At 42.7% G+C, this 144179-nt stretch overlaps 4 protein-coding genes across 11 annotated transcripts in view; 2 read left to right on the top strand and 2 right to left on the bottom strand.

The window, feature by feature from the left end:
• Positions 1-19200: 19200 nt before the first annotated feature.
• Positions 19201-21768, top strand: LOC120055563 (frizzled-8-like). The gene has a single exon (XM_039003437.1). The coding sequence runs from the start codon at positions 19499-19501 to the stop codon at positions 21251-21253; it is 1755 nt and encodes a 584-aa protein (XP_038859365.1). The 5' UTR covers positions 19201-19498; the 3' UTR covers positions 21254-21768.
• A 10108-nt stretch (positions 21769-31876) lies between these two features.
• On the bottom strand, positions 31877-77160 carry LOC120055929 (cyclin-Y-like). Of its 5 annotated transcripts, XM_039003986.1 has the most exons (12): positions 76930-77160; positions 76551-76766; positions 48297-48371; positions 47527-47547; positions 47017-47051; positions 46420-46514; positions 46273-46308; positions 46106-46163; positions 45855-45974; positions 36999-37165; positions 33882-34044; positions 31877-33607 (listed from the first exon to the last, which is right to left on the bottom strand). In XM_039003986.1, exons 2-12 carry the CDS (start codon positions 76702-76704, stop codon positions 33491-33493), a joined length of 1041 nt encoding a protein of 346 aa, XP_038859914.1. In that variant the 5' UTR covers positions 76705-76766; positions 76930-77160; the 3' UTR covers positions 31877-33490. The 5 variants fall into 5 exon arrangements, with proteins under 5 accessions (XP_038859914.1, XP_038859915.1, XP_038859918.1 ...); XM_039003987.1 differs by lacking the exon at positions 47527-47547 and having other exon boundaries at positions 76551-77160; XM_039003990.1 differs by lacking the exons at positions 76551-76766; positions 76930-77160 and having other exon boundaries at positions 47017-47115.
• Positions 77161-84069: 6909 nt separating this feature from the next.
• On the bottom strand, positions 84070-108942 carry LOC120055930 (cAMP-responsive element modulator-like). 4 transcript variants are annotated; one of them, XM_039003991.1, is made up of 8 exons: positions 108814-108942; positions 104785-104905; positions 104382-104513; positions 103461-103552; positions 102876-103018; positions 102187-102363; positions 87281-87443; positions 84070-86901 (listed from the first exon to the last, which is right to left on the bottom strand). In XM_039003991.1, exons 2-8 carry the CDS (start codon positions 104899-104901, stop codon positions 86757-86759), a joined length of 969 nt encoding a protein of 322 aa, XP_038859919.1. In that variant the 5' UTR covers positions 104902-104905; positions 108814-108942; the 3' UTR covers positions 84070-86756. The 4 variants fall into 4 exon arrangements, with proteins under 4 accessions (XP_038859919.1, XP_038859920.1, XP_038859921.1 ...); XM_039003992.1 differs by lacking the exon at positions 104785-104905 and having other exon boundaries at positions 108814-108926; XM_039003993.1 differs by lacking the exons at positions 103461-103552; positions 104785-104905; positions 108814-108942 and having other exon boundaries at positions 104382-104490.
• Positions 108943-128194: 19252 nt separating this feature from the next.
• The window catches only part of LOC120055302 (ras GTPase-activating protein nGAP-like), a 77085-nt gene continuing 61100 nt past the window's right edge, over positions 128195-144179 (top strand). The window contains exons 1-3 of the mRNA XM_039003177.1: positions 128195-128226; positions 141034-141121; positions 141365-141490. Coding sequence (XP_038859105.1) covers positions 128195-128226; positions 141034-141121; positions 141365-141490 — 246 coding nt within the window. The remainder of the gene's footprint in view (positions 128227-141033; positions 141122-141364; positions 141491-144179) is intronic.

Below are 144179 nucleotides of genomic sequence, written 5' to 3'. Positions count from 1 at the left end.
GTGTGGCCACAGACAGTCATGTGCACAACTTTTATGGGTGTACCTTCCAGACACAGACCCAAAAGTATGGACATGGGTCAGCATGGGGGATACAACGAGTGCAAAGTTGAGTTCTTACTACTGCCTGGCTCAAAGGTCCTATCAATGTCATCAACAAATATTACGTCCACTTCAAGACAACATGGTGGTGTTAATAAGCCCTCCAATTAAAATGCACACAAGGACAAAGACATTTTGGGAATGGTTGAATATTTGGGTGTTACAAAAATGGGTGTCAGGCCAAAATCAGTGTGAGTGACACTAAAAATAACTAAGATGACATCTCATAAAATATCACATGTAGGTAGTAATTGTATAGTTACCATACTGTGCAGTAGGTTTCAACCACAGGCAGTCCAAGTCATTAGGTGTTTCTGTCAGAGGCCTGAAAAGGTATACCCTAAATACATATCTCTCTCTCTCATTCTCCTCTCTCTCGCTCTCTCTCTCTGCTGGAGCTAAATCGCTTGCGTGAGATAACATCACAGAAGGAAATTCCGTCTGTGTTGCCAAACTGCTCAGTTTTCTCCCTGGGGCTGACAACAATGTGTGTCGTTCATAAGCACCTCTACTTCGGCAGCGCTTCTGCTCTCCACTCCCTGTGGGCATCGCAAATGGCACCCTACATCCAGGGGAGGCTGCTGAGGGGAGGACGGCTCATAATAACGGCTGGAACGGAGCACATGAAAACCTTGTGTATAATGTATTTGATACCAATCCACCTACTGTAGGGCTGTGGTCAGAAGTAATGCACTGTATAGGGAATAGGGTACCATCTCAGACCCAGCCACGGACTCTAAAGGAAACTCATCTGCTTTTAGTCCAGTTACTTTTATGAAAACAACCCAAAGAGTCAGAGGTCTGTGCATTTAATACCCATTACAATTGAATATACATTGTACATTTATCTAAACATATGATTTATATATAAGATAAATGGATTTCCTCCATTTTCACCGTAGTGCATTATCCTGTGTACGTCCTTTATGTCCTTCATTGTTCTCTGTTCTGGGATCAGGTCTTATCTGGTCTGTGGTTTGTTGTTTAGATGGGTTCTGTGTTGTTTTTTTATCCATATATGATGTCCATTTGGTCCAGGTCTTTACAAAGGGTTCCAGTTTCAAGCAGATTGTAGCTGATATTCTTGGATGTTGTTGGTTGTGTTGGTCCAGTCCAGGATGGTTGGTATTTGAGGTGATAGCCAGTGTCTTGTTACTGCTTTCTTACTTGTGGCTAATGTAATGTTGTATAGCATTTTTTTCTGTATTGTTTCATTTCATTTTCAAACTATTCGTTGATATACAGTAGTTTCATGGACATCGCATATGCTACTGAACATATGCTATGTGGAACCACAGCCATAACATCAACATCAACAGATGGCTTCTCTCTCATTCACAAAGGGCAACAAGCCTCTATATCACTTTAAGAGTGCCTGTCAAACATATATCCCTGAACAGTAAACACCACTTTGCTTCCTTATGTCAAGGCTAAATATAGCACCCACTAAAGAGTAACAGAAACAAAATATCCATGGTAACTAAACACAGCATACAGACAGGGCTTCTCGGATTAGTAGGTAGCAGTCTGGACTCAGACTGGAATGTGTATCTTTGCTATATAATAGTTGCTTGAACTTTATATAGAATTGTCTCTAAAATGAGAGTGAACACGGACTCTGACCTTTGGAACCTTGCGTTGGGAGCAGCCTCATACCTTATCTCAATGCCTGTATTGTCTAAAGAAGTCTAAAGCCATCTCCCTCTCTCTTGGTTATCCTTTGGCAACACTATCTCACAAATGCAGGGTCTGGAAACTGCACCCCTTATTGACACTTTAACATTAACAACGTGATAGTAAAGCATATTCTGGGGTGAGCAGTGGTGGAAAAAGTAATCAAAAGTCATACTTGAGTAAAGGTAAAGAAACCTTAATATAAAATGACTCAAGTAAAAGTGAAAGTCACCCAGTAAAGTACTACTTGAGTAAGTCTAAAAGTATTTGGTTTTAAATATACTTAGGTATCAAAAGTAAATGGAATACCTAAAATGTACTTAAGTATCAAAAGTAAAAATAAAAGTATTAATAATTTCAAATTACTAATATTATGCAAATCAGACAGCGCCATTTAAAACATTTTTTTTTTTTATGTACGGATAGCCAGGGGCACACTACAACACTCTGACATTAATTTACAAACAAAGCCAGATCAGAGGCAGTGTAAGTCGCTCTGGATAAGAGCGTCTGCTAAATGACTTAAATGTAAATGTAAATGTAGGGATGAACAGGGATATTCTCTTGATAAGTGTGTGAATTGGACCATTTTCCTGTCAAAACGTAACAAGTACTTTTGGGTGTCAGGGCAAATGTTTGGAGTAAAAAAGTACGTTATTTTTCTTTATGAATGTAGTAAAGTAAAAGTAGAAGTTGTCAAAAAATATAAATAGTAAAGTAAAGTACAGATACCCCAAAAAACTACTTAAGTACTTACACCACTGGGGATGAGATAGCCTTAATGACTGAGCTAATGAGCGCTCTCTCTCTCTCTCAGCTATAGCCTCAGCCATGCTATCTCAGGCTGGCTAAGCAGGTGTGCATAACAATACATTTTCCAGTTTATAATCAGACTATTTCATGATAGGCAGTGATAACCCCCTCTCCCTCTCTTTCTCTCTCTCCCCCAGACCTGTCTATCTCCTCCATAACTCATTCTCGTCTGGGGAGGTGGTTCTGGAGCTCTCAGTTTAATGTGAAGCCATCAGTGAAGCAGTCAGTAGTTGCGTCCTAAATAACGCCCTATTCCCATATTGTGCACTACTTTTGATCAGAGCCCCATAAGGCTCTGTCACAGTAATGCACTATATAGGGAATAGGGTGCCATTTGGGACTTAACCAGTGTGTCAGGATTATTTATCCTGTGGACCAAGGGGCTTAGCCCACAGCCGGGGCTGTCCGGTGCCGTCTGGCCTGGATGGCTTGTCACGGCCGTGTGAAATGTGTCGAGCGGGTGCACCCCATAGGTCCCTGCACCGTGTACATGCTGAAGTAGGGCTGCTGTTAGGCTGCTGTTGGAGACACTGACATGGGCAAACATAGCAGGGCATTGCTGAAGGTTAAGCTGGTCGGTCAACGCAATGGTGATTGTTTGTGTGTGAACATGTGTGATTGTGTCTGTGTGTGAGCGTGTGTGTGAGCGTGTGTGCGTGTGTGTGTGTTCATGTGTGTTCCAAGATGGGTGAAATGAGGAAACATTACTATTTAAAAGTACAAGAAAATAATATTGCCCATAGATTTACATGCTTCTTATTCTAAAGGGTCAGACACACCGAGAAATCTGACTGCCGATACTTAGCACCTCTTCCTAGAGTGTTGGCAGTTAACTTCTAATTGTTCACACAGAACCGATTTACCTCCGATTTGCTTCAGTTAAATTCTCCAGGCCACAAGGTGGCAGTAGCTTGTGATTGTTTGTGTGTGAACATGTGTGATTGTGTCTGTGTGTGTGAGCGTGTGTGTGAGCGTGTGTGTGAGCGTGTGTGTGTGTTCATGTGTGTTCCAAGATGGGTGAAATGAGGAAACATTACTATTTAAAAGTACAAGAAAATAATATTGCCCATAGATTTACATGGCAGTAGCTTGTTTGACCTGTGCCTGCTGCAGCTAATGTAAGCTAACTAGCAAGCTGCGCAAATGTTGTTTCTAGCTAGATAGAATTTGAAGTAAGCCCTTGTTGATACTAACCAGATGGCCACGACTAGATCACTAACTTAACTAGTAGCATTATAAATAAATGACAATGAATAGTGTAGCTAGCAACATTATAATTAAATATAATTATAATAACGTTATAATTCAATCATAATATTTTTTAACGAAGTAGCTGCCTGTTAGCTTCCAAGAATCGGTGGAGCAGCTAGCTAGATGTCTTTTGCAGCTTTATTGTTTAAGTTAGAAAAATTCTGATGAAAAGGGGGTTACACTGGGAAAAGTGCCCTCTTTTTCCCTTTTTGTTGTCATGTCCGTCGGTTCCCCCACATGGAGGCCTGTGCTCTCTGACTGTCGCAAAGTCAAAATTCCCGGCCACTGACGAGCATTGTGATTCTACAAGTAGAAACAGCAGGTTTTCTAGGTATCAGGTCGGTGCGCTGTACCATTAGTGTGTGTTACATGTGATCTGATAACCATCTGCATTCGTTTTCCAGCCCTGCTGCATGGAAACCAGGGTTGCATCCCAAATGACACCCTATTCCAAATATATTGCACTACTTTAGGCTCTGGTCAAAGTAGTACACTACACTACGTGGCCAAAAGTATGTGGACACCCCGTCAAATTAGTGGATTCGACTATTTCACCCTATTCCCAATATATTGCACAACTTTAGGCTCTGGTCAAAAATAGTACACTACACTACATGGACATAAGTATATGGACACCCCATCAAATTAGTGGATTCGGCTATTTCAGCCACACCCGTTGCTGACAGGTGTGGTGGAAGCACACAGCCATTCAATCTCCATAGACTGAAGAGCTCAGTGACTTTCAACATGGCACCATCATAGGATGCCACCTTTCCAACAAGTCAGTTTGTCAAATTTCTGCTCTGCTAGAGCTGCTCCGGTCAACTGTAAGTGCTGTTATTGTGAAGTGGAAACGTCTAGGAGCAACAACGGCTCAGCCGCAAAGTGGTAGGCCACACAAGCTCACAGAACGGGACCACTGAGTGCTGAAGCTGTTTTTCAAGGTTCGGGCTAGGCCCCTTAGTTCCAGTGAAGGGAAATCTTAACACTACAATATACAGTGACATTCTAGATGATTCTGGGCTTACTTTGTGGCAACAGTTTGGGGAAGGCCCTTTCCTGTTTCAGCATGACAATGCCCCAGTGCACAAAGCGAGATCCATACAGAAATGGTTAGTTGAGATCGGTGTGGAAGAACTTGACTGGCCTGCACAGAGCCCTGACCTCAACCCCATCGAACACCTTTGGGATTAATATGGAACGCCGACTGCGAGCCAGGCCTAATCGCCCAATATCAGTGCCCGACCTCAATACAACAATGTTCCAACATCTAGTAGAACGCCTTCCCAGAAGAGTGGAGGCTGTTATAGCAGCAAAGGGGGGACCAACTCCATATTAATGCCCATAATTTTGCAATGAGATGTTTGACAAGCAGATGTTCACATACTTTTGTCCATGTAGCATGTATAAGGAATAGGGTTTCATTTGGGATGCAGACCAGAGGTAGAAGGGGCAACAGGTTCACTAGTGGTAAACCAACGTCTGGCGTGTACACAGACGGCACAATGCCAACTCCACACTCCCCTAAGAGGATGAGGACAAGGCTCTTTGAGTACTAAAGTGATGGGATGCTACAGATCTCTGAAAGTTTGTGTGACCACTGCGCTCAGAACAGGTGCGTCGACCAAAATGCAATAGAATTCCAAAATTGTGTAGCTGGTCCGCACTCAAAGGAGATTCAAGATTTATTTTTAGTATTTGTTTTATTCAGGTGTAGGTAGATAGACAAACATTTCAATTAATTAAATACTAAAAAGAAACCTTGAATCTCATTTTTGATTTTGGACCAGCAACCTGGGGCGGCAGGTAGCCTAGTGGTTAGAGCATTGGACTAGTAACCAGAAGGTTGCAAGATTGAATCCCCGAGCTGAAAATGTAAAAATCTGTCGTTCTGCCCCTGAACAAGGCGGTTAACCCACTGTTCCTAGGCTGTCTTTGAAAATAAGAATTTGTTATTAACTGACTTGTCTAGTTAAATAAAAATAAATATACACAATATTGGGATGCTACAGATCTGCTCTTCAAACATAAAACAAAATGGCTTCTGGAGTATAAAGGTGTAAGTATTTTTCAATTGCAGTATTTACTAGTAACTAGATTTGTCAGACATCCACTTTAATACTTTAAATAAATCTGATGGGGAACATTATCTCCGAGGTCACTACTGTTAAATCAGGACAAGATATAGCGGAGGACAGAAGCCCTCTACTACGCAACTGCTAGTCCCGCTTGGCCATCCTTCCAAATCTCGTCTCGTTGACCGGAATATTGGACAATTTCAAACAGAACGTGAGAAGTCTGGACTCTCCGAGGCTTTTTTATTTTTATTTAATATTTATGTAACTAGGCAAGTCAGTTAAGAACAAATTATTATTTACAATGACAGCCTACCAAAAGGCCTCCTGCGGGAACAGGGGCCTGGAATTAAATAAAATAATAAAATACAATATAAACATAGGACAAAACACACATCACAACAAGAGAGACCTAAGACAACAACATAGCAAGGCAGCAACACATGACAACTCAGCATGGTAGCAACACAACATAACAACAACATGGTAGCAAAACAACATGGTAGCAGCACAACATAACAACAACATGGTAGCAAAACAACATGGTAGCAACACAACATAACAACAACATGGTAGCAAAACAACATGGTAGCAGCACAACATAACAACAACATGGTAGCAAAACAACATGGTAGCAAAACAACATGGTAGCAGCACAAAACATGGTACAAACATTATTGGGCACAGACAACAGCACAAAGGTCAAGAAGGTAGAGACAACAATACATCACACAAAGCAGCCACAACTGTCAGTAAGAGTGTCCATGATTGAGTCTTTGAATGAAGAGATTGAGATAAAACTGTCCCGTTTGAGTGTTTGTTGCAGCTCGTTCCAGTCGGGAGCTGCAGCGAACTGAAAAGAGGAGCGACCCAGGGATGTGTGTGCTTTGTGGACTACTGAAATCCAAACATGTATAGACATTGTGTGACATAACTTTATTATATTCCGAACATGTTTAATTCCATTCCAAGGTGGTTAAAGTGTGGTATTTCTGCCATGCAGGTAAAGGGGAAAAACATCTTCACGGTACATTACAACATTTCCTCCTTTTCCACAGGGGCTATGCCTAATTACTCAGAGAAATGATCTCTGTGAGCAGTCTGACAGCCTCCCAAATGTCACCCTGTTCCCTATATAGTACACTACCTTTGACCAGGGTCTGGTCAAAAGCAGTGCACTATATAGTGAAATAGGGTGCCATTTCGGACTCAACCACTGATTAGCCTAGCCCCGGCGTTCCCTCAGATGAGAGGTTAGTAAGTGCGCTAGCTAGTTTCCAGCTTGTGATTACGGTTCTAATGAATCCCTGTTTGTGTGAAGCCGATACGGCCCTGTTTCCCTTACTGAGGACGTAATAGCAGCAGAAGAAAGAACATAATTATAAAAATGCCATGAATGTTTCTAGTTGTTCCCTTTAAAATAGCCCCATCCTTCAGGGACTGATGACGTGAAGAGAACAAGTTGCAAGTTAGAAGGGAAAACATAGCACCCTAGATGTGGGGCTCACATGCTACTAAATTAACTATGAATATAGAAACGTATAAAAGACGTATTTTGCAGAATCGTGAATGTATGAAGATGATTTTAACAGCTTCAACTCTATTCTAAAAAAACACAACCTCTTGAGTTACCTTAGCTTTCTTGGGAACAGGAACAATGGTGCCCCTCTTGAAGCATGTTGGAACAGCAGACTGGGATAGGGATTGATTGAATATGTCCGTAAACATACCAGCCAGCTGGTCTGCGCATGCTCTGAGGACGCGGCTAGGGATGCCGTCTGGGCCGGCAGCCTTGCGAGGGTTAACACGTTTAAATGTTTTACTCACGCTGGCTGCGGTGAAGAAGAGCCCGCAGGTTTTGGTAGCGGTGGCACTGTATTGTCCTCAAAGCGACCAAAGAAGTTGTTTAGTTTGTCTGGGAGCAAGACGTCGGTGTCCGCGACGTGGTTGGTTTTATTTTTGTAATCCGTGATTGACTGTAGACCCTGCCACATACCCAACACAGCCTGGAGGTGTGTTGGGTCATTGTCCTGTTGAAAAAACAAATGATAGTCCCACTAAGCACAAACCAGATGGGATGGCATATCGCTGCAGAATGCTGTGGTAGCCATGCTGGTTAAGTGTGCCTTGAATTCTAAATAAAATCACCAACAGTGTCACTATCAAAGCACCCCCACACCACCACACCTCCTCCTCCATGCTTCACGGTGGGAAACAGACATAAGGAGATCATCCGTTCACTTTCTCCGCGTCTCACAAAGACACTCCCGTTTGGAACCAAAAATCTCACATTTGTACTCATCAGACCAAAGGACAGATTTACACCGGTCTAATGTCCATTGCTTGGGGTTCTTGGCCCAAGCAAGTCTCTTCTTCTTATTGGTGTCCTTTAGTAATGTTTTCTTTGCAGCAATTCGACCATGAAGCCCTGATTCACGCAATCTCCTCTGAACAGTTGATGTTGAGATGTGTCTGTTACTTGAACTCTGTGAAGCATTACTTTGGGCTGCAATTTCTGAGGCTGGTAACTCTAATGAACTTATCCTCTGCAACAAAGGTTAATCTGGGTCTTCCTTTCCTGTGGCGGTCCTCATGAGAGCCAGTTTCATCATAGCGCTTGATGATTTTTGCAACTGCGCTTGAAGAAACTTTCAAAGTTCTTGAAACTATCCGGATTGACTGACCTTCACGTCTTAAAGTAATTATGGACTGTTGTTTCTCTTTGCTTATTTGAGCTGTTCTTATTTTCTTCATTGTCGTACTTATCACCAATATGTTTGTGTGTGGTGAGAGGTGTGGGGATTGTGGGGAGGGGTTGGGCAGACACACCTGAAACTGTTTAGCAGCAAATCTCTGGGTAAACAAAACAGACAGGGGAGTCTGCTACAACTACAGACTGGGGAGTGAATCACACTTGGAGAGTGTGTAAGGTGAAGTTAACCCTAGACGCTGATCTTGGGTCAGTTTTCCATTTCCCCCACTAATGGTTAGGTTTTGGGGGAAGGAAAGCTGATCCTAGATCTGTACCTAGGGAGAATTCACCCTGAAGCGTGGTGGGCAGTACTGACAGATATAGCTAGGCTATATTTATATATTGGATATTCATTGGATGCTTAGCTTCTAGTTCCTCCCAAACCCGGATCCGGGAGCACCCCCATCAGTAAAAAAGCTGACTAGCATAGCCTAGCATAGCGTCACAAGTAAATACTAGCATCTAAATATCATTAAATCACAAGTCCAAGACACCAGATGAAAGATACAGATCTTGTGAATCCAGCCATCATTTCTGATTTTTAAAATGTTTTACAGGGAAGACACAATATGTAAATCTATTAGCTAACCACGTTAGCAAAAGACACCACTTTTTTTACTCCACCATTTTTTTCCTGCATAGGTAGCTATCACAAATTCGACCAAATAAAGATATAAATAGCCACTAACCAAGAAACACTTTCATCAGATGACAGTCTGATAACATATGCTATACAATAAATATGTTTTGTTAGAAAAATGTGCATATTTCAGGTATAAATCATAGTTTACCATTGCAGCCACCATCACAACTCTCACCAAAGCAACTAGAATAACTACAGAGACCATCGTGTATTACATAATTACTCATCATAAAACATTTCTTAAAAATACACAGCGTACAGCAAATGAAAGACACAGATCTTGTGAATCCAGCCAATATTTCAGATTTTCTAAGTGTTTTACAGCGAAAACACAATATAGCATTATATTAGCTTACCACAATAGCCAGAAACACAACACCATTTACCAGCAGCAAAGGTTAGCGATCGTAACAAACAGGCAAAAGATATATAATTTTTGACTAACCTTGATATTCTTCATCAGATGACAGTCCTGTAACATCATATTACACAATGCATATAGGGTTTGTTCGAAAATGTGCATATTTAGCGGCACAAATCGTGGTTATACAATGTGAGTAGTGGCCAAAACTTCAAGCAATCTGTCCGGCGCCATCTTGGAGAGGCACCTATTCTAATCGATAAGTAATCATAAACTTGACTAAAAAAATACAGGTTGGACAGCAAATGAAAGATACATTAGTTCTTAATGCAACCGCTGTGTTAGATTTTTAAAATTAACGTTACTACGCATACAGCGTGCGCTAAAGCGAGACCGCACCGAAATTCATGGCGGAATTATTATTTGACATTTGTCAACATAAATACGAATTAACAGCATAAAGACTGCTTACTATTTGCTGAGCTTCCATCAGAATCTTGGGCAAGGTGTCCTTTCTCCAGAACAATCGTCTTTTGGTTGAAAGATGTCCTCTTCTCCTGTAGAAATAGCAGCTAACGCTAGCCATCCACTGGAGAGGTGTCCAACTCGTGATAGCGCGTCACAAAGAAATCCCAGAAAATCGCAATAAACTGATATAAACTGTTATAAGTCGGTTTAAATTAACTACCTTATGAAGTTTTTAAGACAAAAATCAAATTAAATCAGAGCCGGAGATATAGAACTGCTAAAACGAAAGCTTTTCAGGACGCCATTGTGATGTCCCTCTTGCGCCAGGCGCCCCGTTGAAAAGAACGGTACTTCCGTTCCATGAGCTTTTATAGTGCCCCAGATGGTGCAATCCACTCCATTCAAATTCTCACCGCTTACTGACATCTAGAGGAAGGCGTATGCAGTGCATGTAGCCCCATAGCTTACATGGGGACTTATAAACGGACCCTAGAACAGGGACCTCGATTTCAGAAATCTCACTTCCTGACAGGAAATGTGCTGCAGAATGAGTTCTGTTTCACTCAGAGAAATAATTCAAACGGTTTTAGAAACTAGAGAGTGTTTTCTATCCAATAGTAATAATAATATGCATATTGTACGAGCAAGAATTGAGTAAGAGGCAGTTTAATTTGGGAACGAATTTTTACCAAGTCGAAATGGCGCCCCCCTATTGACAAAAATTAAAACTCAGCAACAGGACCATATTCCTTCAGAGACTAAAGGTGGCATCCTTAAGACTGTCTTCAAACTCTAAAGTAAACATCATTTGGAGAGAGAGGGGCCCAATCTCTTTTCTGGAGTCATAAATGAGACCTAATTACCCTCAGCCCTATCTCCTAATACACATATACGGTTTCAAATCAAATAAATTATTCCTTCTTACCTTGGGACTAAAATGACATGTTTATTTACTTTTCAGACATTCTGAAACCTGATTTAGTTAGACAAATAGGCCAGTATGCCCAGTTGGAATATCCAGAGAAAAGGCCAGACTGCTAAAGAAATCAATCATAAGTTGCTAATGATGGCGCCAGAGGGTTGGGCTGCCGTCTTATCGGCTCTCAACCAATCATGCTATTTTGATTGTTTTTTCGCATTGTTTGTAACTTGTTTTGTACATAATGTTGCTGCTACCGTCTCTTATGACCGAAAAGAGCTTCTGGACATCAGAACTGGGATTATTCACCTCAAATTGGACGAGGAGTTCTTCTTCAATGAGAGATGCGAGGAATATACTGCAGACACCCGACCATGCCCCAATCCCCGTGATTCGCTGGAGAAGGAAACTGAGATTTCAAGGCAAAAGATCAGGATGCCTTGCGAGGATCAGGCGACGAGTGGCTAATCTTCCCTTGCCTTCCATTCTGCTAGCTAACGTTGAATCGCTGGAAAATAAATGGGACGAACTGAAAGCACGTATGTCCTACCAACGGGACATTAAAAACTGTAATATCTTATGCTTCACCGAGTCGTGGCTGGATGACGACATTAATAACATACAGCTGGCGGTTTATACACTCTATCGGCAAGACAGAACAGGAACCTCTGGTAAGACACGGGGCGGGGGCCTATGCATTTACGTAAACAACAGCTGGTGCATGATATCTAAGGAAGTCTCAAAGGTTTGCTCGCCTGAGGTAGGGTATCTCATGATAAGCTGTAGACCACACTATCTACCTAGAGTGGTTTCATCTGTATTTTTCGTAGCTGTCTACATACCACCACAGAGCGAGGTTGGCACTCAAACCACACTCAATTCCACCATAAGCAAACAGGGAAACACTCATTCAGAGGCAACGCTCCTAGTGGCCGGTGACTTTAATGCAGGGAAACTTAAATCAGTTTTACTGAATTTCTATCAGCATGTTAAATGTGCAACCAGAATGAAAAAAATTCTAGACCACCTTTACTCCACACACAGAGACACGTATAAAGCTCTCCCTCGCCCTCTATTTGGCAAATCTGACCATAGCTCTATCCTCCTGATTCCTACTTGCAAGCATGAATGCAAAAGTGTAAGCAGGAAGCATCAGTGACTAGGTATATTAAAAGGTGGTCAGATCAAGCAGATGCTAAACTACAGGACTGTTTTGCTAGCACAAACTGGAATATCTTTCGGGATTCTTCCAATGGCATTGAGGAGTACACCACATCAGTCACTGGCTTCATCAATAAGTGCATCGAGGACGTCGTCCCCACAGTGACTGTACATACATACCCCAACCAGAAGCCATGGATTGCAGGTAACATTCTCACTAAGCTAAAGGGTAGATCTGCCCGCTTTCAAGGAACGGGACTCTAACCCGGAAGCTTAAAAGAAATCCCGCTATGCCCTCCGACGAACCATCAAACAGGCAAAACGTCAATACAGGACTAAGATCGAATCATACTACACAGGCTCCGACGCTCGTCGGATGTGGCAGGGCTTGAAAGCTATTACAGACTACAAAGGAAAGCACAGCCGAGAGCTGCCCAGTGACACGAGCCTACCAGATGAGGTAAATAACTTCTATGCTCGCTTCGAGGCAAGTAACACTGAAACATGCATCAGCTGTTCCGGATGACTGTGTGATCACGCTCTCCTCAGCTGATGTGAGAAAGACCTTAAAACAGGTCAATATTCACAAGTTCGCTGGGCCAGACGGATTACCAGGACGTGTACTCCGAGCATGCGCTGACCAACTGGCAAGTGTCTTCACTGACATTTTCAACCTCTCCCTGTCTGAGTCTGTAATACCAACATGTTTCAAGCAGACCACCATAGTCCCTGTGCCCAAGAACAATAAGGTTACCTGCCTAAATAACTACTGACCCGTAGCACTCACATCTGTAGCCATGAAACGATTTGAAAGGCTGGTCATGGCTCACATCAACACCATTATCCCAGAAACCCTAGACCCACTCCAATTTGCAAACCGCACCAACAGATCCACAGTTACCTCAACTACATCGACCGGTGCCGTCGCACATTGACACATTGATTCTGAACTGGTACCCCTGTATATAGCCCCCATATTGTTATTTAGTGCTGCTCTTTAATTATTTGTTTTTCTTATCTCTTACTTTTTAAAACATTTTTGGGGGGGTATTTTCTTTAAACTGCATTGTTGGTTATTGGCTTGTAAGTAAGCATTTCACTGTAAGGTCATATACAATTGAATTTGTTTTGATTTGTATTTATAAATCATTCGTAACATAACAATCGTAAACAAGTATCATTCTTTTAAGTTGTTGAAATGGTTCATACAAATATGCAATATGTTTCAAATAACTGTGTTGTTGATTTTAATGATAAACTCAATAAGTGTCACGCCCTGACCTTAGAGATCCTTTTTATGTCTCTATTTTGGTTGGTCAGGGCGTGAGTTGGGGTGGGCATTCTATGTTTTGTTCTGTATGTTGTATTTCTATGTGTTTGGCCTGGTATGGTTCCCAATCAGAGGCAGCTGTCAATCGTTGTCTCTGATTGAGAACCATACTTAGGTAGCCTGTTCCCACCTGTGTTTGTGGGTAGTTGTTTTCTGTTTTGTGTATTGCACCTTGCAGAACTGTTCGTTTGTCGTTTTGTTGTTTTTTGTTCAAGTATTCGTATTTATTAAAAGTATGATGAATACTTACCACGCTGCACCTTGGTCTTCTCCTTCTCCCGACGACGTTCGTTACAATAAGCTCAGAAAGAAACTCAAAATCGACCATCACTCAGGCGAAGCAGAACCACTCAATTCTGCTGTTATTACCTATCATTTGACTGATTCAATTGGGGTCAACTTGCCCACAAGGGAATGACATGGCTGCCATGTTTCATGTGGTGGGAGCATAGAGAAAAGACATGAGAGTTGGTCCTCAGCAATGAGTCTTTACAAATCTACACGTGTGTCTCAAATGAGTCTCTCCCTCCCTCCCTCTTTCTCCTTCCCCTCTCTCTCTTTCTCTCTAGTTCCTTCTTTCTGTGTCTCTCCCTCTCTCTCTCCCTCTCTCCCCCTGGCATCATGAACTGTGAGAGCCCTGGGAGCATAACGAGAGAGAAGGGGGGGGGGGTCCCACTCTGGCCAGAGAATGTAGGCCTAGAAATGTAGTTTTAAACAGATGCAGTAATTCCATTTCCACCCTTTTAAATTTGGAAAGCAGGGGGCCCATATGTAATCCAACACCTGCTATCACAGTTACACACAGGGGGCGTTTCAACAGTTGGTTGCTGGACTGCTGCTCTATCTGTCTTTTAATCAATACGGGTCCCTATAGATTCTGATAGACACAGGCTGTGTCCCAAACGGCACCCTATTTCCAGTGCCCACAGTGCACTGTTATAGGGAATAAGGTGCTATTCGAGACGCACACACAATCAGGGTAACTGATGCGGATCCTCATCTGCTGGTCTCCATTATATTGGCCTATGACCCTGAGAATGGACACCTGTTCTTTTCTGCAACTTTCACCTGCGGTTCAAAGCTTGTGTACATCCTAAATGGCACCCTCTTTCCTGTATAGTGCACAACTTTTGAATAAGGGACATAAGGCTCTGGTTAAAATTAGTGCACTATGTAGGGAATAGAGTACCACTTGGGCAGGGACCCCTCTGATGGGGGCAGGGAGATGAGAGGGGAGGGGAAGCACTCACGGAAATCTATTTAAAATGTCAATGCAGTAGACACAGGCTGGCTTTGGAAGCACGGCTCTGCCAGATTTGCTCAAAACAAAATGCAAGACTGACCACATAAGCAGCATACCTCAATATTTGTAATTATGTGCATGTCACACTGAAAAAAAAACATCCACAGATCTAGTTGTTTCAATTAATTGATATTCAATAACTGGTTCCAAGCCTTTTTTTTGTTTACTCAACTTTTCAGTCTAAGTATTACCTGAACTTGACATTTTTAGTTGGCTCAAACTGAGCTCCAACATGAGAAAACTTAGGCAAAATTCAGTCAACTTATAATTTGTCTCATATGTTCATTCAACTAGAAATTATTATTTTGGCATCTTACCTAAAAAGAAGTCACTGAAACTATTTGAGACTTCGTTTATTGAGTTTTTGCCTGAAATTGCAGTAACAGCCTGAAACTGCCGCAGTCGCTGCATGGCTGCACTGAGCCACGTACAACTATGGAAGCTCATCCCCACCACCAAAAACATGTCAACTGTAGATCATACAAATGGGATATGTTTCTAAATTTGTAACATTGTGTGGGGATTTGAGTTGTGGGGGGAAATAGTTTTCCTGGGGACCAGAGTTTTCCCTGATCTCGTAGTAGGCTAACCTAACTAACTCAGGACCCTAGTTGTAGCATATGACATAGTAAAAAATCAGCTGTAGAAGGTGGTTTTATATGGGCTGTGATGGGACCAGATTATTTTTCTAATCATGTCATAATTATGGCCCTAGGGAGGATGAAAACATTAAAGCCCTTTACACAGACATAGAGACAACAACTGCGATTGGACAAAAATGAACAGGGCTGAGCTCGCTGTTTGCTGGGTTGCATTGTGTAGGCCCTTCAAACTCAACTCTGGACCTCGAAGCCAGTTCCACTGCATTTTCTTCATTGTTACCCTCTAAGCAGGGACTGATTTAGATCTGGGACACCAGGTGTGTGCAATTAATTATCAGGTAGAACAGAAAGCCAGCAGGCTCTGGACCTCGTAGGGTAAGAGTTGAATACCTCTGGTGTAGGCCTTTGCATCTGTCATTAAAAATATACTAGTAGTATGTCAATACTATTGTGTGTCAATCATTTTGGATTAAAAAGGCCTAGGTAGCCGAGCCACCCGAAGTGTAAATATAAATCAAATTTGCTCACATTCCCATTTTCTCAGAACACAAATAAATGGGCCTATTTTAGGCTATAAATACGTAGCTTAGGATATAAAAACCTGACATTACGTTTTCCCTGGCCAGGCCCAGATGGGACAGAGCGCATAGGCTTCTCTAGACTACCTGCAGCTGTGGTTGTTATCAGTAGGCTACATTTGATTAGACTGAAGCACTGACTAATTCTGCACCTTATCAAAACATGAGGCATTTTATTGAATTTTTGGGGTGGTGGGTATGGGCTTCTATATACAGTGCCTTCAGAAAGTCTCATACCTCTTGACTTATTCCACATTTTGTTGTTTTGTTACAGCCTGAATTCAAAGTGGATTAAATAAAACAAATTGTCTGCCCCATCTACACACAATACCCCATAATGACCAAATGAAAACATGTTTTTAGAAATGCTTGCTAATTTATTTCAAATGAAATACATAAATATCTAATTTACATAAGTATTCACACCACTGAGTCAATACTTTGTAGAAGCATCTTTGGCGACGATTACAGCTTTGAGTCGTCTTGGGTATGTCTGTATCAGCTTTTCTCATCTGGATTTGGGGATTTTCTCCCATTTTTCCTTGCAGATTTTCTCAAGCTCTGTTAAGTTAGATGGGGAGTGGTGGTGAACAGCAATCTTCAAGTCTTTCCACAGATTGTCAGTGGGATTCAAGTCTGGGGTTTGGCTGGGCCACTCAAGGGCTTTCACATTCTTGTTCTGAAGCCATTCCAGCATTGCTTTGGCTGTATGCTTCGGGTCCTTTTGGAACGTAAATCTTCACCCCCAGTCTAAGGTCATTTGCACTCTGAAGAGGGTTCTCATTAAGGATTAGCCTTTATTTGGCTTCATTCATTGTTCTCTCTATCCTTTACCAGTCTCCTAGTCCCTGCCTCTGAAAAGCATCCCCATAGCATGATGCTGCCACCACCATGCTTCACGGTAGGGATGGTGTTAAATAGGTAATGAGCTGTGCCTGGTTTTCTCCAGACATAGAGCTTTGCATTCAGGCCAAAGGGTAACATATTTGTCTCATCAGACCACAGAATATTTTGCCTTATGCTCGCATAGTCTTTCACGTGGCTTTTTGCAAACACCAGGCTGTCATGTGCCTTTTTCTCAGGTGTGGCTTCCCTTAGGCCACACTCCCACTAAGTCCAGATTGGTGAAGTGCTGTAGAGACTGTTGTCCTTCTGGCAGGTTCTCCCATCTCAGCCAAGGAACTCTGTAGTTCTGTCAGAGTGGTCATTGGGTTCTTGGTCTCCTGCCTGATCAAGGTCAAGGTCCTTCTTGCCCGGTTGCTCAGTTTGGTCGAATAGCCAGCTCTAGACAGAGTCTGGGTAGTTCCATATTTTTTAAATTTCCCAATGATGGAGACCACTGTGCTTTTGGAAACTTTCATCACTCTAGAAATTGTTTTATACCCTTCCCTCGATATATGGCTTATCGCAATTTAATCTCAGAGATCTATGGACAGTTCCTTGGACTTCATGGTATAGTTTCTGCTCTGACATGCACTGTCAACTGTTATATAAACAGGTGTGTTTCTTTCTAAATCATTTCCAAACAATTGAATTGGCCACAGGTGGACTCCAATCAAGTTGTAGTGAAATCTCAAGGATGTTCAAAGGAAACTCAGAGCACCTGAACTCGATTTGGAGTGTCATAGCAAAGGGGTGTGAATACTTATGTAAATGAGATATTTCTGCATTTTATTTTCAATAAATGTGCAAAAATGTCTAAAAACATGTTTTCACTTTGTCATTATGGGATATTGTGTGTAGATGGGTGAGAAAATATATTTAATCTGTTTTGAATTCAGGCTATAACACAAGAAAATGTGGAATAAGTCAAAGGTTATGAATGCTTTCTGAAGGCACTGTAAAACTGCACTTATTGGTGAATTCCCTTATACCCACGTTTTCAGTCACAATTTGCTTTTACCACATGTAATGATTTGCATGATATTGATCAAAATTAAGCCTGGTTTGTTGTAATGTAATTTAGGCCTACTGTATTTTGTATTCTATTCTATGAGAGGGTTAATCATTCATTACCTGATGATGTCATGCTGCTATAGCAACTCTGTGCTTTAGTCTTGAAGCTAAAATGTAATGAGTGTAGCCTACAGATGAGAAAATAAACCCTTTAATTGTCTGCACATACTGTACATGCTTGTGAATTGTTGTATTATTCAAGAGTGTTATTTGGTTTGGTTGCATTATTCAATAGTGTAATAATGTTTTAGAAGAAAAGTTTGTCATTGTTGAATAGTTTGTGCTTACTGGCTCCTGGCTACTGTGATATTTACGGTCAATTGGGCTGCGGACCAAGAATGTCGCGTTGCCAACCTCAACGAAAGGTAAGGCAAGGATGTAGTGTGAATTGAAAAGTAGAATTCTCTTTTGCCACCCCACTCAGCAGAATCTCCTTCATATCTCGTAGTGGGAATAGGGCCTTAGACTATTGACACACATCCTCAGCATGTTTGTTAGCCATTGGCAGACATTTCACTCATCACCTCCACAGCATGGGGCTTATACAAGCACTAAATGAAACAATGGCACCTCAATTAAGACAAACACCTTTTTCTTTAGTTTAGGACAACCCCCTGTGGTTTCCTAACTATCTCACATTAACCCCCAGGGTCTCAACCCTGCCCTAAAGTTTGAATATTTATCTTGGGTCTATGCCTACTACAGTGTTAAAGGTTTACAATGAATGTGTTCCTTTAAATCACAGATAAACCTTCCAATCACAGATAAACCGGTCTTTCTCAAATAATTGTATCCATGATTGACTGAAATGTAAATATCATGTTGAATGTGAAAATGCATACACTGTAGTCTAATAAGGCCTGTCGTTACCCAAGGAGTGCAATGCAACGAATCAAATGGCAACAATGTTCTCGGAAGCGTATGCTAGTTAATTTACTCAATAAACTCCTCCCCCTCATTTAATAACTCGTTATGCATCGCTTTGTACGGGGTAGGAAGAATAAACAAAGACCAAGCAATTAAAAATATTCTATAGAGGGGAAAATGTAAACAAACACTTTTGAAAAACACTTGATTGACTTTCCTAGTTCCCCGCCCCTGTCGCTCTGTGATTAGACGCTCCGATAGGGGGAGTGACTTCGCTGCGCCTCCCTCCAGATATATTCCATTAAATGCATTCGCCAACAACTGTTAACATGCAGAGCGAGCGAAATAACGGTGGTGCCAAATGGAGATATCGGTGCGTAAATTATATTCTGTCAGTCAACAGTCCACAGCAGACGGAGAAGAGTGGTAGTTTTTTACAAAATAACGTAAACATAGAATAAGCGGTGTGATGTGTGGATTCCCTAACATTTTTACCAGCCAGAAGACACCCGACGGCTTGCTTATCCCCCAAAACACCGTCAGCGCCAAGGATGAGTTTACCCGCATCTCTGGAATAATCGGACTCTACAGCCTACTTGCAAGCGCAAGTTCGCTGGCACTTTGAAGCAGACGAATTCAACAGTGAATGAGGATGGAGTGCCAGTTGCTGGGGTGGTGCATGCTTTTTGCACTCGTTCTACACAGGTCGAGCTGCGCCGCGGCGAAGGAGCTACAATGCCAGGAGATATCCGTGCCTCTATGCAAAGGAATTGGCTACAACTACACCTACATGCCCAACCAGTTCAATCACGACACACAGGACGAGGCAGGGCTGGAGGTGCACCAGTTTTGGCCCCTGGTGGAAATCAAGTGTTCTCCGGACCTGAAGTTCTTTCTCTGTAGCATGTACACTCCTATTTGCCTGGAGGACTACAAGAAGCCCCTGCCGCCGTGTCGGAGTGTCTGCGAGAGAGCCAAGGCAGGCTGCGCGCCTTTGATGAGGCAGTACGGGTTCCCGTGGCCAGACAGAATGAGATGCGATGTTTTACCAGTGCAGGGTAACCAAGATACATTGTGTATGGACTATAACAGAAGCGAGACAACGACTGTTTCTCCAGTTGTTGCAAAGCCCACAAACCGCCCCGTTAAACCAATAAACCCACGAAAGAAGAATGGACACGGGCGTTCGAATGTTCCTAGTAAACACAAACCTCCGAGTTCTCCCTGCGAACCCCGGTGTCACTGCCGCGCGCCCATGGTTCAAGTCAACAGTGACAGTCATCCTCTATATAACAGAGTTAAAACGGGACAGACTCTGAACTGTGCCATGCCCTGCCACAATCCTTACTTCTCCCAAGACGAAAGGACATTTACTGCATTCTGGATAGGACTATGGTCCGTGTTATGTTTTATCTCCACTTTTGCAACAGTGGCAACTTTTTTAATCGACATGGAGCGGTTCAAATATCCGGAGCGACCCATTATTTTCCTCTCTGCTTGTTACATGTTTGTCTCCGTCGGCTACATTGTCAGACTAATTGCTGGACATGAACAAGTGGCTTGTAACATGGAGCATGATACCGAACACATCCACTACGAGACCACCGGCCCTGCGCTTTGTACCATTGTATTTCTACTCATCTACTTCTTCGGCATGGCAAGTTCTATTTGGTGGGTTATTCTGTCCCTTACTTGGTTTCTGGCTGCGGGGATGAAGTGGGGGAATGAGGCCATAGCCAGTTACTCACAGTATTTTCATTTAGCTGCCTGGCTGATACCCAGCATGAAATCAATAGCTGTGTTAGCGTTGAGTTCAGTGGACGGGGACCCTGTGGCTGGAATATGCTACGTTGGTAATCAGAACTTGGATAACCTCCGGGGCTTTGTTTTGGCGCCGTTGGTTATCTATCTGTTCATTGGGACTATGTTTCTCCTGGCTGGGTTTGTGTCACTGTTCCGGATCCGGAGTGTTATAAAGCAAGGAGGGACGAAAACAGACAAGTTGGAGAGACTGATGATCAGGATAGGTATTTTTACAGTGCTTTACACTGTCCCAGCCACGATTATAGTAGCCTGTTACTTCTATGAGCAGCACAACAGACAGACTTGGGAAATAACCAATAACTGTTCCTGCTTGTCGGAGCATGAAATGCAAAAGCCAGACTACGCTGTGTTCATGCTCAAATATTTCATGTGCCTTTTGGTTGGCATCACGTCCGGCGCGTGGGTCTGGTCGGGGAAAACTCTAGAATCCTGGAGGAAATTTTGCACCCGCTGCTGTTGGGCCAGCAAGACCACGAGCGGGTCAATGTACAGTGACGTTAGCACGGGACTGACGTGGAGGTCTGGCACTGCGAGCTCTGCCTCTTGTCCCAAACAGATGCCATTGTCTCGGGTTTGAAAAGGAAGAATGGACATCTAATTATGTTGGGATTGTCCATCAGCGTGTTCAAATGAACACATTAACGAGCACCTAATGATTTCTCTTCTTACTCAATGAGACCCGCAGCCAGTTTAGAACCATATAATGAGATGTGATTCTATGCTTACTGTTGAGGACCAGTTCAATGACATACACAATACAGTGAGATTTTTTCGATAGGCGGAAATTCAAGGTTATATCTACTGTTCTATTCCTTATTACAAATAACCATATTGTCTTAAACACACCATTTATTAATTCGAAAGAATGACTTGGCTTTGTCTCATTTTAACCTATAAAATTAGCTTAGCAAAGATGGTTTGAAGTATGCTGTCTCATACGGGTTTTGTTGGTGCTTAATGTATTTATATAATTATTCATGTTAAAACATTGTACATTTGTATATAAAATGTAGGCCTATACGAGATTGTAAATGTGTATAATTAACTTTGATAGAAGATCTTTATTTTGAGAATAAAATAATTTGTATAAAATTCTAACCTGTGCGTCTTGGTAGTCATTCTGTGCCAAAGCTGTAGGCTACATTTAGCAAATTTACTTTTAGCTTTTGTTGTCTTCCTGCCATGAGAATAGATTTTTGGATAAGTTAGAAAGCCTATTCATAAATTGTCAAACAGTTATAATTCATAGAAACGTATGCCTACTTGTGTATGGATATTGGGTTCCTTTTGGGTAGCATTGGTGAAAACAGTACACTTTTACGTATTGTAGATGCGACCACGGGAAGGATTCGGAATAACATTGAAATGGCAATGAAAGCCTTACAGGTGGTCTGTTTGAGTAATCCTCTCTCGAGGGAACCCCTCTGTGCGACAATTATGTTACAAGCCTTGCGTCTTCTGCCCCCAATTAATACTGACGACCCAGTGAAACGTCAAATACTGCCTAGGCCTCGCTTGAATAAAGTGTAGGCAGGCCATCAGACTCTGCATGGACGTGGCACTGACCTCATATGAATATGAAATGATAAAGATTCTACTACTATTCTTATTGAAGTTTGTGTGGGGCAGAGTTCAGGATACCCACTGGTGTGCATAATTGGTTGGGTGCCCCATCTTACTGTCAAGATGCCCTAGGCCTGATAATTAAGATGTCAGACAGTGAGGGAGTGGGACAGTAGAACTGGTTCCCAAAGGGCAACCTATTCTCTATAGTGCACTACTTTTGACCAGAGCCATATGTGTCCTGGTCAAAGTAGTGCACTATATGGGGAATAGGGTGCCATTTGGGACGCATTAACAAACAAGATAGGCCCACTAGACCGACCCTCTGCCTTCCCCGTTAGAAGGTAATTACGTCCCAGTGTGTGGTCGGTTTACTCTGAAAGCGCTTAAACAGCTTGCTTATCTTCTTAACAAGCATAGAGACACTGTTGCATGTGAAAACTGCAAATAGGACCCCAGCTTGTGGCGAAAACACTCATTTTTAGAGCGAGACCTTGGTGTAAAGAATCTCAAGCCTTAAAAAATGAAGCCCGTGTTAACTTTTACGCAGAGGGGCATGTTTGTGTTGATCCAATATCCATATATATAATAATACAAAATAAAAATATATTTGCAAATACATAGAACTGTTTTTGTTAATTTGGACATTCAGGAGATGTAGTGTTCATCACAAATAATTGACTTATCTATTTTTAAAAACTGTCCACCCAAACATGGATTTTACAGCATGATGTTATTGGGACCCAGTGGTCATGTCTCTCATTCTACTTGATAAACTGCATCCTGACTTAAGTTAAAGTTGTATCTGCAACTTCATTAAGCCAAGGCAGCTTCATGGGAGCAGGAGCAACGCTTCAGGTAGGCTACTGCAGCTCAATAACATCATACCGCCACCTTGTGGAAAAATTATTTAAATAAAATTGTTTTTGTCTCATGCGCCAAATACAACAGGTGTAGTATGCTTACTTACAACCCCTAACCAACAATGTAGGTCAGAAAATAGAGTTATGAAAATATTTACAAAATAAACTAAAGTAAAAAATTTAATAAAAAGTAACACAATAAAATAACTATAACGAGGGGGGTACCGGTACTGAGTCAATGTGCGGGGGTACAGGTTAGTCGAGGTCATTTGTATATGTAGGTAGGGGTAAAATGACTATGCGGGGGTCAATGTAAATAGTCCGGGTAGCTATTTGATTAATTGTTCAGCAGTCTTATGGCTTGGGGGTAAAAGCTGTTAAGGAGCCTTTTGGACCTAAAATTGGCTCTCCGGTCCCGCTTGCGGTGTGGTAGCAGAGAGAACAGTCAATGACTTGGGTGACTGGAGTCTTTGAAAAGATTTAGGCCCTTCCTGTGCTACAAGCTTTTTGGGGGACCTTCCTCTGTGTTACAAGCTTTCAACAAGCCTGTAATGAGCACTCAATAAATGTAAAAGTTAATAAATAACACATTTTTTCCCAATGCCAATTATAAGTAATTGATATTCCAATAAAATGTCAAACAGTTGGTAGGCCTATAGCCTATTCAGAACAATATAATGTATGGTGGACAAACAAGTGGTCACAACTAGTATTCAGCTCAGAGACAAAGTTAGAGGTTGGTAGGGTGCCATCGTCCCAAATGGCACCCTATTATACTGCAGCCCCCAGTAAAAATCAACAGAGGAAATGAGGTCATGGAGGTCACACCGGATCCACCTCCTGCCAAGATAAACAGGAGGCCGTCCATAGAAGGCGTCCCAAATGGCACTCTATTCCCTATAGTTCACTACTTTTGACCAGAGCCAAATGGCCTTGGTCAAAAGTAAAGCAATACGTAGGGAATAAGGTGCCATTTAGGACGAAAACATGGTATCCCATTTAACCCCCCATCCCCCTGAACTGGTAAAGCACATTGAATGGTGTCTTTGTCTACTGATTCAATTGGTTTTCTGTCATTGATTGAGATACATCTGTTTTAAATTGAATACAGAAGTAAGATGACGCTCACAGTTAAACACCCAGTGGCGGAAAATCCAAACCTATACAGAGCATTGTATATACAGTACATTTGCCAATATCGATACAATTCCATAATGATGCTGCAACAAAAACATTAAAGCAAGTGTTTTATTCAGTTCTCACTTATTCATTGGCCAGCTGATCTTCCTCTGTTGTTTTGTAAGCAACCAGCAGAAAAGCAGGCTCTCTCTATATTTTCAAACAGAGTCGTACATCATTCATGCTGCCTCTACTCCGATAAAGTGTTACTCGCTCAATGTACAATTCCTCAATACAGTCTCCACTTATTTCCCTTACACAACAGTCATATTCACTAGGCACTAAACTGAAGAAAACGTACTGAAACATGGAGGGACCACCTGACTATATGAATCGATCGTTTTTGTTTTCTTTTGTAAAATGGTTAGCTATGTTTTGATATGGTGTGCACTAATGACTACTACCCAGTAGGCTTGCTGGGAACGGTCCATTGTATCTAGTGATATTTTTTCATGTACATTTAGTCTGACAACATCAAAGGAATGGATTTTTTCTGTCACCAAGGACAACAAGCATATAATCCTCCTGATCTGTCTAAAGGTGAAAAGTAAGCTCGGCATTGGCAGTCAATATTTTTTAGAGATTTTTGATGTTCTATTATGTTAATGTCTATCACCAGCTTCATTCACCCATGAGATCGGAGTACTCTAGGTACAGCATGTAGGGCCAATGATGGGTGTAGCATTTTTACATGAGGAATTCTTCCAAAATGGCACCCTGTTCCATTTATAGTGCACTTTTGACCAAGGCCCATAGGGACTATATGGAATAGGGTTCCATTTGGGAGGCAAATGAACAGTGGATCAATCAGGGGAATAGGAGCCAATGACCGGAAGGAGCTAATTTCTTATTTTCACTGTTTTCCCTTTCCCCTGGACACTGAACATTATGTTTGCTAAACGAATTCATAGAAAATTTTATGATTTAACGCATTGTAAGAAAAATGTTATAATTTACTATTTTACTATTCAACTAAGGAAAAGTATGTACATGTACACATAGAGAAATGTCCATAGATTTCGCCTTTCATCTCTGGCAAGGTGGTTCTTCTTTTCATCTGCACTTTCATACATCTACCAGAGGAGGTCAGTATGGCTTACACTTACTTATTCAGACATTATTAGACCCTCAGTTGTTTAAATGGATTTCAAACATGGCTGGAACTATTACGTGTGAGGACACCGAGGTCCGGCGGTCATTCTTTGTAAAAACAATAATATATATTGTACACTCAGCAAATTGGATGCAGTCTATCACAATGCCATCCGTTTTGTCACCAAAGTCCCATATACTACCAACCACTGCAACCTGTATGCTCTTGTTAGCTGGCCCTCGCTTCATATTCATCACCAAACCCACTGGCTCCAGGTCATCTATAAGTTTTTGCTAGGTAAAGCCCTGCCTTATCTCAGCTCCCTGGTCACCATAGCAGCACCCACCCGTAGCACGCGCTCCAGCAGGTATATTTCACTGGTCACCCCCAAAGCCAATTCCTACTTCGGCCGCCTTTCCTTCCAGTTCTCTGCTGCCAATGACTGGAACGAACTGTAAAAATCACTGAAGCTGGAGACTCATATCTCCCTCACTAGCTTTAAGCACCAGCTGTCAGAGCAGCTCACAGATCACTGCACCTGTACATAGCTCATCTGTAAATAGCCCATCCAACTACCTCATCCCCATCCCCATCCCCATACATCCCCAATTATTTTGCTCCTTTGCACCCCAGTATCTCTACTTGCACACTCATCTTCTGCACATCTATCACTCCAGTGTTTAATTGCTATGTTTGTAATTATTTTGCCACTGTGGCCTATTTATTGCCTTACCTCCCTTATCCTACCTCATTTGCACACATTGTATATAGACTTTTTCTATTGTATTATTGACTGTATGTTTGTTTATTCCATGTGTAACTCTGTGTTGTTGTTTGTGTCGCACTGCTTTGCTTTATCTTGGCCAGGTCGCAGTTGTAAATGAGAACTTGTTCTCAACTAGCCTACCTGGTTAAATAAAGGTGAAATAAAATAAATAAAAACAATAAAATCTATTACGGGTCAACATCTAAATATTGCTCCCAGCGTTGATAACTCAGAATGCTTATATTCTTGATCTGACTGATTTATAATGGCGCCTGCCTCTTTGTGAAGGAGTGGAATCACAAACAGTGATTTGTTCGTTATGTTCGCCTTCTCCACCGGATTTGCCTTATTTTGCAACAAATTCGCCACTCTCTCAAACGGCAGTAAGTCCGCCCTCTCGAGGCACAGGGCGAGGCCCTGAGACGTGAAACGACCTACCCCAGTTCACAGTCAGATCAATAGGTAACTACTGCTGACAGTGTATTTGGGAGATGCCGGACAAAAAGCTATTTAAAAAATATCCCGCGACTCCAATGTCTACAGACATCTCCTAAAGAAACAAACAAACAAAACCCGACTCTTGGAGAATGAGTGCACAACTGGTAAATAGTCGCTTATAGATACACTATACAGTATATACAAAAGTATATGGACACCCCTTCAAATGAGTGAATTTGGCTATTTCAGCAACACCAGTTGCATAAAATAGAGCACACAGCCATGGCCTTACTAAAAAGCTCAGTGACTTTCAAAGTGGCACCGCCACCTTTCCAACAAGTCAGGTTGTCAGATTCAAATTTTTGCCCTGTTAGAGCTGCCCTCATCAACTGTAAAAGCTAATATTGTGAAGTGGGAACTTCTAGGCGCAACAACGGCTCAGCCACGAAGTGGTAGGTCCACACATAAGTGGTAGACCACACAAAAGTGGTAGGCCACACAAGCTCACAGAACGGGACTGCCGAGTGGCCGAGCAGCCGCACACAAGCCTAAGATCACCATGCGCAATGTCACTCGGCTGCAGTGGTTCAAAGTTCGCCGCCATTGGACTCTGAAGCAATGGAAATGCATATTTCTAGAGTGATGAATCACGCTTCGCCATCTGGCAGTCCCACGACGAATTCCAGGAGAACGCTTCCTGCCCCAATGCATAATGCCAACTGTAATTTTTGGTGGAGGAAGAATAACGGTCTGGGGCTGTTGTTCATGGTTCGGGCTAGGCCCCTTAGTTTCAGTAAAGGGAAATCTTAACGCAACAGCATACAATGACATTCTAGACGATTTTGTACTTCAAACTTTGTGGCAGCAGTTTGGGGAAGGCCCTTTCCTGTTCCAGCATGACAATGCCCAAGTGCACAAAGCGAGGTCCATACAGAAATGGTTTGTCGAGATTGGTGTGGAAGAACTTGATTGGCGTGCACAGAGCCCTGACCTCAACTACATTGAGCACCTTTGGGATGAATTTGAACGCCAACTGCGAGCCAGGCCTAATCGCCCAACATCAGTGCCACGACCTCACTTATGCTCGTGGCTGAATGGAAGCAAGTCCACACAGCAATGTTCTAACATCTAGTGGAAAGCTTTCCCAGAAGAGTAGAGGCTGTTATATCAGCAAAGGGGGGGAACCAACTCCATATTAATGCCCATGATTTTGAATGACATTTTCGACTAGCAGGTGTCCACATACTTTTGGGCATGTAGTGCATGTCAGTCAGTCAAGTGGCCAGCTGCTGGCAGAGACTTATATTGCATTGATGTTGAAGGGCTTTGGTAGGTCTATTACTTAGCCAGCTAGAAGGATGAAGTAAGAAGCTAACGCTAAACAGAGTACCTCAGCAGGAGCAAAAAACAGCTCATAATAACTTTGCTTTACAGAGAGTTGGCTAATGAGACAGACAGTGACGTGGCGCTCAATGGTGAGACTGACGCAGGCTGCAATGCATGCAGGCAGAAGCAGAGACAGAGAGTGGTTCGTATAATAGTTCCCAAACATGTGTGGTCCCCTGAGAAAATGTGGACTAATCTTATCAAAGTTAGTACCTTAAAAAAAACAAGATATGTTTCAATATGAACATCTCCATATGGCCCATCCTCCCAATATGCCGACATTAAAATGCAAACGCCGTTCTACAAATGTAATACGTTTTTGCTTTGTCGCTGATGCTACGTGTCAGTGTGAATCATTTCCTCATATTTCCTCCCTTTCAGGGGTATAACATTACAATTGTATAGCTAATAGGCTATGTGTCTGTAGATCGACTGACGTGAATGAACCTACGTCTGCCCAAGTGATAATGGCTGGGATAATTTTTACTTGTTTTTGCTGTTCTCCAAATAGCATTAAAAAAAATATATATACTGTATATTCCGAACCTCACTAAAACTCAAACCCTGGTTACGGCCCTGATTTCAAAGAAGGTAATAATTATGGCAGTCCCATGTGTACTAAAATGTTTAATATAGTCTGTACATTCACTTAAAAAAACAGAACACATAAATCCCTATGGTAGTTGAAATTATTTATTTAAAAGATAAAACAAAGTAGAATAAAAAAAAATCAAGATCGTTTGAAATCCTACACACTACTGCTATACTGTATGAAGGCTGTGGCAAGGATTCAATCCAAAGCGCATTGTAAAGAAGCGCATTGTGCTTGACTTTTAATTTAAGGTAATGTACACTTGAGCAGTCATCCACGGTATTTACTGTGAACTTGATCTCCGCAAACGTCGGGAACATTGATGACAGTACAGTGCACTTCCCTGCAACGCACCTTGGATTGAATCTCTGCCCTTGTGTATTTGTCTAGGAGTCAGGTGCTCTTCCATTCACCTCAACCCTAAGTCTTCCATCACTGGCCTCCTTTAAGGCCATTGACCTCTCCCAAGGTCTCTTTTGGGTCTATGGTTTCCTTGGATGCCACAGCAGAGTAATGTTCCTTTGTTACCCTCAGTTCTCCAAGTGACTTTGGCTTCGGTTGGGTCGGAGCATGTCAGTCTTAACTGTTGTTGGTGAAGCCAATGAAAAAACATTTGAGCTGAACAACAGCTGTGTGCTGCCACCATTGTTCTTGAAGGTCAACTGGCATTGTTTGAATCACTCATTCTAATTCTGTAAGCCAACACAAACAGCTCTATAGACAGAATGTGTTCACTAAGTATAAAGTCACAACAGCTAAATGCAATGTATAGCCCATTATTACATTCAGGGGGGAAATTAATTCAAGTGTAAGTAATGAGTAAATCATCAATGATGTTTAACTAAAAAAAAGACAGTCACTGTTGTGTTTCGCCCTTGCATAGAATTAAGTACATTTAAACAATTAAAATACAAACTTTATTGCGCATCTGACGAGGAAGAAGAACCACTGGAGGAGCTTGAGGTGCCCCTTACCCCCACTTCCTGCAGGATGACTTCCTCCTGGAGCCTATCACGGGACTCTGCACTATCATAATGCTGCTCCAGGAGTGTTGTGTCTACCACGTTGTAGCAGCCGTGCCTCCGGCTACTGTTCATTGGCGAGGGGGTAGACTGGCGCGAGACTACCATTTGGTTTCTCTCTAACCGCCGGGAGAGGGGGACTGGAGATGAATGGGAGATGTGGTTTGGATGAACAAAGCGACCGTTCGATGGAGCACCCATAGGGATGGGCTGAAATGGCGGCGGAGGCTCCATCCTTGCAGCTCTCCGTGGCGGCCTTCTCCCCTGCAGGGGTGGGGCAGCCACCCTTACCTGGGTCTCATTGTTTATTCTCACTCGTCCGTGTGAAAGGTCACTGTTTGGGATACACCTCGAGGTCGGTTTGTCAATGTGACTTCTCTTTAGGACAGTTTTGAGAGCGTTCTGGGCGTACAGGACTTCAATATCCTCCCCAACTCCTCCATTCATGAACAGTCCGCCCTCCTTCAGCTTCTCCTCTCTCCTCCCCTGTGTCACCATGCGCTGCACTGAGCACATCAAGTCTGCCAGACTCAGTAGCAGAGACAGGGAGGCAGCCCCCAGCATGAAGTTGAGCATGATGGTCTTCTCTGTGGGGCTGGATATGTAGCACTCCACCATGGACGTACAGGGGGACTCATAGCACTGGAAGCGCCTGGGGACAGAGAAGCCATAGAGGTAGTACTGTCCGGCACTGAACGCTGCCTCCAGTAAGATACGTAGTAGCAGGTCCAGGAGGTAGGCACTTAGAAAGTTAGGCGTCCCTTTTGGTAGGGAATGTTGATGGGTACACAGAGCCCCTACCGGACTTCTGCTGCCGGGGGAATAGTTCCCTCCGATACGAAGAGCTGACGATACTTTGTGGACTATATACGAAATGAACATCATGTGAGGGAGACAGAGCATGATCAGTTGGAACAGCCAGAAGCGGAAGAGGGAGAGGGGAGCAAAGCCGTCGAAGCAGACGTTGGTGCAGCCCGGCTGGATGGTGTTGCACACAAAGCGCTCCTGCTCGTCCCGGAAGAGGGGATAGCCAGAGAACAGGAGGATAAGTAGTCTCAGGACCACCATTAAGATCAACCACATCTTCCCTGCATAAAGAGCCAATCAATTAAATATTCACTTACACACACTATTTTAACGTTAGACACCAATATTGAAAACAAAGCTATTTGCTAGTAACATTAACTATCAAAAGACCATCGCACTCTCCCCTAAACATTTTGTTGGTGCGGAAAACCTGTGAATCTAGATAAGCAATTTAATGGTCTGACTGCACTCAAAAATATGTTGCATAAAGGCCCGAGAAACATCAACTATCCCATACATATACCATGCACATTATGTCTACCTACCCAGGAAAGTGACGTTGTGATTGAAAGTAATAAATAGCATTTCCATTAGGCGCGTCTTCTCCATGGTGTAAACAAGCAGCTCATCCCACGGTCTGTATACCTTCCTCCAATCCAGGTTACTCAGCGAGGGTCTATTTCAGTCTGATCAATCCAGTTCAATTCAACCAATTCACTTCGATTCAATTCAGTCCAATTCAAATCCAACGGTCTCATTGAGTTGTAGACAAGTGGCTCCAGCATAAGTTCCCTAGCTGTTCCCCAGTGTGTGTGTGTGTGTCCACTAAACTATAGATCTCTCTCAAGTGTTATAAACAGCTTAGTGACAAGACGCCAGGGACCTCTCTGCGCTATTATTATCATCACGCCAAAATCATGTTACCATCAAAGCATTGCTAGGATATTTCAACAAAATACACTGAGCTCAGACAACTGGTTGGGTCTACATGAACTCAGAGTAGCATAGTGACTATAATGTTATTCAAATTGAAGGTTACCAGGTTAAAGATTATTGGACAATTATGAGAATGTAGCTCTGTGCCCAAATGGTGGTGGTCTTAGCCATGAGCCTCAATATCCATGAACCTCCTGACCATGAACGTCAAGTTTCATGCGTAAATAGCTGAGTGATTAATGACAGTTGGTGTGCGTCCCAAATGGCACCCCATTCCCTGTATAGTGCACTACTTTTGACCAGAGCCTATGGTCCCTGGTCAAAAGTAGTGTACTATATAGGGATTAGGGTGCCATTTGGGACACAACTCTGCTACTCCATGCTGGCTATGTAACAGTATAGCTTCTGTCCCTCTACTAGCGCACAGTTAACTAGCTAGCATTTCCATTGGCTACAGATACACTGGTAATAGGGTGATTTAGTGATTAGCATACACAGTCTTTAACAAGTTCTCCACATATAAAAATAAATGAATACAAGTGTCAGACAACCAGATTGGAAATAAATGCACTAATGTGTTATCCTCAGATTTATTTGTAGCCTGTTTAACTGTACAAAAAAAATAACAAAATAAGAATACAAGGGAATTTTCTTTTAGTATAAACATGGATCACCACCTCCATATAAATATTTAACAATTAAGTTAATGATCTCATCATCACTTTAATACTTGTTTACACGCTGTACAAAGTTGATTAGCAAAATAATTCAATTCTAGTGCTTCAGTTGTCAGTAGGGTCTTCTTGACAAATGATAAAACACAAATAAAAGTTGATCATCATGAATGTAACAATATTAATATTTGAATCAAAAATAATTGTTTAAAAGACAAAATCAAATTGTATAAAGTTTGAAGGAGCTACATTATATATAAGTTGGCTCAGGGTTCAGGTTGTTCTTTAAAAAAAACATTGTAGCTTAAAACATCCAGAGTTCTGAGACAAAAAACACAAGTCATGCTCTACAGTGTATCAAGTATGACAACCCATTTCTATCCTTTCATTGGTTGCTTTCTTGTCAACATAACCTACTTTGAATCCTGTGGATGACACATTCACAGTAGCTAAAAATCACTCCCATATCTCCAAAAGCTTTCAATTAGGATTTTAGCTGCAGATTTGAATAAAACATTCTAGGTATTGGGAGGTACAGTAACTGTACACTAGTGGAAAGGTATTAAATATGGGCAACTTGGTTGAACATTAACAAAATAATTGTGTTCATTAAGAACTAAATGATTCTGGAATGTGTATGTAGATCTCAAGTAGAAACGCCTGCACAGCTAGAAGGCTATTTTATCTGATCAAATATTGTACCTGGGTTTGGTTGGCTGTAGCACTTAGTAGTAAAAACAACTATGAATACAAAATAAATAAAAACCTGTTCACCAAAAGCCACAGAACCGTCTTTAAAGGCAACCATCTGTCCTGTCATGCCAGGTTGGATAGTCCAGGCCCATCCATGGTCGTATTCATTAGTGGACACTGTAGCAAAACCTTTTGCAACGGCAACGAAAACACACGTTTCTTATTGGACAATTTCAGGTCGTCCCTCATTTCAGTCCGTTTTCGTTTGGCATGATCCAGGATAAGAGGTCAAATGACATTGACATTTTGTTTTCTGACCACTTCTCTCTTGGTTTGCTGCTACAACGCATAAAGCTCATGTTGCCACGGTGATCATCTGGCTACTTCTGTCCACAGGAAGCTGTGATGTCATGAGCTCTCTGAACAGTCAACTCTTTATGTTATATCACAAAGAAGCTTACTTTTTCTTAACAGTCAGTGAAGTAGCAGTCCTGTAGAGAGTTCTTCCTTCTGTGTTACAGGAGCAGCAGCACTGAAAAGGCATCTATCTGTGATGAGGACAAAGTCTGTCTGTCTAGGTTAGGGTTGCAGAATTTCTATAACTTTCACCAAATTCTCAGGTTTTCCAGAAATCCAGATCGGAAGATTCTAGATTTCCTGCTGATTCCGGGAATCTTCCAAGCAGGATTTCTAGAAAATCTGGGAATTTTCGGAAAGTTACTAGAATTTTGCTAGGTAAAAGACTGGATGTCCCCATGCTGGCCTGAGGCCCAGTCTCAGGTCTGGTCTATGTTCCTGGTTGTTAGGAGAGGATGGCAGGGACCCATCGCACTCCGACCAGGTTGTCTACGCTCGCAGAGCGCTTCTTGCCAGCTCTCCTGGCATCCTTGTACTTGTCGTCACACAACCTCGAGATCGCCTGCAGGAACAAAAAAAAAAAAACATGAATCACTAAACAAACTCAGATGTCTCACTTGAACTGAATTGTTATTGACCTTCTGGCATGGACTACATCTTCAGGCCCAAATGTCAAACCATTGCTATTAAGAGGAGCATCTGCCATCAATCTATCAAATGTTTTTTCTAAAGCCATTTTTTCAGATCAGCAGTAGTCAGAAAGTGCTCTACTATAAAATCACTTTGTGACAGCTGCTGATGTAAAAAGAGCTTTAGAAATAAATGTGGTGGCTCACCTCTAGTCGCTGGGCTTTGTCCTGGCTCAGGGGCTCCAGAGGGAAGCTCAGGTTGTTGGTCTCTGACAGCGAGCGCAGGTCAAAGTAATACTTGGCATAAACACTAGACGGAACGTTGATGTTGAACTGAAGAAGCTCCAAAAACTGACGCTCCAGCTCGTTCCTGTTCAGAAAAAAAGGTGAGAAAAAACGTTTATTTTCACAACAATTGGTAGCACTGTTACATAGACAGCTCACTGTCCTAGAGATCAAAACCAACATATTAGGGGCATGTATCCAAAACGTTGGTGTAAAACCATGAATGTACAGTACCGGTCAAAAGTTTTAGAACACCTATTCATTGTATTATGTGTTAACCAAAAAAAAGTGTTAAACAAATTAAAATATATTTTATTTGAGATTCTTCAAATAGCCACCCTTTGCCTTGATGACAGCTTTGCACACTCTTGGCATTCTCTCAACCAGCTTCACCTGGAATGCTTTTCCAACAGTCTAGAAGGAGTTCCCACATATGCTGAGCACTTGTTGGCTGTTTTTCCTTCAATCTGCAGTTCAACTCATCCCAAACTATCTCAATTTGGTTGTGGTCAGGGGATTGTGGATGCCAGGTCATCTGATGCAGCACTCCATCACTCTCCTTGGTCAAATAGCCCTAACACAGCCTGGAGGTTTGTTGGGTCATTGTCTTGTTGAAAAACAAATGGTAGTGGGACTAAGCGCAAACCAGATGGGATGGTGTATCGCTGCAGAATGCTGTGGTAGCCATGCTGGTTAAGTGTGCATTGAATTCAAAATAAATCACAGACAGTGTCACCAGCAAAGCACCCCCACTACATAACACCACTTCCTCCATGCTTTACAGTGGGAAACACACATGCAGAGATCCTCCGTTCACCCACACCGCGTCTCACAAAGACACAGCGGTTGGAACCAAAAAGCTCCAATTTGGACTACAGAACAAAGGACACATTTCCACTGGTATAATGTCCATCGCTCGTGTTTCTTGGCCCAAGCAAGTCTCTTGTTCTTATTGGCGTCCTTTAGTAGTGATTTCTTTGCAGCAATTCCACAATGAAGGCCTGATTCACACAGTCTCCTCTGAACAGTTGATGTTGAGATGTGTCTTTTACTTGAACTCTATGAAGCATTTCTTTGGGCTGCAATTTCTGAGGCTGGTAACTCTAATGAACTTATCCTCTGTAGCAGAGGTAACTCTGAGTCTTCCATTCCTGTGGTGGTCCTCATGAGAGCCAGTTTCATCATAGCGCTTGATGGTTTTTGCAACTGCACTTGAAGAAACTTTCAAAATGTTCCTTATTGACTGATCTTCATGTCTTAAAGTAATGGACTGTCATTTCTCTTTGGTTATTTGAGCCGTTCTTGCCATAATATAGACTTAGTCTTTTACCAAATATGGCTATCTTCTGTATACCACCCCTACCTTGTACCAACTCATTAAGGAGGAAAGAAATGTCACATTAACTTTTAAGAAGCCACACCTGTTAATTTAAATGCATTCCAGGGGACTACCTCATGAAGCTGGTTGAGAGAAAGCCGAAGAGTGTGCAAAGCTGTCATAAAGGCAAAAGGCTGTCTACATTGAAGAATCTCAAATATATTTTGATTTGTTTAACAGTACTTTGGTTACTACAGTCTTGGTCAAAAGTTTTGAGAATGAGACAAATATTAATTTTCACAAAGTCTGCTGCCTCAGTTTGTTTGATGCCAATTTGCATATACTCCAGAATGTTATGAGGAGTGATCAGATGAATTGCAATTAATTGCAGTCCCTCTTTGCCATGCAAATGAACTGAATCCCCAAAAACATTTCCACTGCATTTCAGCCCTGCCACAAAAGGACCAGCTGACATGTCAGTGATTCTCTCGTTAACACAGGTGTGAGTGTTGACGAGGACAAGGCTGGAGATCACTCTGTCATGCTGATTGAGTTCGAATAACAGACTGGAAGCTTCAAAAGGGTGGTGCTTGGAATCATTGTTCTTCCTCTGTCAACCAGTTACCTGCAAGGAAACACATGCCGTCATCATTGCTTTGCACAAAAAGGGCTTCACAGGCAAGGATATTGCTGCCAGTAAGATTGCACCTAAATCAACCATTTATCGGATCATCAAGAACTTCAAGGAGAGCGGTTCAATTGTTGTGAAGAAGGCTTCAGGGCGCCCAAGAAAGTCCAGCAAGCGCCAGGACCATCTCCTAAAGTTGATTCAGCTGCGGGATCGGGGCACCACCAGTACAGAGCTTGCTCAGGAATGGCAGCTGGCAGGTGTGCATCTGCACGCACAGTGAGGCAAAGACTTTTGGAGGAAGGCCTGGTGTCAAGAAGGGCAGCAAAGAAGCCACTTCTCTCCAGGAAAAACATCAGGCACAGACTGATATTCTGCAAAAGGTACAGGGATTGGACTGCTGAGGACTGGGTAAAGTCATTTTCTCTGATGAATCCCCTTTCCGATTGTTTGGGGCATCCGGAAAAAAGCTTGTGCTTTGCATCAACTTCATGTAATTGTCAATAAAAGCCTTTGACACTTATGAAATGCTTATAATTATACTTCAGTATTCCATAGTAACATCTGACAAAAATGTCTAAAGACCCTGAAGCAGCAAACTTTGTGGAAATTAATATTTGTGTCATTCTCAAAACCTTTGGCCACGACTGTACATGACTCTGTGTTATTTCATAGTTTTGATGTCTTCACTATTATTCTACAATGTAGAAAATAGTAAAAATAATGAAAAACCCTTGAATGAGTAAGTGTTCTAAAACTTTTGACCGGCAGTGTATATGCTTTTGATTTCAAAATGTGGTCCAATGTCAGCCATAAATCAGTAAAGCTTTAAGTTTAAGCATTTATTCAGAAAAAGTGTACTTTAAAATGCAAGCAGCAAAACAGGTCAGCTACAATTAGCCGGCAGAAGAGAAGAGTCCCTGTTGAAAATAACATCCTGAAAATAAAATGTATCATGTTCCCATTCCAGTCATGGACATACACTCTAGACATGTGACACAAACATGTGAGACACTGAAGTATATAATCACACACACAAATGTCTGAGGATCTGACAGTCGTCTATGTTCCATATATTGATTGATTAACTCACATGTCCTCCACGGTGATGTCTTTGAGGATCTGGCAGTAGTCTACGTTCCACACAGCCTGATCGTCCCAGACTTTAGATGCCAGCAGGATGGCTCCCAGCAACATACGCTTCCAGTTCCCTGGGCCAATGTCTATGTCTGCATACGTCAGCAGCCTCTCAACGTACACCTAAAAAACACAAAGGGAAAATGAATACTAAAGTCATGAGGTAATTGAGGCCACTACCTTTGTGATATTGGTTACATCCCAAATGGAACCCTATTCCCTAAATAGTATGTTAATCTCCTGATAATGCACACACAGAGCCATGTTCAAAATCTGACCCGTATCTCAAGCTTGAATCATACAGTGACCTCCCCCTCAACCCCACTGATCCTCACCCGAGGCACACAACACACCCCCATCCCTACTCCCTCTCTCACAGCTCCCTTCAGCCCCCAGGGCGCTCTCAGGATGATCTCAGGAGACAAGCCAAGGATGTGTGTAAATTGAAGACAAGGTCACAACATTGGTGCATCGAAATGTCACGTGGTGTGTGGAAAATGCGTTTCTCCGATTCTGACATTAGCCCTTCTCTGCTCTGGCTGCAGACCGACTGTGTATTCCACAGGCAGTAGAGTAGTTTCTCTGCTCTGGCTGCAGACCGACTGTGTATTCCACAGGCAGTAGAGTAGTTTCTCTGCTCTGGCTGCAGACCGACTGTGTATTCCACAGGCAGTAGAGTAGTTTCTCTGCTCTGGCTGCAGACCGACTGTGTATTCCACAGGCAGTAGAGTAGTTTCTCTGCTCTGGCTGCAGACCGACTGTGTATTCCACAGGCAGTAGAGTAGTTTCTCTGCTCTGGCTGCAGACCGACTGTGTATTCCACAGGCAGTAGAGTAGTTTCTCTGCTCTGGCTGCAGACCGACTGTGTATTCCACAGGCAGTAGAGTAGTTTCTCTGCTCTGGCTGCAGACCGACTGTGTATTCCAGAGGCAGTAGAGTAGTTTCTCTGCTCTGGCTGCAGACCGACTGTGTATTCCACAGGCAGTAGAGTAGTTTCTCTGCTCTGGCTGCAGACCGACTGTGTATTCCACAGGCAGTAGAGTAGTTTCTCTGCTCTGGCTGCAGACCGACTGTGTATTCCACAGGCAGTAGAGTAGTTTCTCTGCTCTGGCTGCAGACCGACTGTGTATTCCACAGGCAGTAGAGTAGTTTCTCTGCTCTGGCTGCAGACCGACTGTGTATTCCACAGGCAGTAGAGTAGTTTCTCTGCTCTGGCTGCAGACCGACTGTGTATTCCACAGGCAGTAGAGTAGTTTCTCTGGTCTGGCTGCAGACCGACTGTGTATTCCACAGGCAGTAGAGTAGTTTCTCTGGTCTGGCTGCAGACAGACTGTGTATTCCAGAGGCAGTAGAGTAGTTTCTCTGCTCTGGCTGCAGACCGACTGTGTATTCCAGAGGCAGTAGAGTAGTTTCTCTGCTCTGGCTGCAGACCGACTGTGTATTCCAGAGGCAGTAGAGTAGTTTCTCTGCTCTGGCTGCAGACCGACTGTGTATTCCAGAGGCAGTAGAGTAGTTTCTCTGCTCTGGCTGCAGACCGACTGTGTATTCCACAGGCAGTAGAGTAGTTTCTCTGCTCTGGCTGCAGACCGACTGTGTATTCCACAGGCAGTAGAGTAGTTTCTCTGCTCTGGCTGCAGACCGACTGTGTATTCCACAGGCAGTAGAGTAGTTTCTCTGCTCTGGCTGCAGACCGACTGTGTATTCCACAGGCAGTAGAGTAGTTTCTCTGTTCTGGCTGCAGACCGACTGTGTATTCCACAGGCAGTAGAGTAGTTTCTCTGCTCTGGCTGCAGACCGACTGTGTATTCCAGAGGCAGTAGAGTAGTTTCTCTGCTCTGGTTGCAGACCGACTGTGTATTCCACAGGCAGTAGAGTAGTTTCTCTGCTCTGGTTGCAGACCGACTGTGTATTCCACAGGCAGTAGAGTAGTTTCTCTGCTCTGGTTGCAGACCGACTGTGTATTCCAGAGGCAGTAGAGTAGTTTCTCTGCTCTGGTTGCAGACCGACTGTGTATTCCACAGGCAGTAGAGTAGTTTCTCTGCTCTGGCTGCAGACCGACTGTGTATTCCACAGGCAGTAGAGTAGTTTCTCTGCTCTGGCTGCAGACCGACTGTGTATTCCACAGGCAGTAGAGTAGTTTCTCTGCTCTGGCTGCAGACCGACTGTGTATTCCACAGGCAGTAGAGTAGTTTCTCTGCTCTGGCTGCAGACCGACTGTGTATTCCACAGGCAGTAGAGTAGTTTCTCTGCTCTGGGTGCAGACCGACTGTGTATTCCACAGGCAGTAGAGTAGTTTCTCTGCTCTGGCTGCAGACCGACTGTGTATTCCACAGGCAGTAGAGTAGTTTCTCTGCTCTGGTTGCAGACCGACTGTGTATTCCACAGGCAGTAGAGTAGTTTCTCTGCTCTGGTTGCAGACCGACTGTGTATTCCACAGGCAGTAGAGTAGTTTCTCTGCTCTGGTTGCAGACCGACTGTGTATTCCAGAGGCAGTAGAGTAGTTTCTCTGCTCTGGTTGCAGACCGACTGTGTATTCCACAGGCAGTAGAGTAGTTTCTCTGCTCTGGCTGCAGACCGACTGTGTATTCCACAGGCAGTAGAGTAGTTTCTCTGCTCTGGCTGCAGACCGACTGTGTATTCCACAGGCAGTAGAGTAGTTTCTCTGCTCTGGCTGCAGACCGACTGTGTATTCCACAGGCAGTAGAGTAGTTTCTCTGCTCTGGCTGCAGACCGACTGTGTATTCCACAGGCAGTAGAGTAGTTTCTCTGCTCTGGCTGCAGACCGACTGTGTATTCCACAGGCAGTAGAGTAGTTTCTCTGCTCTGGCTGCAGACCGACTGTGTATTCCACAGGCAGTAGAGTAGTTTCTCTGCTCTGGCTGCAGACCGACTGTGTATTCCACAGGCAGTAGAGTAGTTTCTCTGCTCTGGCTGCAGACCGACTGTGTATTCCACAGGCAGTAGAGTAGTTTCTCTGGTCTGGCTGCAGACCGACTGTGTATTCCACAGGCAGTAGAGTAGTTTCTCTGGTCTGGCTGCAGACAGACTGTGTATTCCAGAGGCAGTAGAGTAGTTTCTCTGCTCTGGCTGCAGACCGACTGTGTATTCCAGAGGCAGTAGAGTAGTTTCTCTGCTCTGGCTGCAGACCGACTGTGTATTCCAGAGGCAGTAGAGTAGTTTCTCTGCTCTGGCTGCAGACCGACTGTGTATTCCAGAGGCAGTAGAGTAGTTTCTCTGCTCTGGCTGCAGACCGACTGTGTATTCCACAGGCAGTAGAGTAGTTTCTCTGCTCTGGCTGCAGACCGACTGTGTATTCCACAGGCAGTAGAGTAGTTTCTCTGTTCTGGCTGCAGACCGACTGTGTATTCCACAGGCAGTAGAGTAGTTTCTCTGCTCTGGCTGCAGACCGACTGTGTATTCCAGAGGCAGTAGAGTAGTTTCTCTGCTCTGGTTGCAGACCGACTGTGTATTCCACAGGCAGTAGAGTAGTTTCTCTGCTCTGGTTGCAGACCGACTGTGTATTCCACAGGCAGTAGAGTAGTTTCTCTGCTCTGGTTGCAGACCGACTGTGTATTCCAGAGGCAGTAGAGTAGTTTCTCTGCTCTGGTTGCAGACCGACTGTGTATTCCACAGGCAGTAGAGTAGTTTCTCTGCTCTGGCTGCAGACCGACTGTGTATTCCACAGGCAGTAGAGTAGTTTCTCTGCTCTGGCTGCAGACCGACTGTGTATTCCACAGGCAGTAGAGTAGTTTCTCTGCTCTGGCTGCAGACCGACTGTGTATTCCACAGGCAGTAGAGTAGTTTCTCTGCTCTGGGTGCAGACCGACTGTGTATTCCACAGGCAGTAGAGTAGTTTCTCTGCTCTGGCTGCAGACCGACTGTGTATTCCACAGGCAGTAGAGTAGTTTCTCTGCTCTGGTTGCAGACCGACTGTGTATTCCACAGGCAGTAGAGTAGTTTCTCTGCTCTGGTTGCAGACCGACTGTGTATTCCACAGGCAGTAGAGTAGTTTCTCTGCTCTGGTTGCAGACCGACTGTGTATTCCAGAGGCAGTAGAGTAGTTTCTCTGCTCTGGTTGCAGACCGACTGTGTATTCCACAGGCAGTAGAGTAGTTTCTCTGCTCTGGCTGCAGACCGACTGTGTATTCCACAGGCAGTAGAGTAGTTTCTCTGCTCTGGCTGCAGACCGACTGTGTATTCCACAGGCAGTAGAGTAGTTTCTCTGCTCTGGCTGCAGACCGACTGTGTATTCCACAGGCAGTAGAGTAGTTTCTCTGCTCTGGCTGCAGACCGACTGTGTATTCCACAGGCAGTAGAGTAGTTTCTCTGCTCTGGCTGCAGACCGACTGTGTATTCCACAGGCAGTAGAGTAGTTTCTCTGCTCTGGCTGCAGACCGACTGTGTATTCCACAGGCAGTAGAGTAGTTTCTCTGCTCTGGCTGCAGACCGACTGTGTATTCCACAGGCAGTAGAGTAGTTTCTCTGCTCTGGCTGCAGACCGACTGTGTATTCCAGAGGCAGTAGAGTAGTTTCTCTGCTCTGGCTGCAGACCGACTGTGTATTCCACAGGCAGTAGAGTAGTTTCTCTGCTCTGGCTGCAGACCGACTGTGTATTCCACAGGCAGTAGAGTAGTTTCTCTGCTCTGGCTGCAGACCGACTGTGTATTCCACAGGCAGTAGAGTAGTTTCTCTGCTCTGGCTGCAGACCGACTGTGTATTCCACAGGCAGTAGAGTAGTTTCTCTGCTCTGGCTGCAGACCGACTGTGTATTCCACAGGCAGTAGAGTAGTTTCTCTGCTCTGGCTGCAGACCGACTGTGTATTCCACAGGCAGTAGAGTAGTTTCTCTGCTCTGGCTGCAGACCGACTGTGTATTCCACAGGCAGTAGAGTAGTTTCTCTGCTCTGGCTGCAGACCGACTGTGTATTCCACAGGCAGTAGAGTAGTTTCTCTGCTCTGGCTGCAGACCGACTGTGTATTCCACAGGCAGTAGAGTAGTTTCTCTGCTCTGGCTGCAGACCGACTGTGTATTCCAGAGGCAGTAGAGTAGTTTCTCTGCTCTGGCTGCAGACCGACTGTGTATTCCAGAGGCAGTAGAGTAGTTTCTCTTCTCTGGCTGCAGACCGACTGTGTATTCCAGAGGCAGTAGAGTAGTTTCTCTGCTCTGGTTGCAGACCGACTGTGCATTCCACAGGCAGTAGAGTATTAGCCGCAGGCCTTGTACTGTACATTGATGACTCAGTGGCTTACTGGCTTTGGCCGCTGGCGGTTGGCCTAGTTTTCCTCCACTGCTGCTCTTGACAGTCTCTGAATCTGCCTGCCAGCAGCCTACAGACACAGGTTAGTTAGGAGGCTTCTTCTGGCAACCTATTCCCTATATAGACGTATGGGCCCTGGTCAAAAGTAGTCCACTAAATAGGGAATAGGTTGCAATTTGGGATGCAAACACTGTGCCTCTGGCAGACTGACTCACATGGTGATCAGCCTGAGACAGGAACACTCCAAGCCTGTGTCTGACCGGGGATAAACATACTGAGACAGTGACTAACAGGACACCAGATGATCAAACATGTCGCTAAAGGGGATAAAATAACTTGGTGGAGAGGACTTCTGTCGGCCCAGTCTGAGAAGGTATCTGATGAGCAGTGGTGTAAAGTACTTAAGTAAAAAATACTTAAGTCGTTTTTTGGGGGGTATCTGTACTTTACTTTTTACTCCATACATTTTCCCTGACAAGCAAAAGTGCTCATTACATTTTGAATGCTTAGCAGGACAGAAAAATAGTCAAATTCATGCACTTATCAAGAGAACACGGTCACCCCTACTGCCTCTGTTCTGGCTGACTCATTAAACAAATGCATATTTTGTAAATTATGTCTGAGTGCTGGAGTGTGCCCCTGGCCATCTGAAAATAAAGAAAACAATAAAATTGTGCCATATGCTTTGCTAAATAATTGGAATTTTACATGTTTTATACTTATTTTTATCTCCAATTTCATGGTATCCAATTGGTACAATGCCCACTTAACCCGGAAGCCAGCCGCACCAATGTGTCGGAGGAAACACCGTACACCTGGCGACCGTGTCAGCGTGCAGTGCGCCCCGGCCCGCCACAGGAGTCGCTAGTGCGCGACGGGACAAGGACATCCCTGCCGGCCAAACCCTCGCCTAACCTTGACGACGCTGGGCAATTCTGCACCGCCCCACGGGTCTCCCGGTCACGGCCGGCTGCAACAGAGCCTGGACTCGAACCCAGAATCTCTAATGGCACAGCTAGCACTGTGATGCAGTGCCTTAGACCACTGCGCCACTCAGGAGGCCCTATGATTTAAACTTTTAATAATAAAGTATTCTTTAGTAATTACATTTACTTTTGATACTTAACCCATTTAATCCCGAATTTTTCCCAGACATGAAAATATCCAAATCAAGTGTCATTAGTAACCCTTTGAAGTAATCAATCATTCTTTTTTGAAATTTTAATGGAAAAGTAGGTGAAAAAGTGTGTTTTATGGTCGGTCACAATTGTGACCGGTGGGATGTTACGTATACTAAATTAACATATTTCTCCTATGCAGTTATCAAAGTTCTTATAAGTCCCAACCCAGTTATTAACACATTTAAAACTCTGTCACTGGCTGTCCCCAGCCTTGCCTCTAGAATGCCCCGTCACGTTCTAGTGTGACTATTTTACACATCAAAAACCCTTATACAACACGATATGAATACTGAGAGCAAAGACAAAAAAACAACCATCAATGTATTTCAACATTTTTACTTTATTGTAACATTGTTACTTTAGTGCAACATGTATTGAAACATTAATATTCTAACTTTATTGTAACATTTGAACTTGTACTTTAGTGCAATATTCATTGTAACATTGTCATTGTGACATTTTAGTGCAACATTCACTAACAACTGTGTAGCAGTCGTGTGATTCATTCCCACTGAACATAAAGGTAACATTTAGGATAGAGGTAGCCTGTAGAATATGCATTCAAGTAGAGGCCTACACTGAACAAAATACAATTATATATATATATATTTAAAAAGCACCACTGCACAATGAGTGCTTATATATACATACAGTATATCATAGAGTTAGGCTTCAGAACCAAGTGCAAAATTAGTTTGTGCATCACTATTTTTGAACTGTGATCAGTCAGTCCTACTGTCATACAGTGTCTTGAATCAATTGACCTTCTTTTCCAAAAACATTTCAGTCATTTTGATTGTCTTTTTCGTCGAATTTTCTTTTCTTCCTAGAGTCCGTTGTATTGCTTCTCCTCACCCTTTATCGACTTTTCTATTTTGTCTTTTATTGTCTTTTTCAGCCCTTTTTCATTCGATCTTATCTCCTTTTCTACTGTCCATGGTATATCTTGAAGCACTCAATGTGCAGTGGCGCTTTGCATTTCTCACATGCATAGGTAGTACGTTTGTCACAATGACGACTTCTCTGGAACCGGTGCATCGTGTTGATTGGCCAGTGAGAAGTTTTGTCATATCTTGCCTGAGCTTCAACAGTAGCAGCCAGTAAAGATCTCCTTCCGTGGCTCAGTGGTTTCGTGCCAAACTTTTGCATATTTGGGCTGTATACTATGTGTTTTGGAATCACAGCGGTGGCAGGCCTCTTCGATCGTTTGAACACTCAATCTTTATTTTTGACCACCTGCAGCTTTTCCCTTGGCTCTTCTGACTGGACCCTCTGGCAGGTAGAGGCCCTTGGCTCTTCATTATCAACAATGGAGGGGGGTGGTGGAGGTTGTGGATGGGGGGGGGATGAGGGGTAGGTCATCATCTCTGATAACGTTGTTCCTGTCATGATCTGTTTGCATATGTTCAGGATATGCATTCAACAGCCTGACTGGCAAATGGCCTGTCCATAGTCCATATCTGACCCATCGCTATCACAATCACTCAGGACAGCATCTTTCTCATTTTGAGGGATAACTGCAATGTTGCATGCCTTGTCTGGGCAGTCACCTAGATCAACATATCCAGAACTTGACTCAAAGTGAAACTACAAGAAAGAACAGAGTAGAAAGTTAGTTAGAACAAGAACTATGTATGTGTATCAGTATGTGTATACCTAGACGCACTGTGTTATCCTGCCGGTCACTATTGTTGCCGTCAACATGTTTACACATTCTATGACCACACTGAACAAAGTTGAGTAATTGCAAATGAATGTATCAATACTAGACACCTTAAAGATGATGTGTACCAAAACTTTTTGTCCTAACTTTATGTTAACATACTTTACTAACCTTTTGTTTGGGAGCTTTGATGCAGTCATCCTCTTCTCATGGTGCAACCAGGAAGTAAACAGCTCTGGTCATGTGACAATTCACACTAAACATGTGACACTGCACACCTTTCATTGAGACCCTTTATTATTTCAATATTTGCTGGAAATACATTGATAGATCATTCAGTAACATTTTTAGAGCCTTATAACTGAAAACGTTTTTTACGGTCACTATTGTGACCGATGGGATTAAATAGGTTAAGTATATTTAAAACCAAATACTTTTAGACTTTTACTCAAGTAGTATTTTACTGGCTGACTTTCACTTGAGTAAATTTCTATTAAGGTATCTATACTTTTACTCAAGTATGACAATTGGGTTATTTTTCCACCACTGCTGATGAGTTGAAAATTAACTTTTCGAAAAAGATACAGGCCACCTCTGATGAAACATTGAGTATCCCATTGGTAAGCTTCCTGGTAAAAAGTAGTGCACTATATAGGTTATAGGGTGCCATTTGGGACACAAACAAGGGAGTCAACCATCCTCCTCCTTTACCAGTGTAACAATGGCACATTCTGCAGTGAGCTGAGCAGCGCTGAACAGCATCCGGACGAAGCGGTAGATCTGTTTCTGCTCTGGGTTGTGTTTGTCATAGTCAGACGGCACTTCTGATTTCTGTGAGAGTAGAAGAACGTGAAGGCTTTATGAACAGAGTATAAAAACTACATTTATAGAGTCATACATGCATGCACGCATAAACACAGTGGGTCAATATGAACACATGCACGGATTGCTTCGGCTATTACCGAGAGAGGGTGAAGCTTCTCGTCAAAAATGTCTTGCTGCATTCCTCCATCTGTGTCCCTGAAACAGGCCATTCAGGAAAGGTCAACTGTTTTACTGAACTGTTACACTAGCTAGCCAAACTCTCCATTCAAGGCATTGCTTACTCAAAGTGATAGGGTATTCTTACCTGTTCTTTATATGGTAATATATTGCAAGGGATACACTGTAGAGAAGGAAAAACAGGTCGTGGTTGAGGCATTTGTCATAACTTTCTGGACTTTCTGTACTGTTCCATACGTCAACTCGTGAAAATGTAACTGGGACATATACTCACCATTTGATGGTGAATTTAAGGTTGGGCTGACTGACAGTGTTGTCATCTAGGAAGATGGTGGAACAGGAGCTGTGTTTTCGTCTCCTTGATCCATGCTACGATAATGAAATAGAATTACAAATACACATATATGGCTACAAATACAAGAGCTGACTGTTAGAGGGCATGCTGTTATTAGAGGGCATATTGATACATGAAATAAGGTTTCTACAGTAGGCAACTTGGTCAAACGGAGCACGCGATGGACATGCATGACAAATGAAGACATGAAATGCAATAATGTATCGGCTATCTAAGGACTGTTAATCATTTACAATAATGCAGAGATTTCTTCACTCCTAACACGTTACCATGAATGATGCAAGCCGGCACTAACTATATTCATTTAACAGGATGTCACATGAGTTGCAACTGAATGGATCCATGGAGGACATAATGTTGTACATTACCTTTGACTCGTCAATGTGTGCTAACTTGTAAAACAACACAAGGAATTATCATGGGCAATTCATACATTATGAATCAGCTACAAAGACTAAATTTCCAACATCATGAAATAATATAGATGCCTATATTTAATAAGCATTTAATACTCACATGATTGATGAAGAGGCTCTTTCTTTTTTCACGCACTTAACAGAGAGATAAAAAGAGAAAGAGCGAGAAAGGCTTTGATCCTTGGTTATCAGCATTAACCTAGAAATTACATAAAGCAATAGAAAAAAAAAGCATCATGGTAGATTTGCCAGCATGATCAGCAAGACATTCTGCACTGAAACAGAAAGGCTTCTATGGATCCTACCTGGAATATTTGCGACAAACTTGTACAGAGAGAAGCATTTCAAAGTGTGCACAAAGAGGACAACGCAGTTAATATCACATTATCAGAGCTGGTTAGTCACAAAGGCAAGTCCTAACTTCCACATACGCATTAATGTCAAGTAACATTTTGACCTAACTATTAAAGTAAAGCATTCACTTAAGTGGAAGCTAGGATTCCCCCCTAATGCTGGTTAGACACTGAGAACATTATAGACAGACTCCACTCTGCAGCTAGGGGGAAGCAGAAGCACTCCGTGACATACAGTAGCCTGAGCTTATACTCACCATTTTTGATAGGCAACTCCACTGAAAGAGAACCAAAATCCATCTACTTCATTTACCTGTCCAACTCAAAAACACACAACTATCATTGGCTCTCACTTTAACACATGGGTGTGTATCAAATGTCACCTTTTCTTTGATGCAGCTTTGATTCTGGACAATGGTGTCACTTAACCTGCTCTGCTGCCAGTACTGTCTTGTTACAGTATAACACAACTAAGCATGACCCAAAAGTTCTTCAAATCAGTCATAAGCAGGCATTGTTCCTAGTAAAATACCCATATTTATCAGAGAAAAACACAGTAATAGTGTGATAGTATGAGAATCCACAGAGGCTGCTGGTACTGCTAGTGAAACACCCCAGGGCAAGGCATATATTACCACAGAGATCAAAGCTGACTGTGTTCAATGGAAGCTGTATGATCTGGGATTGTAATAGCATATTTTGTATTGTATTGTGTTAGAGGTTATACTGTACTGCCGTTTGTATCAAGCGTCTCAGAGTCGGTGTGCTGATCTAGGATCAGGTCCCCCGTCCATGTAATCGTATTCATTATGATCTAAAAGGCAATACGGATCCCTACACTGAGATGCTTTATGAATACGTGGCCAGGAGTTTTCACTAATAAACCTGTGTTTTTTTCTTGATCAGGTCACATGATCAGGAAAACCCTTGGTCTTCCCTAAAGGCCTTAGATAAAGTCCATGTTAAATGCACCTGTTGAGGGATTCCAAAGAGTCTAAGATTCATTGATTTATTAAGACCAACTCACCACCCGGCTGAGATTTACTGAGGAATATTGTGCTGGCCCGAGGATGGTCAGAGGGGTTGTACTCCATGTTCAACTCTGTGAAAACAAAATCACTGTCAGTTACTGGATGTCATTGTAAGCAATATCAACTATGGTATAAGTCCCAAATGGCACCCAATTTCCTTTATAGTGCACTGCACTTTAGGTTCCTGGTCAAAAGTAGTGGAATAAATAAATCTAATCAAAATGTATTTGTCACACGCTTCGTAAACAACAGGCGTAGACTAACAATGAAATGCTTACTTACGGGTAATTTTCCAACAATGCAGAGTTAAAATAAAAAAAGTGACATGAGGGAGCAACTACACAGTGAATAACAAGCGAGCTAGCTAGCTAGGTAGCTTTTTATTACATTTTTTATGACCAGCACTGTAGGTGCGTGAGACAACTTTACCAGCATCATAGCATACGTATCAATGAATCGTTGTGACATATGAAATACGTGACATATGAAATACGAGTGTAATCAATGTGTAATAATTAGGTAAAAAATTAAGGAACGTGTTAAATTATTATGTGACGTGCAGTCATATTCAGGTCCTGATTGGTCAACAAGCTTATTTGACGTGTATCTTTTTTGACACGCAAAGACCCAAACAGCGTTCCATAGAAATCCTGGTTGAGAATGAAACGACTGAACAAATGAAACAGCACAGCAAGTAAGTGAAAGAAATAGGTTTGATTATGATAATGGAGACATACGTAAATGGCAACAAAATAACTTTTTGGTCAGTGTGGTGTGTGTGTGTAACCTTTATTTAACTAGGCAAGTCAGTTAGGCCGTCACCTACCCCGGCCAAACCCGGACGACGATGGGCCAAATTGTGCGCCGCCCTATGGGACTCCCAATCACGGCCGGATGTAATACAGCCTGGATTCGAACCAGGGACTGTAGTGACACCTCTTGCACTGAGATGCAGTGCCTTAGACCGCTGCGTCCATGTGTGTGTGTTAACTATTTAACTGTACTAGAATGCTTAAAAGGCAGCAAAAAAATTAAATAAATATCGGTATTGTTTTTTTTGTCAAGGAAAATATCAGAATTGGCCCAACATTTTATTTCGGTGCATCACTAGTTACAACCTTATTCTAAAACGTCTCAATCTACACACAATACCCCATAATGACAAAGCAAAAAAATGGTTTAGACATTTTTGAAATGTTGATAAAAACTTAACTTATTTACATAAGTATTCTGACCCTTTGCAATGAGACACAAAATTGAGCTCAGGTGCATCCTGTTATCATTGGTCATCCTTGAGATGTTTCTACAACTTGGAGTCCACCTGTGGTCAATTAAATTGATTGGACATGATTTGGAAAAGGCACACACTTGTCTATATAAGGTCCCACAGTTGACAGTGCATGTCAGAGCAAAAACCAAGCCATGAGGTCAAAGGAATTGCCCGTAGAGCTCAGAGACAGGATTGTGTTGAGGCACAGACCTGGGGAAGGGTACCAAAACATTTCTGCAGCATTGAAGGTCCCTAAGAACACAGTGACCTCCATCATTCTTAAACGGAAGTAGTTTGGAACCACCAAGACTCTTCCTAGAGCTGGCTGCCCGGCCAAACTGAGCAATCGGGGGAGAAGGGCCTTGGTCAGGGAGATGACCAAAAACCCAACGGTCACTGACAGAGCACCAGAGTTCCTCTGTGGAGATGGGAGAATCTTCCAGAAGGACAACCATCTCTGCAACACTCCACCAATCAGGCATTTATGGTAGTGGCCAGACAAAGGCACAACAGACCGCTTGGAATTTGCCAAAAGGCCCCTAAAGGACTCTGAAAATGAGAAACAAGATTCTCCAGTCTGATGGAACCAAGATTGATCTCTTTGGCCTGAATGCAAAGCGTCACGTCTGGAGGAAACCAGGCACCACTCATCACCTGACCAATACCATCCCTACGGTGAAGCATGGTGGTGGCAGCATCATGCTGTGGGTTCAGCGGTAGGGACTGGGAGAGTAGTCAGGATTAAGGGAAAGGCAAAGTACAGAGAGATTCTTGATGAAAACCTGCTCCAGAGCACTCAGGACCTAAGACTGGGGCAAAGGTTCACATTCCAACAGGACAATGACCCTAAACACACAGCCAAGACAACACAGGAGTGACTTCGGGAAAAGTCTCTGAATGTCCTTGAGTGGCCCAGCCAGAGCCTGGACTTGAATCCAATCGAACATCTATGGAAAGACCTGAAAATAGCTGTGCAACGATGCTCCCCATCCAACCTGACAGAGCTTGAGAGGATACAGGTGTGCCAAATACAGGTGTGCCAAGCTTGTAGCGTCATACCCAAATGTGTTTCAAAGTACTGAGTAAAGGGTCTGAATACTTATGTAAATGTAATATTTGTATTTATTTTTTATACATTTGTAAAAATGTCTAAAACCTATTTTTGCATTCTCATTATGGGGTATTGTGTGTAGATTGAGGATTATTATTTAATTTAATCCATTTTAGATTAAGGCTGTAACGTAAAAAAAATTGGAAAATGTCAAGGGGTCTGAATACTTTCCGAATGCACTGTAACAGACTGATCTGTAGCAGCAGCGCATGTAGAGCAGTAGCAGCAGCGCATGTGGTGAGTGTGAAAGTGTGTGTGTGGCATTAGTATGCATGTGTAATGTGCAAGGGTGTGTGTGTGTCAGTATGTGTGATTGTGTGCAGAGTCAGTGTAAGAAAGTTAGTTTAAAAAAAGGGTCAACGCAGGTAGTCTGGATAGCCATTTGATTAACCATTTTGCAGCCTTGTTTAGCAGTCTTATGGCTTGGGGGTAGAAGCTGTTCAGGGTCCTGTTGGTTCCAGATTTGGTCCACTGGTACCGCTTGCAGAGCGGTAGCAGATAAAACAGTCTATGGCTTGGGTGGCTGGAGTGAAAAATGTTTCCTCTGACACTACCTGGTACAGAGGTCCTGGATGACAGGGAGCTCGGCCCCAGTGATGTAATTGGCCGTACTCACCACCCTCTGTAGCGCCTTTGCGGTCGGGTGCCTTGCAGTTGCCGTACAAAGCAGTGATGCAGCCAGTCAACATGCCCTCAGCCAGTCAACACGCTCTCTGTATCATTTTTGGAGAATCTGAGGGCCCGTGCCAAATCTTTTCATTCTCCTGAGGGGGATGAGACATTGTTGTGCCTTCATCACAACTGTGGGGGGGTGTGTGGACCATGTTAATTCCTGAGTGATGTGGACACCGAGGAACTTGAAGCTCTCGACCCGCTCCACTAAAGTCCCATCGATGTGAATAAGGGTGTGCTCGCCCCTCCGTTTACTGTAGTCCACGATCAGCTCATTTGTCTTGCTGACATTGAGGGTGAGGTTGTTGTCCTGGCACGACACTGCCAGGTCTCTGACCTCCTCCCTACAGGCTGCCTCATAGGGAATAGCGTGTCATTTTAAATGCAAACTAAAATATAATCTGTCAAGTAGAGCTCAGAAGTGGCATGTTCCTCAAGTTACAACATAATGTCTTGCGAGAAAGAAAACAACCTCTTGCTGAATATGAAAACATTTAATTGTAGACTATTTTTTATTTGACCTTTATTTAACTAGGTAAGTCAGCTAAGAACAAATTCTTATTTACAACGACGGCCTACACCGGCCAAACCCGGACGATGCTGGGCCAATTGTGCACCGCCCTACGGGACCTCAATCACAGCCGGATGTGACACAGCCTGGATTCGAACCAGGTACTGCAGTAATGCCTCTAACACTGAGATGCAGTGTCTTAGACCACTGCGCCACTCGGGAGCCCAGACAAACACATGCAACTGAGAACTGACCGACAAAATGTAGGGGTGAGATGACATAATTTCAAAAAGATGACATTTATACCCTACGTTTTTCTCTCATCCGTGAATTGGCCTCATTCAGCCACAAGGACAGACCATAAACATGTCCGATACAATATTAGGGTCAAACCAAGCCGAGCTGTACTGGCCTGGCCTGATTATACGTCCACGATAGTTCCTGAAAGCATGCTGGAAAGGACAATGTGAAAAGAAAATATCCAAGCCAGCACAGTACGGGTCGGCTCTATAGACAGGAGGCCATATGTGTTGTACACACAGTGTAAAGGCAGAGGGCAGCACATGCTAGTGCTGAGAAGGATTACCCGCTGGCAGTGATTAAAATGCTAATTCATAGATTTCCTAGAAAACACAGGGGACAGTCACACAAGCAGCCAGTGAAGGACCACAGGTTGCAGCCTGTCCTACATAGTGCTCTGGTCAAGGTAATGCACTGTGTTTTGTTGCATGCTGTTCTCCCTAGTCCTCTTTCATCCTTAAGTGTTTTTTTCCCTCTTCACTCTCAGAGACATTGGAGCATGATTCATGCTTTGTGATTCAGAGCAAATCTACATCACAGCCTAGGGATATGAGCTACGGATTGGCGTGCACATGTGTACATGTACATCAAATAGATTGTTACGCTCATATGCTATACATGTGCTATGGTATCAAATCAAAAGTTTATTGGTCACGTACACAGATTTGTAGAGGTTATTGCAGGTGCATCAAAATACTTAGCAAAATACTGCAAAGTTGTTTAGGAGATAGAAACAGGGCGACCGCTTGTCGGCGCCATCTTTTCGTACATTACCCCGATTGAGAAAAAAGGTACTGATGGATAGTAATTTAAAAGATATTAGTAGCTACCATTCACTTGGACTCCGCATCTTAAAGAAGTCTTCAGGATAAAGTGTGCAAAACAATATGCATTTTATACCATTTAACATGGACTCAGGCCCTCACGAAGTCACCATTCCAGAGGCAAAAACACCTCAGCACACCTGCTGAACCAGGAAAAGGGGACTTTGTGCTCAAACAACTGGACTAAAGATGCTACCTTAAAGAATAGAATCCAATCAAACCACACAGCTAGGCCAACTTCATACTCAAGAGTGGGAAAAGTCCCTCGAAGATGCTTACGGTTCTTTTTGGTCGAGAATTTTTTTTGTGGAAGGTACTACACTGCGTAAAGACCCCCCCCCTCCACGCAATCAACATCGTGAAAATACAGAGTTTCCTTGTAGGCCTATTTGGCGGGGAAACGGAAGCGAGCTGCAGCACTTTGCCTTTTTCTGTTAATTAGTCTTATTAAAGGTTGTCTGTTTGCTGCTTTTCATTAACTCATATAGCGGTTCCTTAGGCTACGGCCTAAAATAATGTGTGTTAATACGGGCAGAATATTATATTTTGTAGCATAGGCTACCGAATTTCTGAAACAGCGCACACACACACACACACGGTAAAAGGCCAACATGAAAACTATGTTCACATCGTGGCATAAAATATCAATATAAACATTTGATAAAGCAGTGCTGCCGTTAATAGTGCACCATCTCATAGACTCAGAAAGACTTTTGTCCTGCTGATAGTCTATAAGGGGTCGATGGGTTTCTTATTGTATTCATGATTAAGCTTTCAGAACATTCAGACCTAGCCTACTGATCAATAAGCTCACAATCGTCTGGACACTTTCCTACCTGTGTAGTGCAGATCAGTCACATTTCAGTCTTCTTTTCATATCGAAAAATGCAACTGGGAGCCTATTGATAGGCTATTGGTGCCGCTCACTAAATCAGGTCTTTCCACCTCAAAAAAGCACAAGAAAGAGGATTTCGACACCCACCTTCTCAGATTGTTCTGAAATCCTTTTGGTTGTTAGAAAGAGATACGATTAGCATTCCGGCAACATTATTAATAATGAAATATAATTTGATCTCTGAGAAATGAAGCTAATTGCTTGCAGCCAAATTGTCCATTATAAATTAAATGATCAGATGAATATAATATTTAATAAATATAGTGGCTAACATCCGATTGGACCAAACTTGTTTCTATCAATGAATAAGACATGGGGAATCCAAAGGAATGGCCAAAAGACACCAAGCCATTTCCACACAACCAATGAGAATACAGTATCAGTTCTCTATGTCAGACAGTATGGAGCATTGTATCTTCATCCAATGTCATCTATTCCTTGTGAATTTTACCCTGTTCAGAGACATTAACCATTGAAGTTGTTAGGTTTATGTAACATCCTACATCCTGAAAGTGTTAGGTTCTGACCACTAGATAGTGCTGTTCCTGCTATTAGGTGAAAAAAAGTATTTAGACACCCCCACCACCCAAATGTTAACCTTTTCACATGTGAGTTCCAAATATCTCTAACGGTCACCCTAGTGGAAGGTTTTTATTTTTTACACGGGACAGTTACCCCGTGCTGCCCTCAAACCAAGGCACACAGCCTATAGATAATTAGCAGGCAATGTTTCAACTTAAAGTAATGATGGACTGTCATTTCTCTTTGCTTATTTGAGCTGTTCTTGCCATAATATGGACTTGGTCTTTTACCAAATAGTGACATATTCTGTATACCACCACTACCTTGTCACAACACAACAGATTGGCTCAAACAAATTAAGAATAAGGAATGAAATCCCACTAATTAAGAAGGCACACCTGTTAAATAAAATGCATTCCAGGTGACTACCTCATGAAGCTGGTTGAGAATGCCAAGAGTGTGCAAAGCTGTCATCAAGGCAAAGGGTGGCTACTTTGAAGAATCTCAAATATAAAATAGATGTGAAGTGTTTTACTCAATTATTTTGATTGATGGTGAGCTCACCCGTGATGTGATGAATTGTAAGTAGTAACTGCTAATAGCTAATTAATATTATGGTTTCTGTCAGCCGAGAGTTAGCTAAATATGACCGCTTGTGTTACGTCAATCTTTTCTCAGTTAGCGCTAGGACTAACGTAGCCTACATTTTCCTTTTTTGTCATAACATTTTAACAGAATCGCCATAATTAATACACCCCTGATCATACGCAATCCCAGTTCACTTTCATAGCAGCCACATACAAACAAATGATCAGTCTGATTGTTGTAAAATGTATTCTCGCATCTAAGTGCTCTCCTCCTCTCCCTTTGCTTGTGGACTTTAGTGCCCAACACATCAGCTGTCTGTGACCAGGCAAAAAAACAAACATATTACTTGCCAAGCCTTCATGTCATAACCGCTAACTGCTACACACAGCCTACATTGTTGTTCACAAATTAAACATATTGGTCAACGCGTTAGTAAACCCACTACAATCATGCAGTGTACAGTCAGGTAGCAATAAATTAAACACAACCAAAAGTTTACCTTGATTTGGAAGAGTTCCAGTGTTGGATAGCCAGCAAGCTAACATAGCACCCCTCTCTGTTTCAGCTGGGTTTGAATAGGCTAAAAACTAGCTAGCTGCATTCGCTAGCTAAGTGAAAGTGGGGGAAAAGGCCCTCCACAAGGAGGGCCCTCCACAACAAATACACTGCAGTTCTGAAGCATGGACAAGGTACCAACAGAGGTCTATTTTCTGTACAGCAAAGCTGTTAATACACATAATACAGAATCAATTTGCCTAGATACTGTAAGATTCTATACGTAATCAATGAACGTCAATAAAAGATCATTCACACCTAATTTCCCCCTATCAAACATGAACTCACTTTGCAGTACAGTGGGTTCCATCCCAAATGGCACCCTATTCCCTATATAGTGCACTACTTTTAACCAGAGCCCTAGGTGCCATTTGGGACACATAGCAATGTAGATTAATTGGCATCATCCCTGACAGCATGCAGACAGGAAGGATATGAGAGAGCAGCCTTTTAATCCATGCTTGCAGAGATGCCCTGCCCACTCATCCTGCAGGAGGAACTACCACAGAGCACACTACCAGAGGGAGGGGGGAATTCCACAGGAACAGAATGATGCGGAGACTCAGATTTGTGTATGTCAAACAAAAACCAATGATTAAAGTTAAAACAAACCATACAACTATGCTCAAGGACAACATTTAACAACTTCCACATTTAATAATTGAATTTTTCTAATTAACTTTTAAGAAGGCACACCTGTTAATTTAAATGCATTCCTGGTTACTACCTCATGAAGCTGGTTGAGAGAATGCCAAGAGTGTGCAAAGCTGTCATCAAGTAGAAGGAAAAAAGCAGGTACAACTATTTTGCTAAAATAATTACATCTTATGGTTGTGGAAGGCATATATTCAGGTTAGGTATAGTTTACCAAGCTCAGAATTCATTAGTTAATTGCTGACTGTTTTAAATGCAGTGGATTTGACCTTTAACTGTACAACAAAGCTTATTTAGAGAAAACATTTAATAACAAGAATCGCCCATAAGTTAGACATTTTATTGGATTATTATTTTAACATTTTTTTTAGATATGAATTTTAGGCCCATATCACCCAGCCCTACCACTAACAAAGACACGACACGACACATAACCAGAGTACAGAAACCTCCATAGCAATATCCTTGTAAGGCTGTCATACTGCTATCTGCCAAGACTACTTTCAATCCAGTCCACATCGATCTGCCACTTCAGATCCATTTGCAAATGACCGGTTGTTAAATAATGGTCTGGCAACAGACCAGAAACACAGCCCTGAATATGAAACATCCCATTGATGGATGAGGCAGTCAGTGAATCACACCCACACCAAATCCCCTTATAGTGCATTTAATATGTCCAGTATGTTCTCACTCCAGACATTTTCTGCACACACACACACACACACACACACCTATTCCCTATATGGTATACTGCTTTTAACCAGGGCCCATTTGGCTTATGCCCATATGATTCTGGTCAAGAGTAGTGCTCTTTATAGGGAATAGAGTGACATTTGGGACACACTAGCAGGCTATAGACAGGACTGGACTTTTCTGGTGCCAGGTAGAACATGATATTTGGAATCCTGCATGCATGCCTGTGAGTGAGTGTTCAATGTAAGGACCAAATGAGAAAGATGTACACACACACACACACACGATGACTGACCGGGTGGCGAGGTTTTGAAGCCACCACACCTCCAGCTTGGAAGCTGTAGAAATGCATTTATTAACATCCACATTTTTTTTGCCACGTTTATACTATTACAGACCCAATGCAGGGATGGGCATCTGGCGGCCCCCTCTTTTATAGGCCAGCGGATTTATTTTTCAGTCGGGGTCCCTCAACTTACTGTTAAAAAGTTTGAATTAGTAGAATACACAAAAGGTGCAATTTCGAAATTTGGTTGTGCATCAGATGTTTCTCTTGTTATGTCAGTCAATGAGTCACTCCATTAGCCCATGTCAATTTATTTTTATTTTTAGATTGTTAAATTAGCCTAGCCAGCTTTCTAAACTTGTAGTAACCATGGTCAAATTAACAACCAGGGGGGTCCCCATTGATTTATACTGAACAAAAATATCAAAACGCAACAATTAACGATTTTACTGAGTTACAGTTCAAATAAAGGAAAATCGCTCAATTGAAATAAATTCATTAGAACCTAATTTATGGATTTCACATGACTGGGCAGGGGCGCAGCCATGAGTGGACCTAGGAGGGCATAGGCCCACTTGGGAGACTGGCCCACCCACTGGGGAGCAAGGCACAGCCAATCAGAATGAGTTTTTCCCCACAAAAAGGGCTTTATTAGAGAGAAATACTCCCCAGTTTCATCAGCTGTCTGGGTGGATGATCTCAGATGATCCCGCAGGTGAAGAAGCTGGATGTGGAGGTCCTGGGCTGGCGTGGTTACACATGGTCTGTGGTTGTGAGGCCGGTTGGACGTACTGCCAAATTCTCTAAAATAAAAATGTTCTGATTTTTGTTGGCCCCTACCCCATCAAAGCTGCCCATTCCAGTATTAAATCATACTTAAACATGTGAGCTAAACATAAATATGTAAATTCTTAAAGTTTAATTCTTTGAAAGTTCTAATGTTACTGTCCCCACGACAACAAAAGAATGTAAGGCATGTAAAATTTGTCCTTTAAATATTTAATTGAAATAGTGTATTCCATTCATTCCTATGGAGGACCGCTTCTTCTGAGCAGTGCCAATAGAGTGGTTAGGAGAAGGAGCTCCATGGATCCTTCGTGTCCGGTAGTCATTGTGCTCGTTAGAGTTCCTGTTTTCTCAAGTTGAGTCAATTAACTCATTATATTCCTGGATTACTCATTACATTAATAAAGTCCTATTTAACAAATACAAGTCAGTTTGAAACGCTTACGGGTACAAAACAGTACATATCTGGCTGTGTTGGCAAAATCACTACATATCCCATCAATTATTGACTGTAAAAAATAAACATTTCTCACAAAAGTTGTGCACTGGGCCTTTACAACCCCTGTATTAGCAGATGGATAGAAGCCGCCTGCAGCGCGGAAATTATATATTTTTTCCTCACAAAAGTAGTGCACTGGGCCTTTACAGCCCGTTTTAGTGGATTGATACATCCGTCTGCAGCACAGGTGAAAAATATTTTCGGCCAAAGAAAAATTAGTACTAAGTGCCAGGGCGAACCACTGTAAAAGCATCATTCATTTCTTGAATTGCTTTCATGGTGAAATACACTGAATGTACAAAACATTAAGGACACCTGCTCTTTCCATGACAGACTGACCAGGTGAATCCAGATAAAAGCTACGATCCCTTGATGTCACTTGTGAAATCCACTTCAATCAATCAGTGAAGATGAAGGGGAGGAGACAGGTTAAAGAAGGATTTTTAAGCCTTGAGAAATGGATTGTCTATTCAGAGGTTGAATGAGCAAGACAAAAGATTGAATGCCTTTGAACAGGGTATGGTAGTAGGTGGCAGGCACACCGGTTTGTGTCAAGAACTGCAACGCTGCTGAGTTTTTCACACTCAACAGCTTCCCGTGTGTCTCAAGAATGGTCCACCACCCAAAGGACATCCAGCCGACTTGACAACTGTGGGAAGCATTGGAATCAACATGGGCCAGCATCCCTGTGGAACACTTGACACCTTGTAGAGTCCATGCCCGACGAATTGAGGCCGTTGGGCAAAAGATCATACAACTCCATATTAGGAAGATGTTCCTAATGTTTGGTATACTCAGTTACATTTTATTTATATAAATAGGTAATTGATTAAATGGATTAGACTATAGAAAAGTAGAGCACATGGCCCAGACATTAGTAGAGTATCTCCTAGACACAGATTCAGCCTAGTTCTAGACTAAATCACTTGTGTTGGATTTTTTTTAAATGGCCCTGAAAGTGTTGACAAATTAGCCCGTGTTAATCCTTAAAACAAGTATTGTGACATTGAAATGGGTTGGCTTGAACAGTATGTTTCAACTGGTTTCAGTAATCCGTTTTCTTTCTGTGCAATATCTAGGATAAACCTGGGAGAGGTGGGCTTGAATGGAAAGTGCTTTAAGTGAGTAATTTACCCTGTGTTCTCTTTGACGTTCCAAGCATTCATAAAAACACATGTACAGTGACCACAAGCTTACAGCTTACTGTAAACCTGGTTTGTTTACAGGGATTTTTCTGCCATTGAAATCCCTGGGCAGGCCGCCTTATTCTGGTTGCATTCCATCTCCTGCCGTTGTGCCGTTGATCAAGGCACTTAACCCTATACAAAGTAGATTAACTGCACTGTTAAGCTACTGTATGTGGTCAATCCTCCATCTGCAGAGCTGCTGGGTGTGCAGACTTTTGATTCAACCCGGAAACCCACCCAAGTATGCTTATCAAGGTCCTGTTGAGCAGCTGATGTTTAGGGTACAATGTGGTGTATTAGAGCGGGGCTCAGACAAAAGCCTGCACACCCAGTAGCTCTCCTGGAGGATGGTTGACCACCCTTGATATAAAATAGTGCAACATCACAACCTAATAGGCCTACTTTTATGTCTTTATACAATTATTCCCTCATTCAATGAATCAGGGATAAAATGGATATGGTAGGCTCCTTCAAAGCAAGGTAGCTAACGAAGACATGTTTATCTCTTATCTTAAGGCTAAAATGATTATGTTTCAGGGGAGGTCTAGGCACAGCATGGAAGTCATTTGTTAATTAGTCAATTTTTTGAATATTTTTAACGTTGGTCGGAATTACATGACTAGCCTAGTGTTTAAAGAGCGAATGCCTTTAAAAAGCAGCGAATCCCTTTGAAAACGGCCTAGGTGGCATCGATATTAGTCAAAACCCATTATTCTAGTGTCAAAATTGAATACAAAGTATAAATAGGATAACTTTGGTCATAAAGTCAGTCATGTCTAAAACAGGGTAAATGCAGGTTGGGTTTTGCACATTTTTTTACTTGAGAAATACAGCACCAAACACCATAGTTAGATGTAAAATTGCACAACTAAAACCTTCCTCTGCGAAAACGTCAAAACTAATTACAGATTTCTTGAGTTATCTGAGATTCATTCTGAGGATTTTGAGAAAGTGAAATAGGCTTCCATGTCTACAGTGTCTCATGGTGACAAACATTAACCAAATGCGGAATCGGTCAGGAAACACTTCAAGACTGAAATCAAATGTTTATCTAATGAGCAACAGAAAAACATGTGCCAACAGGCGCTTTCAGGGGCTCTTTAATAGAGGGGAATCCCAGCTTTCCAATAATGGTGTCAGATTTATTTCAGCGCCGGTGGAAAGGAGACAGCGAGTCAACACCATTAATGCTTAGAGATAATTTGTTGTTAACTAGCGAGGTAGTATGGCTATATAGTTAGTTTATAATAGTTTTATAGGCTACCTGCTGCTGAAACCTCCCCCTCCCCTCAGGCAACACCACTGGCACACATGCAGATGATGCACATACAGAGAGGCCTAATTCTGATCATGGCTGATATAGATTCTTAAGTGATTGATAATATATTTAAAAAAGGAAAACAATATAAAGATTCCATGCCTTTTCCAGGATATTCATGACCGTAAGAACCCTCATTTGACAACTTCAGGCTGGCGCACTCAATCTGCACACAACGGATTCACAGACTGGTGGAAAATCCCACTCTCCATTGCTAGTCAATGCAGATCCCACCTTCATTCCTCTTTGATCAATCTTTTTACGCTGTGTGTGAATCCGGGACAGTGATAGACCACTTTGTTTTTTTAGAGGAGCTGGTACGCAATTTCCCCAAAATTGTAGGTGCCAGTACGGCGCTCAGGACAGATCTGGCCCAAGTCAAGCACTGCCTGTAGGTCCAACAATGAACATTTTAAAAAGAAAAGTTATAAAAATTGCTCAGAAACCTTAGGGGGCCAAATAAAATCAACAAGGGCCAAATTCATCCCGCAAGCCGCCAGTTGCAAAACCGTGTTTAGAACATGTATTTGAGACTGAACTTCAGCACACTTATCAGAAGTCAACTGTAAAATGGAATAGTGCCAAAGCCAGCACTGCTGATACTGAATATCTAGCTCAGCAGGTAAACTTGAGCAAAGATTCAGAGGTTGCGTCCCAAATGACACACTATTCCTTCATGGTTGAAAGTAGTGCACTAAGGCCCATAGGGCTCAAGTCCATGGTCAAAAATCTGTGGTCAAAAGTAGTGCACTATGGAGGAAATAGGGTGCCATTTGAGGACGCAACCTGTGCAAGAGGAGAGGGCTATCGGCTAGCAGCCCGTAGTGTAGGCCTGTTCTCTGATAGGCTTCATGAATTGACAATAGTGCTGTTAAAAACAGTGCTGTGAACTTAAACACACACACACACACACACACACACACACACACACACAGAGAGAGAGAGACCGACAGACAGAGCACAGAGGCGGCTGGGGCTAGCGCAACAAGAGCAGATAATCACAGTCACATGGTTGTTTGGAAACGCTGGAGGCCTGTGGGTGACTGGGCAGGCAGGAGGGAGGGGTCTAAGGAGGATGGTAACAGTAGCAAACTTATTTTTCACCAGCTCTCGTCTGTTGACATATGGAATTGGCCATTTTGATTTTACGTATTGTCAGACTTAACAATAGGGATCAAATGGATTTAATGAGTCATTACAGCAACACATTTTGATTTGAGCCATTGCCAAAAGAAATGTTGTCAGTGTGATAATATTGCCATTCAGATAAATGGGAGATTTAGTCAATAATAAAATAAATAGCTGTCAATAATAAAATAAATAGCTGCCGTTTAATGCTTGTAAAGCTTTAACATCTGATCTGCAACATGTCTTAAGTGTGAGGCAATGATAGAAAATCCCTCAAGAAATAACACATTTGCTTCCACTGCCCTCCGTCTGCGTGAACTGTTCCCTTTCAAATCACATTACAAGGGAAGTCCTAAGAATCTAGTATGGTGATGTCAGCATGAGTATTTAGTTACTGACATTCTTTTGTGTGGCTCTCACTATGCTGAAAAGCTTCTCCTAATATTACTGACTCGTACTTGCTGTACACTACTTTGCACATTAATGGATCTTAGTGTCAACTGTCAACAGAATCACACTTTCTTTATAAACTCCCAAACCAAAGCAAGACACACAAATGTCAGAAGAGAGAAATAACAAAAACAGCTACCACTCCAAAACTCCTGTCTGTAGCATCCATCCTGTCACTTAGCAAACACCATCTGCATCCCAAATGGCACCCTATCCCCTATATAGTGCACTACTTTTAAACAGGGCCCATAGGACTTTAGTCAAAAGTAGTGCACAATTTGGGATGTAGACCCCATCATCCAATCCCCTAATATCGTTTCAACAGACACACCATTGTTGGGCTACAAATGCTGACTGTAGGAGTGTGGTGGATGGTGGTGGGTCCAGTTAAAACCCTGCGCTACTGAGCTCTGTCTGGTAAAGAAAGGGTTCCAAATGGCTCCCCTTCCTTTGTCCAGAAGAATACAGCAGAAACACCATGAGCTCAACAAATCAACGAGAGGTGAGACAACTTGAGCTGACGGGGCTGGACTGAGGCCAAAGCAACCTCAGTCAGTCTGATATCGGACAGGGGAGCCCAAGGCATCAGAGACGGGGAGATTCACACACAAGCGCACATAATAAAATGTCTGAGGGGGAACACCAGTGTGTGTTCTCAGGCAAAGCCACAGTGCATATGAAGAGGCATTAATTCATAGCCACCACATTAAATTCTCATATGGTATAATCTGTTCCAAAATTGCAAACTGCCCACTTAGGAAGCAACACTTTGTGAGACCATATGCTGACACATGCACATTTGTGGCCTGCTGGAGGTCATTTTGCAGGGCTCTGGCAGTGCTACTCCTTGCACAAAGGCGGAGGTAGCGGTCCTGCTGCTGGGTTGTTGCCCTCCTACGGCCTCCTCCACGTCTCCTGATGTACTGGCCTGTCTCCTGGTAGCGCCTCCATGCTCTGGACACTACGCTGACAGACACAGCAAACCTTCTTGCCACAGCTCGCATTGATGTGCCATCCTGGATGAGCTGCACTACCTGAGCCACTTGTGTGGGTTGTAGACTCCGTCTCATGCTACCACTAGAGTGAGAGCACCGCCAGCATTCAAAAGTGACCAAAACATCAGCCAGGAAGCATAGGAACTGAGAAGTGGTCTGTGGTCACCACCTGCAGAATCACTCCTTTATTGGGGGTGTCTTGCTAATTGCCTATAATGTCCACCTTTTGTCTATTCCATTTGCACAACAGCATGTGAAATTTATTGTCAATCAGTGTTGCTTCCTAAGTGGACAGTTTGATTTCACAGAAGTGTGATTGACTTGGAGTTACATTGTGTTGGTTTAAGTGTTCCCTTTATTTTTTTGAGCAGTGTATAATAATGACAATTATAACAATAATGAATGAACACTTATTTTAACTTAATATAATAGATTTTATTTATGTATTTCGTCTCAAATAAATAATGAAACATGTTCAATTTGGTTTAAATAATGCAAAAACACAGTGTTGGAGGAGAAAGTAAAAGTGCAATATGTGCCATGTAAAAAAGCTAACTTAAGTTCCTTGCCCAGAACATGAGAACATATGAAAGCTAGTGGTTCAATATTCCCAGTTAATTAAGAAGTTATAGATTGTAGTTATTATTACGCGTCGACTATTTCTCTCTATACCATTTGTATTTCATATACCTTTGACTATTGGATGTTCTTATAGGCACTTTAGTATTGTCAGCCTAATCTCGGGAGTTGATAGGCTTGAAGTCATAAACAGCGCTGTGATCAAGCATTACTAAGAGCTGCTGGAAAACGCAGTAAAGTTTGAATGAATGCTTACGAGCCTGCTGCTGCCTACCACCGCTCAGTCAGACTGCTCTATCAAATCATAGACTTAATTATAATAACACACAGAAATACGAGCCTTAGGTCATTAATATGGTCAAATCCGGAAACGATCATTTCGAAAACAAAACGTTTATTCTTTCAGTGAAATACGGACCGTTCTGTATTTTATTGAACGGGTGGCAACCCTAAGTCTAAATATTGCTGTTACATTGTACAACCTTCAATGTTATGTCATAATTAAGTACAATTCTGGCAAATTAATCTTTGTTAGGAAGAAATGGTCTTCACACAGTTCGCAAAGAGCCATACGGCCCAAACTGTTGCATATACCCTGACTCTGCTTGCACGGAACGCAAGAGAAGTGACAATTTCCCTAGTTAATATTGCCTGCTAACATTAATTTCTTGTAACTAAATATGCAGGTTTAAAAAAAATATACTTGTGTATTGATTTTAAGAAAGGCATTGATGTTTATGGTTAGGTACATTCGTGCAACGATTGTGCTTTTGTTAAATCACCCGTTTGGCGACGTAGGCTGTGATTCGATGATAAATTAACAGGCACCGCATTGATTATATGCTACGCAGGACAAGCTAGTTAACCTAGTAATATCATCAACCATGTGTAGTTAACTAGTGATTATGTGAAGATAGTGTTTTTATAAGATAAGTTTAATGCTAGCTAGCAACTTACCTTGGCTCCTTGCTGCACTCACGTAACAGGTGGTCAAGCCTGCCACGCAGTTTCCTCGTGGAATGCAATCAGCCATAGTTGGCGTCCAAAAAGGCTGATTTTTCAAGTTGTCATAACATCGGCCATAATTAAAAATCGGCCATGCCGATTAATAGGGCGACCTCTAGTAAGGACTAACTAATTCCAGGTATATTCAATGAGATGATAAAAAAAGGTTTTTCGCCCCTCATCAAAACCAGTTTTGTTTGAGCTTTCACATATTTCCCCAAAACCACAGGAGGACACGTGACCTTCAAAGACCTGTGTTTATTGGTTATTATGCATCCTACTGGTGTGGCTCAAAAGGATGATGGGGACAATCTAACCAGCCAGAGGATCTATTTGTACATGCTGTTTATAATTCTGTTTATTATGCTGGGATGCTTTGAGCAGCTGAGGAGCAGCTGATGAAAGGGGGGGGGGGGGTCATTGTGTGGAGTGAATGGATCTGAAGACTGAAGTGACGGTTGTAGGGGTACGGAAGGGAGGATAATATTATTTTAAGGGGGGGGGGGGGGGGGGGTCTGTAGAGGTAAAGGAGCACCATAGGGGATAAACATGCCCATTTAAGTCCAACTCCCTCTCTGGAGAGGGGGTATCAAAAGGAAATAAGCTCAGACGCTGTCCTATCTCGACCTCTCTCATTTGCATAATTACAGACGAGACCAGTGTATGCAGACAGAAAAGGAGGTAAGGAATAGAAATGGAGTTCAAAGTTGTGGAAAAGAACAGAGAGCGTCATACAGTAGAAGGAACAGGGGCTAGGCAGACTACCTTAACAGCTTCACATCAGTCTAAATGTAAACTTATCTCAATAGGCCTGACACACACATAGCTTGTGATGTGGTCTGAGACAAGGTAGACACATCACAAGACATTTGCCTCAAGGCATGAGCCGTAAGCACCATCTTATATCTGATAATTAAACTGTATTTGAGATAATAGGCAGTGATGTACATGTACAGTGCCTTCAGAAAAGTATTCACACCCCTTGACTTTGTGCACATTTGTTGTGTTACAGCCCAGACTTAAAATGGATTAAATTGAGTCACTGTGTCACTGGCCTACACACACAAAATTACAAATTAATACAAAATTAAAAGCTTAAATGTCTTGACTCAATAAGTATTCAACCCCTTAGTAATGACAAACCTAAATAAGTTCAGGAGTAAACATTTGCTTAACAAGTCTCATAATAAGTTGCATGGAGTCACTGTGCGCAATAACAGTGTTTAACAGGATTTGTGAATGACTACCTCATCGTTGTACCCCACATGTAAGGAATGTTAAAGCTGAGACTGAACGATGTAGTCAAAAGGGTTTAATGTTGTAAGGTCCTTCAGTCGAGCACTGAATTTCAAAACAGATTCAACCACAAAGACCAGGGAGGTTTTCCAATGCCTTACAAAAGGCACCTATTGGTAGATGGGTAATTGAATATCGCTATGAGCATGGTGAAGTTATTAATTACACTTTGGATGGTTTATCAATACACCAAGACTACAATGATACAAGGTGTCCTACCTAACTCAGTTGCCGGTGACGAAGGAAACCGCTCAGAAATTTCACTATGAGGCCAACGGCGACATAAAAAAAAAAAGAGTTTAATGGCTGTGATAGAAGAAAACTGAAGATGGACTAACACTGTACTTACTCCACAATACTAACATAAACGGCAGAGTGAAAATAAGGAAGCCTGTACAGAATAAAAATATTCCAAAACATGCATCCTGTTTGCAGCAAGGGACTAAAGTACATTAGCAAAAAATGTGCAAAGAAATTAACTTTGACCTGAATACAAAGTGTAATGTTTGGGGCAAATCCAACAACACGTCACCGAGTACCACTCTTCATATTTTCAAGCATGGTGGTGACTGCATCGTGTTATTGGTATGCTTGTCTTCGGCAAAGGACTAGAGTTTTTCCTTCTAAAAATAAACTGAATAGAGCTAAGCACAGACAAAACCCTAGAGGAAAACCTGGCTCAGCCTGCTTTCCAACAGACACTGGGAGACAAATTCCCCTTTCAGCAGCACAATAACCTAAAACACAAGGCCAAATATACACTGGAGTTGCTTACCAAGATGACATTGTAACTAGGCCACTCGGAAACATTCATTTTTGACATAAATCTGCTTGAAAATCTATGGCATGACTTGAAAATGGCTGTATAGCAATCATCAACAACCAACTTGAGTGCTTGAAGAATATTAAAAAGAATGTGCAAATGTTGTACAATCCAGCTGTGCAAAGCTCTTAGAGACGTACCCAGAAAGAGTAATAGCTGTAATCACTGCCAAAGGTGATTCTAACATGTGAATACTTATGTAAATGAGATATTTCATTTAAGAAATTTGCAACAATTTCTAAATACATGTGGGGTATTGTGTGTAGATGGGTGAGAGCAAAAAAAATATAAAGTGTTGGTCCCATGAGCTGAAAGATTTCAGAAATGTTCCATATATACAAAAAACTTATTTATCTCAAATGTTGTGCACAAATTAGTTTACGACCCGGTTAGCTAGCATTTCTCCTTTGCCAAGGTATTCCATCCACCTGACAAAAGCTGAATAAACATCACAATTACACAGGTGCACCTTGTGCTGGGGACAAAAAAGGACATCAAAAGGTGCCGTTTTGTTACGACACAATGCCAAAGATATCTCAAGTTGAGGGTGTGCAATTGGAATGCTGACTGCAGGAATGTCCACCAGAGCTGTTGCCAGACAATTTAAGGTAAATGTCTACCATAAGCCACCTCCAACATCGTATAAGATAATTTGGCAGTACGTCCAACCGGCCTCACAACCGCAGACCACGTGTAACCACGCCAGCCCAGGACCTCCACATCCAGCTTCTTCCCTTGCGGGATTGTCTGAGACCAGCCACCCGGACAGCTGATGAAAATGTCAGTACACAATTTCTGGAAGCTAAAAATGTCCCAGTTCTTCTATGGCCTGCATACTCACCAATTGAACATGTTTTGGATGCACTGGATCATCGTGTACAACAGCATGTTCCAGTTCCTGCCAATATCCAGCAATTTCTGGATTGGTTCTCTGATCCATGGAGCTACTTTCTTTTTTTAAAGGTATCTGTATTCCAAGTCATGTAAAATCCATAGATTATGGCCTAATTCATTCGTTTCAATTGACTGATTTCCTTATATGAACTGTAACTCAATAAAATTATTGTGTGTTGTGTTTATATTTTTGTTCAGTGTAATTAGTTTAATTCAGGCTGTAACACAACAAAATGTAGAATAAGTCAAATAAATATGCATTATTTCTGAAGACACTAAATCGGTGAGCCAACCGGAGAACAGACAGTTGAGGAGAACGTTATTTCTAATTAATGCTGCATCTCACTTCCAGTTGACTACTGCATGTACAATGAACATGCTACTCACACAGGGGAGAATAATATGGAATAAGAAGATAAATCAACGAGTGCAGATTCACAATAACCTCTTCTTTAGAGCGACAGTTTCTGACCATATAATCAATGCAGTGTTCCTTCTGCACCAAATAATTAGTGCCACGAATGGTATCTAGCCACTGCAGTCACAAATACAAAAAAGGGGAGGACTTGAGCTATAGATCACACACAAAAGGCTACAGAAGTTATTTTCTCCATTCAAGATGATATTACTAATCCTAATTTACAGCCACGTAATGAGCACCCAGCATGTTTGGTCAGTGAGTCTCAGAGAGGAGAGACTCCCTGCATCCATAACCTGAAATAAGAGCATCAGCAGAGGTTGCCTGGCACCCTGGTCTGCAGTATGAACTATCTTAAGTTAAGCCCTTTTCCCTCTGAGGCAGCTTAGAAAGTTACTGATTCTCAACACCATTCTCCACAGAACATGTCTCTGTGTCCCAAATGGCACCCCAAATGGCACCCTATTCCCTTTATAGTCCACTACTTTTGACCAGGGTCCCTAGGGCTCTGGTCAAAAGTAGAGCACTATAGAGTTGGCTGGGAATTGCCAGGGACCTCACGATTCTCTACTTTCACAATACTTTGGTGCCGATACGACATGTATTGTGATTATCATGATGACATATGTATTGTGATGATGTTCCAAACATATTGCTCACCATGTCTGCTGCAGAGGAACAAGATTTCGATCAGTTAAAAAAAAGCTGAAAACAAAATTGGCCCCCTATTAAAAGATGCGATATGCAGAAATCACTCACCATTTCCTGTTGTTTTCTAAAGTTCTAAAGGCTTGACTAATTTCTGTTTGTGACAAAACAAGAAATGTATTGTGTAGTGAATCATTGTACCATATAGATACCCAATAACATTGCATTTTCAGCTGGTGTACAAAACCGAAAGTAAAATACGCACCAACTTAATGGGATGCATAGAAATAGTGCACAGAGAACATATCTACAGCTTCTTAGAATGACATATCTAACATTTCTATGTGAATTTGGTTGGTCGCCCAAAAAGGTACATATTGCAGCTTTAAAAAGGAGAACAAGCTGTGAAGGAAAAATACTGGAGTTTGTGCAGGTACAGCTAAATAATATTGTGATAGTGAAAACAATACGATATACAGTGCCTTCAAAAAGTATTCATACCCCTTGACTAATTCCACAGTTGTGTTACAGCCTGAATTCAAAATGGATTAAAAATTTCTCACCCATTGGTGACGTTTTTAAATTGATGTGGTCCCGTGTGGCTCAGTTGGTAGAGCATGGCGCTTGCAACGCCAGGGTTGTGGGTTCATTCCCCACGGGGGGACCAGGATGAATATGTATGAACTTTCCAATTTGTAAGTCGCTCTGGATAAGAGCGTCTGCTAAATGACTTAAATGTAAATGTACACTGAACAAAAAAAGTTCTTAAAAGGAAATAAGTAAATTGAAATAAAATTCATTAGGCCCTAATCTATGGATTTCACATGACTGGGTATGCAGATATGCATCGATTGGTCACAGATACCTTAAAAAAAAAGTAGGGGGGGTGGATCAGAAAACCAGTCAGTATCTGGAATGACCACCATTTGCCTCGTGCATTATGCTGAAACATGAGGTGATGCCAGGGGGATGAATGTCACGACAATGGGCCTCAGGATCTCGTCACAGTATCTCTGTGCATTCAAAATGGCCACCAATAAATAGCAATTATGTTCATTGTGTGTAGCTTATGCATGCCCATACCATAACCCCACCATGGGGAACTCTGTTCAGAAAACCACCTGCCCACAAGATGTCATACATACTGTCTGCAATCTACCCGGTACAGCTGAAACCGGGATTCAACCGTGAAGGGCAAACTTCTCCAGCGTCCCAGTGGCCATCGAAGGTGTGCATTGGCCCACTGAAGTCGATTATGACACCGAACTGATGTCACGTCAAGACCCTGGTAAGGACGACGAGCACACAGATAAGCTTCCCTGAGATGGTTTCTGACAGTTTGTGCAGAAATTCTTTGGTTGTGCAATCCCACAGTTTCATCAGCTGTCCTGGTGGCTGGTCTCAGATGATCAAACAGTAAAAAAAAAAAAAAAAAAGGAGGTCCTGGGCTGGCGTGGTTACACGTTCTCTAAATTCTCTAAACTGACGTTGGAGGCGGCTTATGGTAGAGAAATGAACATTCAATTCTCCAGCAACAGCTCTGATGAAAATACACCCTGAATCAAAACATGTTATAAATCACTGCTGTGAGTGATTAACAGCTTTGCACACCTGGAATGTACACCTGGAATGTACAATATTTCCCCAAAATTCTTTTCAGATTTCTTCAAGCTCTGGCAAATTGGTTGTTGATCATTGCACGACAAACATTTAAGTCTTGCCATAGAGATTCAAGCAGATTTAAGTCAAAACTAACTAGGCCACTCAGGAACATTCACTGTCATCTTGGTAAGCAACTCCAGTGTAGATTTGGCCTTGTGTTTTAGGTTATTGCTCTGCTGAAAGGTGAATTAATCTCCCAGTGTCGGTTGAAAAAGCTGGTGTTCGCCTGTGCTTAGCTCCATTCAGTTTCTTTTTTTATCCTGAAAAACTCCAGTCCTTAAAGATTACAAGCATACCCATAACATGATGCAGCCACCACTACGCTTGAAAATATGTCACAAACTTAACATGGTGTTCATGACAAAAGGTGAATTGCTTTGCCACATTTTTTGCAGTATTACTTCAGTGCCTTGTTGCAAACAGGATGTGTGTTTTGGATATTTTTTTTTTTCAGGCTTCCTTCTTTTCACGCTGTCAAATTAGGTTAGTATTGTGGAGTAACTACAATGTAGTCGATCCATCCTCAGTTCTCTTATCAAAGTCATTAAACTAACAGATTTAAAGTCACCATTAGTAAAAAAAAAAATAACAAAATTCCACTTTGACATTATGGAGTATTGTGTGTAGGCCAGTGACAAAAGAAAACCATTTTAATGTAGGCTGTAACACAACATGTGGAAAAAGTCAAAACTAATATCCCGATATGCAACCATCGCCCCCGCCACCGTATCACTACTGTAAAGGGAATAGGGTGCCATCTCTGCCCAAAGTAAGCCTTGCTCTAAATTTCTTCAAAAGCAGCCTGCCTGGCATGTCCAACCTGAAGTCGACTGAGTATCAGCCAAGGGGCGGCAGGTAGCCTGGCTGGGTAGGAGCGTTGGGCTAATCCCCAAGCTGACAAGGTAAAAATCTGTCGTTCTGCCCCTGAGCAAGGCAGTTAACCCACTGTTCCCCGAGCGCCAAAGACGTGGGTGTTGATTAAGGCTGCCCCCCGCACCCCTCTGATTCATAGCAATCGGGTTAAAATGTGGAAGACATTTCAGTTGAATGCATTCAGTTGTACAACTGACTAGGTATCCCCCTTTCCCCAAAACATCAGTTCATACAGGGCAAGCAAGAGACTTGATGTAATGCCATGATGATCTCTGCTTAAGAACACAAGATGGAGAATCACTTTATGACAGGGCCACAAAGCCCTAAACGGATTGTGAAATAACATAACTCAGGCTGGCTGGGTCAGACTCAAGGCTTCTCAAACAGAACTAGATCCCACTTTAAATAAACTGCAACTGTCAATGCTTAGTGAAGCCTTCTAAACAATTTATACTGCTTATATAGATATTTCTAAAATTGTAGTTTGTTTATGTGATTCAGAACTATTTTGACAAGAGTATCGTAATGGTGATGGACTTAGTCCATGAGAGGAGTGTTAAGCTTAACAGTCCATCCTTTCTAAAGGAGAATAACCCTCCTTATATTACTCATAAGAGTCCCCATAGAGGCATCAGTTTCTCTCTCTCAGCAGTGATTTGTCATTACCCATCTGCCTCTACAGGCCTGCTGCTGTGGTAGGACAGCAACAGACAGCCCCCTGATAAGTCTTCCTTTCAGCAGCCCATCTTCATACTGTCTGACCTCACTCACATCCTCTGTCCCAAATGGATCCATATTCCGTTCATGGTGCACTACTTTTGACCAGGGCCTTATGGCTGGCATTTGAACGACACCCAACACATCCACCTACACGGTCCTTTCCAATCATACTATGAGCAGTCCCCAGTACTCTCACTCTCTTCTTTAACCTCCCTCCCTATACATACAGTACCAGTCAAAAGTTTGGACACACCAACTCATTCAAGGGTTTTTCTTTATTTTTACTATTTTCTACATTGTAAAATAATAGTGAAGAGGTCAAAACTATGAAATCGGAACGGAATGGCCGATTTCAAGTTTTCATAACAATCGGTAATCTGTATTTTTGGACACCGATTATGGCCGATTACATTGCACTCCACGAGGAGACTGGGTGCCAGGCTGACTACCTGTTATGCGAGTGCAGCAAGGAGCCAAGCTAAGGTGCTAGCTAGCATTAAACGTATCTTATAAAAAACAATCAATCTTAACATAATCAGTAGTTAACTACACATGGTTGATGATATTACTAGTTTATCTAGCTTGTCCTGCGTTGCATATAATCGATGCGGTGCCTGTTAATTTATCATTGAATCACAGCCTACTTCGCCAAACGGGTGATTTAACAAGCGCATTCGCGAAAAAAGCACTGTCGTTGCAGCAATGTGTACCTAACCATAAACATCAATGCCTTTCTTAAAATCAATACACAAGTATATATTTTAAAATCTGCATATTTAGTTAATATTGCCTGCTAACATGAATTTCTTCTAACTAGGGAAATTGTGTCACTTCTCTTGCATATACCCTGACTCTGCTTGCACAGAATGCAACAGTTTGGGTCGTTGCTTACTGTGTGAAGACCATTTCTTCCTAACAAAGACCGTAATTAATTTGCCAGAATTGTACATAATTATGACACGACATTGAAAGTTGTACAATGTAACAGCAATATTTAGACTTGGGGATGCCACCCATGAGATAAAATACGGTTCCGTATTTCACTGAAAGAATAAACGTTTTGTTTTCGAAATGATAGTTTCCGGATTTGACCATATTAATCTGTATTTTTGGACACCGATTTGGCCGTTTTTTTTTTTTTACACCTTTATTTAATCTTTATTTAACTAGGCAAGTCAGTTAAGAACACATTCTTATTTTCAATGACGGCCTAGGAACAGTGGGTTAACTGCCTGTTCAGGGGCAGAACGACAGATTTTTACCTTGTCAGCTCGGGGGAATCAATCTTGCAACCTTACAGTTAACTAGTCCAGTGCTCTAACCACCTGATTACATTGCACTCCACGAGGAGCCCGCCTGTTATGCGAATGCAGTAGAAGCCAAGGTAAGTTGCTAGCTAGGATTAAACTTATCTTATAAAAAACAATCAATCATAATCACTAGTTAACTACACATGGTTGATGATGTTACTAGTTTATCTAGCGTGTCCTGCGTTGCATATAATCGATGCGGTGCGTATCGTTGCTCCAATGTGTACCTAACCATAAACATCAATGCCTTTCTTAAAATCAATACACATAAGTATATATTTTTAAACCTGCATATTTAGCTAAAAGAAATCCAGGTTAGCAGGCAATATTAATCAGGTGAAATTGTGTCACTTCTCTTGCGTTCATTGCACGCAGAGTCAGTGTATATGCAACAGTTTGGGCTGCCTAATTTGCCAGAATTTTACGTAACTATGACATAACATTGAAGGTTGTGCAATGTAACAGGAATATTTAGACTTATGGATGCCACCCGTTAGATAAAATACGGAACGGTTCCGTATTTCACTGAAAGAATAAACGTCTTGTTTTCGAGATGATAGTTTCCGGATTCTACCATATTAATGACCTAAGGCTCATATATCTGTGTGTTAGTATGTTATAACTAAGTCTATGATTTGATAGAGCAGTCTGACTGAGCGGTGGTAGGCAGCAGCAGTCTCGTAAACATTCATTCAAACAGCACTTTCCTGCGTTTTGCCAGAAGCTCTTCGCTGTGCTTCAAGCCTATAAACTCCCGAGATTAGGCTGGTGTAACCGATGTGAAATGGCTAGCTAGTTAGCGGGGTGCGCGCTAATAGCGTTTCAAACGTCACTCGCTCTGAGACTTGTAGTTATTCCTTGCTCTGCATGGGTAACGCTGCTTCGAGGGTGGCTGTTGTCGATGTGTTCCTGGTTCGAGCCCAGGTAGGAGCGAGGAGAGGGATGGAAGCTATACTGTTACACTGGCAATACTAAAGTGTCTATAAGAACATCCAATAGTCAAAGGTTAATGAAATACAAATGGTATAGAGAGAAATAGTCCTATAATTCCTACAACTTAAAACTTCTTACCTGGGAATATTGAAGACTCATGTTAAAAGGAACCACCAGCTTTCATATGTTCTCATGTTCTGAGCAAGGAACTTAAACGTTAGCTTTCTTACATGGCACATATTGCACTTTTACTTTCTTCTCCAACACTTTGTTTTTGCATTATTTAAACCAAATTGAACATGTTTCATTATATATTTGAGGCTAAAATGATTGATGTATTATATTAAGTTAAAATAAGTGTTCATTCAGTATTGTTGTAATTGTCATTATTACAAATAAATAAATAAAAATTGGCCGATTAATCGGTATCGGCTTTTTTGGTCCTCCAATAATCGGTATCGGCGTTGAAAAATCATAATCGGTCGACCTCTAGTTATTGGTAATGTTTCCAGAGACATGCAAGGCTGCCTGAGAAAAACATGCTGGTTATATTGAACCCACACTACCTGATTATGTTGTCCCATTCCAGCACTCAGAAGTAACTTGGAGAGGAGAGCCAAGGGCCAAAGACACTGAGCCTGTATTATACAGACAGTCACAGCCTCCATCCACCACTGTAGGTTCTAGTGGCTTGGACATACCCAGTGTTTGAATTAGGCTGGTACACACCGGTACCAGCACCTGAAATGTTCTACTGCTTTAGAACCAGCACCTCATAAAATATTGGCTTTAAAATATTGTGGAATAATGTCACCTAAATATATACAGTACCGGGCAACCAAAATGAGTACCAGACCCCTTTTCAGTCAACGGACACATCCACAAGAAATACTGATGATGAGAAATGGGGAAAACACCAAAAGTGGTTGATGTAAAATGTACAGACTTTGCCAATCATGGATATTCAGACATGCATGTTGCAGAGCAGACCACTCAATATTTCAGAGAATTGCATCTCTACATGAGACATTCAGCTTGAATAGGCTATACCCATTTAGTAGACACTTTGAATGGATCAATTGTAATGCATATTAGCATGTGTGTCAGAGTGCTATACCATGTCACCATTGGTGTGTCTTTCATGCTGAAATTGAAAACAAAGAGAAGCACAAAGGAGTCTTTCTTTATGAAGAGGATGCTGTCTGCTCTGTTGCACCATGGGGGCGTCCCAAATGGCATCATATTCCTTATATATTGCACTACTTTTGACCAGGAACAATAAGGCTCTGGTTAAAAGTAGTGATCTTTATTGGGAATAGGGTGCTATTATTTGGGGCACAATCCCATATTTCAACATGTCACATGGGACTGAGAGGCAGACTGGATTGCCATGTTGCCTGCCCCCATGTACAGTAATAACAGCACACATTCAGATAAACCGGCCTATTAGAAGCATTATAAATCAATAACACAGATCCACTGCCAGGGAGGGAGGACAGAAACCCTAGCTAAGTAGAATATGCTTGGTAATGATTTCTGCATGGCATTTGGAAAGAGTCTCTAAGGAATTAAAGAAAACTTAAAATAAATCCAATATCGGCCTATAATAGTTAAGAGCAAATTAAGCAATCATTACAATGTTGCCAGTAAATGTTTCCGAAATGTTATCGCTATAGGCTACTTGGCAAACCAATGCAATAAAATTCAGCGTGAACTTCAAAATGGTTAAGTCCTGTTATTTATCAAAACACTCACCACCAGCAGACAGGAACATTTAACTTTAGGCTAATATTCTTATACATTAGGCTATTATTAAGATATGGGCTGCTTAAAATACTTCACCGTCGATATTCTCTCGGTCGCTGATATGCTGCAGGTTGCAGCCCGTATCCTCCCTACTCAACTCCGGCTCCGGGTTGTGCGACTCCAGCCTCGAATGGGCATTTCTCCGGAGCTTCGGGCTCGAAGACACACAGCAAGAGCTCGTGCTTCCCATCTTTCCAATCCGTTACAATATTGCTCTCTTCGAAGAATGATATTAGTCGGTTCAAATTGATACTGAAGAGGGGAAGAAGATCAGAGCACCAAGGGTGAAACCGTCGCTGCGACCAGCACGTAAATGCACTGTTATTGATAAATCCTCGCAGTCAACGAGATAATCAATAGACGCAGCAGAGAAAAATGACAGATTTTACACTGTAAACCGTTGCAGCCAGCCCACCTTCCTTTTATCTTCCACAGTCTGCCAAGCCCACGCATTAACCACGCTATTGACTGCTATTTAAATCAGACGTGCCAGGGGTGTAATCATTAGTCCAAACAGTTGCAAAATGATTTGCAACAAAATCGGCATAATAAACATCTTGCCAGGGCCGTATTCATTACACCAATTCTGTTGCAAAACGTTTCTTAAACGGAAGCAAACGAAATGAAACGGGGAGTTAGCTACCTGAATCTGTCCAATATAAACTTTATTTTTTCTCTGTGTGCTTCCGTTTAGTTGTAAAACGGTAAACGGTTTCCGTTATGAATACGCCCCTTGACGTGTCCGAGACGTTTTAACAGAGGGGAAGAAGTGAAGCGAGAGGTTTTACTACTCCCAAAATCTGTCCACGAAAATAAGCGTTTTTGAATCGAGATCAATGAATAAGAATTGTTTTATCGAGGTCAATGAGAGAGTGTAGCATTTGGTAAACAAAACATTTGAATTGCTAATTTGCTACTTGAGGCTTATTTGATCTAATCTCATTTTCATAATGGTTAGGTTTTCACGAATGCACTGATATAAGTGGACGCACGTGACATTTCAACAACTTTGAAAATATTGGAGTTGTGCCGGATTTTATAGAGCTAGAGGACTCATCATGGCTAAAACCTGTTTTAGCATGGATATTGCCATTGAGGGCTTCCACCAAGTAGTCAACTGGGTATGGTTTCCTATGAGTTGGGAGCAGGGTTGGGTAAATTACTTACTTTCTAAATGTAATCCATTACAGTTACTAGTTACCTGTCCATAATTGCAATCAGTAATGTAACTTTTGGATTACCCAAACTCAGTAACATAATCTGATTACATTCAGTTACTTTTAGATTACTTTCCCCTTAAGAGGCATTAGAAGAAGACAAAAATGTATGTTACCAATTGAATGACGTCTACTGCAGGTTAAATCAATGTTAAAGTTTACATAGCTGGCCATATATGGATGTTAACTTTTACTTTATGGGTTGGTTATGAAGGCTTCTTCTACCCCATCGCTTTCTACATCATATAATAATATGATTAAATTATATCTTTACATCAAAAACCAAAGTCTATCAGAATTCCAGTCATTCCAATAAATGTTACACCCCTTAATCTTCAAGAATAGGACTTGTAAATATGGAAGTATAGATTAGCCAAATAAAATCAAATGCTATTGGTCACATACACATTTAGCAGATGTTATTGGGGGTGTAGCAAAATGCTTGTGCTTCTAACTCCGACAGTGCAGTAAAATCTAACAAGTAATATCTAACAATTTCACAACATATACCCAATACACACAAATCTAAGTAAAGGAATGATGAATTAAGAATATATAAATATATGGACGAGCAATGTCAGAGTGGCATAGACTAAGATAAAATAGTATAGAATACAGTATATACATGAGATGAGTAATGCAAGCTATGTAAACATTATAAAAATGAATAGTGTTCCATTTATGAAAGTGTCCAGTGATTTCAAGTCTATGTATATAGGCAACAGCCTCTATGTGCTAGTGATGGCTAGTTAACAGTCTGTTGGCCTTGAGATAGAAGCTGTTTTTCAGTCTCTCGGTCCCAGCTTTGATACATCTGTATCACTGACCTTGCCTTCAAGCTGATAGCGGGGTGAACAGGCAGTGGCTCGGGTGGTTGTTGTCCTTGATTATCTTTTTGGCCTTCCTGTGACATCGGGTGCTGTAGGTGTCATGGAGGGCAGGTAGTTTGCCCCCAGTGATGTGTTAGGCAGACGGCACCACCCTCTGGAGAGCCCTGCGGTTGCGGGCAGAGCAGTTGCCGTAACAGGCGGTGATTCTGCCAAGCCAAATTTCTTCAGCCTCCTGAGGTTGAAGAGGCGCTATTGCGCCTTCTTCATCACTCTGTCTGTGTGGGTGGACCATTTCAGTTTGTCAGTGGTGTGTACGCTGAGGAACTTGAAGATTTGGAGGCGTGCTTGGCCACGCACTCATGGGTGAACAGGGAGTACAGGAGGAGGCTGAGCACGCACCCTTGTGGGGCCCCAGTGTTGAGGATCAGCGAAGTGGAGGTGTTGTTTTACCTGAGCATGACCCCAAAACTAATGACTTATTAGCCAGCCCTACTCTGTTGTTTATGATTTTGTTGTCATGGAGGACTGATTGGGCTCATTAATTCGAGGTAAAAAATAAATGCTGCGCTCAAGGAATGGCATGCTTTGAGCACTACTGAAAAATAAATGCCATATGCTGCATTTACTATAGGCCTATTGTTTACATTTTTGTTGGTGACACTTTGATATCTTGATAATATGCAGCTGTTTAAAGGGCAAATCCACAGATGAAACAATAACAAAACGGGTGCCCTGCCTCTGTTTTGGTAAAAAAAAGCTGAGGGATGGGCCTTGAGAAATGTTTCCACTCTCAGATTAATAGACAGAGCTAAGGATGCAAGCACTGCCCATCCATGACATAAAACATATTGTTTTAACCATGTTATGAGGCTATAAAGTGTTTGTTTACATTTACAATGTTTTCAAACATTGGAGTAAAACAAGCTTATATTTTGGGTTCTCATGGAGTGTGACAGTTGAACTAACCTCATGAAGCATTTATAAGTTATATATAATATATTGATTCTTGAAGAATATAAGTCCAAAAATGAATGTATAAACTACAGATTAAAGGGGCAATCTGTAGTTTTATTTAATTTGATTTAAGTCTATCAAAAGTGTGCAAGTTTAAGCATGTGTCCATTTGGCCTATTAGGCTTATTTTTTTTAAATTAATTAGATAGAGCAATAAAAGCCCCACTTCCATAGGCTTGGAGCCGAACTATGCAGCTGTTGCAAGAGCACATTTTTCACTGGCTGTCCACTGGTTTCAAAAACAATGATTGATAGGCAGCTTAAAATTCTTGAATTCAACCATTATTGGGTTCAAAAACACATTTAGATTTGTGCACAACCATCCACAACAACCACAAGCCGTAAGGCGCAAAAAACTAAATGAGAGAGCAGCAGTGTGATTCACATCCATGTGCCATGTAGATATCAATAATAGGTGCTATCCATATCACCGTAGACTACACCATACACCACTGCTGTCATCCTACCTCCAAGCGTTTATTCCAGTTGGATAATCTTTGAATGCCGACAGTAGTTGCACCATTGAATGATATATGTTGGACTGTAGTCTACAAAAGCCTATTTCTGCTCTTTTCCCGCGATCCATCAAACACATTTGGTCTGTCATCATAGTGGTCTCTGACTTGTGGTCAGACTCGCTCAGGTGGAACAAACTTAAATTTACGTCTTTTTTCAATGCTGATTTGAATGTCATTGAGAAAACAGAGAACTGTCAAATATTTTTTATCGTTAACATCCTTTCTGATTTTAAAAGTAATCCTCGAAGTAATCATATAGTTTAAAAAAATAATCTGTAATCCGATATTTTTGCTGGTAACATAACGGATTACATAAAATACAAAGATGAGTCCTATATCTATCACTATGGCCTGTTATTCACACACATATCTGCCATCTCATTGATTACAATGGTCCCACCTGATCTCGCCTCCTGCCTGCATTCCATCTTTGATGGCATGTATTTTCATTGTTACAATGGTCACTTGACTATCTTGTCAATATAATAAACAATCTTTGTTTTTATCAGTTATAACAAAAATGTAAATGGAGCTCTACTATGGCACATATGATGGCACATAAAATGGGTGCTCCTGCTGTCACAATGACAGAGGCAACACAGTTGTAGCTTGAAAAGGTTCCAGATCAAGTTAGTGGTTACAAATTAGCTCAGCGCAAGACAGCGAGAGTGTGTGTGTGTACAGTGGTGTAATGAGTTCAGACAGGCAGTTATCAAGATCAATGTGACATGGCTAGACATGGCTTTGACTGTGCAATGGGCTCTAGAGAGAGCAAGAGACTGTGACGAATGGGATCTGTCTGACTGTAAGCCACAGAACACACACCTATGGTGCTTTTCCATCTAGACTTACCCCCACACCAGTGTGTCACCAGTGTTTCATGTTAATGTAAGCTAGTGTTATTGTGTTTCCATCAGGAGTGTAACACTAAAGACTTGTGGCAAGCAGAATCAATAACCTTTGCATCATTCAAGACGGTTGCTTTGTGAGGTGTTAAAGTTCACAGTTAGCCATTGTTATGTAAATGCTAGCGTACAAGTACCCAGTGCCTTGGCAAGTCAGGGCAGGTCTGCCGGAGCCATGGCACAGTGAGACACAGGTAGATGGAAACAGAAAAGCTTTAGCCTTTTGGGTAAACGCTGGGGTAAATCCTTAGTGGAAATGAACTACTAGCCTACTGTAAGAGGCCTGCTGCCAGGCTGGAGGCCTATGATATGACCTTATCTGTTAATGCCAGACAGACGGACGGACGGACAGGACAGACATGTTCACACCATTCCAAACAAAGACATGACAGATCAAATTCTCACAAAAGGTTTACAGATTCCTGGTGTGAATTGGTGGTGCTTTGACAGATCAGATGAGGCTTTACATCACATATACTTTAGAATACCATAGCAGTAGCAGGAGTATGGAGAATAAACATGCAGACTCTCTCTCTCTCCCCTCTACCGCACCTATTGTCTCATCCTCTGAATGCTCGGCTATGAAGAGCCAACTGACATTTACTCCAGAGGTGCTAACCTATTGCACCCTCAACAACCACTGTGATTACTATTATTATTGTTATTAGACCCTGCTGTTTTATTTAACTAGGCAAATCAGTTAAGAACAAATTCTTATTTACAATGACGGCCTACCCCAGCTAAACCAAAACCCGGACGACGCTGGGACAATTGTGCGCCGCCCTATGGGACTCCAAATCACAGCTGGTTGTGATACAGCCTGGAATCGAACCAGGGTCTGTAGTGACGCCTCTAGCAGAGATGCAGATGCAGTGCCTTAGACCGCTGCGCCACTCAGGAGCCCATGGCTCCTCTCTAGGTTTCTTCCTAGGTTCCTGCCTTTCTAGTGAGTTTTTCCAAGCCACCGTGCTTCTACATCTGCATTGCTTGCTGTTTTAGGCTTGGTTTCTGTGTAAGCACTTTGTGACATCTGCGGATGTAAAAAGTACTTTATATATACGTTTAGTTTTCTAAATGTAGTAATACCCTCTGTCCACAAGATGTCAGTGTTGAACTATTAGCGAAGGGAGAGGCTTCAGGATTAGACCAGTGTATTACTACATTACGAATTGCTCGATGGCGCCTTGTCCTGAGGTGGAAATTTCCACTTCAACCAAACAGGATGAACTTCAGGAGATGTTGCAATGCTGCTAATAAAATATTAAATATACACCCACCTCCAGTTGTTCAACTTCTAAGTTTTGATAGGTCCTATCTGACGGGTGCAATCCTCATGTACTAAGCATTTTAGGCAAACTGCCTAATGTACAGTAAGTAGTATTAGTAAAATCATTTGCCATATAACATGACCACGAAACACTCTGAGAGAAGTGAACACATATTACGTAGGAGATGTTCACAGATTGGCTTTACAAAAACAAAACAGTAAGGAAAAACACCATTGTTTCAAGGTTTCATTCCAAGTCCTCTGTTTACAGTACCAACCCATCCACTTTGCAGTGTCCTGAAACAGAGAGAGAATGGTGTACTGCACTCTTTCAGAGAAATGCAAAACACTTTACGGTAGGCAATTAAGGTCACAGTTATGAAAACTTAGGACACTAAAAGAGGCCTTTCTACTGACTGAAAAACACCAAAAGAAAGATGCCCAAGGTTCCTGCTCATCTGCGTGAACGTGCCTTAGACATGCTGCAAGAAGGCATGAGGACTGCAGATGTGTCCAGGGCAATGAATTGTGATGTCCGTACCGAGAGACGCCTAAGACAGCGCTACAGGGAGACAGGATGGACAGCTGATCGTCCTCGCAGTGGCAGACCACATGTAACAACACCTACACAGGATTGGTACATCCGAACATCACACCTGCGGGACAGGTACAGGACAGCAACAACTGACTGAGTTACAGGAACGCACAATCCCTCCATCAGTGCTCAGACTGTCCGCAATAGGCCGAGAGAGGCTGGACTGAGGGCTTGTTGTAAGGTAGACTCCTCACTGGCAACAACGTTACCTATGGGCACAAACCCACTGTCGCTGGACCAGACAGGACTGTCAAAAAGTGCTCTTCACTGACGAGTTGTGGTTTGTCTCACCAGGGGTGATGGTCGGATTTACGTTTATCGTCAAAGGAATGAGCGTTACACCGAGGCCTGTACTCTGGAGCGGGATCGATTTGGAGGTGGAGAGTCCGTCATGGTCTGGGGCATTGTGTCACAGCATCATCGGACTGAGCTTGTTGTCATTGCAGGCAATCTCAACACTGTGCGTTACAGGGAAGACCTTCTCCTCCCTCATGAGGTACCCTTCCTGCAGGCTCATCCTGACATGACCCTCCAGCATGACAATGCCACCAGCCATACTGCTCATTCTGTGCGTTATTTCCTGCAAGACAGGAATGTCAGTGTTCTGCCATGGCCAGCAAAGAACCCGGATTTCAATACCATTGAGCACATCTGGGACCTGTTGGATCTGAGGGTGAGGGCTAGGGCCATTCCCCCCAGAAATGTCCGGGAACTTGCAGGTGCCTTCGTGGAAGAGTGGGGTAACATCTCACAGCAAAAACTGGCAAATCTGGTGCAGTCCATGAGGAGATGCACTGCAGTACTTAATGCAGCTGGTGGCCACACCAGATACTGACTGTTACCTTTGATTTTGACCCCCCTTTGTTCAAGTACACATTATTCCATTTCTGTTAGTCACATGTCTGTGGAACTTGTTCAGTTTATGTCTCAGTTGTTGAATCTTATGTTCATACAAATATTTACACGTTAAGTTTGCTGAAAATAAACGCAGTTGACAGTGAGAGGACATTTCTTTTTTTGCTGAGTTTAATTCTGGTCATGTAGTGTATGATAATAATTTGAGTCTCCAATTTACATTTACTATGTTACGTCTTTGAGACCAGGCTGATTTCAGTGGTAAGCCCAAAGGCATTGTGTGGAACAGACTTCAATCCATATAGTGTATAGTTTTCTGACTATGAATCTTACAAACATTTTCACTGCAAATTCATACTCTGGTATGAACTTTAGGAAATTTTATTAGAAATAGTATTTAAAAAAAAATAAAAAATCTTTCAAACATAGCAGGGATCAACACGCGCTGTACAACTGGTTAAGAGCTAACCTGTTTGACATACTCTTCAATTCTATCCAACAACATTTACTGAGATCAATTTTCTTTTTCATCTTATTTGATATCTCACCTGAAATGTATAACCACTGGCATGACAACATACAAAGGACATATACATGTAAACAGAAAGAAAGATTACCTCAAAATTCAAAGCAAGCGGGAGGGTGCAAAATCAGCAAGCAGAACTGGTGTGAGGAAAGAAAATTAAGCTACTTCATCAGTCAAGTCTGCTCTCATGGACATTCATTAGCAATACCCTTTAAACAGAGCAGTCATGAACTCTATGCATGTCCCAAATGGCACACTATTCCTTATTTAGTGCACTAGTTTTGACCAGGGCCCATAAGACTGGTTAAAAGTAGTGCTCTATAAAGGGAGCCATTTGCGACACATCCTACCTGTTATTAGCAAGTAATTCACATACATTTTTTTATAAAGACAGTCAAAATACCCAAGCATTAGTTCATCAGTACTTTCCGTGGTTGTAATATATATATATATTTTTTAAACATGTGTACAATATACTGGCACAGTAATGTTCCAAGACAGACAAAGTGGAGAACGATTGGTGAGCCATTCAGTAAACGGAAAATGTAGCCATTTTGAAAGAGTAGCATAGCAGTAGTCATTTCAACATGGTCTTGGTGAGATAAGATTCCTCAGATGGCTATAAATATATAATTATTTAATTTAAATTCCTCTGAGGGGCATGTCATGTTAATTTTTTTAATTGAACTGTGCCATTTGAAAAGAGCACACCAAGTAAAAGGCATACATGCTGACCACACCGCTCGCATCGCGTGTGATGCAAAATAAATGTACACATACATGTTATTCAATCATTGCGCGCGTTAGCGAGCGGCTGCGTAGCCGGGCGCTAAAAGAGAACGTGGTTCTATTTGTGACACTCAACGCGCTGCAAGTCCTGCCTCTCAAATCTCCTCATTGGATTTTAGGAGCATATACCCATGTGGGTGATTGAAAGATGAACTGAGGTCCACACTCCACACGGTTGTAGTAATGCTGTAATGTTGGTTTCCAACTTCCACATGAAGTCTAAAGAAGAAAAAGAAGCCTGAAGGAAGGAGGAGAGATGAGGAGAAACAAATTTGGTTACCGTTTTATCTGTGGATTAAATTGTCAGAGTAGAGGACCTTTCAGGTAAAGAGGACCTTTCAGCATTTCAGGTAAAATAACAACCCAATGTTTATATCCCAGGACAAATAAGCTAGCAACAGCAAGCTAGCTAGCTAAATTGCCATAAAATGTTTAATGCTTGACATCCTTGACACTGGGTCTTACACATTAATTCAAGTAACACATTAAAAGGCCCAGTGCGGTCAAAAACTAGATTTGCCTGTGTTTTAAAATCATTTCAAAACTATGAGGTTGGAATAATACTGTGAAATTGTAAAAAAATGACGATAATGCCCTTTTAGTGGAAGAGCTGTTTGAAAAGACCATCTGTAATTTCAGCCTGTTTTGGTAGGATGGTGTTTTGGTCTGCCTGGTGACATCACCAGGCGGTAAATTAGTTAATAGACCTGTAAGAAAGAGCGTTCCAAACCTCGCCAATAACAGCTCAGACCACTCCCAGACAGCCCAAGCTAAATTCTTGCTTGAGAAATAGCTCTTTGCTAAGAAGCAAATTTTGGTTTATTTTTGACCACTTTAATTGAAAACAATCATAGTAAGGTACTTCATTGTAACCCAGGAATTAGTTGCTATGGAGATAAAGGTCCAATGCAACCGTTTTTAAGTCATAAACATTTTTGAATTGACTCAAATGGCCAAATACAGCATCCCAAAACTTCAATGATGCAGAAAGTGTATTTACTCGTCACACTTCGTCCTGAAAGAAGGGGTTAATCTCATTTCACAAAGGAATGTTGACAACAGCCAAGGTGAGAAGAGAAGTATAGTAATATAAGAACAACTCTAGCTAGCAGTGAAAAGTAAAGATGGGTAGGTTTAGCCTGATCCTAGATCTATTGGTGCTCTTGCCAACTTGATTGGTTTCATTGTCAAGCCAAACAAGGAGTTGGCATGATAGCATAAACAGACTGGCACTTAGGCTAAGGTAGGTTGGCTTGCTGGTGAGTCTGCTTGCACAAACTTGCTGGCTGATAATGAGGCTCTATCGCAGGTCTTTAGTTTTAGCTTCTCCACTGTGGTGAGTCAGTGGTGGTGAGCTGTGTGCCTTCAGGAAGCACATGTACTTCCTTTTCCTCTGCAGGCTGGCTTCTCATTGGTTGCCTCCCTGAAAATAGCAAAAGCAAAACGCGTCTGGGCGACACTTGTGTATTCACTTGCAAGCGCACGAGTGAGGACAGACAGGGGCCCTGGGCCAGACCAAGACTTGACTTGTGCCCAGAGAGCACAAGCCTATGGCCGCCTGACAACCTCTGATGCAGTATCAAAGTGACTGGGCCTGAAAAAGCAGAGTAGACAGTGAAAGTAGTTTTTGTTCCAGTCTTTTAGAGCAGTCAGTCTGTAAACGGAACTATATGAGCCTTTTTAGTAGGATCTCTCTCCTGGCACAAGGCTGAGTACAGCTCCTGAGCTACTCGTTCTTGTGGCAGTAAATGTCCTTTAATGCTCGGAGTTCCTCGATGAGGGTCTTGTTTTGATTTTCCAGCACGCCCACGCGGTTCTCCAGACACCGGACATACTCTTTCTTTTTCCTGCGGCACTCCCGTGCAGCCTCCCTAGAGAAGACAGGGGAAAAGAGATGGTCAGTGGGAGAAATTCCAGCACTTAGCACCAATCAAAAGTGAACAAATACACCTCAGACGATTCACATAACATCCACTCAACCTTTATAGCTAACCAATTATCAAAAGGGTGCTTTAAAAATCTACAGGAAAGGGAGGAAACCGAAAGATGAGTATGAATGATTTTGAAATCTATTCCCCTTTCTTAGTTGTTACCCAAATTCAGAGCCATTCAAGTAAACTCTGTGTCTGTGTCCCAAAAGGCACCCTACTCTCTATAGTGTACTACTTTTGATCAGGGCCTCTGGTCAAATGTAGTGCACTATAAAAGGGAACAGGGTGCCATTTGGGACGCCAACTGCGTCTGTCTCACCTGTTCTTCATGAGGCGGACCTCCCTCTTGCGTGTGACCTCCTCAGTGTGCACCGGGGGGCTGTGCATGGACATGGAGCCTGGGGACGCAGCCATCACCAGGCCCTGGGGCAGGCCCGAGGTGGGCGAACGCAGCTGGTACGCTGGCATATCTCCAGTGGCAGCTAGAAAACACAGACAGAACATCAGGGTTAGTTTTGATAGTAATTTACTTAAATCAAGTTCATCCCTTGCACAGAGAGACAGACAGGACATCAGAATACAAATTCTCACTTGTAATGACCACCTGTATTTAGCTTGCTGGTTGAAAATCAAGTACTGTATTTTTTAACTCAAGTCCTTCAATCACAAAGATTACTCATCATCTTCTATCTATTTACAGGATAGGCAACTGTAAATTAGACAAACACAAAATACAAATAAAGTAGATGGGAATACTTTTAACGGCAAAAAAAACAACTGACCACTCTTTCTATTAAAACGACCAGACAAGCCCAGATTCCAACAGACACAAGTGAACTAAGCAAAACAAACCTAATTTAAATTGTTATTTTTCTACAGACAGATTTAAGATCACAGCACAGCTGCCAAATTAGGGAGTAGTTCTGAGTAGTTCTGTCAAATCTGGACTGGGAGAGTGTGAGAATTCATCTCAAATGGCACCCTATTCCCTCTGGGCCCTGGTCAAAAGTAGTGCAATATAAAAAGGAATATGGTGCCATTTGGGATGCATTCAGAGCGTGATCCATGACGAGAGCCAGGAACCCTCACCTTTGACCCCTCTGTAAAAAGATTAACCAATGGCCTGTGACTTAACACCAACAACCAGGATTGATAGACAATCACCTTGCCCAACACAGTAGGCCTAACTCAATTAAAAACCATTTCACTGATTGGTTGATGTCATAAAAAACCTCTGAACAAGCAGCTTATGTAACCAGTGTTCTTGTCTTTATCAGATTATCAACGTGCACATTGACATTAAAGAATAGAGAGGATATTAGCTTTATAGGCGACGGTGGGGGGGATTAATTACTACAATTATGTGAAGATAATTGTCATTATCTGGTTACTGGGTGGATAACTGCCATCAAAAGTGAAAGAAGAGACAGCCTCACTGATAGCAGCCTACATTATTTGGTGATGATTAATTAAAAAACAATTTCAAAGTACAAAGAAATCCCAGAGGTTGCCAGGGGGTAGTCTAGTGGTAGTGCTGCCGCCCCTGAACCACATATGCCCCTAGAGAGCAGTTTGATCCCCCATTCCCCGACTCACTTTCTATACTGTATACCTCTAATCTATTTCCCAATCTACCGTACCATTCAAAAGTCATCAAGGCAAAGGGTGGCTACTTTGAAGAACCTCAAATATAAAATATATTTTGATATGTTGTACACTTTTTTGGTTACTACATCATTCCATATGTGTTATTTCATAGTTTTGATGTCTTCACTATTATTCTACAATGTAGAAAATAAAGAAAAACCCTGGAATGAGTAGGTGTGTCTTGACTGGTACTGTACATTTCTGACCTGTTTTGGCACATTTTTTAAAATAAAATACATATATTTATATTTTAAATCTGAGGATAACACATAAAAGCGTAAAATACACTTATTTCCAATGTGCTCCTCGGTTTAGAAATTGAGATTCTCATCCGATCGCTGGTATTTTGATAAATACCTTTCTAATCTCTTCTAATTAGTAACTGCAAAGTAACTACAGGAGAGAAAAAACTAAAGATGTTTGTCACAAACTATCATCATGCTTACAGTGCCTTCAGAAAGTATTCAGAACCCTTGACTTTTTCCACATTTTGTGTTACAGCCCGATTTAAAATTGATTAAATATAGATTTTGTGTCACTGGCCTATACATAATACCCCATAATGTCAAAGTGTAATTATGTTTTCAAAAATATTTACAAATGCGTCGCAGTGCTTGAGGCGTCACTACAGACCCATGTTCGATCCCAGGCTGTGCCACAGCCTGCCGTGACTGGGAGACCCATGAGGCGGTGCACAATTGGCCCAGCGTTGTCTGGGTTAGGGGAAGGTTTGGCCGGCCAGGATTTCCTTGTCCCATCGCGCTCTAGCGACTCCCTGTGGCGGGCTGGGCACCTGCAAGCTGACTTCGGTTGGTGTTTCCTCCGACACATTGGTGTGGCTGTCTTCCGAGTTAAGCGAGCAGTGTTTCAAGAAGCAGTGCGGCTTGGCAGGGTCGTGTTTCGGAGGACGCATGGCTCTCAACCGTCGTCCCTCCCGAGTCCGTAGGGGTTGCAGCGATGGGACAAGACTGTAACTACCAATTGGGTATCACGAAATTGGGGAGAAAAAGGGCAAAAAAACTAAAAAACTAAAAGCTGAAATGTCTTGAGTCAATAAGTATTCAACCCCTTTGTTATGGCAAAACTAAATAAGTTCAGGCATAAAAATGTTCTTAACAAGTCACATAAGTTGCATGGACTCACTCTGTGTGCAATAATAGTGTTTAACATGATTTTTGAATGACTACCTCATCTCTGTATTCCACATAAAGATAATTGTAAGGTCCCTCAGTCGAGCAGTACATTTCAAACAGATTCAACCACAAAGACCAGGGAGGTTTTTCCAATGCCTCGCAAAGAACGGCACCTATTGGTAGATGGGTAAAAATAGCAAAAAGCAGACATCGAATATCCCTTTGAGCATGGTGAGTTATTAATTACACTTTGGATGGTGTATCAATACACCCAGTCACTACAAAGAGACAGGTGTCCTTTCTAATTCAATTGCAGGAGAGGAAGGAAACCACTCAGGGATTTCACCATGAGGCCAATGGTGACTTTAAAACAGTTACACAGTTTAATAGCTGATATGTGAAAAGAAGGAAGCCTGTACAGAATAAACATATTCCAAAACAATAATCCTGTTTGCAAGGCACTAAAGTAAAACTGCAAAAAATGTGGCAAAGAAATGAACTTTGACCTGAATACAAAGTGTTATGTTTGGGGGAAATCCAACACAACACACACAGAGTACCACTCTCTTCCGGCGCCGACAGAGATGGCCGCCTCGCTTCGCGTTCCTAGGAAACTATGCAGTATTTTGTTTTTTTACGTGTTATTTCTTACATTGGTACCCCAGGTAATCTTAGGTTTCATTACATACAGTCGGGAGGAACTACTGAATATAAGAGCAACGTCAACTCACTATCATTACGACCAGGAATATGACTCTCCCGAAGCGGATCCTGTGTTTTGCCTTCCACCCAGTACAATGGATCTGATCCCAGCCGGCGACCCTAAACAACGACGCCGTAAAAGGGGCAAACGAAGCGGTCTTCTGGTCAGGCTTTGGAGACGGGCACATCGCGCTCCACTCCCTAGCATACTACTCGCCAATGTCCAGTCTCTTGACAAGGTTGATGAAATCCGAGCAAGGGTAGCATTCCAGAGAGACATCAGAGACTGTAACGTTCTTTACTTCACGGAAACATGGCTCACTCGAGAGACGCTAACGGAGTCGCAAACATCTTTCTGGTAAGAAGAGGGGCGGGGGGGTATGCCTTATGATTAACGAGACGTGGTGTGATCATAACAACATACAGGAACTCAAGTCATTCTGTTCACCTGACTTAGAAATCCTCACAATCAAATGTCGACCGCATTATCTACCAAGGGAATTCTCTTCGATTATAAATCACAGCCGTATATATTCCCCCCCAAGCAGACACATCGATGGCCCTGAACGAACTTTATCTGACTCTATGTAAACTGGAAACCACACACCCTGAGGCTGCATTCATCGTAGCTGGGGATTTTAACAAGACTAATCTGAAAACAAAACTCCCTAAATTCTATCAGCATATCGGTTGTGCTACCAGGGCTGGTAAAACCCTGGATCATTGTTATTCTAACTTCCGCGACGCATATAAGGCCCTCCCCCGCCCTCCTTTCGGAAAAGCTGACCACGACTCCATTTTGTTGCTTCCAGCCTACAAACAGACACTAAAACAAGAAGCTCCAGCGCTCAGGTCTGTTCAACGCTGGTCCGACCAATCTGATTCCACGCTTCAAGACTGCTTCGATCACGTGGATTGGGATATGTTCCGCATTGCGTCCAACAACAACATTGACGAATACGCTGATTCGGTGAGCGAGTTCATTAGAAAGTGCATCGGCGACGTAATACCCACAGCAACGATTAAAACATTCCCAAACCAGAAACCGTGGATTGATGGCAGCATTCGCGTGAAACTGAAAGCGCGAACCACTGCTTTTAACTTCTTTGGACTGCAGGGGCAGTATTGAGTAACTTGGATGAAAGGTGCCCATTTCAAACGGCCTCGTGCTCAATTCTTGCTCGTACAATATGCATATTATTATTACTATTGGATAGAAAACACTCTCAAGTTTCTAAAACCGTTTGAATTATATCTGTGAGTAAAACAGAACTCATTTTGCAGCAAACTTCCTGTCAGAAAGTGAAAAATCTCAAATCGAGGCTCTGTTCCAGGCCCTCCCTATCATTTTGCTTGAGATTTATGACTATACATGCACTTCATACGCCTTCCACTAGATGTCAATAGGCAGTGAGAGAAGAAATGGAGTGTATAGTTTGAACTGAGGTCGAATAAGAGCTCTTGGCATGACGTGACACCAATTTCCTGTTTTCAGGAAGACGCGAGGAGGAACCTGGGATTGCCTTCTGAAAAGCTGTCGTTATAGACGGCTGCTATCTCCGGCTTTGATTTTATTTGATAAATGTGACAATATCATCGTAAAGTATGTTTTTTCAATATAGTTTAATCAGATTATTGAAATTTTTTCGGGAGTTTTGCCGTGTTCCGTTCTCTGAGTTTGTTGACGATGGAAAGCTTCGCGCCACTTGGCTAGTGTGCTTGCTAAATCGAGAGGGAAAAAGGCCGTTCTAAAACCAAACAACGATTGTTCTGGACAAAGGACCCCTTGTACAACATTCTGATGGAAGATCATCAAAAGTAGGACCCATTTATGATGTTATTTCATATATCTGTCGAACATGTGTACTATTAGTTTGCGCCCAGATTTTGGGCGCTCTCTCGCAATAACGTAAGCTGGATGTCGTAATGAAGTTATTTTTAGAATTCTAACACGGCGATTGCATTAAGAACTAAGCTATCTTTAATTTGCTGTCCAACATGTATTTTTTAGTAACGTTTATGATTAGTTATTGATTAGATTAGGTGCCTCTCCAAGATTTCTCCGGACATTGTTATTGCATTTTGCCTAGTATTCACATTGTATAACCACGATTTGTGCCGCTAAGTATGCACATTTTCGAACAAACAATATATGTATTGTGTAATATGATGTTATAGGACTGTCATCTGATGATTTTTGAGAAGGTTAGTGAAAAAATTTATATCTTTTGCTGGTTTATTCGTTATCACTACTGTTGGCTTGAATCAATGCTGTTGTGTTTTTGGCTATTGTGGTAAGCTAATATAATGCTATATTGTGTTTTCGCTGTAAAACACTTAAAGAATCGGAAATATTGGCTGGATTCACATTTACATTTAAGTCATTTAGCAGACGCTCTTATCCAGAGCGACTTACAAGTACATACATTCATACTTTTTTTGTACTGGCCCCCCGTGGGAATCGAACCCACAACCCTGGCGTTGCAAGCGCCATGCTCTACCAACTGAGCCACACGGGACCTCACAAGATGTTTGTCTTTAATTTGCTGTACACCATGTATTTTTCATAAATGTTTTATGATGAGTATTTAGGTATTTCAATTTGGTCTCTGTAATTGTTCTAGCTGCTTCGGTGCTATTTCCGATTGTAGCTGCAATGTAAAACTATGATTTATACCTCAAATGCACATTTTTCGAACAAAACATAGATTTATTGTATAACTTGTTATAAGACTGTCATCTGATGAAGTTGTTTCTTGGTTAGTTTGGTTGGTTCTTGGTTAGTTAGGTTGGTTTTGTGCAAGCTACCTGTGCTGTGAAAAATGTCTGTGCTTTTTTTGTATTTGGTGGTGAGCTAACATAAATATACGTGGTGTTTTCGCTGTAAAACATTTTAAAAATCGGACATGTTGGCTGGATTCACAAGATGTGTATCTTTCATTTGCTGTATTGGACTTGTTAATGTGTGAAAGTTAAATATTTCTAAAAAATATCTTTTGAATTTCGCGCCCTGCACTTGAGCTGGCTGTTGTCATAAGTGTACCGACACCGGGCTGCAGCCATAAAAGGTTAACCAGGGCAAGGTGACCGGAAACATGACCGAATACAAACAGTGTAGCTATTCCCTCCGCAAGGCAATCAAACAAGCTAAGTGCCAGTATAGAGACAAAGTAGAGTCGCAATTCCACAGCTCAGACACAAGAGGTATGTGGCAGGGTCTACAGTCAATCACAGATTACAAAAAGAAAACCATCCCTGTCGTGGACGCCGATGTCTTGCTCCCAGACAGACTAAACAACTTTTTTGCTCGCTTTGAGGACAATACAGTGCCACTGACACGGCCCGCTACCAAAACCTGCGGGCTCTCCTTCACTGCAACCGAGGTGAGTAAAACATTTAAACGTGTTAACCCTCGCAAGGCTGCAGGCCCAGACGGCATTCCCAGCCGCGTCCTCAGAGCATGCGCAGACCAGCTGGCTGGTGTGTTTACGGACATATTCAATCAATCCTTATCCCAGTCTGCTGTTCCCACATGCTTCAAGAGGGCCACCATTGTTCCTGTTCCCAAGAAAGCTAAGGTAACTGAGCTAAACGACTACCGCCCCGTAGCACTCACTTCCGTCATCATGAAGTGCTTTGAGAGACTAGTCAAGGACCATATCGCCTCCACCCTACCTGACACCCTAGACCCACTCCAATTTGCTTACCGACCCAATAGGTCCACAGACGACGCAATCACAACCACACTGCACACTGCCCTAACCCATCTGGACAAGAGGAATACCTATGTGAGAATGCTGTTCATCGACTACAGCTCAGCATTTAACACCATAGTACCCTCCAAACTCGTCATCAAGCTCGAGACCCTGGGTCTCGACCCCGCCCTGTGCAACTGGGTACTGGACTTCCTGACGGGCCGCCCCCAGGTGGTGAGGGTAGGTAACAACATCTCCACCCCGCTGATCCTCAACACTGGGGCCCCACAAGGATGCGTTCTGAGCCCTCTCCTGTACTCCCTGTTCACCCACGACTGCGTGGCCATGCACGCCTCCAACTCAATCATCAAGTTTGCGGACGACACTACAGTGGTAGGCTTGATTACCAACAACGACGAGACGGCCTACAGGGAGGAGGTGAGGGCCCTCGGAGTGTGGTGTCCGGAAAATAACCTCACACTCAACGTCAACAAAACAAATGAGATGATTGTGGACTTCAGGAAACAGCAGACGGGACAGTAGTGGAGAGGGTAGTAAGTTTTAAGTTCCTCGGTGTACACATCACGGACAAACTGAATTGGTCCACCCACACAGACAGCGTTGTGAAGAAGGCGCAGCAGCGCCACTTCAACCTCAGGAGGCTGAAGAAATTCGGCTTGTCACCAAAAGCACTCACAAACTTCTACAGATGCACAATCGAGAGCATCCTGTCGGGCTGTATTACCGCCTGGTACGGCAACTGCTCCGCCCACAACCGTAAGGCTCTCCAGAGGGTAGTGAGGTCTGCACAACGCATCACCGGGGGCAAACTACCTTCCCTCCAGGACACCTACACCACCCGATGTCACAGGAAGGCCATAAAGATCATCAAGGACAACAACCACCCGAGCAACTGCCTGTTCACCCCGCTATCATCCAGAATGCGAGGTCAGTACAGGTGCATCAAAGCAGGGACCGAGAGACTGAAAAACAGCTTCTATCTCAAGGCCATCAGACTGTTAAACAGCCACCACTAACATTTAGTGGCCGCTGCCAACATACTGACTCAACTCCAGCCACTTTAATAATGGGAATTGATGGAAATTTATGTAAAAATGTATCACTAGCCACTTTAAACAATGCCACTTAATATAATGTTTACATACCCTACATTACTCATCTCATATGTATATGTATATACTGTACTCTATATCATCTACTGCATCTTGCCATCTTTATGTAATACATGTATCACTAGCCACTTTAAACTATGCCACTTTATGTTTATATACCCTACATTACTCATCTCATATGTATATACTGTACTCTATACCATCTACTGCATCTTGCCTATGCCGTTCTGTACCATCACTCATTCATATATCTTTATGTACATATTCTTTATCCCTTTACACTTGTGTGTATAAGGTAGTAGTTGTGGAATTGTTAGGTTAGATTACTCATTGGTTATTACTGCATTGTCGGAACTAGAAGCACAAGCATTTTGCTACACTCGCATTAACATCTGCTAACCATGTGTATGTGACAAATAAAATTTGATTTGATTTGATTCATATTTTCAAGCATGGAGGTGGCTGCACCATGTTATGGGTGCTGTCATAGACTAGGGATTTTTGGAGGATAAAAAGACACAGAATAGAGCTAAGCACAGGAAAAATCCTAGAGGAAAACCTGGTTCAGTTTACTTTCCAACAGACACTGGGAGACAAATTCACCTTTCAGCAGGACAATAGCCTAAAACAATGGAGATGCTTACCAAGACAACATTGAATGTTCCTGATAGGCCTAATTACAGTTTTAAATTTTGATTATCATCTGGAAAAATCAACAAACAACTTGACAGAGCTTGAAGAATTGTTTAAAAGAATAAGGTGATTCTAACATGTACTGACTCAGGCGTGTGAATACTTATGTAAATGAGACATTTCAGTATTTCATTTTCAATACATTTGTAAAAATGTCTAAAAACATGTTTTCACTTTGTCATTGGATATTGTGTGTAGATTGGTGATTTTTTTTTATTTTTTATCCATTTTGAATTCAGGCTGTATAACAACGTGGAATAAATCAAGGGGTATGAATACTTTCTGAAGGCACATATGGCAAGAACAAACACTTATACAAAACAACTATGCTTTCACAAAAAAAACAACATTTTCTGGTAACATTTATGACTTGATAATAGCCCAAATGCTACCACTGCACTAGTGTTTTAACGCATGAGTGAGCTCTTCTCTCTCTGTCGTCATCTGAGTGGATTACTAAAACTGGCAACGCCTACGCTGTGCTCATTGCTCTCAGAGGGCTCTGTTCTGTCTGTAGCCTAATCACAGCATGACTCCCTGCTGACGTCAATCTGGGTCTCACTCCACGCATTTTCATTTCCCTGCCCAGATCTGCTTCCAGGAAACCGGATTGACGTCAACACACATCCACCACCCCTCTCCCTCGCTGATCCAGAGAAGCATTCTGTTTGAGCATTTCAGGGGGCAGGCAGACCGGTACCGGCGGATTGAGCAAGCTAACCAAACACTTACCGCCTTGTTCGGTCAACAGCAGTGGTGGGCCGTCAGGGCCAGCAAGGCCTTCTCTGCTGGCCTAAACATCATCAGAATATAATTTTTTTTTTTTAAATATATTTTCCCACAAATATGTATTAAATTATTCCCCAGAGTAAGAGTTATACTCTTCATTTCATAGCTTTCCTCTTGGTTGCACTGCTTCCAGCCCCAGGTTGAGATTTGGAGGGCTGGTCTTTATGTTAGATCTTTTATCCAATCATATTCAGCCATCATGTGTTGCCAGGGGTCTAAAATCTGCCCTCAGGCCTTCAGAATCAACAGTGCGGGCGCTTATAGCTTATAGTGAATGGAAATGAAAATTTTGTGTCAACCAATCAGCTTTAGAGTTGGCTATTGTACGCCTGCTGGCTGGCTCCAGTGTTACACAGGAGCCAGCTAGCAGGCGTAGTGCGTGCACGTCTTTTGATTGGATTACCAATATTGAGAGGCAGGTCCTATGGGCAGGTCTATGCAGATCTAGGAAACTGAATTTGATAAACGAATTAATTCGCGTACTACTAAGCTGTTTTTTCAACCCACAATGGCGGAAGGAGGAGAAGATATCGATTTGGTCGAGGATATAATTATAACGCCATTCTCAAGACGAACTTTTCAAGAAAAGTTAGACATTGTAAGGAGAGGTCGCCCGACGCCGAACTACGAGCGCTATCAATGGCTCACAGGCTCCGAGAAGCACTGCAAACTGTACTGCTGGGAATGCCTATTATTTGCAAGTGATCGATTTGGTGTTTGGAGCCACACTGGCTTTGCAAACTTGAGTTGTCTAACCAAGGCAGCAACGAGACACCAAAGTACGGCTGGGCACTTACAAGCAATGGTGCTTTTGAAAACTTTTGGGGACACTGGAGTGGATCTACAGCTCAACGAACAAACGCGCAGGGCAACGGAGCTGCACAATGAAAAGGTGAAGGGAAATATTGAAAAGACTCATACTGCGTTTCTGTCTAAATGTATAGTGTCTAGAGCCATGGCATCATAATGATGGTAATTAGAGGTGGATTAATTCGGGTGGGACTGTGTAGTACCTCACTGAAGGCCCAGGCCCCAGGCCCACGGCACGCCACTGGTCAACAGTCATGTCTAGCTTTTCACTACAGGAATGTTGAATGGTAATTATACAGTACTCTTGCAAGGTATTCAAGTCTCAGAAAGAACTGTGGGCAAGATGCCTCTGTGGTAGCTAGCTATTAACCCTCAGTCAGTGCACGTCTCAGTTTGCTATTGGTTTCCTCTGTTCCCTTAAAAACACTCAGTATCTTGAGAAAATACTCTGAAGACTCCAAGCGAACTGGCACCTTTGGTAGACTACATACACGTTTTTATCAATGCTTAAAAGTTCTGTAAAGATATTTAACCAACCCAACTTTAAAGTCATTCCTCACAAAAACAAAATGTATAAAAATGATGTATTTAGCCGTCGAAATATAGACGATGCAGATAGATTGATATCTATCTGAATTGTACAACAATGCAGCTATACATTTTCAATTACTGCCAGCATGCAACATTTCATTTTCTATGAAAATCTAAGTCTGAGAAACACTTACAAAAGAAAAACTTAAAAACGACAGTTACATACCTGATTCAGTCTCATCTCCAGTAACAGCCATATATTCTACTCTAACATAGGCTCCACAGAACCAGACTCTTTTTCTGTCTTTATCAGACTGTGTCTTTCTATCTGCCTGTGTGTGTCTCGCTCTGCCTGCTCTCTACATGGAGGGGTCACCCATCAACTTTGCACAAAATTACAATTAGGGACATTGACATCACAATGACATCACTGGCCCTGCTGAAGTCAATAAGACATTCCGCCTCTAGGCCCCTCCCCCTGCTCTCCTCCTGGATCAAATCCTAAAGTGGAGCAACACAATGCAGTGAGGCAGGGGGGAGGGAGGGAAAGACGCAGGGAGGGCTAGCTGGATATTTTTAGACCCTATGACGCAACTAGGCAATGGAGATCAACCAGGAGGTTAGTGTGCCCAAATAACAGCAGTAGTAGTACTAATGTGAGCACCCTGATTGAAGCAGTCCCTGGGGATTGGCTTTTACTACTGGTTAGGATTATATGATTTAAGGTTTTTCATCCGTTTCTCTGGAAAATAAGTCCAGCTGTAAAGAAGTACCATTGAAATACAGGGAAACTAACATTTAAGGGAAACCATTACAATGCTCTGATAAACTAATCTAAAACCATTCATATACACTACCATTCAAAAGTTTGGGGTCACTTAAAAATGTCCTTGTTTTTGAAAGAAAAGCAAATTTTTCGTCCATTAATATAATATCAAATTGATCAGAAATACAGTGCAGACATTGTTAATGTTTTAAATGACTATTGTAGCTGGAAACGGCAGATTTTTTATGGAATATCTACATAGGCGTACAGAGGCCCATTATCAGCAAACATCACTCCTGTGTTCCAATGGCACGTTGTGTTAGCTAATCCAAGTTTATCATTTTAAAAAGGCTAATTGATCATTATAAAACCCTTTTGCAATTATGTTAGCATAGCTGAAAACTGTTGTGCTAATTAAAGAAGCAATAAAACTGGCCTTTTTAGACTAGCTGAGTATCTGGAGCATCAGCATTTGTGGGTTCGATAACAGGCTCAAAATGGCCAGAAACAAAGAACTTTCTTCCGAAACTCGTCAGTCTATTCTTGTTCTGAGAAATGAAGGCTATTCCATGCGAGAAATTGCCAAAACACTGAAGATCTCGTACAACGCTGTGTACTACTCCCTTCACAGAACAGCGCAAAATGGCTCTAACCAGAATATAAAGAGGAGTGGGAGGCCCTGGTGCACAACTGAGCAAGAGGACAAGTACATTAGAGTGTCTAGTTTGAGAAACAGACACCTCACAAGTCCTCAACTGGCAGCTTCATCAAATAGTACCCGCAAAACACCAGTCTCAGTGTCAACAGTGAAGAGGCGACTCCGGGATACTGGCCTTTTAAATGGACAGACATATTTGCTTTTCTTTCAAAAACAAGGACATTTCTAAGTGACCCCAAACTTTTGAACGGTAGTGTATACTCTATTGTTAAATCATGACACTGGTTGCATGGTACTGTAAGTAACATTACAGGGTCAACCAACCATGCTTGACATTTCTTTGAGAAAAACTAGTCATGCTCCAGCCACTTAGAGAGCCTTCTTCTGTTCTTCTGCTAAATGAATGCAAACCCATGACTTAATGAATCACACTATTTCAATGTAATCTAATGAAATAACTAGGAAGCCTAAGGACAGAAAGTTCAGATTGCGTCCAAAATGTGAACCCTATTACCCATGGGTCCTGGTCAAAAGTATTGCATTATATAGGGCAGTGTTCCCAAACTGGGGGCCCGCAGGCCGAATTTGGCTTTCAGGTGATTTTATTTGGCCCCCTAAGTTCTGAGCCTTTTTAAAAAATTGATATTTTAATAAAAAAACATTTAGTTGCTGGACATAAGACTGAAAACACCAGCAAATCAGCTTCAAGTTACTTTAATTTTGGAAATCTGTTCCAAAGTATTCCCACGCATGAGAGATATACATTCACCGGCCAGTTTTTTAGGTAAACAACCCCGTTCACGAAAATGGATCGCTCCTACAGACAGTGAGTCACGTGGCCGTGGCTTTCTATAAAATCATTCAGACAGGCATTGAGGCATTCAGTTACTGTTCGATTGAATGTTAGAATGGGCAAAATGAGTGACCTAAGCGACTTTGAGCGTGGTATGATCATCGGTGCCAGGTAAGGCGGATCCAGTATCTCAGAAACGGCTGCCGTCCTAGTGCTTTTCACGCACAACAGTGTTGAGGGTTTTCCGCGAACGGTGCGACAAACAAAAAACATCCAGTCAGCGGCAGTCCTGTGGGCGAAAACAGCTCGTTGACGAGAGAGGTCACGGTAGATTGGCAAGAATCATGCAAGCTAACAGAAGTGACACAAACAGACAAATAACGCCGCAGTACAACAGTGGTGTGCAGAACAGCATCTCGGACAACTAGTCGGTCCTTGTCACGGATGGGCTATTGCAGCTGCTATTGCAGCTAAAAACAAGAAGAAGCGGCTCCAGTGGGCACATGATCACCAACACTGGACAATAAAATAAAAACATCCTGATTTAGGGAACAGCATGCCATTTGGGACATAAAGAGATTGGAGTTCATGTAGCCCTTTACACTCATACCCGTGTTCGGGTTGAAAAGGCAAATTTGGGCACTGATTAGTGCCTAAATTGAAACGCAGTGGCTGTACAGTAACATACTATGTATGACATCAGAGCTCAGGCTCTGTGCTTCACAGTGCTGTATGGGTTTTGACTGACAGCCGTTCTGAACTTGAGAGACAAGAAGTTGCCCCCATCCCTCCTGCTAATTGGGCAACTTCTGCAGATTTTGGGTTGTCTGAGTGAGGGAAATCCTGTAAATGAAAAGGGCTCGATGTATTTTGGAAGATGAGACATTGAGGATTATAATAAATACCACTTTGATGTCATACAAGCAAGCCAAACACTGTGAGTCCAAATGTGCATTTCACATTTCCATATCATAAAACTCATGTCATGTACAGTATTAATGTTTATGATCACTATGTTTGATGTACAGTTACAAGATGACATGGCGTCAAACCCTGGGTTGTTCTGAACAGAATGAGCCTGTTTGTCTGTTGTGAAGAGAATTCACTGCGGAATGCACACCTGAATGCACTCATGACTCCGTTCTATGCACACCAAAATAACGATCCGTTTCTCTGAATTGCCTTGTGAAAGCCTAACACTAAGATTTATTTGATAATTTAGCTAGCCATGTTGGCAATAGAACAATTTTAAATAATTCCTACCTGACCCAGATTGTGTTTTTGGATTGAGTAAACAACGACAGTAATTGTGTGATAGTGGGGATGCAGGGTTGTGGTCCAAACAAAACAACTACAAGTGTGCTTGCTCTAGTCTCTCAACAGCACAGCTAAAAGAGCTCCAAAAAGTACCTTAGTGTTGAAGACTTCTTTGAGTCATAAAAGTACATTGAAATTACTTAGGAACTGTGCACTTTGGAGAGATGTGTGTCCCATTGGAGACACCAGTTAGTCCTCTCACTCAAACCCTTATGTTACACCTACCCAACATGTTCCAGGAATATTCTTATCATGTTACTGAATGTATCCACAGTATTTTCAGATTTCGTTATCAACAAATATGGTGAAAAGTACAGTAAACGTAAAATGCACATAAAATTAACATTGTAATGTTTGGATTCAGTCTTGTGTCAGGTGAACTGTTGTGTCCTCAACTTTGGTCTAATAATTTTCCCATAATCTCCAAACTGTTCCCTTTAAATTGCTACCACGCGTATGTATATGCTTTTCATATTTCCTCTGTAAGAAACAGTTTAATTTAGACGTATCCACATAAGCCAATTCCCACGAGTGTAAAGGGTTCAGTACAGTTCTTACCTTGTATCACCACCTGGCCACCTTGCACAGAGAATAACTGCTGTCCAGAGTCCCCTGCCTGGGCTGCGTACTGCAGGATCTGGGTACCAGAGTTGGACATGGCCAGCGACTGTACACCCTGGAGGCCCTCACTGCCTGGGCTGGCTATCTGGATGGCTCCCCCCTGGGTGATGGCAACTGAGGGACACACGTTTTTAGAAGGGTTACTCAGAGGTATATGTGGATGTTAGTGTGAATCTAAAAAAGGTCTCTGACCAAAACATGAATAATCAATGTGCAGAAGTAAAACGGTGTGGGAGTTTATTTTGTCAACGAGGGACAAAAGTCGCATGCAGTTCTGCATTTTTGACCACGGCGACAAATAGCTCATTACTGTTATCAGCCGTTTCTAAGCAGCACCTTTCGATCTATTAGATTAGATGTTTTCTTCAAATATAAAAAAGTACTGTACTTTATGGATGGTAAGGTTGGGTGACTGGCTTATTGATGCACTACTGTAACATGGAGAATTTAGCCTCCACAATGAATACTCAGTTTAAGATCTCTTATCAATAACACAAAGTGGATATGGAACTTAAATGTCACAATAGTGAGTGCACGTCAACATTTACACCATAGTTGCGTCCCAACTATGGCAACCTATTCCTTGTATAGTGCACCACTTTTGACCAGAGCCTAATGAAACTCACTGTATTGGCCACAGCTGGTCTGATAGATTGAAGTTGGAACTTGAACTGAAGAGACACTGGAGGGTGGAACCTCATCTTCAGGTTTCTCCTCCTCAATTCTTGGAATTGAGGAGGAATCCGTTGATAGTTCATTGAGGATTTTTCTGAAGGAAAGAGGAAAGCACGTAATGAACTACTCTGCTTGGATTGCTTTGAAATGTCAATGGTTATACAGTGCCTTCGGAAATTATTCAGACCCCTTGACTTTCTCCACATTTTGTTACATTACAGCCTTATTCTAAAATGTATTCCTTTTTTCAAATCCTCTTAGGGTTAAGTGCCTTGTTCAAGAGCACAGACATATTTTTTACCTAGTCGGATCGGGTATTCGAACCAGTGACCTTTTGGTTACTGGCCCAACACCCCTAACCGCTACACTACGTGCTGCCCCAAATATATAAACTTACACCCTGTTCCATTTATAGTGCACTACTTTTAACCAGGGCCCATAGGTCTCTGGTCAAAAGTAATACACTACATAGGGAATAAGGTGTCCTTTGGGACACATACAATTTTTATATTTGCAATGTTTTCATGTCTGCCTACCGATAAGATGGGCGTCTTGAGAGAATCTCTCTTCTTTTCTGTGTGTCTGTGACTGCCGACTCCCCACCTTCAAGCCCAGCTATAGAGGTGATCTGGAGCAAAAACAAGTCTGAAAGTAATGCATAGACACGGTCCCTGTGTAGGGCCACCTCCCTCCATTTTAAAACACCTTACTGAATACTGAAAAATAAAAGTCATTCCCAAACAGTATAAATCTCAGGTTGTGTCCCAAATAACACCCTATTGCCCTATTCACATGGCTCTAGTCAAAGGTAGTGCACTATAGGGAATAGAGTGCCATTTGTGACTCATTCTTTGTTGGGGAGTGTGATTTACAAAAAAAAGGAAAATGAGCGTGACGTGCTGATTTGTCTAATGCAATCAGACAGCGTGTTTTCTAAGAGACTGCCAGACACAATACAACATCCGGCACATGAAGGTCAAAGTGATTAGCTTAAATCACAGATCCCATTTCTCAGACAAGGCCAATTAAGAGAGAGTGCTGCATTAGAGCCAGAACACCCACACCTGTAGATGTGAAGATACCCTTTGTTACATCCTTGGGGTCACTGATACACAACATCAGAAACTACTAGCCTGGCCCCAGATATGTCTGTGCTCTTCCTAACTCCATTGCTGTCATTATCAACGACATGACAAAGAGTGACAAGAATTTGGCATGATGGGACAAACAGACTGGCACTCAGGTTAACAAACTACAGCTACAAGTCCCCAAAACCATTCTGGAATTGTTCTATGGGGAAAAAACGAACTACTGAATTACTGTATTGAGCCAAGACGAGCGCATCCCCAATGACACCTATAGACCACTACTTTCAAAAGTAGTGAACTATAGGCAAAGTGGTGCAAGTTGGGACGCAACCTGAGGGTATAAGGAAGGGATGGAGCTCTAGTAGCTACCTGTACAGTCTGCATCTGTGGTGACTGGATGACAGAGGCCTGAGGAGCCTGGATGACAGCCTGGACCTGAACTGTCTGCTCAACAGGTAACTGCACCACTGTCATGCCAGCGGAGTCTCCTGTTCCGGAAACCTGGAGAAAAACAAGAGACGTTGAATTGTTTTACTACCCATTAACAATATTTGAGAAAAGGATACTCCAGCATCAGTGTGTCTAAATTAGCTTGTTTGTGCCATCATGCCAACTCCTTGTCATTTATTGTTGTTTGGCTTGACAATGAGAAACAGAGTTGGCAAGAGCACCAACAGATCTGGGACCAGGCTTTAGACCCTGATGCATCTCTGAATATAAGAGTGATGATGAGTGATGATGGCAACAACACACACTACACAAAAGGTGCTACCTGAGTAAGTACAGCAGTCGGTGAGTTGGATTCGCTCTGACTTGGTTCTTCATCAGACAGAGAGTAATCAACACTTCCATCCTGCTGTGATGACGCAACCGCTGTGTCCATGGTCATCGGACTGGAAATGTCAGGAAATTGAGCACAATTGAAGGGGAAGTTCACAATTTTTTTCATGTATCCTTATTTTCACTCTTCCTGTAGCTTGTAGTTGATCCCCCAAACCATAATTTTTTATATTTTGTATCATTACAAAGGAAATTGGCTGTCACATTTTTCTGAGTGATCACTTGCAATTGACTATAAAGCAATAAAGCATATAAGAAAACACTCCACACCAACTCATATTACATCAAAATCTCATTCTAAATTATGTGTTTGCACTTAATAAAAAAATCCACTGTGCCATGAATCCATATTTGAATGAAAAAAATGAATAAAACTACAACAAAAATATGTAAATATGGATTAATGGGACAGTGGAAAACAAATCTAAAATTGAGTGCAGGGTAGTACTGAGCAATTAACCGAAATGTTGGTTATTTTTCTGTTTTTAAACAACTAATTGAGCAATGTAGGTTCAATTACTTTAATTCCATTTTTTTTTTTTATCTGTGCGCTCGGTGCACAGTTTCTTTAGAGATAATCAGATCAAGCCTGAACTGTGCGATGTAGTAAAGAGTTGTAGTCTCCAACAGGCCAATATTCCAAATAGTTGAGTGCAGAAAACATGGTAATTAACTACAATGACCATAATCCATTGTTCGCCCGCCTACTTGTCCAGTCTGTGGAGCAGACAGGGAGAGAGAATGTGCGATCGAGAGGGATAGAAAGCAGTTGCTTCGCAAGGTATCTTTACCTTAAAAATACACTGCTCAAAAAAATAAAGGGAACACTTAAACAACACAATGTAACTCCAAGTCAATCACACTTCTGTGAAATCAAACTGTCCACTTAGGAAGCAACACTGATTGACAATAAATTGCACATGCTGTTGTGCAAATGGAATAGACAAAAGGTGGAAATTATAGGCAATTAGCAAGACACCCCCAATAAAGGAGTGATTCTGCAGGTGGTGACCACAGACCACTTCTCAGTTCCTATGCTTCCTGGCTGATGTTTTGGTCACTTTTGAATGCTGGCGGTGCTCTCACTCTAGTGGTAGCATGAGACGGAGTCTACAACCCACACAAGTGGCTCAGGTAGTGCAGCTCATCCAGGATGGCACATCAATGCGAGCTGTGGCAAGAAGGTTTGCTGTGTCTGTCAGCGTAGTGTCCAGAGCATGGAGGCGCTACCAGGAGACAGGCCAGTACATCAGGAGACGTGGAGGAGGCCGTAGGAGGGCAACAACCCAGCAGCAGGACCGCTACCTCTGCCTTTGTGCAAGGAGTAGCACTGCCAGAGCCCTGCAAAATTACCTCCAGGAGGCCACAAATCTTGCTAATTGCCTATAATTTCCACCTTTTGTCTATTCCATTTGCACAACAGCATGTGCAATTTATTGTCAATCAGTGTTGCTTCCTAAGTGGACAGTTTGATTTCACAGAAGTGTGATTGACTTGGAGTTACATTGTGTTGTTTAAGTGTTCCCTTTATTTTTTTGAGCAGTGTACATGATCTAAGTGATTGATAGTTGGTATTCAGCAGTCATAAAAGTATGCCTTATTTACTTTGAAGAACTACTAAAACAGTGATTCATAGGCAGCAGCTCTATAGAGATGATAACTTGGAATGAAATAAAACAAATGTGATATACACAACTGAAACATTTTATTAAAGTAAAGTGATTAAAATAGTTAATAAGTGATAAGCAGTATTGGACAGTCACTACAAAGGTTGTTGGATCGAATCCCCGAGCTGACAAGGTAAAAACCTGTCGTTCTGCCCCTTAGCAACTCAGTTAACCCACTGTTCCCCGTGCGCCGAACACGTGAATGTTGATGAAGGCAGCCCCCCGCGCCTCTCTGATTCAGAGGGATTGGGTTAAATACGGAAGACACATTTCAGTTGAAGGCATTCAGTTGTACAACTGACTAGGTATCCCCCTTTCCCATCATGGAACTTTTATTAATTGGTTTTATTCTGAGTTGTTACAGCATTCAATCCACATAATTTTTTTAATCAAAACCGAAAACCGTGATGATTTTTTTTGTAATCGAATCAACCCAAAAAAGCACTTTTCGATTGCGCAGAGACATCATTAAGAATGGGAGTCTGTAATGAGTTGGTTTGGAACATTGCCAAAACATGTAGCACCCACCTGGGTGATGCCATGGCTGCTGAAAAAGTGCACAAAAAGCTACCCTAATAGATGATTAGATAAGAACAAATTATGCTCCCTTTGGGAAATGTAAGTCTAAGACTATTTCAATATTATATCATTAGATTAAAGCAATTAATGTTGTCATTTGTACGGAACAACTGCCTGATTACTCAAAAACAGTGCTGGTTGATTGGGCTGCCATCAAAATCAAATCAAATTTTATTGGTCACATACACATGGTTAGCAGATGTTAATGCGAGTGTAGCAAAATGCTTGTGCTTCTAGTTCCGACCATGCAGTAATATCTAACAAGTAATCTAACAATTTCACAACTACCTTATACACACACAAGTGTAAAGGAATGAATAAGAATATGTAAAATAACTGTTAGCACATTTGTTTTATTTAACTAGGCAAGTCAGTTAAAAACACATTTTTATTTAAGATGACGGCCTACCCCGGTCAAAACCTAACCCAGACGACGCTGGGTCAATTGTGCGCCGCCCTATGGGACTCCCAATCACGGCCAGTTGTGATACAGCCTGGAATCGAACAAGGGTTTGTAGTGACGCTTTTTGCACTGAGATGCAGTAACTCAGATCCCTACGCCACTTGGGAGCCCATTAGTTAAAGTATTGTGTTAGGGTCCTCCTGTGCTGTAAACATATTGATTAAACTGGGACACACTTTAAAGAAATGCAAGGAATGACTAGTGTCTTTGCATGTTGGAGAACAAATGCCATCAATTCGAGGGCTTTTGATTAAGTTACAAGTGGCCTACTGTCACTACAGAACAAACCCCTTCAGTGACAATGCATTACATGAAACACATTTCAAACGTTTGATTTAATTAAAATTAATGTATTCAATTAAACATTGTGTGAAACTTGATTGTTGCGTTTGCTTGGTTCCTGCTTTCCATTTTTTAATGGTGCTTTCAAGTCAACTGGGAACTCGGGGGAAAAAAACGAGTTCAAAACATGAAGTCAGTGATCCTCAGGTCGGAGCGCTATAAAGAAACCAGGGTTTCCGAGTTGGAATTCCGAGTTGGATAACCGTTCCAAAAGATTTTTCCAGTCAGAGCTGTGCCCCCCGGAATAACTCCCATGTAGCAAAGACAGCCGCATGCCTGTCTGAATACAAAAGGGGAGGGTCCAGAGTTTCGAAGCTGTCACTCTGAAATTGTTAATTTGTAGCCATATTCAGCACCTAAACAAGATAGACTTTGGGTACATTTATTAACAGGGTATTTTTTTCGTTAGCTGGCTAACTAACGTAACCTTTCCAAAAATTGAACGCGAATGGAGTAGCGTAATTTATGCAGCTGTAGACAAACGCTCGAGAGAAACTGCGACTTAACATCTAAAAGCACGAAAGGTGGATAGCTAACGTTATTTCTCATGTAACTAACGTTAACTAGTAACAGACAGCTACTAGTTTTCTAAAAGTAATACGGACGCTGGCTGGCAAGCCAATTCACTCTGTCTATGCCAGTTTAACGTTAGTTAGCAAGCGAGCAAACTGTTCCATTCGTGTCTTTGCATAAAGTAGTTCAGCTGGCTAACACACAGGAAGGAGATTGTCCACGTAACCAGAGCTAGCAACTAGCTTTAGCTAACATTGTCATTAGCCTGTAGATTCGACTGACAAATTGGAAGTTTGTCCATGCGTCATTGTAAACGGTGATCTTTCTGTTTTGTTGTCTCTACTTTTTTTTTTCTTCAGAACGAGTCCCACGACTAGTCTACCGTGTAATAACTTACCAAAGTTTTACGTAGTCAGACTCGTCACTAATTATGGTAGGAGTGGATGGCTCGAGCCTCTGTCCACGTAGTCCCCACGTCAGTCTTGATGATGCAGTGCTAAAATGTCGACCAAGCGCTCGTCCTCTCCAACTGAACACGACAGGGAAAAAAACTACACATGGGAGGAGCTTTACACATTACTGTACATTATTATTTTTATTATTATTGAATATTACAGAGGACAACAAATATAATTTATTTACAATTGTATGACTCTAGACAGCAATGTACTGCACAAAACGACTCGTAAAAACATGTTAGAATTAACTTATTTAACCTTTTTGATACCGTATATCAAAATCAATAGGTTACTGACAAAGTGAAAAATACATTTAAAGAGTAGACCAAGCATTCTGTAATTATCTCATCCATCCCATATGCACAGTAATGTTACACACTAAATAGTTTGACATGTATATTTTGTTCATATTTTGGAGGCCTAACCTGTAACGTACAGTATTTAAATATGACCTAAATGTGCCATCTAGTGGTTGTAAAGGAGAAGAAAACACTGCATTGGAAATGTAAGCTACTATTTATATAGCGAATTGGTAATGGCGTCTTTTTACAGGCACTAACTATGCCTGTGCTGCCATCCTGTTAGAAGGTAACATATTATTTTATTACAAATGGTTAAAATGGATTTTCATTGTGTTCCATGGTGTTATTTGCCCCCTAGTGGAGCTTTCTGGTACTTAGAATGTACGCAAACAGGAAGTAGAGAATTCGTTCTGCACGCATAGAAGCAGCTAAAAACAACGCAACGGTGCAAGTCTTTCAGTGTAGTTATTTCTTGTCACGCTTCAGCCTTGGAAAATATTTGTTTGTAAGTTCGATTCAAGCATTTAGCTAATGATGATAATCTTGTTATTGATAGAGTTTCTTACATATCAATGTTGGTTGGTTGCATTTACTCACACAAATTGCAATGCTTTTCATGTATGCCGTTAGCTGTATTACTTTGCTCGTGCGTCATGCAAACGAATTGTAAAATATACAATACTGTAGTTTTGTTACCGATTCTAGTGTAATATGCTTTGTTATTCTACATAGATGGTTGTACATTATTAGAGTAATGAAAGGAGTTAGTCAATTACCATATGAGTAGCAATTAGCTATATGGTTTGGCATCATGCCAGATGCATGGTACCTTAGCACGTGCTTTCTATTCATGCAACTTCAAATGTATAATGTACAGCTACAGTATGTCGGTCTGAATTGAATACTAAAGTATATTATTTTCTGTATTTTGCAGTTTTACAACATAAACGTTTTCAATATATTCATTCAAGAAAAGTCACGCCTTGGGAGTTTTATTGAAGACTTAGTTGTTAGCTATCTGTCTAGTTTTGCATGGGAACGCAACTCAAGGGCAGAATAACGCCATTCGTTGGACAAAGCCTATGGGGGAAATTAATGGCGTTTTTGTAGGGTTTTTGGATAAACGCCGAAAATAAGGTTTGTGAACACAGGCTCATATTATGAGATAATCTAAATCAGCTAACGTCACTTTTTGTGAATTTTGAAGAATGTAATGTGTAACCTTTAACTAGGCAAGCCAGTTAAGAACACATTCTTATTTACAATGGACGTCCAAACCCGGACGACGCTGGGCCAATTGTGGGACTCCCAATCATGGCCGATTGTGAAACAGCCTGGACACGAACTAGGGTGTCTGTTGTGACGCCTCAATAGACAATGGACCTGACAGCTCAGAGCTTCTGCTCTTTTCTGTCCATAAAAAACAAATGGATTGGTGGAAGGGGAAGGCCAGGAACAAGGAAGCCTGGAGTGGTCGAGCAAGGCATCCCCCAAGGCTATATGCCCTAAGGTTTTTATCAGAACAGGCGTAGATTAGTCTCACCTTTTTCTTTTCCCGACATGAGTTTGTTGTGTAAAAAATAAATTATAGCTCACAACTGTGCGGGGGGAGAGGGGTGGGGGCGCTAAGGATGCAGTGCCTTACATGCTGACCAGACCGGACACGTCGCGTCCGCGAGCGTCGCAAAATAAATTTGGAAATCCATGTTATTCAATTATTGCACCCACACTGCTCGCGCGCACCAACGAGCGTCTGCGTTACCAAGGGCTAACACCTTGCCCAACGCTTCGAACACACCGACTGCGTTATTGCATCACTGCTGCATAACATTTTGCGCAGCTAGGCAACTATACTGATGCAGGTACCTTTTGCAGCTGGTCGCATGTGGTTGGACACAAGGAGGAGAGAATCATTTTTGCAGTATCCTCAAAACCGTGTCTTTTTGACACAACTGCTGACAGCTACAGGGACATAAACACAAAAAAATGCAGCTTGGAGACAAGTGTCTACGATAGTAGGATTGCCAGGTCAGTTTAGTTGTGAGCTTGTGCTAGATGTGGCTAGTTAGCGTTAGCTAGCTAGCTAACCTAGCCAATGAGGTGTGTGTGTGAAAGAAATAGTCAAATAAATTATGCTAGTTACTACCCCTGATAACTTTACGAAATAATAATGTTTGAAAGAGTGTCAGTGTGTATGCTAGATAAATAGTAATAGAAATGGTAGATACTACTGTACCCCTGATAATTTGGTCAGATAACTGTGTGTGTGTGTGTGTGTGTGTGTGTGACATGTCCATGATAACTATCTAATAACTATAGTTATGCTAGGTAATGGTTTGGCTTATCATGTTCATGTCTATGTAGAAGACTGTTGGAGGAAGTGAAGAGGACTCAGGGACAGGTATCAGAGAGAGAGAGAAGGGCAAAGAAAGAGAAGAAGAGGTCTGGGTCAGCAGCTTCAGGCCAGCAGCCTTGGCACTTCTGCCACATTCTTTCTTTTCTGGATCCATTTATTGTGCAATGAGTGGGCAATGAGTGGCAATTTTACAGCCAGACCCTCTACTACGTCATCCACAAGTGTTGTCGCCACCGGTGCATCAAGACCTTCAACGTCACCTACAAGTGCGACCATCGCCTCCACCGGTGCAGCGAGACCCTCTACAACGTCTACATCATCCACGAGTATGACCACCACCGGTACAGTCATGGAAGATGATGAAATGGAGGAAGCACCTCTGGATCTAGGACCACCTGAGATTATTATGAACCTCACGGAAGTGACCACTGAGGACCTCGTTGAACTGGATGTGGCCGTGGAGAGAAACAGAGAGAAAAACGAAGAGGAATAACGTCACACCAGGCGTCATCGGAGGTACCAGCCCCCAGATCCACTCAACTCATTTCAGCAGAGGCTCCTCCAAGCCGTCGAGAGGGATGCAGCCCAACCTGATGCTCACAGGAAGGAGGATGAGGAGATCCTCTTTGCCATGAGCCTGGTGCCAACACTGAAGAGGCTGCCTCAGCAAAGAAAAGCAGCAGTAAAGGTTAAAATGTATCAGCTGCTTTTCGATGACAAGTTCATGGGTATGTTTTTTTTCTTCTCCACATCACAGGTAGTGTCATAAGTGTTGCGACAGTAAAGTAGGTTATTTTTACAGTATAGTCATGTAGGTTAATTGGTATTTCAGATCAAAGTATTAATATGAGGCAAATGTATTTCTGTTTCTGGGTTAGAAAATATCCTAAAACAACAGTTTGCTGTCTAAATATTTGCCTGTCACATTCATCTTTCGATCTGAAATACAAATTCCATGAGTAAACAGCAAGTATTACCAACTTTACCACACTGTTACTATATTTATGCCACTAACTATACTATACAAGCAGTATTTAGTTAACATAAATCTCACCTTTTATGGTGTCATTATGTTAAGCTTGTATGTGTTGTTTTTCTCTTCCCTTTCAGAAATGGAGTCAATTTAGCCGACCAGCTCACAGGAAGGACAGGAAGACCTGCCTCATTTTTTGACCTGCCTCATTTTACCTTTCTTTTCACACACGTCAGTTCCGTTTAAAATCAGTCAATTCATAAAGTCATTTGTTTATAAAGTCTTAGGATAGCATTCATTATTAGTGTTACATAGATTTCTGAATTGACAGACAGAATTGAAACTCATACACCGGAGAATTCACAGATGCTCTTGTTGGTCTTTTACGAGACTAAAGGTGAATATATTTCTTTCATTTAAAACCACTTGAAAACCAGGGTGTTGAAACTGTTTGTGAAGTTATGTTCCATCGATGGGTCCATGACGTCCAAGGGCCATTTGTTTGTTTAGCTGTGTTATGGCTACACATTATTACATTTTTTCCAGAGACAGACACACACACACACACACCTCTTCTCCACTCCTCTCTGTGCCTCAGATCTCCAGTGCCCTGCCCTCTCTCTTTATGGCCATGTCTGAAGTTCCCCTACTACGTTTAGGCTTTATGAGTAGTCCCTGTATCGGTCTGCAGTTGTGCCAAAAATACATGCTCTTGTTGTTCTTACAGATTACAGGCTACACATTCATTTTATTTATTTTTTACACGCACATACACACCTCTTTCAATAGTTCTATTTTTATTTTTTTATTTTACAACACACATACCTGTCATGTTCTTTCCTGTAGTTGAATACTAATTAAATTATGTTTTCATAGTCAGTTTATTAATATCTCATTTAGACTTAATCTGCTTATTTCTTGATGAAAGTAAAAAACACATTCTCTTCCCTAATTCGTTTTTTTCCACCTGTATTTTGTCAGGCCAGTGAACATGGTGGTAAACTGTACTATTTGAATGGACCCTAGGTTACCCTTTCCCATCATACTAACTGTATGTCATATAACCTTAATTAGTGCCCCCGCTCACCTGATGTACCATGCCAGGTGTGTATAATACTGACGTTAATGGGAGAGGGAAGGGGTTTTAAGGTGTGGTCTTTACTCCCAAATGTCACTTAAATATAGCTTCCAAATGAAGAGAGACAATGATACATAAAGTAATCTAGGGAAAAAATGCAACTTTATGGACAACGGTGGATGGTTCATAAAATAACCTTTGTGGTAGGGGGCTCTTAAAAGAGCAGTTTCACTACACGGCATACTGCCATTGGACTTCACCTGCTGGCGATGAGAAGTAGGTGGTCAGCTTCTCCCTCACCTGGAGTGCCTGACTTGGGGTGTTGTTGGCACTTGCCCTGGTGACATCAGGTACAGGACCATTTGGCGTGCCCATCTCCATCCGGAGCGGCTCCTGGAATGACCTCCGCATGTAGTTATAGAGAACACATGTGGCCTTCACGCAGGCATCAACATTTGAGGGGCTGAGACCAAGCACTCTCCAATACATTCTCCACCGGGCTGCCAGAATCCCAAAGGCGCATTCAACAACTAGCCTTGCCCTGGACAATCGTTTGTTAAAGATCCTTACAGGCTTTGGCAATGGCAGCTGGCGTCCAGCGTAGGGCCTCATGAGGTTGGGTCTTAAAGGGAAGGCCTCGTCGCTGACGAAGATGTGGGGAACAGGTCCCAGGTCTTCAGCTCCAGGGAGTGATGCAGGTGGTGGAATCTGCAGGGTGCCATTCTGAAGTGCCTGGCCGAAGGCAGAGTGGGGAAATTCCACCTCTCCAGGAACTCGGCAGCGATGGCCCTCCAGTCTTCCTCCTTGGGGACAGGCATGTATTCACCAACCAGACAGTCCCAAATGGCTTGTGCCACAGAGGGGACAATGCCTGCCACTGTGGACCGTCCAACTCGAAAGCTGAATCCAATGGTCCTGTAGGAGTCCCCTGTCGCCAAGAATCTAAAATATAATTCAAAATAATTATCAATATTGCTTGTAACTTGAATTCCACCCACATATTATATCTACTCATATCTACCTCATTACAGTTTATTATGCTCTACTAATTACATTGTAATACATTTACATTTAAGTCATTTAGCAGACGCTCTTATCCAGAGCGACTTACAAATTGGAAAGTTCATACATATTCATCCTGGTCCCCCCGTGGGGAATGAACCCACAACCCTGGCGTTGCAAGCGCCATGCTCTACCAACTGAGCCACACGGGACCACAGTAATACTCATCAACCATCATTAACAATGCCTTGAAACACTACAATTCAGTCTATGACTATATCAATAAACTGTAGCCCAGGCCAACTCTACTCTTAGAAAGAATGGTACTATCTACTTAAAAGGGTTCTCCGGCTGTCCCCATAGGAGATCCCTTTTTGGTTCCAGGTAGTACCCCTTTTGGTTCCATGTAGAACCCTATTGGGTTCCATGTATAACATTTTCCCCAAAGGGTTATACCTGGAACCAAAAAAGGTTATCCTATGGGGAAAGCAGAAGGACACTTTTGGAACCTTTTTCTGTAAGAGTGTATGTGAGTCCAATAAGAATGTAATGAATGACTAACTGTCTTGAACAACAATGGGTCGTGGAGAAGACTACCCTACCTTCATCAGGACAGAAGGCACCTCAACTTTATTTTCATTTGGTAACTTTGCATAATTAAAAAAGGATTATAAACCAACTTTGGGAAAAGTTATAGTCCTAATGAACATTCTGTAAAAGTACATCTGATATCAAATAGGGACTATTAACCAGAGAGCCCTTTAGCTAGCTAGGTTGCACATAAAAACAATGTATCAATCAATTATGGTATCAAAGGCTATAACAATGTACTTGAATGTAGCTTACCGGAGACAAATCGCCAGGCGTTCATCTGAGCTGATGGACTCCCGGTAGTTGGTATCCATCCGGGCGATCCTGGCTCCAACCATCTGGAGCAGGTGATCGAACTGGCTTCGGTCCAGACGAAAGTAACTTCGGAATTCCTCTCCAAACATTCGAAGCTCTTGAATGAGACGGTGGAACTTCCCTGCCTGCTTTCGGGACTTGAACCATCTCTGGAACCACACAGACCTGCGCTTTCGGCGGGGCTGGTCCCGGCCCAACAGCGCGATCAAGACCACCTTCCTCAACGTTGGTCTCATTGTTGAAAGAGCCTACGCTGCCATCTTGACTATTTATTATTGCATTTCGCTCCAAAACTTCATTTGAGGGAAATTATATTATAGGCTCTCACAATTAATTTGTGGATGTCATCGAATAAATAATATACTTGGCAAATAAATGAATAAAACATTTAAAGAAATTCTCCAGTCAAACTGTTTTTATTATGTAATCCCACATTTTTTTTACTGGACATGTGTGCAACAAAAATTCAACATTCACATTTTGCTACTTTCTGTCAAGTAAGTCTACGCATATAATTGGATGCATACGTTCGATTTATCGAACGTATGCACCACACAGAACGCACTGCAACTGCCTCTGCAACGCAATGCTGCAAGGCAAACGCAGCGTTCCATTAGAAATGAATGTACTTCTGGTGTTTCGAAACGCAAGGACACAGTCGGTGTGTTCGAAGCGTAAACCGGCTGCGCGCGTGCGCCATCGTGCGCTATCGTGCATAAATTTATTTTGCTCCCCCACACCAAACGCGATCAAGACATGCAGGTTAAAATATCAAAACAAACTCTGAACCAATGACATTAATTTGGGGACAGGTCGAAAAGCATTAAACATGTATGGTATTTTAGCTAGTTAGCTTGCACTTGCTAGCTAACGTTAATTTGTCCTGTTTAGCTAGCTTGCTGTTGCTAGCTAATTTGTCCTGGGATATAAACATTGAGTTGTTATTTTACCTGAAATGGACAAAGATCTCTACTTCGACAATTAATCCACATATAAAACGGCCAACCGAATCGTTTCTAGTCATCTCTCCTCCTTCCAGGCTTTTTCATCGTTTAAATTATATGGTGATCGCATCTAAACTTTCATTGTATTACCACGACTACTTTCGTCTTTCTATCACCCACGTGGGTATAACCAATGAGGAGATGGCACGTGGGTACCTGCTTCTATAAACCAATGAGGAGATGGCACGTGGATACCTGCTTCTATAAACCAATGAGGAGATGGGAGAGGCAGGACTTGCAGCGCGATCTGAGTCAGAAATAGGAACGACATCTATTTTAGCCCTTGGTGTCGCAGACGCTCGTTGGCGCGCAAGCAGTGTGGGTGCAATAATTGAATAACATGGGTTTCTAAATTTATTTTGCGACGCTCGTGCACGCGACGTGTCCGGTCTGGTCAGCATGTTAAATAGAAGTCATTCCTATTTCTGACGCAGATCGCGCTGAAAGTCCTGCCTCTCCCATCTCCTCATTGGTTTATAGAACCATTCTTTAGTTTTTCATTCTTACTCTTCCCAATTCACTTAAACTATATTTCTTTATTTCCCATGGGCTTCACCAGAGTACCCCCTAGTGGCTGGAATACAACTGTTATAGCCCCTTACCGATCCTTGCAACATTGGGCCGTACATTATCATGCTGAAACATGAGGTGATGGCGGCAGATGAATGGCATGACAATTTGTATTATCTTTTTATTTCACCTTTATTTAACCAGGTAGGCTAGTTGAGAACAAGTTCTCATTTGCAACTGCGACCTGGCCAAGATAAAGCAGAGCAGTTTGACACATACAACACAGTTACACATGGAATAAACAAACATACAATCAATAATACAGTAGAAAAGTCTATATACAGCATGTGCAAATGAGGTAGGATAAGGGAGGTAAGGCAATAAATAGGCCATGGTGGCAAAGTAATTACAATATAGCAATTAAACACTGGAATGGTAGAATGTGCAGAAGATGAATGTGCAAGTAGAGATACTGGGGTGCAAAGGAGCAAGATAAATAAATAAATACAGTATGGGGATGAGGTAGATTGGATGGGCTATGTACAGGTGCAGTGATCGGTGAGCTGCTCTGACGGCTGGTGCTTAAAGCTTGTGAGGGAGGTAAGAGTCTCCAGCTTTAGTGATTTTTGCAGTTCGTTCCAGTCATTGGCAGTAAATAACTGGAAGGAGAGGAAGAATTGGCTTTGGGGGTGACCAGTGAGATATACCTGCTGGAGCGCATGCTATGGGTGGGTGCTGCTATGGTGACCAGTGAGCTGAGATAAAGCGGGGCTTTACCTAGCAGAGACTTGTAGATGACCTGGAGCCAGTGGGTTTGGCGACGAGTATGAAGCGAGGGCCAGCCAACGAGAGCGTACAGGTCGCAGTAGTGGGTAGTATATGGGGCTTCGGTGACAAAACAGATGGCACTGTGATAGACTGCATCCAATTTGTTGAGTAGAGTGTTGGAGGCGATTTTGTAAATGACATCGCCGAAGTCAAGGATCGGTAGGATGGTCAGTTTTACGAGGGTATGTTTGGCAGCATGAGTGAAGGATGCTTTGATGCGAAGTAGGAAGCCGATTATAGATTTAATTTTGGATTGGAGATGTTTAATATGAGTCTGGAAGGAGAGTTTACAGTCTAACCTGACACCTAGGTATTTGTAGTTGTCCACATATTTTAAATCAGAACCGTCCAGAGTAGTGATGCTGGACGGGCGGGCAGGTGCGGTCAGCGATCAGTTGAAGAGCATGCATTTAGTTTTACTTGCATTTAAGAGCAGTTGGAGGCCACGGAAGGAGAGTTGTATGGCGTTGAAGCTCGTCTGGAGGTTAGTTAACACAGTGTCCAAAGAAGGGCCAGAGGTATACAGAATGGTGTCGTCTGAATAGAGGTGGATCAAAGACTCACCAGCAGCAAGAGCAACATCATTGATGTATACAGAGAAAAGAGTAGGCCCGGGAATTGAACCCTGTGGCACCCCCATAGAGACTGCCAGAGATCCGGACAGCAGGCCCTCCGATTTAACACACTGAACTCTATCAGAGAAGTATTTGGTGAACCAGGCGAAGCAATCATTTGAGAAACCAAGGCTGTTGAGTCTGCTAATAAGAATGTTGTGATTGACAGAGCCGAAAGCCTTAGCCAGGTCGATGAATACGGCTGCACAGTAATGTCTCTTATCGATGGCGGTTATGATATCGTTTAGGACCTTGAGCGTGGCTGAGGTGCACCCATGACCAGCTCTGAAACCAGATTGCGTAGCGGAGAAGGTACGGTGGGATTCGAAATGGTCGGTAATCTGTTTGTTAACTTGGCTTTCGAAGACCTTAGAAAGGCAGGGTAGAATAGATATAGGTCTGTAGCAGTTTGGGTCTAGAGTGTCTCCCCCTTTGAAGAGGGGGATGACCGCGGCAGCCTTCCAATCTATGGGAATCTCAGACGATACGAAAGAGAGGTTGAACAGGCTAGTAATAGGGGTTGCAACATTTTCGGCAGATAATTTTAGAAAGGGTCCAGATTGTCTAGCCCGGCTGATTTGTAGGGGTCCAGAATTTGCATCTCTTTCAGAACATCAGCTATCTGGATTTGGGTGCAGGAGAAGTGGGGGAGGCTTGGACGAGTTGCTGTGGGGGGTGGAGGGCTGTTGATCAGGGTAGGGATAGCCAGGTGGAAAGCATGGCTAGCCGTAGAAAAATGCTTATTGAAATTCTCAATCATAGTGGATTCATCGGTGGTGACAGTGTTTCCTAGCCTCAGTGCAGTGGGCAGCTGGGAGGAGGTGCTCTTATTCTCCATGGACTTTAGTGTCCCAGAACCTTTTTTGATTCGGGCATGCTTATTTAAGAATTTATTTTATTTAACCTTTATTCAACCAGGAAGGGCTCATTGAGATCTAAAATCTCTTTTTCAAGAGCGTCCTGGCCAAGATAGGCAGCACCAAGTCATTACAAAAATTACAGACAAACGACATGAAAAACTACAAGTAATCTAGTAAAAACCATAGAATTCACAAGAGTATAACAAAAATCAAAAACAGCAAATTAAAAACATTGACAGGTCAGGGAATCAATCTCAAGATCATTCATCAGTGATTTAAAAATACCAATCGGAACAATTTCTTCCAGTTTAAAAGTATTTTGTAAGGCGTTCCAAGACGATGGCGCAGAGTACATAAAAGCCCTTTTACCAAATTCAGTTCGGACATTTGGAACAGTTAGCAGGATAAAGTCCAGCGAACGAAGAGAGTACCCACCACATTTCTGAACAATAAAAATGCCCAAATAAAAAGGTAGTAAACCCAAAATGGCTTTATAAATGAAAGTATACCAGTGACTGAGCCTACGAGTGACTAGAGAAGGCCAGCCAACCCTGGTATACAAAGTGCAGTGGTGCATAAGGGTTTTGCAGTTTAAAATAAATCTCAAAGTGCCATGGTAAAGGGTGTCAATTGATCTCAAACACTGAGCGGAAGCATTCATATATAAAATATCCCCATAGTCTAGTAAAGACATAAATGTAGCTGATACTAGCCTCCTTCTGGCTTCAAAAGAAAAACAGGCCTTATTTCTAAAATAAAATCCCAATTTCAGCTTCAATTTTTTGTAAGTTGTTGAATATGCAATTTAAAAGAGAGGCCGTCATCAATTAAAATTCCAAGATATTTATATGAGGTTACAACCTCAATCTCCTTGCCCTGACAGGTAGTAATAGGTGAAAGGTTCAGAGGTCTATTTCTTGCTTTAGAAAACACCATTAATTTAGTTTTGTCAGTATTGAGGATAAGCTTCAATTGACACAAGGTATGTTGAACAGTCTAAAAAGCAGTTTGCAAGTTCTGGAAAGCTTTTGTAAGATACGAGGCACAACAGTAAATAACAGTATCATCAGCATAAAAATGAAGTTGCACATTTTGGACATTTTTGTCTAAATCATTTATATAAATAGTGAATAAGAGAGGACCAAGTACAGAGCCTTGGGGCACACCATTAAAGACAGACAATTTAACAGACATAAGCCCATCAAATTGAGTGCACTGAGTTCTATCAGACAGATAGTTAGCAAACCATGCAACTGCATGCTCTGAAAGACCTACACTCGACAATCTCTGCCTTAGTATAGCATGATCAACTGTATCAAAAGCCTTAAGAGAGATCAATTAAAAGTGAGACAGTGCTGTTTTTTGTCAAGGGCTTCAGTGATATCATTTAAAACCTTCATGGCTGCTGTAATTGTGCTATGCTTCTTCCTGAAGCCCGATTGGTACATTGATAAAATAGAGTTAGTAAATAAAAACTCTTTCAGCTGTTCACTCACAAGGGTTTCAAGTATTTTCACCAGGGGTGACAGCTTTGAGATTGGCCTATAATTATCTAAAAGAGTTGGATCTCCCCCTTTTAAAAGTGGTAGGACAAATGCTGATTTCCAGATTTTCGGAATTTCATTACATTCCAGGGTTAGATTGAACAGATATGTAAGTGGTTCAGCTATGGAATCAGCTGCCAGATTTAAAAAGCAGGGATCCAAAAGATCAGGACCTGCAGGCTTTCTCTGATCTAAGGATTTCAGGGCTTTATGTACCACCTGCACTGAGAATGGCAAAAAGCTAAAAGTTTGACCAGCTCTCACTGGTTCATCCACACAGGGTTGTACAGAGACAGAGGACACTGAATCAAACAGCCTACCAGATGATACAAAGTGCTCATTGAAACAATTCAGCATTTCAGTTTTGTCATATACAGCAACAGAGTCCTTCAAAACACATGACGGTAATTCATTAACATTACTGTTACCAGACATAGACTTAATAGCCTTCCAAAACTTTCTAGGTTCATTCAGGTTATCAGTGGTAACAGACATAAAATATTCAGACTTGGCCTCCCTTAGAAGAAAAAAACACTTGTTTCGTAACTGCCTAAAAATAAGCCAATCAGCATCAGAACATGATTTCCTTGCTTTAGCCCAGGCTAGATTACGGTCGTGAATAATACAAGAGAGCTCAGAAGAAAACCATGGATTATCCCGCCCTTTAACCCTGAACCTGCGGAATGGGGCATGTTTGTTTACTATTTGGAAAAAACCATCATGAAAGAATATCCAGGCAGTTTCTACATCAGGGATAAGCTCCATCTTGCTCCAGTCAAAATAAAACAAATCATGAAAGAAAGCCTGGTGAGGAAGGCACTTTTAAAGAATAACCAGGCATCCTCTACTGACGGGATGAGGTCAATATCCTTCCAGGATACCCGGGCCAGGTCGATTAGAAAGGCCTGCTTGCTGAAGTGTTTTAGGGAGTGTTTGACAGTGATGGGGGGGTGGTCGTTTGACCGCAGACCCATTACGGATGCAGGCAATGATCACTGAGATCTTGGTTGAAAACAGCAGAGGTGTATTTGGAGGGCAAGTTGGTTAGAATGATATCTATGAGGGTGCCCGTGTTTACAGATTTGGGGGTTGTACCTGGTGGGTTCATTGATAATTTGTGTGAGATTGAGGGCATCAAGCTTAGATTGTAGGATGGCCGGGGTGTTAAGCATGTCACAGTTTAGGTCACCTAGCAGAATGAGCTCTGAAGATAGATGGGGGCAATCAATTCACATATGGTGTCCAAGGCACAGCTGGGGGCAGAGGATGGTCTATAGCAAGCGGCAACGGTGAGAGACTTGTTTCTGGAAAGGTGGATTTTTAAAAGTAGAAGCTCGAATTGTTTGGGTACAGACCTGGATAATAAGACAGAACTCTGCAGGCTATCTCTGCAGTAGATTGAAACACCGCCCCCTTTGGCAGTTCTATCTTGTCGAAAATGTTATAGTTAGGGATGGAAATTTCAGGGTTTTTGGTGGTCTTCCTAAACCAGGATTCAGACACGGCGAGGACATCCGGGTTGGCAGAGTGTGCTAAAGTAGTGAATAGGAGGCTTCTAATGTTAACATGCATGAAACCAAGGCTTTTACGGTTCCAGAAATCAACAAATGAGAGCACCTGGGGAGTAGGAGTAGAGCTAGGCACTGCAGGGCCTGGATTAACCTCTACATCACCAGAGGAACAGAGGAGGAGTAGGATAAGTGTACGGCTAAAGGCTATCAGGACTGGTCGTCTGGTGCGTTCAGAGCAGAGAGTAAAAGGAGCAGGTTTCTGGGCGTGATAGATGTTAAAGGAATTTCATTCCTATGTTTATCAACCAATTCAATTAAAACACTCTGCCCATAAATAAGAATTTGTAAGATAATTATCAACCAAATGGACAGAAACCAGTCTTAAAATCAATCAATCAATAGCGTTTATTCTCGAGAGTACTGATCATAATACATTTTACATCAGGTTATATAATAAAGATGATGTCATAGGTTTTAATGTCCAACCTCCTCTCGGATACAATGGCAATACAGTTCGAGTTCTCATTACTGTCTGCCACCTGTTAAACTATCTACAACCAACTCAAGGTCTTTCCCCTCCCTGGGTAGAGACATCATTCTAGCCTGTCTGAAGATAAACCCATTCTTTCTAACAAGGAACACATAACATTCACCATTTATGAGTTATAATTCTAAGTCAAATGTATACATATTTTAGTCATTAAACACAAAAATCCCGTAACATATCCACCCTATGACTAAATATTATACCTTTAATCGTACTTCTAGTTTTATTAGAAATATTAAAAAGCACAATTCTATTTTTATTAAAAATATTTCTTGTTTTCCAAATACAACCTAAATCAACCACAACATATTACACTACATCAATATATGTATTGTATATTGTATATATTATATATATATATACATCAGAATCATAACTATAATCTTCATCAAAGAAACAGTCTAACATAAAAAGCATCAACACAAGATGGGAACTAATATTTATAATGTCTCAAAGTAGCCGGATCCATCCTCGGTCTGGGAACCAGTATTCATCCTCCCACTGGTCAGAACTTGGAATCGGTTCATATCCTTATCATCCATATTGTCCTTGATTTCTCCAGAGTCCTGGAAATGAGACCTTTCACACCCAGAATCAAACAGCATTCACACAGAATCAAAACACTCATACAGGTGAAATTGGCCCATGACACAGTGATTATGACAATTTTCCATTTCCCAAACATACTGTCACATCCATTTTTAAGAGAATTATCGACCCCAGAATTTTCTGCCAATTCGTGAGCTAAGGTGGTTAAACCAATCAGATCCTAGGTCACTGATCCGTCTGGAGCCGTGTCATCAGGGATAAATGTGCAACATTCTGCTCCAAATAAGACGCACACGCCACCCTTTTCTGCCGATAACATATCCAATACTATCCTATGTAAATACTATTGTCAAAAGATCCGGACGGATCACTCCTCTCTCTTCTACCTGGTTCTAGATCCTCGTTTTAGATAAGGGTGAAAAGCATGTCTAAATAAATACTATCGGTCCAATTGGTAGGCAGGTCAGGCCACAACCTCATCCCTTCACATAACAACCAGACATCCACTCTGGGCCTTTTTATCTTACTGAAATCCCCGGAAGTAAACCATCCAGTCAGGTCTTACTTCCACCTCATCCCATCCGTTTGTAATGTGCCAGGCCCTACAATAATAGTGTCCTTCTGTAACTGTGAAAGGAGGAATGGAGGTAATGGGCACATGGGGATAAAGGTTATGCAGATCAAAGCAACTGTCATTGTCTGGCTTCCCTGCCTTCATGAACAGCTTTATCATACAGGCCATTCCCCTGAGTATATCAATTCCATCAAATGGAAAGGAGATGGTGGTCAGCTCTGGTTTGGCAGTAGCACAGACATTTTAACCAAAGTTGGAATCCCCAAACCCAAACCCAGTCTCCACCTCTATCACTTCTTTAAGGTAATTGTCTGAACTATTCGTACAGGTCCTGTCACGTTCCTGACCTGTTTTCTGTTGTTTTGTATGTGTTTAGTTGGTCAGGGCGTGAGTTGGGGTGGGTATTCTATGTTGTGTGTCTAGTTCGTCTGTTTCTATGTTCAGCCTGATATGGTTCTCAATCAGAGACAGCTGTCAATCGTTGTCCCTGATTGAGAATCATATATAGGTGGCTTGTTTTGTGTTGGGGATTGTGGGTGGTTGTTTCCTGTCTCTGTGTTTATGTTCTGCACCAGATAGGACTGTCTCGGCTTTCACGTTTGTTGTTTTGTAATGTTTGTTAATGTTCATCGTTTATTGTTTAATTAAACATGTTGAACACTAACTGCGCTGCTTTTTTGGTCCTCTCCTTCATCCCAGGAAGAAAGCCGTAACAGAACCACCCACCAAACCCGGATCAAGCAGCGGGTTAACGGGCAGCAGCGACAGCAGCAGTGGTTCAAGGAGGAATGGACATGGGAGGAGATTCTGGACGGAGAAGGACCCTGGGCAGAGCCAGAGGAGTGTCGTCGCCCAAAAGCGGAGCTGGAGGCATCTAAAGCGGAGAGGCGGCATTATGAGGCGCTAGCAAGGCAGAGCGGCTGGAAGCCCGAGAGGCTCACCCAAAAATTTATTGTGGGGGGGGCTAAAGGGGAGTGTGGCGAAGTCAGGTAGGAGACCTGCGCCAACTTCCCGGGCTTACCGTGGAGAGCGAGAGTACGGGCAGACACCGTGTTACGCAGTAGAGCGCATGGTGTCTCCTGTACGTGTTCATAGCCCGGTGCGGGTTATTCCACCTCCCCGCACTAGCCGGGCTAGAGTGAGCATTGAGCCAAGTGCCATGAAGCCGGCTCTACATATCTGGCGTCCAGTACGTCTCCTCGGGCCGGTGTACATGGCACCAGCCTTACGCATGGTGTCCCCGGTTCGCCAACACAGCCCAGTGCGGGTTATTCTACCTCCCCGTACTGGGCGGGCTACGGGGAGCATACAACCAGGTAAGGTTGGGCAGGCTCAGTGCTCAAGGGAGCCAGTACGCCTGCACGGTCCGGTATATCCGGCGCCACCTTCCCGCCCCAGCCCAGTACCATCAGTGCCTACACCACGCACCAGGCTTCCTGTGCGTCTCCAGAGCCCTGTTCCTCCTCCACGCACTAGCCCTATGGTGCGTGTCTTCAGCCCGGTACCACCAGTTCCGGCACCACGCATCAAGCCTCCTGTGCGTCTACAGAGCCCTGTACGCACTGTTCCTTCTCCCCGCACTCGCCCTGAGGTGCGTGCCCTCAGCCCGGTACCTCCAGTTCCGGTACCACGCACCAGGCCTATAGTGCGCATCGAGAGTCCAGTGTGCCCTGTTCCTGCTCCCTGCACTAGCCTTGAGGTGCGTGTCTCCAGTCCGGTACCACCAGTTCCGGCACCACGCACCAGGCCTACTGTGCGCCTCAGCAGGTCAGAGTCGGCCGTCTGCCAAACGCCGCCTGTACTGCTCGTCTGCTCAGCGCCGTCTGAGCTGCCTGCACTGCTCGTCTGCCCAGCGCCGTCTGAGCTGCCTGCACTGCTCGTCTGCCCAGCACCGTCTGAGCTGCCTGTCTGCCCAGCGCCGTCTGAGCCATCCGTCTGCCCAGCGCCGTCTGAGCCATCCGTCTGCCCAGCGCCGTCTGAGCCATCCGTCTGCCCAGCGCCGTCTGAGCCATCCGTCTGCCCAGCGCCGTCTGAGCCATCCGTCTGCCCAGCGCCGTCTGAGCCATCCGTCTGCCCAGCGCCGTCTGAGCCGTCCGTCTGCCCAGCGCCGTCTGAGCCGTCCGTCTGCCCAGCGCCGTCTGAGCCGTCCGTCTGCCCAGCGCCGTCTGAGCCGTCCGTCTGCCCAGCGCCATTAGAGCCGTCCGTCAGTCAGGAGCCACTAGAGCCGTCCGTCAGTCAGGAGCCGCCAGAGCCGCCAGCCAGTCAGGAGCCGCCAGAGACGCCAGCCAGTCAGGAGCTGCCAGAGACGCCAGCCAGTCAGGAGCTGCCAGAGACGCCAGCCAGTCAGGAGCTGCCAGAGACGCCAGCCAGTCAGGAGCTGCCAGAGACGCCAGCCAGTCAGGAGCTGCCAGAGACGCCAGCCAGTCAGGAGCTGCCAGAGACGCCAGCCAGTCAGGAGCTGCCAGAGACGCCAGCCAGTCAGGAGCTGCCAGAGACGCCAGCCAGTCAGGAGCTGCCAGAGACGCCAGCCAGTCAGGAGCTGCCAGAGCCGCCAACCAGTCATGAGCCGCCCTCCAGTCATGAGCCGCCCTTCAGTCATGAGCTGCCCTCCAGTCATGAGCTGCCCTCCAGTCATGAGCTGCCCTTCAGTCATGAGCTGCCCTTCAGTCATGAGCTGCCCTCCAGTCATGAGCTGCCCTCCAGTCATGAGCTGCCCTCCAGTCATGAGCTGCCCTCCAGTCATGAGCTGCCACCCAGTCATGAGCTGCCACCCAGTCATGAGCTGCCACCCAGTCATGAGCTGCCACCCAGTCATGAGCTGCCACCCAGTCATGAGCTGCCACCCAGTCATGAGCTGCCACCCAGTCATGAGCTGCCACCCAGTCCGGAGCTGCCACTCAGTTCGGAGCTGCCATTAGTCCAGAGTTGTCCCTCTGTCCTAAGCTACCTCTCTGTCCTGAGCTACCTCTCTGTCCTGAGCTACCTCTCTGTCCTGAGCTACCTCTCGGTCCTGAGCTACCTCTCGGTCCTGAGTTGTCTCCTCTATTTAGGAGGGGCCTTGGTGAAGGTTCCTGGACCATGGTCGGGGGCGAGGGTCGCCACTCAAAGGACGCTAAGGAGGGGGACAAAGACAGTGGTGGAGTGGTGTCCTCATCCACCGCCGGAGCCGCCACCGCGGACAGATGCCCACCCAGACCCTCCCCTTGAGTTTTAGGGGTGCGCCCGGAGTTCGCACCTTGAGGGGGGGGTTCTGTCACGTTCCTGACCTGTTTTCTGTTGTTTTGTATGTGTTTAGTTGGTCAGGGCGTGAGTTGGGGTGGGTATTCTATGTTGTGTGTCTAGTTCGTCTGTTTCTATGTTCAGCCTGATATGGTTCTCAATCAGAGACAGCTGTCAATCGTTGTCCCTGATTGAGAATCATATATAGGTGGCTTGTTTTGTGTTGGGGATTGTGGGTGGTTGTTTCCTGTCTCTGTGTTTATGTTCTGCACCAGATAGGACTGTCTCGGCTTTCACGTTTGTTGTTTTGTAATGTTTGTTAATGTTCATCGTTTATTGTTTAATTAAACATGTTGAACACTAACTGCGCTGCATTTTGGTCCTCTCCTTCATCCCAGGAAGAAAGCCGTAACAGGTCCTTTACCCTGGAATGTTTATACTAGGAATGTCCGTGGTGTTAGGGAGATGAATTGAACTCTGGCCGACCATAGTCTCCTTACCAGCTCTAACCTCTGCCACCTGGAATGGTACCATAGTATCAGTTGAAAACTGATCGAAATCAACATACCATAACCCGAAATCCTGGGACTTTACCGTTTTAATGTTAATTCATACCTTTATACAATACTTCCTCTGCTCGGGAACATGGTCAGAAACTCCAACCCTTACTATACTCCATCTGTTCCTAAATTGGATGTATGGGTTTACATAGCTCTCTCTCTCTGTGTGAGCTATGACCTGTGTCCATGAACCACACGGAGACCTACACAGCCTAAATTCTATAATGGCTCTTAGTCCTAGACTGCCCAGGAGTCAGAGACCCCTTTTGGTCTACATAAAACTCCATTGACACATCCTTCCTAACCTCCACTCTATCTTCCTGTCTATCCAGATCAAGGGATCTCTTATGCTTGATTAATACAAAATTCTCATCATCGAAACCATGGGTCAAGTTACCACCTTCTGCATACTCAGGTGGGGTGTGGTGTATTAGGAATATGGCTCCCACAATAAGACAGCTCAGACCAATCAGCGCCCCTGTAAAGCCCCACCCTCTCCCAGAGAACATATCAACCGCCAGAGGCCAAGCCACACCTTCACTTCTATGAACGCTCACAGCGGGGAAAGGTCGGGTATTAGGGAATCTTCAGTAAGAGTTGGCCCCCAGTACCCTGTTGGTTCTGGTTCTGCTCCTACCCCTGTGATTGTTCGACAGTGTCAGTGTGTCTTACCCTCCTACAAGTGTGAAATGCCCCCCGGTAGCTCTTTTCAGTTATTCTCACTGTGAATGCAGCCACAAGGAGTGCTTGGTCTGGCCCCTCCCAATGGGGCTGCATTCCACCTATTCTCCTCAGGTGATTGGACCCAGATCCAGTCCCCTGGCCCAATCATGTCGGTAATCCCCTCCTGTAGTTCTCCTGTAGAGCATAAAATCTTGGACATACAGGTTTGGTTAACAAACAGTTTTTTAATGTGTTCTGCTAGAACCTCTGTCATTCTATCTGTTCTATTTGATTAGCTAGAATGTCATCCATTATTATCCTAGGAACCCAACTCTAGGAAGAATATCTTGACCTAATTTTTTAGTTACCATACTCATGTCCGCCAAGTAAGTTGGGAACGCTATATATATATAAAAACAATGTTTTGTTTATTATTATTATCTGATAGGCCACATCCTATCCTAGACCATCCCCCCTTTTATACTTGGCTCCGCCCTTGTATCAATTCTGGATCAACCTAACAATTCTCTGTTAAGTGTTTTATCTACTTTAAAAGTTATCAGTGCTTTCCCTTAGTTCCTGAAACCAACTAAGTTTTTCATTCCCTCTGTCTCCCCTCAGTAACCGTGACCCAGTCTGTGCCACTCCTATCTCTCTGCTCTGCTCTGCTCGCACCCACCCTACTAAGTTCTGTGTAATGGTACGGCTTATCTCGGGACGCATTCCACTGATTATACTGGGCCTTGAGTCCCTTCACTGCCTGTAGCTTGGTCCCAAACATTAACTAAGTGTCTCTCTGTTATCTGAACCCATGGAATTACAAACCAAACAAAAAAATGTCTATGGTGGCAATTTCTAAAGTCCTTACATAGGTTAAATAAGGTTATCTCGATCCTGTTAATAATCCTGAATCACCACAGATAGCTCTCCACTTTATACTATTCACACTATGATCCAATGAGGCCAAAACGAATGCTAACCATATCATATGCTTTCTGTACTAATGAGATATCTCCTTCAGGAGCCCACTATTTTATCTAACCTTACATAAACCTCCATAAGTTGACCAATGGCGCCCTCTAGTGACTTTTCATCCTCTTCAGGAGCCCACTGTATTAATTTTGTATCACCTCTGAAGCCATCAGCCATACCACCACTTCAAATATGTGTTATTTATTATATTATACAAAATAAAGAACCCTTTATCTAAAAAAAATTGCCGTATTTATGAAAAATCAGAAAACAAAACTTCAAATATTCCATATGCGAGTGTGTCCCTTCAAGATATTTACACATGGAATTCCCCTCAAACCCAAACGTTTACTACAAACTAAACCTCCTTTAATTATGATAATACCCTCAAATCATTCGTTTTAAATTTCCTCGATGTTTCATGTAACTCATTCAGTCTTTCTCCAAATTGTCTCCCCAAAATACTTTATACCCTGCCATTACACTCACACAACTGTGATAAACGTGTACTGTCCCTTTAAAATAAAACACTCCCAGCCATACCAGTTTGCGGGCCGTTCATTGTTCCCCATAATGAAAACAGATAATGTTTAGAATACGTTTACTTCTTGTTCGAATTCCCTGGTGTTACCTAGATATTCGAACTAAAAATCAATAAAGAGCTATCATAAATTTTTACGATCCAACTATTTTGACTTTCCTCTTATAGCCAACTGTCCGTGATGGCCACCTAGCAATTTTTAGACTACTCTGACTTTATTCAGCTGCTTATAAAATTCTATTTGGAAGTTTTTTAACAACTTCTGAAACGTGGCTCAAAGCTATAATGCACGCATTTTCCCTCTAAATGACACAAACAATTTTCTCTGTCCCACCCTCAGTCACAACATCATTGCCTGGTTGCAAAAGTGCATTGTGAGTTATGTCAACAACGAGCGCTCAACCCGTGTTCAGACCGCAGCAACCCTCAACGAACTGTAAATCATCGTTGACTAACTGCAACAGGCAATAGTACGGGTTCGATAAACCAAAACCAATTCATCACAAAGGTTGGATCTTGAATAGAATTTACAAGATCAATCAACATCTCTCAATCAAAATTATACTGCCAGGAGTACAGAAAAGAGTGTACCTGAACAATGGCCAAATCCATTTGTGTAACGTTATTGTGTATCCCACCTAATGACGTTGTTTTACGTCATTTCACAACAAATCAACCTGTCTCTAGCAACGTACCCTGAAAATTAGTAGCCAATACAATACCAAAACTAACTCTCTTATTCCTGCCTCTAGGCAAAAACATCTACTTACTCCAACTGAGTTTTGCACCAAAACTATCGTAAAAGTAAAATCAACTTCTCAACTTTCTCTACTCCAAAATGTAAATGTACCATATACTTCGCTAAATTTAAATCGCATGTCAGTCATCCATAGTAATTATAACATTCCGATGGGCACAACTTTATCGTATTTCTCCGTTATTCTTTAGAATTCATCAGGTTTAGGTAACTGTCACTTCTACGATTCAGTAATATAAATACGACTCACGTCTCCATACATTATTCATGCAGATCATTGAGGCAACACAACGTATCACATCGAAAGCGCATCGCTATCATTTAGAATTAGATTAGTCTTTCATTTTAACCTAAACAAGTTATTAAAACGTTTCAGTTTATATCCTATACCGACACTAATGACCGTATTTTCTCAGGCAAAACATACAAATGGTTTAATTACAATTAAAGACTCAGATTTTAGTCAGAGCATTTACCGTGAATCGAAGTCAGGTCTTAAGCTTGGAAGGCAGCTATTTAACCCCTGAACCACCATCACTTTTGGAATAAAGGAGCCAATAACCCTATTATTATAATTTTCTGTAGTCGCAAACTCCGGCGCTGAGGCAATTCCCAGAAAATAGTCCTAAATTTATAGATCCAATCGCGCTTGACTTTCCCCTTAGTTGAATTATAATTTCGGGGGTTTCTGTTTACAATCGCTGATGTCCTTTTTTTTATTTTTTTTTTTACAATATCTACATGGAGCCTCGCATTCCCTGGCGAAATGTCCGTTTTTATTACAATTGTAACATTTTTGTCCCCCCTTTCTCCCTTCTTCTGACGTTCCATTTGTGTCTGGCCTAGTCCTGCAGTCAGTGTCTTTACCTCCCGTGGCTCTGTCTTCTAGCACTGCCATTAGAAACTCATCTTTCCTATTCTCTCTTTTCCTTTTTTCTGTCTGTCCATGCTGTTCGTGGTGGACCGCGTATCTTTTTACCTCCGCTAGAGTTGCCAACCCCCATCCCACTAAGTTCTTTTTCACCTCCTTACTGATTTCAACGCGCATTCCGGTTAAAAAGGCTATTTTTAGTTGCTGATGATAAGGAGTATTTTGATCCCCCCCCGGGGCTGGTTCTGGCGTACCACTGTTGGCATTAAATACATCTTTCAAACGTTCTAAATACTGACTGTCTCACTTTCTCCCTGTCTACATTCAGTTACCTTAGAGAAGTCAGCGTGTCGGTGGTAATGTTCCGTTAGGTTAGCGCATAGTTCTGTAACTTTTACTCTGAATGGTTCCCCAGGTCCCGCGCTCCACTGTATAACGTTCCCATCATTCCCCGTGGGTACCCAGGCCCCGCGCACAGCAAACCAATCCTTTCCCACAATAGTTCTAACTGCTCTTTCCACTTCCCCTGTGTTTAGCCTGACACTGGACGCTAGTCCGTTCAAATCTCTCTCAAAACCTGCCATTCCTGTTTTCGGGTGTGGGATTCCTTCCACTGCCTTTTCTACGTCCCTCTGTGTCCAGGGCCTATAAACCCGAACAATAGGCTCATTATCACCCTCCCCCGCCTGGGGATTGGGTAATTCTATTAGAGGATACTGACTCTCTCCCTCTGCACTGTCTTCTTCCCCGTCATAAAACTGGAAATCTCTCCTATGCCTCGGTCTATTTTTCTCTCCTATATCGGAGGTTTTTCTGAGTAGTCCTGATCGGTTCTGATTCGGTGAAGGTGTCTGATATTTTCCCCTCCCCGACCTATCTTCTTCCTTCACTGTCTGAGTCTGTGCCCATGCCCTTTCCAACTGCACCTTGCTCAATGTTGCCCTAACCAGTTCCTGCTCTCTCTCCGTGTCCCTCTGTCCCTCCGGCCTCACACCATCCGCTCCCAGATCATAAGCTGGGGGAGGCTCAGCACGGAGCGGCAATTGCACTCTCCTCTGAGCCACCACCACCTCATCATCGGGATTATCTCTGTAAGCTTGGTCCACTAGAGAAGGATATAGGTTTTGACCCCCACCCCCACCCAATTGGCCAATTTTTTCGGCTGCGGAGGGTAGAGTTTCCTGGTCTTTTACGTCTTTCTTTTTCCTCTCCCCTTCTACTCTTTTCCTGGCTTCCGAAAGCCAGACCCTAGCTGTATACAACCCTTGTTTATTCTGCTTCTTCACATCCGTACCACATTCCTTATGTATCTGTTTTATAAGCAATTCTACCTTTTCAACATCCAGATGCCCATCAAAATCATACTTTTTCCTCCATTTTAAACAGAAATCAATGTTCCTTCTGTCTTTCTGCTCCATATAACGATGATCTCCCGTCCATTCCGGGACCTCCTTGGAGGATTTACTACCCATGTTTAATAAATCTTTGTCGCTCCTAGTAGCTATGGTATTTATCACTATCTGTATGTGTTGTTCTTACCGTTAGTTTTTACCTAATTACTTTGGTTGTTCTCCCGTTTGGAAACTTTATCTATAGCGTTGCATTTGTTGGACATTAAATCTTACCCGTACAAATATAAGCTATTTCCCCGGGGGCGTAAAGTCCCAGTTAATAACCTATTATTTTCTGTCAGAGGACTTTTAAAGTTAATATCTCGTATCTTACTCCGCTATATTAGGTTTCCCTCTCTCGTGGAACCTCTTGTCTATAGATTCGGCTCAGATTTATAGATCTTGGTTTCCCTCTCCACCTTTTTTGATACTTCTTTCAGTATTGAATAAGTGCAGTGATCTTGCCCGAACAGAACCACCCTTCCTTCTCACAAAGCCTAGTTTATCCTCACCTATTTTAATATATCTACCGCTCCGTTTCATAGTCAGACTACCTCCCATATACAGATAGACTGCTTAGCTTAGAACTTTATTTAGGTATGTCTTTTGAATTAATGGCTGTCCTATTTGCACAACACGACTGCACCCGTCAACACCTGTTTCAGTATCTCGGCTTAGTCTCGGGACTTGCCTCTCATGACTAAGATTAGTTTAAATTATGGCAGTGCACCTTGCCCCAAGTCTTTTGCGGACCTGTCTCTGTGTATCGGTCATACAAAACCCCTTGGATCTGTTTGGAATAGCAAAGGTCCTATTATTGATAAATTCTAAACATTTTAGAACATTAAATCAAGGATAACTTAACTAATTCCCCCCAGAATCGAGAATATAGGCTACTGACCTTGTCGCTGACTGGGAAAAGCAATGTTCATTGGATCTCGTCACCACATCTGTCGTGTACCAGTTCACCACTGGCCTGAAATAAACCCTCAATTCAGAGGTCAGGTCTTTGTCTTACGGATCCTGGATCCGCCCGTGCACGGTTTTCAGCAGTTTCTTGGAACGACAGAGGCAGATCTTGAGTTCCGACTCGAAGGACCAAATTGTTAAAGGAATTTCATTCCTATGTTTATCAACCAATTCAATTAAAACACTCTGCCCATAAATAAGAATTTGTAAGATAATTATCAACCAAATGGACAGAAACCAGTCTTAAAATCAATCAATCAATAGCGTTTATTCTCGAGAGTACTGATCATAATACATTTTACATCAGGTTATATAATAAAGATGATGTCATAGGTTTTAATGTCCAACCTCCTCTCGGATACAATGGCAATACAGTTCGAGTTCTCATTACTGTCTGCCACCTGTTAAACTATCTACAACCAACTCAAGGTCTTTCCCCTCCCTGGGTAGAGACATCATTCTAGCCTGTCTGAAGATAAACCCATTTTTTCTAACAAGGAACACATAACATTCAACATTTATGAGTTATAATTCTAAGTCAAATGTATACATATTTTAGTCATTAAACACAAAAATCCCGTAACAATAGAATAGATTCAAGGCATAATGTACAGACAGAGGTATGGTAGGATGTGAGTACATTGGAGGTAAACCTAGGCATTGAGTAATGATGAGAGATATATAGTCCCTAGAGAGGTTTACACCAGGTGATGTCACCGCATATGTGGGAGGTGGAACTAAATGGTAGGTTAAGGCATATTGAGCAGGGCTAGAGGCTCTACAGTGAAATAAGACCATCACTAACCAGGACAGTAATGGACAAGTCATATTGATATTAGGGAGAGGCATGCGTAGCCGGGAGATCAATAGGGGTCCAGTGAGTGGTTGGGCTGGCTGGAGACACAGTGATTCAAACAGCTAGTAGGCCGGGGCTAGCAAGCTAGCAGACCAGGGCTATCAAGCTATCTGAAGGGCCTTAGAGGGACGTCTCGAAAGAGGAAAGTCTGCTTTAGCCTCCGTGTGCGGTGACGTTGATAGACCCTTCGTGATGGATTAGTAGGATTCCCGAGTAGTCCAATTGGCAAAATAGGTATAGTGGCCCGAGAAATTGGCCGATGGATCTATACAGCTAACAGTCCAATATGCTCTAGACAGCTAGCGGTCAGCTAGCTGATGGGCCTCTTTAGCTAGCCGGGAGAAAGGGCCTAGCATGGGCTAGCTCCAGGCTAATTGGTGCTTGCTCCGGGACCAACGTTAGCCAGTAGTCACTCGGATAGCAGCTAGCTATCTGCGATGATCCAGGTGAAAATGTCCAGAGCTTGCGGTAGGAATCCAGGGATATGGAGAGAAAACAGGTCCGGTATGCTCTGGTTTGAGTCGCGTTGTACAAACTGGCGAGAGCTTTCCGAGCTAATGGTTAGCTGATGACCGCTAGCAGTGGTTAGCTGACTACTAGCTAGTAGCTAGTGAGCTTAATAAAGGTTAATAAAAATACTTTAAAACAGATCCGCACCACATTGGGTAAGGCGGGTTGCAGGAGAGTGTTTTGAAGTTGAGATTTAGAAAAAAAGATATAAAAAGATATGCTTAGAAAAATACATTTGCTCAAAAAAATAAAGGGAACACTAAAATAACACATCCTAGATCTGAATGAATTAACTATTCTTATTAAATATTTTTTTCTTTACATAGTTGAATGTGCTGACAACAAAATCACACAACAATTATCAATGGAAATCAAATGTATCAACCCATGGAGGTCTGGATTTGGAGTCACACTCAAAATTAAAGTGGAAAACCACACTACAGGCTGATTCAACTTTGATGTAATGTCCTTAAAACAAGTCAAAATGAGGCTCAGTGGTGTGTGTGACCTCCACGTGCCTGTATGACCTCCCTACAACGCCTGGGCATGCTCCTGATGAGGTGGCGGATGGTCTCCTGAGGGATCTCCTCCCAGACCTGGACTAAAGCATCCGCCAACTCCTGGACAGTCTGTGGTGCAACGTGGCGTTGGTGGATGGAGTGAGACATGATGTCCCAGATGTGCTCAATAGGATTCAGGTCTGGGGAACGGGCGGGCCAGTCCATAGCATCAATGCCTTCCTCTTGCAGGAACTGCTGACACACTCCAGCCACATGAGGTCTAGCATTGTCTTGCATTAGGAGGAACCCAGGGCCAACTGCACCAGCATATGGTCTCACAAGGGGTCTGAGGATCTCATCTCGGTACCTAATGGCAGTCAGGCTACCTCTGGCGAGCGCATGGAGGGCTGTGCTGCCCCCCAAAGAAATGCCACCCCACACCATGACTGACCCACCGCCAAACCGGTCATGCTGGAGGATGTTGCAGGCAGCAGAACGTTCTCCACGGCGTCTCCAGACTGCCACATCTGTCACATGTGCTCAGTGTGAACCTGCTTTCATCTGTGAAGAGCACAGGGCGCCAGTGGCGAATTTGCCAATCTTGGTGTTCTCTGGCAAATGCCAAACGTCCTGCACGGTGTTGGGCTGTAAGCACAACCCCCACCTGTGGACGTCGGGCCCTCATACCACCCTCATGGAGTCTATTTCTGACCGTTTGAGCAGACACATGCACATTTGTGGCCTGCTGGAGGTCATTTTGCAGGGCTCTGGCAGTGCTCCTCCTTGCACAAAGGCGGAGGTAGCGGTCCTGCTGCTGGGTTGTTGCCCTCCTACGGCCTCCTCCACGTCTCCTGATGTACTGGCCTGTCTCCTGGTAGCGCCTCCATGCTCTGGACACTACGCTGACAGACACAGCAAACCTTCTTGCCACAGCTCGCATTGATGTGCCATCCTGGATTAGCTGCACTACCTGAGCCACGTGTGTGGGTTGTAGACTCCGTCTCATGCTACCACTAGAGTGAAAGCACCGCCAGCATTCAAAAGTGACCAAAACATCAGCCAGGAAGCATAGGAACTGAGAAGTGGTCTGTGGTCACCACCTGCAGAACCACTCCTTTATTGGGGGTGTCTTGCTAATTGCCTATAATTTCCACCTTTTGTCTATTCCATTTGCACAACAGCATGTGAAATTTATTGTCAATCAGTGTTGCTTCCTAAGTGGACAGTTTGATTTCACAGAAGTGTGATTGACTTGGAGTTACATTGTGTTGTTTAAGTGTTCCCTTTATTTTTTTGAGCAGTGTATATATTCACATTGTACGTTTTAAATGTGCAGCTTTATACACGGTAGATACATTGTTTTAGTAACTAGTTGTCACGCCCTGACCTTAGAGATCCTTTAAATGATCTATTTGGTAGGTCAGGGTGTGACTAGGGTGGGAAATCTATGTCTTTCTTTGTTGGCCGAGTATGGTTCCCAATCAGAGGCAGCTGTCTATTGTTGTCTCTGATAGGGGATCATACTTAGGCAGCCCTTTTTCACACCTTCTGTTGTGGGATCTTGTCTTTGTGTGTTGCATGTGTTGCACTCCTAGCTTTACGTTCGTTGAGGTGTTTAAAATGAAAGAAAATGTACGACTACCACGCTACACCTTGGTCTTCATTTAACGACGGACGTTACAGAAGATCCCACCACCAACGGACCAAGCAGCGTGGTCAGGAGGACTGGACCTGGGAGGAAATCCTGGAGGGAGCAGGACCCTGGATAAGGGCCGGGAGTTTCGCCGTCCGAAGGAGGAGATAGAGGCAGTGAAAGCAGAACGGCGACGATACGAGGAGATAGCTCAACGAAGCAAGCATGAGAGGCAGCCCCCAAAAATGTTTTGGGGGGGCACACGGGAAGATTGGTGGAGTCAGGGTTCAGACCTGAGCCAACTCCCCGTGCTTACCATGGGGAGCGTGTGACTGGTCAGGCACCGTGTTATGTGGGGATGCGCACGGTGTCTCCAGTGAACATTCACAGGCCGGTGCGCTCTGTGCAAGCGCCCCGCATTTGCCGGGCGGAAGTTGGCATCCAGCCAGGACGGGTTGTGCCAGCTCTACGCTCGAGGCCTCCACGGCCCAGTGTATCCGGTGCCTGCTCCACGCACCAGGCTTCCAGTGCATCTCCCCAGTCCGGTGAGACCTGTTCCGGTTCCACGTACGAAGCCTCTAGTGATGAACCATGGCACAAAGCCTCCAGTGATGATCCATGGCCCGGAGCCTCCAGTGATAATCCATGGCACGGAGCCTCCAGTGATAATCCATGGCACGGAGCCTCCAGTGATGATCCATGGCCCGGAGCCTGCAGTGAAAATCCCGGGCACGGAGCCTCCGGCGACGGTTCGCGGTCCGGAGTCTCCGGCGACGATCCGCGGTCCGGTTCCACAGAAGCGGAGGGATCAGCGTAGGGAGCGGGGGCTACGTCTCGAACTGGAGCCGCCACCGAGGGTAGATGCCCACCCGGACCCTCCCCTATAGGTTCAGGTTTGCGGCCGGGAGTCCGCACCTTTGGGGGGGGGGGGGGTACTGTTACGCCCTGACCTTGTGGATCCTTTAAATTCTCTATTTGGTAGGTCAGGGTGTGACTAGGGTGGGAAATCTATGTTTATATTTCTTTGTTGGCCGAGTATATTTCCCAATCAGAGGCAGCTGTCTATCGTTGTCTCTGATTGGGGATCATACTTAGGCAGCCCTTTTTCCCACCTTCTGTTGTGGGATCTTGTCTTTGTGTGTTGCATGTGTTGCACTCCTAGCTTTACGTTCGTTGAGATGTTTATTGTTTTTGGTGAAACATTTTAAAATGAAAGAAAATGTACGCCTACCACGCTGCACCTTGGTCTTCATTTAACGACGGACGTTGCAATAGTGCGCAACAAACAATCGACTTTGGCGCCTTATGTCAAAGTATTGTTGGCAAACGGAATGCGCTACTCAATCCAACATTCTCTTTGGTTTCAGGATTCTTGACTTTACCTTGAAGAGATACAATAAAGAGTCTTAATTCAAACAATCATTTGTTTCAGTGTCATTGTCTACAAGTCATGGACATTCGCTGCATGACACGCAGAGTAGGTGAACGGATGATCTCCGCATGTGTGGTTCCCACCGTGAAGCATGGAGGGGTGATGGGGTGGGGGTGCTTTGCGGGTGACACTGATTTATTTAGAATCCAAGGCACACAACCAGCATGGCTACCACAGCATTCTGCAGCGATATCCCATCCGGTGGGACTATCATTTGTTTTTCAACAGGACAATGACCCAACACACTTCAATGCTGTGTAAGGTCTATTTGACCAAAAAGGAGAGTGATGGAGTGCTGCATCAGATGACCTGGCTTCCACAATCCCCCGACCTCAACCCAATTGACATGGTTTGGGATGACTTGGACCACAGAGTGAAGGAAAAGCAACCAACAAGTACTCAGCATATGTGGGAACTCCTTCAAGACGATTGGAAAAGCATTCCAGGTGAAGCTGGTACTTATTCCATATCGGTCTGGCCATGTTTGAAGTTTGTATGGAGTTTAAATCTGGAATCCTTAATGATGACCCATCCGTTTGCGACATATAACAAATAAGTTACTGCTATTTTTTGTTTGTTTTAACCATGCTGCGCGACGCAATTCATCATTCGTGCCGATGAAAACGTCTGGAACGATGAATCATGTGGAAAGAGCTATCCCGCCGTGTGCTCCATAAGAACCTGTTTAATCCCTCAAATTATCAATTGAAACCAAAAATGCTACTCAGGTGTGAGGATCCTAACTGCAAATGTTTCATGTTATAGTGAATGACTTTGAAGGTATTTGTTTATGTAAAATATGTTTGACTTGTAATACATAAATGTTGTGTAATTATTGTGGCTTGTCAATAAAACGGGTGTACGTATTTAATCTCATGAATCGTTATTAAACATCAATGATATTACCATAATTGATTCACTTTGTTTCTTGAAGAGTCTGTTCAGTGGGCATTTAAATTCTTTGATATTATTGAGCCATTGTTTCTTGAAGAATATAATTCTCTTATGACCCAAAAAGTTATTACTCTACAAACATTAATGTAAACTAACAGTGTGTGTATATAGCTTTAAAATAAATGGAAAACTTTCACGTGGATGACAGAGCGCTGTCTGTGAATATTAGTGTTACATTTCCCTACCCCATCCGTTCCCTGTAGACCAAGTAGTGGGGCAGTCGTTTGGTTTTTAGAATCCCAGAATGTAGCTTTGCGTTTCCAAACTCTCTCGCTGGGTATAGACGTGAGTACAAGATGTACTTATTAGAGCCAACTCTATTAGACTGGTTTCAACTGTTCTGCCTGCGGATATGGAACACGGACCTGTTCATCGGACGTGCTGTTTTTGACTCTCGACCTCAATGCTCGGCGATGAAAAGCCAACTGACGTTTCCTCCGGCTGTGCTGACCTGTTGCACCCTCTACAACCACTGTGATGATTTATTTATTATTTGAGCCTGCTAGTCATCTAAGAACGTTTCAACAGCTTGAACGATCTGGCCTTAATGGCCATGTACTCTAATCTCCACCCGGCACAGCCAGAAGAGAACTGGCCACCCCTCATGTACTCTCTAGGTTCCTGCCTTTCTAGGGAGTTTTTCCTAGCCACCATGCTTCTACATCTGCATTGCTTGCTGTTTGGGGTTCTAGGCTGGGTTTCTGTATAAGCACTTTGTGAAATCTGCTGATGTAAAAAGGGTTTTAGAAATGCATTTCATATGGAATCGCATGATGCTCAGTGTGACGTGTTTATTCCCTCCGTGCACAGCTAGCTAGTATAATTGCATCATCATGATCACAGTAATGAAGTGAAGGTGGCGGCAATACCCATTAGGGTCAGTAAGGGAAGAAAGAGGACGTGCTTAACTCAAATAAATCCCTTCTGTAAACCATTTAAAGGTGCTTGGAACCAAAAATAGATTTTTGTTTTGTATGATATCCATCAAGGACGAGATTGGCGAGGCTACTTCCAAGGCGATGGTGGACATCTTCAACACCCACGGTCATCTTGAATGACTGAGGTCATGAACGCTGGAATGGTTATTTTTTTACAATTTCTTTGTTTTTCCATGGTACATATTTCAATATGTTACATTGTTAATAGATATCGCTTTCCAATCCCCTCCTCCAGGTTTGGTGACTGGAACAACCAGACCCTCAAGACTGCCATGGGCAAGTCCCTTGATTGGTACCAGGAAGGACGGGAGAACAACCTGAAGGTAAAATCTCTCTTTGCACACGACAGCAGCATTCAGAGTACGGACGGGAGCCGCAGCTGTTGACTGAGGTAAACAATGCTATTGTTATTACATATACTGTAATCTTTCAAATGTTTGTATAACGTACTTTCAGATCACTGAAACCCCACCTGATGTGGTGGAAGTTTTTGAACCAGATCAGAACGCCTTCGAGGACCACCTTCCTATGAAATATAATTGTATTTATTCCTGTTATCAATCAAGGTGAGACTGGACATGGACGAGGCGCAGGAGAAACAGAAGGAGAGCTACCGGAGCAGAATCAAGAAGGGGACCAAGTGCTATGACGTCTGGGCAAACGACTTGGTTTGGAAGAAGGACGAAAGGAAGGCGAGACCTGGGGAAAACCTCGCTGCTCTTTCGCTCCTAGCTGGGGTCACCATCTGTTAAAGTGAATATTTAAAATCTCAACAATTTGCATACAAAACAACCTGAAGCTACTTTTAGTTTCCCTAACGCTGATATTATTTTCTGACTTCCTAGGGTTACCTCGGTGGAAGCCAACAATCAGTCGGCCACTGAAAGCCCTGACGCGCTACACTTCAGGGAAGCTCGATAGACAAAGTACGTTAAGTTTTGGTTGACATTTGAGAAAAGCAAGAAATTGTAGTTACGCTGAGCGTATAAAACCTCTTCAATTTACCTCTCCAAATGACCTTAGGACCATTGACTGGCCGAGCCCCCCGGGAGGTATCCCATCCACCAGAACCAGTGAGTTCGGATCAGTTTGATTCGCTGTGCTCTGAGTCAGAGTGGGACCAGTTAGGCTATACCTTCCAAAAGGGTTGAAGTACATATCTCCCATTTCTAACACTGCACCAATCCATTACATTTTCTCAGTGTAACCTGTGTGTTTGCTTGTTTATGTGTCTGTCTCCTACCCTGCTCCTGTTCTCAAGAGAGCAGCAGTGCCTGGACTTTGCAGTCCCCCTTCCGAGACTGGCTGCCTGTTGAGAACAAGGGACAGGCAGAACCTCCCACCCACACCTCTTTATTCCACAAACCAGAATTCAGTATTTTAGTCTATGATTGCCATTTGAGAGTACAGAATCTGTGAAAATAAATTCATGACACAGCTGTACCAAAAACGATCAAAGTTAATGTATTAAAATATTGACAGGTTGGGTTTCACAAGGTGTTCATTATTGGAAGCTGTAAGGTATCCTTTGATGGTATTTATTTGTTCCAGGTTATTCATTGTTGTAGCCTAGGACCTACTATATATCTATCTATATTCAACCACAGGGGTGTATTAATGAGAGAGGGGGGGATGAATCATAGAGGACTACTGAAATGATATTACTTCAGTGTAGATAAGGGCAGGTTAAAATAAAAACATGACAGCCAGACAAGCCAGTGACTGAATCAAAAGGATTTACATCTGAATGGAGTGGACATCAGCTTACTTTGTGATCTATAAGGTAACTTTAATGTGTCAAGCAGAATACACGTTTTCTTTGCCATTTCCCGAAACGTAGCAACGTTTAAGACATGGATTTCATGTTACCCCAAAAAGTAGTTTGAATGAACGTTTCCATGTTACAAGCTAAACAAAGCTTGTTTAAACAGCGAAATTGTCGCAGAAATCAGCCTGGTTTGCATAGCGACGAAGATAATAACAATTTAGGTAATCACTCCGTTGATATAGCAATGGATGCTAATAGTTGATCGAATCCCATTGTGACGCAGTGGGGGGCAGTATTTGGCATGACAGGCCCCCATTGAATGTATTAATCTCTCACTCATATAGTAAAATGTGTACAATTAGTGGAAATTAGCTTTACAACTGCAAAAATGTCTCTACACCTTATGGCAAAATGATGACACAATATGGCAGTCCCCGCACCACAATGTTCATTCTGTTGGGCATGCACAAATAGGCTGTTGATTGCGCGCACAGAAAAAAGTGTGTGTAACTTTCCCTTAAAACCTGTTGAGGACAGAGGGCGCTGTTTTCACTTTGGGGGAAAATCGTGCCCAATTTAAACGGCCTCGTACTCAATTCTTGCTCGTACAATATGCATATTATTATTACTATTGGATAGAAAACACTCTCTAGTTTCTAAAACCGTTTGAATTATATCTGTGAGTAAAACAGAACTCCTTTTGCAGCAAACTTCCAGACAGGAAGTGGTGCTCTGTTCGATGCTCTGTTCTAGGGCCTGCCTATAAATGGGCTTCATATATATCAGTATACATGCACTTCATACGTCTTCCACTAGATGTCGACAGGCAGTGAGAGAAGAAATGGAGTGTATAACTTGATCTGGGGTCGAATAAAAGCTCTCGGCATGACGTGTCACCAGTTTCCTGTTTTCTGGAGAGCGCGTGAAGGGACCTGGTTTTGCCTTCTGAAAAGCTGCCGTTATAGACGACTAATATCTCCGGCTTTGATTTTATTTGATACATGTGACAATATCATCGTAAAGTATGTTTTTTCAATATAGTTTTATTAGATTATTGAAATTTATTCAGGACGTTAGGTGTGTTGCGTTGTGTGCCTTTGTTCAGGAAGGAGAGCTTCGCGCTACTTTGCTAGCTTTCCGTGCTAATTGACTGGAGAAGAGGACATTCTAAAACCAAACAACGATTGTTCTGGACAAAGGACCCCTTGTACAACATTCTGATGAAAGATCATCAAAAGTAGGACCCATTTTATGATGCTATTTCATATATCTGTCGAACATGTGAAATAGTCGTTTGCGCCCAGATTTTGGGTACTCTCTCGCTATAACTAAGCTGGATGTCGTAATGAAGTTATTTTTAGAATTCTAACACGGCGATTGCATTAAGAACTAATGTATCTATCATTTCCTATACATGTATTTTCTAGTAACGTTTATGAATAGTTATTTGGTCAGAATAGTTGTGTCATAAAAATATCCGCACATTCTGGGAAAAAGATGCTACGTTAGCACAATGTATAACCACTGATTTCAGCTCTAAATATGCACATTTTCGAACAAAACATAAGTGTATGTATAACCTGATGTTATAGGACTGTCATCTGATGAAGGTT

The sequence above is a fragment of the Salvelinus namaycush genome, chromosome 11 (genome assembly GCF_016432855.1).
Source record: "Salvelinus namaycush isolate Seneca chromosome 11, SaNama_1.0, whole genome shotgun sequence".
NCBI lineage: Eukaryota > Metazoa > Chordata > Actinopteri > Salmoniformes > Salmonidae > Salvelinus > Salvelinus namaycush.
The sequence above is the reverse complement of the archived record's forward strand: the minus strand, read 5'-3'. Positions and strand labels throughout refer to the sequence as shown.

Coding starts and splice junctions, on each gene's coding strand:
- LOC120055563 (XM_039003437.1), top strand. CDS start 19,499: ATGAGGATGGAGTGCCAGTTGCTGGGGTGGTGCATGCTTTTTGCACTC.
- LOC120055929 (XM_039003986.1), bottom strand. CDS start 76,704: ATGGGAAGCACGAGCTCTTGCTGTGTGTCTTCGAGCCCGAAGCTCCGG. Junction 46,309..46,419: donor CTTAAATTCACCATCAAATG/GTGAGTATATGT, acceptor CCTTCTCTACAG/TGTATCCCTTGCAATATATT. Junction 33,608..33,881: donor ACAAAGCCCAGCGACTAGAG/GTGAGCCACCAC, acceptor TTGTTCCTGCAG/GCGATCTCGAGGTTGTGTGA.
- LOC120055930 (XM_039003991.1), bottom strand. CDS start 104,901: ATGACCATGGACACAGCGGTTGCGTCATCACAGCAGGATGGAAGTGTT. Junction 103,553..104,381: donor CACAGATGCAGACTGTACAG/GTAGCTACTAGA, acceptor TTTTTGCTCCAG/ATCACCTCTATAGCTGGGCT. Junction 102,364..102,875: donor GACCAGCTGTGGCCAATACA/GTGAGTTTCATT, acceptor TGTGTCCCTCAG/TTGCCATCACCCAGGGGGGA.